Source organism: Diadema antillarum, unplaced genomic scaffold (assembly GCF_040938485.1).
Source record: "Diadema antillarum isolate AM-2024a unplaced genomic scaffold, OU_Dant_1.0 scf00000050, whole genome shotgun sequence".
Taxonomy (NCBI): domain Eukaryota; kingdom Metazoa; phylum Echinodermata; class Echinoidea; order Diadematoida; family Diadematidae; genus Diadema; species Diadema antillarum.
The window spans coordinates 441,335-559,416 of record NW_027270939.1 but is presented as its reverse complement, the minus strand read 5'-3'; the positions used below and the strand labels follow the sequence as shown (position 1 = coordinate 559,416).

The 118,082-nt window shown below is 39.0% G+C and overlaps 6 protein-coding genes across 6 annotated transcripts; 5 read left to right on the top strand and 1 right to left on the bottom strand.

Moving 5' to 3' along the window:
* Positions 1–6,216: 6,216 nt before the first annotated feature.
* On the top strand, positions 6,217–35,311 carry LOC139715535 (alpha-1,6-mannosyl-glycoprotein 2-beta-N-acetylglucosaminyltransferase-like). The gene is made up of 8 exons (XM_071627101.1): positions 6,217–6,896; positions 8,283–8,380; positions 13,774–13,873; positions 20,096–20,226; positions 28,154–28,229; positions 30,882–30,971; positions 34,241–34,365; positions 35,191–35,311. The coding sequence occupies exons 1-8, from the start codon at positions 6,315–6,317 to the stop codon at positions 35,309–35,311; spliced, it is 1,323 nt and encodes a 440-aa protein (XP_071483202.1). The 5' UTR covers positions 6,217–6,314.
* Positions 35,312–53,812: 18,501 nt separating this feature from the next.
* On the bottom strand, positions 53,813–66,820 carry LOC139715546 (ubiquitin thioesterase zranb1-like). Its single transcript, XM_071627110.1, has 7 exons — positions 66,753–66,820; positions 59,036–60,178; positions 58,049–58,120; positions 57,225–57,423; positions 55,936–56,180; positions 55,020–55,249; positions 53,813–53,977 (listed from the first exon to the last, which is right to left on the bottom strand). Exons 2-7 carry the CDS (start codon positions 60,135–60,137, stop codon positions 53,813–53,815), a joined length of 2,013 nt encoding a protein of 670 aa, XP_071483211.1. The 5' UTR covers positions 60,138–60,178; positions 66,753–66,820.
* Positions 66,821–76,273: 9,453 nt separating this feature from the next.
* On the top strand, positions 76,274–76,984 carry LOC139715534 (uncharacterized). Its single transcript, XM_071627100.1, has one exon. It carries the CDS (start codon positions 76,274–76,276, stop codon positions 76,982–76,984), a length of 711 nt encoding a protein of 236 aa, XP_071483201.1.
* Positions 76,985–80,343: 3,359 nt separating this feature from the next.
* On the top strand, positions 80,344–88,535 carry LOC139715545 (glycosylphosphatidylinositol anchor attachment 1 protein-like). Its single transcript, XM_071627109.1, has 2 exons — positions 80,344–80,482; positions 85,290–88,535. Exon 2 carries the CDS (start codon positions 85,352–85,354, stop codon positions 87,323–87,325), a length of 1,974 nt encoding a protein of 657 aa, XP_071483210.1. The 5' UTR covers positions 80,344–80,482; positions 85,290–85,351; the 3' UTR covers positions 87,326–88,535.
* A 3,000-nt stretch (positions 88,536–91,535) lies between these two features.
* LOC139715532 (pseudouridylate synthase 1 homolog) lies at positions 91,536–106,815 on the top strand. Its single transcript, XM_071627099.1, has 11 exons — positions 91,536–91,685; positions 92,819–92,937; positions 93,679–93,908; positions 94,583–94,711; positions 95,284–95,362; positions 101,819–101,958; positions 102,478–102,593; positions 103,377–103,451; positions 105,026–105,096; positions 105,736–105,841; positions 106,420–106,815. The coding sequence occupies exons 1-11, from the start codon at positions 91,536–91,538 to the stop codon at positions 106,813–106,815; spliced, it is 1,611 nt and encodes a 536-aa protein (XP_071483200.1).
* LOC139715557 (uncharacterized) lies at positions 96,404–99,807 on the top strand. The gene is made up of 2 exons (XM_071627119.1): positions 96,404–97,342; positions 99,286–99,807. The coding sequence occupies exon 1, from the start codon at positions 96,423–96,425 to the stop codon at positions 97,320–97,322; it is 900 nt and encodes a 299-aa protein (XP_071483220.1). The 5' UTR covers positions 96,404–96,422; the 3' UTR covers positions 97,323–97,342; positions 99,286–99,807.
* Positions 106,816–118,082: the final 11,267 nt, after the last annotated feature.

The following is a 118,082-nucleotide window of genomic DNA, read 5'->3' as shown; positions in this document are numbered from 1 at the left end:
AGGGCAAAAAAAAAATCATATCATTAGATACAAGTCAGTTGAGCGAATTTGTCTAATCAGCCAAAAATCGACGGTATTTAAAATGGCTGCAGTTATAGTGTTTATACGATAACAAAATTCCACTAGTGATATTATGCTGCCGAATAAACATACAAAATGACTTTATGGCCACCAAGCATGGCTTGAAAGATGTACAGTTACTCCATTTCGAGTGGAGTAAATTGTGCATGTGGACTCAAGCTAGTACAGTGTCGAAATCATGGCCGGCGGAGCGTTTTCAAATGTGTGGGGGCCCACTTCCGGGTTTCAGGAGCTAACAAGCAAAAAAAAAAAAGGTCCTCAGTTCATCTCTCCTTCCATTTCCGTGTTTCTCCAGCTGACAAGTAAAAAAAAAAAAAAAAAAAAAAAGAAAGAAAAGAAAGAAAAAAAAAAGGTCTTCGGTGCAAAAACGTAACTTAATGCGCTCACACTTCAAAATCTCTATCTATTTCTATTTAGTGCCACTTACGTACTTCCGGGTTTAAAAAAAAGTGCGGGGGCCCAAAATGATGGCACCTTATGTATTCCTTCGTAATGTGCACAAATACCGAGCCCCCACGGCCCCCACGGCTCCGCCGGCCATAGAAATGTCTGGTATTTTTATGAATCTCATCTCGTATTTTTTTTTTTCAACTTCTGATAACGTCATTAGAATATAGATATCAATATGATTCCTAAAGCATTTTGCGTAATAGAAATGTTCGTGCATTACTATATACTGGATTGTTCTGTTATACTTTTGCCTTTTTTTTGTTCTCGTTAACTGCGTGCTACCTGTGATTTTGCCAACCACTCTCAGGCGAAATGGTGGTAATATGTGTGTGTGTGTGTGTGTGTGTGTGTGTGTGTGTGTGTGTGTGTGTGTGTGTGTGTGTGTGTGTGTGTGTGTGTGTGTGTGTGTGTGTGTGTGTGTGTGTGTGTGTGTGTTAAAGTTGAAATATCCATATTTCCATCATACCTATTCTCGAATCATCATTGTGTGTTTTTAAAAGCAAACCAGATAAATGCTGATTTTTAATAGGCCTACGCTTTTGTATTTGTAATTTGCTATCAATATCTGTACTGTGAAACATGATTATTGAAAAGAGAAAAAAAAAGTGTCTATTTAGGCCTATGCTAAAGACAAAATGTGCAAAGTTGTGGTGTCGCATCGTTATGCCTTAACGAGTTTATCACAATGAGACATATTTTCCTTTTTCTTTTTCTTTTGCAGGTCGCTGATGTTTTGGAAAAAAAAAAAAAACTCGAAAGGGATGAAATTCAATTGCTGTTTGATTAGGACATTTTTTCAAGTTATGGAACAGTGCCTATATACGCATCTCAAGCAGGCTGATAATGTAAGAATTTTGATAACGATTCCGCCTTTGCGCTGTTCCGTAAAAGTTTCGTCAGTTTTCATCTCTCTTTCTTTCCTGTTCCCTCCCTCTCTCTCTCTCTCTCTCTCTCATGCCTATTTTCCTTTATTCACGTATCTTCATTTCCCTTCTGTCAATGTGCATAGAGACATTAATAAATTGATTAATTTGTTAGTTTGTATGTTTGTGTGATATAAATGCCGTGTGATGGTGTATCATCACATAATAAAAGTGCCTCTCTGAACAGTCACTGTGTCGCTTCGTCAGGGAGTAATCCTGTGCATGCAATGGACACGAGATGGCAGCAGTGATGTTTGCTGAATCTGGTTCCAGGTTATTGGTTGGTAGGCGCAATCTCGTCGCGATATAACTTTGTGGTACAATGTACCACCAGTAGGCACCTAATCAGTAGCCTGAAAGGGGTTAAAGGGATCGTACAGTTTTGATTGAAACCTAATTTCAGGTTTCTAACATTTTTTTTTTTGTGTGTGTGAGATAATGAGAAACCTCTTATGAAATATGAAAGAGCATGTAATTCTATGAACAATTCAACGTTTATTTGATGAAAATTGGTTTTGAAATGGCAAAGATATAAAAAAAAGAGTGATTCTAATAAATGTGGGACCCACACTTTCTTACGATCGCTTTGTTTTACTTTGTTTTTGGATGTTTCAGTCATTCCAAACCCGATTTTCATCAAATAAACTTTGAATTCCTCTTAAAATGGTATGCTCTGTACTATATCATAAGTGTTTTCTTGGTATCTCGCAAAAAGTGAAAAGCTCAATTCTCATCTCCACCAATATTGTACCATCACTTTAACCTCATTGAATATGAGAGCACTGTGCACTTAGTGTTGCAGAGCCACAAGACATTCTGACTGGCGCTTGTGTAGTCTATTTTTGTTTTATCCATTCAATCTTAATTTCATATTTCAACAAAATAAAAAAAAAACAAAATCACTGTTCAATATTTTAATCCATCATACATTTGTAAACTGACAGTGATGATAATTGATGACTTTCATGAAATACAAGTCAACTATATATAACGTTGCAAATCTATCATATTTGTGAAAATGGAGGGATCGCTGAAAGAGCAGTTCAATGCTGTGAATCCTTACCTGGAGCAAACATGTGGAAGAAACTATAATGAAGACATATAGGCCTAGGTTGTGGAAAGTATAATGCGATAGGTAAATTTTAACCAGGGCCAAGACTTAAATGGTTTCAGCACGTCTTTAGGAATTTCATTTCTTGTTACCTTCCTAAGTTTAGGCCTGCTTACACCTCTCATGCTGCTTTCCAGCATAGTAGGGCTTATAACATGCTTTGGACACGATACGTTTTCAACTAAGCAGTTAGTGGGCCTGCCAGGTAGATGTGAGATCGGATGACTATTTGCTGCTTTTCATGTACCACTGTATACGTATAATTCAGATGATCGTATATGACAGGGGCGGCGCAGCCGTGGGGGCCACACTTTTTTTGCACCATGCAAAGGAATACATAAGGTGTCATCACTTTGGGCCCCCACACCTTTTTCAACCCGGAAGTACGGAAGAGGCACTACAATGGGAGGGGAGAGAATGAGCTGAGGACCTTTTTTTTTTTTTTTTTTTTTTTGCTTGTCAGCTGAAGAAACCCGGAAGTGGACGGGACGGGTAGAGATGAGCTGAGGACCTGTTTTTTTTTTGTTTTTGTTTTTGTTTTTGTTTTTGTTTTTGTTTTTTGCTTGTCAGCTGAAGAAACCCGAAAGTGGACGGGGACGGGGAGAGATGAGCTGAGGACCTTTTTTTTTTTTTTTTTTTTTTTTGCTTGTTAGCTCATGAAACCCGGAAGTGGGCCCCCACACTTTTGAAAACAGTGCGCCGGCCCTGTATGAGTGTATATAAAACCTGAAATGCAGATCATATCGAGGGTCCAGCCGTGAGACAATGAAATTAATTAATTGGAGATTAGTATTAGGCCTACCGCACTTTTCATCTTTAATCTGTATATTTTGATTGAACAAACATTAATGGATGAATTAATGTATAGAATAGGCCTATGCACTGACATGATAGATATGGTAGGCCTACTTTACACACACACACACACACACACACACACACACATATGTACATATATATATATATATATATATATATATATATATACATATATACAGTTAACAACAAAATTATTCATACCCCTGGGAAAATTTCAGTTTTGAGCAGATTGCTTACAAGTAAAGGATGGAGTGATGGTGATTGAGTGTTGTATCTCAACATTTCTATTGTTATGCAAATGAGGTGAAACTAGAATTAATGTCAATTATAGAGGACAAATAAGAATAAAAAGTCAACACCCAATCACCATCACTCCATCCTTCACTTGTACAAGAAATCTGCTCAAAACTATATGTCTCAGGGGTATGAATAATTTTGTTGTTAACTGTATATCACATTACACATACCGGTTAAAGGGATCGTACCAAGTTTTGGTTGAAACCTAATTTCAGGTTTCTAACATATTTTGGTTAGATAATGAGAAACCTCATATGAAATATGAAAGAGCATGTAATTCTATGAAGAATTCAACGTTTATTTGATGAAAATTGGTTTTGAAATGGCTGAAAAAAGAGCGATTCTAATAAAGTGTGGGACCCACACTTTATTACGATCGCTTTGTTTTACTTTGTTTTTGGATGTTTCAGTCATTCCAAACCCGATTTTCATCGAATGAACTATGAATTCCTCTTAAAATGGTATGTTCTGTACTATTTCATAAGTGTTTTCTTGGTATCTCGCAAAAGTTGAAAGACCAATTCTCATCTCCACCAATAGGACCTACTGTTCCATCCCTTTAACGTTTGTGTCTCATGCTCGAAACTCAATTATAAAGAAAGGAAGAGTCCGGCGAGACCTATGAACTTTTATTCAAAAATAGAGAAAAATGCTTTTGTTTGGTTATTTTTTGTTATTTGTTTTCGTTTTTGTTTTGTTTTGCTTGTTTGTTGTCATTTTGAGAGCGACTGTCACCTGGATAGACCATATACCTGGTTTTATTGCACGTCTGTATTTTACCCTGTTTATTATGCTCAGATGAGTTTCTCTTTCGCTGGGTGAAGTGACTGGATCAAAACAGAACATTGGGCCCTGCCCACTGGAAACAAAAATGGCTGCGGGAAGAACGAATTACCGAAGCCAGGATCATCTCATCAAATTGTGACGTGTCTGTTCGCTTTATTATGAAGCAAAGAGATACGCCGGTTCACTCACAAGAAGATTGCCAGTTCAGCTAAACCTGCACCGGCTTTACTATTACAAGCCTGTATTCATTTCTGTCACCGGCGGCGGCACTAGCATTTGGCTTCCTTCCACGTACCATGTACCAACGATACTCGGACTCTCCCCCCAGCTTCGATATCCGCGATCCGTGTGTGACAGGTACACAATTTTGTACGCAGGATCTTTCATACTACAGTAGTACAGTAGAGCAGTGAAGAGCTGTGCAGTTCTGTTGTCACGGTAAACTGCTCTGTTCTTGCGTCTGAGGCAGCTAAACGCCCATTTTCATCTACACCACAGCTATGGATTACCAACTTTAACCTTTGTGAGTCCTTCTTTATATTCTTAATGCTGCATTGCATGCTCGTGTAACTACCAATACCGATCGTTGAGACGGTAGAGGTGAGCGTTCGAGTGTGTAGTCCCATCTATTGATATCTCTGTGCGTGAGTCAAAACGTTGTACATAGCTTCGAAGACAGTGAGAGCACTTTTGAAGAGTTAAGACTTTGTTTTCCTGCTGTTTCACTGAGTTATATGAATTACTCATGATGACGCCCAGTAAGTCAAAGACTTGTAGAGGGCCATTCAAAGGTTACAATCCTGAGCGATCAGCGATGAGTCCAATTAACGTAGTATCAACTACCAAGGGGCAAGGAGTTCAGTGTGACTGATGTACAATGTAGATTCTACTTTTAGATTCTAGCTACCCTACGCCCCTACGGCTACGGGGCGGGGTGGTCAATTTATGCATTCTGGAGGATCTTGCGCTGCTTGTAGGACTACTACGTTGTAGTTAAGTTGTAGAGTGGACCCAAGCTCTGCAGCGTGCTATGCTACATGTACATGTATTCCCTTAAAATTGCTGTATAATTTGTCGCCAGGATCAGGAGGAACTATACACTGTACCAGACTAGAGCCTAGGTAGAGGATATGATCTAGAAAATAGAAGAATCTTTTATTCTTTTATAGTTGTTTGATTACATACTGTGCAATTGTGTGTCCTTCCTTCAGCCCAAAAGAAACATTTGATTCGTGTCGCGCATGTCGTGTTCGAGGCACTGGAGGTGCGGTTACTACTATAGTGTCCCTATGTTTTTATAGTACCGGTATTAATTTAAACATCAACATACATACATGTGCATGTAGGCCTATGTTATAGAATTTTCTGCACGAGTGGACCTCAGAGACGTTTTTAGACCTTGCATTACTACACGTTGTATGTCACCTAGCGAGCTAGCTGTAGCTGTGGCCTAGAAGAGTCTATAGCCATGTTGCATGGTGGTAATTGGCTTGGCAACTCATACAAACTATTTAACATAGATTGCCTAAAAAGTACCAACACTTAATTCAATACTGATATCAATGTACACATATGACATGTGTAGTGTAAGCTTTATATTCAGCGTGATCTTGCCCATTGCTTCTCTGCAAACAAGTTTAACATTGTACATGATTTTATTCTGATTAAGTGTGATTTACATTTCCGTTTCACTTGATTTCTGATTCCTTTCACAGGCTCCATCACAAGTTGTGTGTGTGGTTTTTTTTATCAAGTTGGAACAGCTTTTTCATGACCACCATTGAAATGAAGCTGCAGTGATAGTTGGCTTGTTATTTCATAGTGCTTGCACTCCAAAATACCACACAATGAGACCAAGGAGAACTATAAAGACTTTGTGTGTGTCTGTAGGCTTTGTGATACTACTATGGATGGTGCTACCTGCTCTAAAATGGGAAACTGATGATTCTATTGAGGCAAACATACTTAAAGTGGCAAAGAGACCATTAGCTGATGTTAAGTCAAACATTGTGAATGGCCAACCAGAGAAGGACAAATCTGTGGTTGGCCATGAAAAGCTCATCCATCAGCAGAAACGGCAAGTGGCCGACAGCCCAGAGATGGCCATAGAGGAGGCTGGCCCTCCGGATGTCATTGTAACGAGAAAGCCCAACATCAGTCTGGGCCTGTCGGCGCAGAGCGAACGCATCAAGGAGGCCATGCTGACCATCAACCACGAGCAGAAGATTTGGAACAAGGAGCGCTACCCCGTGAGACCTGAAGACAGCATCGTGATAGTGGTCATGGTGCATGACCGGCTGGAGTATCTGGAATACCTCATTGAGTCGCTGAGGAAGGCTGATGGTATCAGTAGTGCACTTCTCATCTTCAGCCATGACTACTACTCAGAGGACATCAATAGGGTTGTGAGACGGGTCGATTTCTGCCAGGTATTACGGCTAGTACAGTGCATTCCCGTTATAACGAAATGCTCGGGACCGGCAGTTTTCTTTTGTTATAACAAAATCTCGTTATAACCAAACAAATACAATATATAATAAAAACAAGGAAACCACGCAAATATCATATTCTGTTTGTTGAATACTCATCTTACACTGTGCAGATATGTGAAACGGAATGGTACACTGTACCTTTTAAATTTCGTTTGGATATTACATTAAAGAGAGCATAAAATTGACGGAAACTGTGCGTGACACACGGAGCGAACACACCGTGATGTAAAGCGTCCGCCCATGCTTGTTCCGCTACGAATTTTCGAAAGCGATCCGCATTTCGTTATAACGGAGCACATTTCTTTTGATTTTCTTTGTCCATGGGGCTCGGAAAAGACTTCGTTGTAACAAAAATTTCGCTATAACCGTGTTCGTTATAAGCCAATTTTGTACCATAGACATTAATGGCGATAATTTTGGGACCAGAAGCTTTACTTCGTTATAATAAAATTTCGTTATAAACGTGTTCGTTGTAACGTGAGATGTTAGATATCTAACATTCCCATAAAATCTAGCATGAGTTTGATTGCATTTTTATCTGATGTCATAAGATTAGGAGATATAAGGTATAGTCACTATGTCACAGTAGAATTTCCTTTTATCTAGGGTTTGATTATAAAGTGAGCCCTTTCCTTTTTCTTGTTTTTTATTTTGTTCGTAAATTCAAATTGCTCCAAGTGGTCTATACAGTGTATTTATCATTGAAGTCATTTAGTATTTAGCATCGAAATTGAAAGAATCAAAGAGTGTTGTCTGCTACAAGTGCCATGTTCCATTGAGAGCTACTAAGAGCCATCCTGAATGTACAATCTAGTATCCTGTCAGGCAGACAACTGGAATATGGATGGCTGAAATAACTCCTTCTCTCTCTCTCTGCTTTTGGCAGAGAGAGATCTAATCTTCAATAATATTTAATTATTTATATTCAATAATGTTTACAGACCACTTTTTCTCAATTTGATGTAATTACCAGGTAATAATTTAATAAGTGAGCTGAAACTTTTTTTTCTCTTTCTCTCTCAGTGCAATACCCATATATGTCATTTGAGGTGTAAACTTGAAGAGAGAGAAAGACATTGAAAAGAGAGTGAGCTAGACAGACAGACAGACAGACAGACAGACAGACAGACCAGGATGTTGAGGGATTACCTTAATACCCATATTTGTTGGCCATAGCAGCAAGAAAACAGAGAAATTAACAGGGCATGAAACAGGCCACTACTTTGTTTGTTTGTTTGGGTTTTTTTTGTTACCAGTTTTGAATAGGTAATGTTTAAAATTTCTGCTAAATATTTTTGTCTTGCTTTTTTTTTCTAACCACAGATGATGCAAATATTCTACCCCTACTCATTGCAAGTGTATCAGAACGAGTTTCCTGGAATGGACCCAAAAGATTGCCCAAGGGACATCACAAGAGAAAAGTAAGAAGTGCAGGGTTGTTAGTCCTGAATTACGTACAAGGACACTTTTGCAGAAAATATTACAAATGGATGTAGTGGTGAGTCAAATACCATTCACTGATCGTACAGACATAATCATGTGATAATAGAATTAGAATCATTTGCTATGTTCTGCAACGAGCATAATATTTCTCTGAACTTTCTGCTTTGTGGTATAAAACGAAAAGCCACTGAGGGAAGTAGCATTGACTGTGAGTATGAGGCACAAAGACGTAGTCTACATATATGTACAATGTATGCACGGCTGCATTGTAGGTACAATTGTAGTTAGCCAAATTTTGACTTCTTGGTAATGCTAAGGAAATGGGGACGACAAAACCGTACAGTTGAAGGAATATGAAACTCACAAGATAATTAAAAATCAACACACCTGATATTAACAGATTTTTGCTTGTGGATAAAATGCCTAATGTTGCTGCCCCGGGGTATGATTATGCTATTCTGGGGAATTTGTAAGTCTGTAAGTAACTTCCTCTGTGGATGTATAACACCACTAAAATAGCATTTCAAAGCCTTCACATGGATCAGTCTGTGTATTCCCTCCACTGCCAGTCATCATATTTATGATGTTGACTAGTTCAATGCTCAGCTTTTTACTTGAAGGAAACACAAGGGTCAAGGATTCTTTGAACATTTATTTTTCTAGTCAGAACAAGCAGTAAAATTTAAGTACACTATATAAAAACATGCATCTTTCACATCAATTTGTGTGTGTGTGTGTGTGTGTGTGTGTGTGGGTGTGTGTTTGTTCCTATGAAACAATCTATAGAAATATTATATTTGTTTTATATTTATATATGAATATAATATATTCTTTTACACATAAGCATGTACATTGTACTCATGGACAGCATTTGTTAGAGGGCTCATAATTATTAAGAACTTATTTGTAACTAAACTACGGTATGTGTTTCTCAATATGTTTCATGAGAATCAAATCTGAATACAAAGTTGAGCCGTGTTTTTCCCATACAATTTGTAATGTTGGGTCAATCATGGTCTAGATGCAATGTTCAAGTACATATTGTACACCGTACATATGTTTCACTTGTAACTGTGCATGCATTTGTAATATCATGAATGGCTTGATGCAAAAAGAATCTCCCAGTTCAGGAGTCTTCTTTGTGTATGAACTTACACCTTTATTTATAAAATGATAAATGAATACCCTCTTGCATGTAAGCATAGTAGTTGTTGTTGTGTATGAGACTGACAGCAGATGATGTTTGTGACATACATTTTAGTAGTCTTGTTTGCCATTTACAGTTTGCAGTCTGCATCATGACTTGCTTCTATGTAAACACTACACATGTACGGCTGTACAGTAGGTAACCCTATTACCTTGAAAAAATGTGTTTCATATATAAATTACATACACAAATGAGTTCTCTGTTGAGTCAGTAAGTATGGCTTTTGCTGTCCAGCATAAAACCCCTCATATATCTTACATAGGTTGAATTTCCAACAAGCCTAAAAATGTGGGTTGTTGGCATTTTCTTGAAAATCAACCCTGAGTCTGTCTAGATTTGAAGTTTGGAAGAATCAAACTACTGTAGTCTAAACTATTGGTTCAGCGTTTGTGGACCCAGGTATGTAGTTTGGTTTTTCTGTCTCACCATACAAAATGTACGTTCTCTTCATTTGACTCATGACGTGCATGAAAGACTCTAGAGTGCATGAAAAACCTATAGAAAGCATAAAAATTGTCAGCAGTATTAATGCTCTTCCATAATTGTGTAATAGACTGTTATTGAGTGCACTAACCTTCAGGCTAATCTGATAATCCCTTCATAATGGAGGTTGCCATCTACACCGTAGTTTCACATCCCCTTTTTTTACCCATAAAATGATGCAAAATAATGGATGAATCTGCATGCATGTACAGTGTACTTCCTCAAATGTAATTATAAAGATACACCTGTAGCCTCAAAACCCCTTTTCTGAAGTTTCATTCAGACAGGTTGGATTTTTCATCATTTATTCAAGTGATTTTGGGACATCCTATTTTGATGAGTACATGTACAGATGCCCATGTGTATGATTTTAAAAAGTCTGAAAATTAGCTTTTTCAGAATTTAACCTTTTAACAACAAAACTTTTTATATGTTTCGTGATGCAAGGTTACACATTGTAAAGTCACATGTACTGATTCATCAAAGTCTGAATTGTACACAAATACACACATGTGCAGTATACAGTACAGTCAAACCTGCTGTGATAGCAACCATATATCTTTATCCCAACAAAGAAATTGTGATGAAATGGGTTATATTACATACAGTGTAACTTTTCAAGCACAACCAGCGAGATTGTATACTGGATGATCGGAAAGGATGCACCACAGCCACCCAGTGGGGGATAGCTTTTTAACCACAATTGACAATGACATTCTGATGTGGATGTGTACGATGTATGTAGTACATGTATACATGTATGTTGACATACATGTACTGTAATTACAATGTACATATAGAGCAATGAAGTTATGTGTCACAGTGATAAGCTACCATGTCACATCTGTCTGAAACAGCAAACTACCACTAAAACCCACATTTTGTGCTTACAGTTTGCAGGTTTAACTGTATTTCAGTACTTGTGACACTTTTATAATCAAATATGAAAAACTTACAAAATGTACACAGGACACCATCTTGTCGTGCCAAGAATGAGAGAGAGTGAGATCCCAGGTATAAACAGTACGACGTCGTATTAATGTAAAACCTCATGCAACTTGCCTGTCAGCCAAATGGACACTTGTGTATACATGTATTATTTGGTGAGAGATCAATGCTTTTCATGACTCCTGATGAGCTTTATAACCAACTGCATTTATGGTGTCGAGAGGGCTTAAATACATTTGTAGCATTACCCAAACCAAGCTGAGGGCATGGCATGAAACAGGAACCAAACACTCAGATGATCATTCAAGATTACTGTTTGGTGTAAAACTTGAGTTTACAATGCTTATTAAAAAGCAAGCATTGGAGAATAGTTTGTATTACACATTGTATATAGCTTTTACGTGTATTATGCAACTTTTCTGTTGCTACATGTTGTCACGAGTAGGTGATGCTCAGGAACAATATTCTGGTACTGTACAAAGTGTAGCTGGCATAGTGTTGGGTTAAAGTAGAACATGCATTGTTTCTATTCCCAGGGTAATCAGTCTCACGTACTATGCATGTATGCATGCGAGTGCGTGCATGTGTGTGTATGTATGTCTACATCATAGGCGTTTGCTTCACTGTGCCATATATACAGTTTGTAAATAGAGATGTGTTGGTTATTTTCTTGGCAGGAAACCAGACAAATTGGCTATAATTGCAGTAGTTGAGATGACTAAACCAATTAGGAGCCAACTTGCTATTAATGAGTCAACTTGTCAAGTTGAATACACTGTACACAGTCAAGCAATGCACAGAGTAGAAATGGGCTCCAGGTGTACCGTACAGTATATTGACTGAAAATTCAAATTGGATCTGTAGTGTGGGTCCAGATTACATATTACACTGCACACTGGATGATATGTAGGACAATGCATCATTGAGTTCAAATTGGGAGTGGTGGTAAATTTACTAAAATTATAAATGGTGACTTGTCAAGTTTGTATAAGACCACCTTTGGTTTTGTTTGAATCAATCCCAGGATGTTCTCTATACATCAGCACACTGCAATGCTTGGAAATGATTCTTTAAAGCTTTATTTAGTAATCTGGACAAAGCAATTCATCATAATTATCAGCCCAAGCATTCCAGGGTTTCTTTCAGTGTAATGAAATCACTGAAAGAGACACGGTTTTTGCATTTAGTGGGAAATATGTGGGCTGACATAATAAACAACCTTTAAAAAATAAAGAAAAAAGATGTAGATCCCCTTAGCTATTCTCCTTTATGCTGTCTTTCAGTTTTATTTCACATCTGGGTTTTATATTAAGACTGATTGAATGTATTAAAGAGTTGACGATATACACACAATATATGGTATACATTGTATGTTTCAGTATTAGCACGATGTACAGTAGATTGTGTCTGTTATTATTGTACAACCACGTGTAATCATTATAACAAACCATATTTACACAATGAGCTTACACTGTACAGTCATTTTACATATGACTGTAAGCTTCATAAGCTAACATACAGTGTAAGTTTGATGTACAATGTACATTGTAATTTCTCAAGATCCGGTTACCGTCAAAACAAAGTGATTTTAATTGCCACGTGGCTTTTATCTACAAAAATAGGTAACCTGTTCACATAAATTTTCCTACAATTGTAAGGTCTGTCATACTACAGTGTAGATAGATATATTCCATGTTTGCTCACACCTGTATTCTCACGCTTTGTACACACGTTTGTGATATTCAGTCAGTTACACCTGACTGCATGAGACCTCAGTTGTACGCAAACTTTGTGTTTGTTCTGCATTGCATGGGCAAATTTCTGTAACATTGCAGTGATCAATCTTGCCGTTAAAAAAGAATCTATGCAATTTCTTATACATGTACCATGACACACAGATAGAATATGAAGTGGGGTGTTTTAGAAATGAATAGGAGAATGAATGTTGAATTTGTGATACTTTTACTCACTTATTAGTGTTTGTTTTACCCTTGTGAGTTGAATGCACATTTTAATGTCATTAAGCAAGTCATTATTAAACAAATGTATTTTTTTTTTCTCTTGCAGTTAATACAATGTATGTTGGTGATGATTTAGACAGATTTTAATGAATGTTCTCCAATATCATGATTATGATCACATTATTTTTCAATAAAAGCAACACTTTAATACACTGCTTGTAATGTTCCAAAAAAAGTTAAAAAGAACAAATTGTGACAAATTACAAACATTAAGCATGTGAGTGCATTATTGATAACCATTAAAAATGTGTTCCTTAAATTGGTAATGTCTTAGAATGGATCTGTAAATGACCAGTATATCAAATCTTGTACTCTCCAGCAAGGCAGATGTGATTTAGCATTTTCTTCATGGCATAGTTTCTGACTGATTTCTATGATAGCAGATGTTCAAAATATGAAAATCTCACTTTCATTCTGGTATTCTTTGTGTATGTTTGCATCAAGTTCATGTAAAGTTGTATATATACAGTATTCACTATTATTTTTGCATGTGAATTACAGTGATTTTCTGGCAGTAAGAATTTACTGTAAAACATCATGAACAAATGTCCTTTACTTGCTAATAGCTCTAGAATGGTTTGTGGTAATACATTTTACATTACATCGGTCAAAAAAAGGAAGAGAATGTTCATTTCAAGTACAATTTGTATTGTGGACAATTCTTGAATATAACTTTGGTTGTGTTGTTGTTGTTGTTCTATTTTTTTTTTAGAGCAAGACAAACAAGATGTAATAACTGGGAACATCCGGACAGCTATGGTCACTACAGGGAGGTCCGCTACGTGATGACCAAGCACCACTGGTTCTGGAAGGTCAGTTTTTTTCTCCAGCCTATTATTTATTACCCCCATAATATGCACATTCTCAACAGTTTACATGTTTTCTTTTTGTCTGTCCAGAATGCTTCAAGGTACAAATGTACTTTATACAGCTTGTATAAAACAACAACAACAAAACCACAACAACAAAAAAACAAAAAAAAAACAAAATGAAACAAAACAAAAAAGATCCCAGAGTTCTCGTTGTCTTTTTTACAAAATCAAAGTAAGGGTGAAGATACCTGTCTTGTGAGCATATAAAATATCTGAAGACACCATGTGCCTTGGTACATGATAACTGTGTAATGGATTTTTTTTTTTCATTTTTAGTTATTGGAATATTAAATGGAAATGTTCTAGTTTACAAGTATTACTGAAATCTTTGTACAAGTATTTAAATTACAAACAGTGTAGGGGGATCTACTTTTGTCTTGTCCTCTTTTACTTGAATTTTGATAGCATCTGAAAATGAAAATGCCATTCCAAAGCCCAACAGATTTAATTAGTGACCCAAACATACAAGTGCTTTTACCATGCGTCGGAGAAAGCTAAAGTAAGAGTGAAAGTCAATACAAAGATCTCCCGGTAATGGGATCACTTAAAAACAAAAGATTCCAACCTTAAAGGGACTGTACAGTACTGGTTTAGGTGGGGATTCATGTTTTGAACATTCCTAAGTGAGATATTGAAAAGCCTCATGAAATATGAAAGAGCATGTAATTTTAAGAAGGATTCAACGTTTATATGATGAAAATTGGTTTTCAAATGGCTGAGATATCCAAAAAAGTGCTAATAAAAGGCGACATGCCACAACTTTATTAGGATTTCTTTGTTTCACTTTGTTTTTGGATATCTTAGCCATTTCAAAACCGATTTTCATCGAATAAACTTTTGATACCCCTTAGAACCGCATGCTCTTTGACATCTCATAGATTGGTTTCTGAATATCTCGCAAAACGTTAAAAGCTAAATCCTCACCTAGACCAGAACTGTACACACCCTTTAAACTGTGGCACTGCAATGTCTGCATGTGTCCATCAAAGTATCATGTGAAGAAAGTCAATACCCCATGTACAATGGTTTCGGTTCATCAGATCTCAGCTTGTCTCTATGCTAGAATGGAGTTCACTAAACTTGACTTGAGTGGTCCTCACATAGATCGCTCAAAGACAACACTCATGGGCTGCATCGCTTGTGAATAGGAAGACATGGTCTTAGTCACATGACCTTCTCATTTCCGTGAGTGCTGACAGGCTTCAAGAGTCTTGTTTAGCCCTATTGTCTCATACATCTGCTTGTAGGCCTTTTCACACTCGACTGCAACGTACGTGTATATAACATTGCTACCTTTTGATCAGTTCAGCAATAGTGTCCATTGTGTACATGTAGATTTCACACTAGATATGAATTTGACATGAAATTATGGGTTATAAAGGCAAGACATGAATAACATTTATGCAGAGTACCACTTTGTATAATGTGCATGTGCAGTACTACCAGGGAGATCACCTCCCTGGTACTATTGTACAAAGCTCTGAGCAGAATTTTTAATGTAGACTGGTTCAGGTTCAGAAAGACTTACTGTAAAACGAGAAATGTTCGCGTGCATTTTAATTTCGCGAATTTCGCGAGCGCCAAGATTCACGAAATTAAAATGCACGCGAAATGTCTTATCTACGCTCTATGCATTGAACGCAAGAGGCAATTCGCGAAAATTTCTTGCCACGAAAAAGGCCGTTGGCTCCAATTCGCGAAAATTTCATGCCGCGAATATATCATGTTTTACAGTAACACATTAGCCTACAGTTGTAACTACATGTACGGTACTGTATAAGCTGTTATTTTCGCGAGGGTTTAATTTTCGCGAATTTCGCGAATCACAGTTAGATCGCAAATTTAACAACACGCGAAAGTGTCTCCATGCACTGTGTTAATAGAGCATTAACGTAAGCGTCGGCGTCGATTCGCAAAAACAACATGGCGCGAAAATGTCTATGACCTCGTTATTCGCGAAAATATCTGTACGCGAAAATAATAGCGTATACAGTATATGTAATAGGAAATGGTAGTAAACATACATGTAGTAATCCTTTGTTAGAAAGCCATTCAAATAAATACAATGCATGTGCACTTACAGGAGAACATTGTTGTAATGAGCTACATTGGACCGTTGAAATTTCCTCATTATATTGTGCATCTTGTCATATCAGCAATAAAGGCATACTACATATGTAGATTCTTCAAAGAATGAGACTTACAAAATTATTTCGTTACATCAGGTACAGGTGTTAGCCTTGTATACACTGTACACTGTATATCTGAACTCATCATTAATATGTCCCACTATCCTGGGAGTTCTCTGCATGGCATATGATACCTTACCATGACCACCATTTTGATATACTGTTGACTTTGCACATTGGTAATTTACCAGAAATACTACCACAGGCACACACACACACACACATGCACGTGTACACGTATTTGGTACATTTTGTGCTTCTTTACTGTATCCCATTGTGTGTTAGGATGTGATGGTTTTACCGCCTGCTGCTCGCTACATGTATGTCGATAATGCCGTGTGTTTGATTATAATGTTTGGAATAGATTTAAGTGCTAAACATACCCACGTACTTTATTCGTGAAGGATTTTTTTTTTTCATTATTCAATGGAATTGTGTGCAGAGGAGAAAGGTGTATTGATACAGCCATTAGACCCAGCCACATGGAAATGCAATATTGTGCATACATGTAATAATATCACACTCTTTGTGTGTGTAGTGGTAATATCGCAAAGGTATCGAATTTAACTGCCTTCTCGAGATAAAGAGGTTTAGTTTGTATGAGTATGCATCTCTACACCCGGCAGCATCCATTACTGTTTTTAAATCAACATGTTTGTTTTTTTTAGCAAACATGAGTACCAGTAGAAAATGCAAGAATATGTGTTTACAACAGCTACATGAAAGATACCATGCATTGATCATGGTCATTTTGCCATGATTTGTCAATATCATTGTCTTTATCTTCAAATTCACCTTTATCTCAGAAAAGTATGCATTTCACTTCTTGCTGCCTTCCAAGCTATCACAAGCTTTGTAAACATAATTTCTTTGCCTGTCATGAACCAGATGCATGTGTGTCTTTGATGCTTTTACAGATCAATCTGTATCATTGTTTGCTCATATGCACAGTTTCTACACATCGTTATTGTTTTGGAAGGTTATGCATGTCCCTGCCATACTGCCTGGGTGTGCAGGCGTCGGCTTACATAAAACGCATGAAAGGGGAAACAATTCAAGTGTGTTTCTCTCATCAGAAAGGGATGAACAGGATATGGAAGGCACAGCAGCTACAGAAAAAGTTCACAGTCAAGTTCTTCTCTGCCACAGAAACCAGTGTCAATGCAATTGTCACTGTCACCACTATGGAAACACAGACTGTACAATGTGCCATCTGTGTTGACGTCTTCAAGACGTTTAAGAAATCTTTAACTGAATCAAGAACAAGGTCCCCTTAAATCAGATATTGATGGCTCTTCGACTGAATTGACCTCGGTCCGCTGCTTCTCTTTGAACATTCAGAAACCACAATCAGCACAGGGCTGCTATCTAATAGAATTCCCCATCGGCGAATATGTTTTTACTTTTTTTTTTTTTTTCTTTGACTGGCTAATGCTATAATGCACAAGCTCTTAACCTGTTAAGGACGGTTTGATTTTGCTACAACACGCATTTCCCATAGACACCTGCCCGAGTATACTCGGGACTCGTCCTCAACGGGTTAAAATAGAAATTTGATTGAATTCTAGGAAAAATACATGACCAGGCCCAATGTAATTTTCAGTCTGACCATATACATGGTATGGTCCTGTCAATTTCACATAGATGGAAAGCCTGAATATATCATTTCCTGTGTGATTGCATCAATTTCAGGTACGTGTTGTAGCCATAGAAAGCCATTGTCTTTTCAGAATGAGTGGTAGTCATGGCAACATTCGTAAATTTAGAATCCAAGACTCGTGACTGTTTCCAATGCAGTAATAATGACTCTGTCTGCAGCTAAAATTGACTCTCGCGCTCAAAATACATTATGTGCAAACTGGAATGCAAGTTTACAACTGCTTTGCAAGTACAGTGTAATCGTGGACCAATTTGGATCAAACACAATTCAACATGTAGCCTAATTTTTCCCTGTTGAGACATTACTTACAACAACAACAAAAAATACTTAACAATGTGGATTCAGTTCATTGCCACTGCACAGCCAACTGCAACATACATTGTACAGGGTGTACAATATACAATCAGTCTGTGACCTAGTTTGTAAAGTATGTCTTGGCACAAAGATAAAATGTAGATCCTTTATACTGGGAACAGCAATTTTTACTCCCTAAAGGGCATTATGATGGCACAGTTCATAGAATCCGAGAATTAAATGTTGTCAATCATAGAAAGCATTTAACCCTTTCAGCACTGATTTCCAAGGTGCCAAGCGTTAACGCATGATTGTTGAGACTCTACACATTAGGTTTGATGGGGTTAATGTGCCAGCCCACTTGTGAAAGTAGTTTTCCACCTGCTTTTTCTACCAGTACAGTGTTGAAAGGGGGGGGGGGGGGGGGAGGGGTGGCAAAAAGGCATCACAATTCCCTCCGGAGCTCTTTGGACTATGTTCTTCCAGGAAGGTTTTGCTCCATTAGGTAATGATGTCGTGATGATCCTCAAGGTCTAGTGTAGGGTATTTGCTAGGAATTTACTGGTCGTACATGTATGTTTGTGTGTTTTGTATCATATGTGCTGTATATTTTGTGAGACTGATGTCTTTCAGTGTAATATGCTGATGCAAAAAGCTGTCCGACAGTTGGTAAGGCAGCAACTGCACAAATATGGGGAGTTTTAGGCCTATATACCTGAGCTTGTATCATAAGGCATCGCTTTTTATTAGTCAGATTTTCCTTTTTGTATGTCTTCATGCTACAAATTATGGAATATGGTGTAAGTTGCTCTAGATCAGTTTACTGACATATGATATTCAGATTTCATGCACACCTGTGATACCAGGGTTGATTATGACCACAACAACAAGCTTGCTAAGTCTGTCCTACATGGCAACTACCAGTAGCTTCAAACAGGATGGCAAGTACTCAAGTGTCTTCAGTTAAAACAAGGACATGTGATACAATAAATTGTAATTTCTTCCTGAAAGAAAAAGAAATGTCCATGGTTGTATTTCAAGCAGAAACTGTGATATGTGCCAGATGATTTTTTTTTTAATCATTGTCTTTGTATAATTTGCTGATCATAATGTCCTGCAAAAATGCTGTGCTTGACAATAAAATTGCAGCCATGGAACTTTTTAGTATATTATTTGCCCATAAGCCTACATGTATCAGTAGTACATTCCTTATTTTCTGGTGTATAACTTCCATGTTAACAGTTGCCCCACCCCATGTACTGCTGGTTAGGATATATATCAATACTGTAAAGCATTCATTATTTTGTTTAGTGCAATATTTTGCAAATTAGGATATCACAGGTGGTTGAAATTGGGGGCAAGAACCACTGAAGTAATGAAATACATGTACATTGTACATAGTAAATATCCCTTTTCACTTCAGTAAATACTGCAATTTAGGGATTTCCCTCCATGGATATGATACATATTCCACAACTAATAACTTGTCATGAGTGGCAGTGTTTCATGGTAGGGGTGGCAATTTTCAGTCCACTTGTAAAGTTTGCACAAATAAAAAGCCACAAAATGATTTGCGTACACACACACACATAGCATGCACGCACTGAAGATGTTGCCAGTCCACGATACACAAGTGACAGTCCCTTTGTGTTGCCAGTGGAGGGGCTGGATTGGGCATTTTCGCCTGGGAAGACATGATGATAAGAAAGTGTACTACTCATCCATGCTAGCACATGGAGACATCCCCACATTAGGAAGTGCTACATATGTATACAATTGTACAAGGTTCTATGGCAGTTACCCCAGCTAGACAATTACCCCAGATGCTTCCCCTAACCCTAACCCTAATCCTAATCCAAATCCTAAACCCTATCCCAAACCCTTACCCTTAAACCCTATAATAGATCTTTACTCTAACCTTATCACTTGCCTAGATGCAAGATTAAAATGGTCATATCAATGATGAATTTAATTATTATTTCAGCAGAACAAAAAAAAAAACTTTGTGTTTTTTCACAGCTGCAACATATCTTTTCTGGTCTGGAGGCCACAAGGAATCATGAAGGCCTGGTAGTCTTCATGGAAGAGGACCACTACGTAGCACCTGACTTCTACCCCATGCTCCAGAAGATGTACACCCTCAAGAAAGAGTGAGTTGATATCAACCATTACCAATCTTATTACCTCCGCTAAGGAAGGAGGTTAAAGGGACTGTACAATACTGGTTGAGGTGAGGATTCAGCTTGTAACGTTTTGTGAGATTTAGAAACCACTCTATGAAATGTTAAAGAGCATACAATTCTAAGGGGAATCAAAAGTTTATTTGATGAAAATTGGCTTTGAAATGACTGAGATATTTAAAACAAGGAAAAAACAGAGATCCTAGTCGTGGCCTGTCAATTTTATTAGGATCGCTCTTTTTGATATCTCAGCCATTTCAAGGCCAATTTTCATCAAATAAATGATGAATCCTTTATGCTCTTTCATATTTCATAAGAGTTTTCTCATTATCTCACCAAAAAATGCTATAAACCCGAATCCTCGCTTCAACCAGTGCTATCAGTTCCTTGAAGTGATCATCGGCATTGGCTTGTCTGTTTGCAAAATAACTCCAAAAAGTTGTTAACGGGGTTGAATGAAACTTACAGGAAAAGTTGGTAATGACACAAGGAACGAATGATTAAATGTTGGTAGTGCTCTGGGAATTTTTGTGGATTTTTGAAGGATTTCTGATTTTTTGGCATATAATGTCAATGAACTTGGGAGTTCAACCTGCACACACTGGAGGTTTACATACGAGCGCTAATGTGCGTGCTCTGCTACTTGGGCAAGGCGCCACACAGTTGGAAACTGATGATGTAAACAAAAGGCTTCTTCATGGCTGCTTTTACAGGAAGCAAAGAATGCTTGTAAACAAGCAACCATGGGGCCAATGGTGTTTGATCCCCTTTGAAAGATGAGACAATGAGGGTCACAACCCAGCTTCTTTGAAGAGAGCCAAGAGTTTTCATGTGTCACTCAGTACATCTTTTCTTTCCCACTAATCAGTGTTCAGTAGTCACAAACTACCCAGGTCATCAATGTTGTCCTAAATACCTTGGCAACGTTTCAAACACTGTCACATGACTGATTGAAACAACATTACATTGCCACTGATACGTGTAATTTGCATGAATGAAATGTGCCCTAGTACAGTGTAGCAATCGTGATTACTAACTAGTCTTCATATTTCCATACACCCTTCAACATTTTCCTGTCTGAAACAACATGTCCTCTTTTCTAGGAAAAAAAAAACAAAAGGCAGAAGACAGCCTTGTTTCGAGGTCTATGTAAAAAGAAAAGTGTGAGAGATTAATGAAAGTACATGCTTTTGAAAAGTTTGCCTTCCCATTTTTCTGTGCATTGAGCTCTATGATTTGCAGAGTATGAAAACAGCTTGGATCAGGAAAGAAAACAAACAAATACATTTTAGGAAGAGAGAGAGAGAGAGACTGATTGAGAAGGAGAGAGAGAGAAAGGGAGAGAGAGGGAGAGAGAGATGGACTGACAGAAACAGGAAATGAAGACAAACAGGGTGCTGTTTGTTGATGTAGACATTGTCGAAACTGTCATTTGCTTTGTTGTCTTGCCGTTTTGTGTTTATGTAGTATATTTTCTCGAAAAATACCCCCCTAAAAAACAATAAAAAACAAAAACAATACATTTAAAACAAATAACAAACAAATAAACACAAAACTTGGATTGTTGTACATGGTTAAAACATTGGTTATCAATTACAGTAATGCATTAAAAGACCTTGAACACCTCTGTCTGGAGATACAATGTACCTCCTTGATGATCGAGGCCCTTGCACACCACCACACACTATAGTCAAGTTGTATGCTCACTGAATTAGGCAGATCGAGTGGAAAGCCATTTTTATCTCGGTCAAGAGGAGATGAGGGATCGACCAGCGATTCGATTCCATGAGTCGCTGAAGTCATGGAGTGGATATGACCTTGAACAAAACTTTTGACCCCCCCCCCCCCCCCCCCCCCCCTTCACAATGTCAGGGCACCTTCCCAGTTTGGTTTGGTAGTATCAAGGGGGGAAGGGCAGTGTGATCTGATCAATGCAAATTGCTGAATTCAATAGCAATACATTTAAACCTAAACATGCTTCGCTGAGGTGTATGCTGGCTTTGATAGGCCTGATAAATGACATGTCAACCTACCAGGTACAATGTATGTGGTTGAACTTTATAAAAGGGTGATCCTCATATGCATATGCTAACATTTTGTGGCGTCTCTTGCAAAATATACACTGTACACTGTAACCTCTGGATGGCTTCCAATGACTACTGTGGAAGTAAATATTTGACAAACCAATAAATACACATTGATAGCAGTAGTGAGAGCAGTTAAATGCCCTCATCTGTGCATGTAGCCTGCATAGTACAGGAATGTGATTATGTGCTGTGAAACTCAATGAAATAGAGAAAGAGGAACTTTCTTATTTAACTTTACAATGTACGTACAAATTGTATACATACACACGTGTATACAGGTGTATTTTTCGTTTTGTTGCATTTTACAATGACATTTGAGGTACACAATGTGCATGCATGTCGATCATTTTGCAGTGTGTGTGAGTACTTTGAACAAGTTACAAAATCTGCGCCACATTTGTGATTTCACAATTGTTATTACTTTCAGCCAGACTCTACGCCTCTGATGATGCAATCGTGCCCTGAATGTGCCTGATATTGTGAGAACTAGAGGCACTGCTGACAGCTGCTGTTGAGATTGCACACTGTTTGGACAATGCATGATTGTTAAAATCATGTCATTGTAGAAGAGGGAGATACTCACATAATCTGCATCTGATGTCAAACTTTTTATATTGTTTCATTTCTAGGTGGCACTGCACAAATATCGACTACCGTATAGGAACAAAAGTTCAAGGTGTAGAATCATCTGAGATAATTCTTAAAAACCTAGAGTGTAACCTAGATATTTTAAAAGGCCCTTGTGCTGTTTTAGTGGTGCCGCCAGTTGTTGGTGAAGAGCTGGAGAGCGGAAGCTGAGTGTGTTGAATAGCTTGAAGCCCTTTTGACACCCGCAATGTGATTATCATTCTTGACCAAGAGAAATCCTAAACCCCTTGCAACACTGACTACTAAATAATTGTCCCCGCCGAACGAGTTCGAGCAGGGGACTATGAAACGGGCTCCGTACGTGTGTGTGTCCGTGTGTCCGTCCGTCCGTCCGTGTGTGCGTCCGTGTGTACGTCCGTGTGTGATCAAAATCTTCAATTTGCTACTTCTCTGTCATTTATGAGCCAATTTTGATTCTGTTTGCTTTATATGATAGCACTACATGGGAGCTTTGAAACTTCTACACAGAATTTCAGTCGTGACCTTTGACCTTGACCTTTGACCTATATTGTACATTTTGCTACAAAATGCTACTCCTTCGCCATTTCTAACCCGATTTCGATTCCGTTTGCTTTATGTGATGGCACTAGGTGAGGGCTTCAAAACTTGTACACAGAATTTTGACCTTTGACTTCTTTGACCTTTGACCTTGATTTTTGACCTGTATTGTACATTTTGCTACAAAATGCTACTCCTTTGCCATTTCTAACCCGATTTCGATTCCGTTTGCTTTATGTGATGGCACTAGGTGAGGGCTTCAAAACTTCTACACAGAATTTTGACCTTTGACTTCTTTGACCTTTGACCTTGATTTTTTGACCTATATTGTACATTTTGCTACAAAGTGCTACTCCTTCGCCATTTCTAACCCGATTTCGATTCCGTTTGCTTTATGTGATGGCACTAGGTGAGGGCTTCAACACTTCTACACAGAATTTTGACCTTTGGCTTCTTTGACCTTTGACCTTGATTTTTTGACCTGTATTGTACATTTTGCTACAAAATGCTACTCCTTCGCCATTTCTAACCCGATTTCGATTCCGTTTGCTTTATGTGATGGCACTAGGTGAGGGCTTCAAAACTTCTACACAGAATTTTGACCTTTGACTTCTTTGACCTTTGACCTTGATTTTTTACCTATATTGTACATTGGCTACAAAATGCTACTACTTCGCCATTTCTAACCGGATTTCGATTCCGTTTGCTTTATGTGATGGCACTAGGTGAGGGCTTCAAAACTTCTACACAGAATGTTGACCTTTGACTTCTTTGACCTTTGACCTTGATCTTTTGACCTATATAGTACACTTTGATACTAAATGCTACTTCCGGCGGGGACATATTTTACGCACCGCGTAATTTCTACTTTTCCTTGTTCAGTCATTGAATGATTCCATACTTCAAATAGTCACATCGACCAAGGAAAACGCTCAATTTGCTCATTGGCCGTTAGTGCATGAGCCTCTTTGGATTTGCTCCTGCTGATCATTTGAGAGTTTTGCTACCAAATGCTGGCAGCAAAATTTGGTTATTCAAAGGTGTATTTAAAAGTCAAGAAATTTGATGAGCAGATCTCCGAAGGTCCTTTTCCTGATGGCTTTGAACTAGTCTTGAGTAACAACCCTCTGCTTGCTACTCTTTCAATGGCTACGGCAGGAGAGTACGGTATGTGGCAAAGCCTATTAAAGTACACTTGTACATGACCCAGGGTCAAGCTAGGGGTCAAGGTGTGCCTGTATGTTAGTTTATGTCACTCGTCATCTCAACTTTCTTGTGTATTTTATATCAATCGGTATCAATCATTTCACATTTGTATTACTAATACCAGGGATGTATTGGGAAGAATAAAGTACTTCATCCTAAAGGCAAAAGCGTGAACTTAGACTCAGATCATACCATTCCAGGCTCTTTTGTGTGGCAATTAAATCTCCCATATATATAATGTAGGCCCTATGTACACCTTGTATTTTGAGGCCCATACATTGTAGTTCCCGTCCATTCTAAATGGCATCCCTTTAATTACGATACTCCCTGTACTTTCCCTTCTGTGCAAATTTGTCCTTTGAACTTACAATATGTACCTAATCTCATTTCTGCAGTTGAACAGTTAGTGACCCCCACTTGCAGATCCTATCTGCAATTATGCTTCGTTAATCTTGATAACACATGTGGGGTTGGCCAGTTCATCATCCCATATGGAATCATAATCCAGCCCATTGCCCTCCAGCTTCCTGTGATGATGGTAACTTGTCACAAAGTACTGTCTTTGATGGGATTTAACATGCCTTGTCATGATGTCATCTTGGTATTTCACACTTTGGGCAACTATAAATACCTGACTCACTTTGCTGGAAAAGTTATAGCAAGTAGCCTTTTTTCAGGCAAGAATTCAATTTTTGCTGGAGAAGACTGACTATCAGGAATAAAAAATCAACAGGAGAGAGAGAGAGTGAGAGAGATAGAGGAGAGAGAGAGAGAGAGAGAGAGAGAGAGAAGAGCTTTTGAAAGAATAGTAGCAGAAGAAAGGCATGAGAAGTAATTTATTTGCCAAACTTGTCATGTCATTCTTCAGAAAGATATTCAAAATTTGATGTTAAATTGTATTTCCTTATTGATATCAAAATCTGTTGTGCAGGTGCTTCCAATTGATGTAAAAACATTTTCATACAGTGTCACTGTGTGTATATTTGATGTGTATATTTAATTTCTTTTTTAAAGATTTCCTACTACTTTCTGTTAAAATATTGTATTTTGACTGCAGCTATAAAACAATAATGCAAAAAAACGGCAAAGCCCGGCATTGAACAAAGTCATTCATTTAGAGTCTTCAAAATCTGCTGTAGTCAAAGGTTTTCCATATCTTTTTGTTTGATCAAATATGTGTAGAACCAAGAAAAATGTGTTTAACCTTTACTCTTCAGCTACATGTACAACAATTGTACACTGTAATATGTATGCATATTCCTGATACATTGTACAATGAGGTGTTTTCATGGGGGGGGGGGGGAGTATTGATCACAAATATCAACTTCAAAGTGAATTGAATTGAAATATGAAAGAGGATGAGGATAAGTTTTTGCTTCCTCTGATGATGGGATTTCCTGTTTGACAGTTTCCTGCTCTAAAGAATGAAACTGGTATCTTTCCCTGATTGGCTGAAACATTCAGATTTTTGTCCTTGAACAGTGACACGCATTTTTAGCCATGAACTTTTCACATCAAGTTCAGCTTGAAATGATGGTATCATCGGGTGCCATGCTGCAGTGTGCTCTCCAGCACTGAGATTTGGCAGTTTTGCTCATCAAAAATTAATTTCTGGTTTTGCCATTTTGGATTCCATCACATTGGTTTTCCCCTTCCCTCTCGCAAATACTGTATTTAAGCAAGAAGTTTTTGCAAGTTGGTGCTAACAGCCATTTTCGAGGCTTAAAATGTTTTGCGAATTGACACTGGCATTCAATGCATAAAATGAAGACAAGAACTTTAGTGTGCATTTTAATTTCACAAATTTTGGCTCTCAAAAAATTTGTGAAATTAAAATGCCCACAAAAAATTTCTGGTTTTACAGTACTGAAATCACAGGTTAATATTTACATTCTCTATATTGCCTATGTTGTGTCAAGAACGAATATTCACTGCTAAACAGATTTGCATATATGTATGTGTACGTTTGCTGGGCAGGACTAGTGCAACACCTCGACTCTGGGAGTGTTTACCTTGTGTGAGATTACTTTGGACCTTTCAAAATTTGATACCAGTACATAGCCCAGATATCAGTTTGTTCACTGTAGCGAAAATTGTGTTCACTACATTTTGTATGTGCATCAGAATGTTTACACCTGAACATATTTATTCAGTGTAATGGTACAAACCATTGCAGTATTTATTACTACCAGTGATTACATTGTTCTGCAAAGTTTACCTGTGGTGTTCTGTGTATTGTTATTCACAGTATTTGATAATTAACTAAGTGTGTACACCTGAGTATTAAATGTCTGAAGAGTATCAGCCACTGCGCAAACTTAATTTCTTGCATACAAATGATTCTGCGATGCAGAACTTGTGGACAGTCTCACTCCTCTTTAATAAAGCATTTCATACCGAATTCTGAAATGCTCATAGACTTAATGCGCAGGCCACCAGATACCCATACAGAACAGGTTAAAATCTACAGTCTATGGAAATGATGAAGTCATCACATTGAGGAAGAATTTCTGCTTTCTCTTAAAAAGGAAATAGTTTTGCTTGTACCTAACTTAGTACTGGTTATTTTTAAGGCATCTTATCTATTTTGGCACATTGCAGTTACAGCTAGGATTATTCTGTGCCACTATTAGATTTGTGTCCAATGCTGGTGATTTTGAAATTGTTAAGTCCTCTGATGTTCAGTTGCCATTCTTTGATGACCAGAATAGCAATGATGCAAAAGTTTATATGTCTTTCATATTTGACTTTACACATAAGTGTTTGCTTCCTTTGTATGTTATAAATTCTCATAGGTTTTGATTGAAAGACAAGTAGCATGTTATTTTCCTTCCCTTTTCTATCAAAGGTTCAATGGCATTTGCAATTTTATTAAACAAAAATCGAATCACATTCTGTTTGTTGAAAACTGAGTAATGACCAATAAGTCATACCTTTATATTCAAAATGGTTTTAACCATTGGAGGTAATGTCATAATACTGTTCACAACCCAATCTGGTCGTGAAGCTATAGAACCTAGCCCAAGTGCACAGGTGTTAATGAATACAGCATGAACTCTTATTGTAGTGCTCCTTACAGCTTAAAAATTCTCATGATAATATTACCATAATGGCAGTTGGGCTGAGGAAAAAAGAGAAACTTTTTAAGAATCTGAGCACCAATTACATCTTTATAGTCCTTACTGGATGTAGAACAGGCTTGAGAGATTAACACACTCAAAATTTGTAACCGGTTAGTATCATAAGGTAGTATCACCACGAGCACAGTGCTACTGTACAATATGTATCAGTAGTCCACAGATTAAGTTTGCTCTCTTCAGGCACAGAAGCAAACATGACCCATGGCATATATATCAGAGCAAATTTAGAGAGCTACATTTACCTATGTCAAAGTATTTCTGAGGGACAAAAATTATGTCTTATACCCCCCTATTTTTTTTCTTCTTCTTCTTCTTCAGAAAATGCCCGGAATGCGACATCCTCACCCTGGGAAATTATGACAAGACATTTGTATACAGAGATCGAATCGACAAGGTAAGTCTATCAGTTTTACCATCTTATGCATGCATTAAGTCAAGAAGTCACAAGTTTCACACAACATACCAGTACAGTATGTATTACCGGATGTTTTTATCAGTTCTTCTGGTTTGTGAATAATCCAAAAATTAGAATCTATTGCTTCAAGTGTTCTAAATATCCTGTAGATTTTATGAAGCAATATTCATTCATAGAAGATGTCTCCCTATGACAAACATACAGTGAGCTCTATGTGTGATTCCAAGTTATCAGTATAAAGGAAAGTGCTTTTTATCAATACTTATCTGTTATTTTTTCCCCCTCTGACTTAAGGAGAGACTTCTGAGTGGGTGTTGTACTGATGAAGAGTCATTCATTATATTACACTTCCTGTAGATTACATCAAATTTTTTGGCTTTGTTGGTTGAGGAGCAATAGGATATTTTTTTTTTCCAACACCTTCTGCAATACTGTATAACGTGTTATGATACCATCAGGTGTGAGTTTCTTCAATTTGTTTCCTCCTACAAATTAGAGTTGTTAAGATCGCAATTGCTGATCTGAAAAAGTATTGCTCCTTTTCCAAAGAAAATTTTGCGATATCCACCTTGGATGTGATAATTATTCATTGCAATTGTGTTTATGGAAGGCAATATTTTTTGCAAGTTATTTATTTCTGAAAATGTTGGTTGACTTAAGAAATTCCTGGAAATAAAAACTTTGCAAAATATGCTGCCTAAACAGTATTATGCAGATAGTAGCCAAAGTGTTGAAGATTACCGTTAGCACGATAAATCTGACTGGTCTGACATGGGAAATGATGTATAGGAAGCATTAAAAAAAAGCAGTAACAGGGACAGAGGGTGTGTTGGTTTCCTTCCTATTGTAATCAGTGGTTTAGGGGTTTTTACTCATTCAAGAGACAAAAGTAGTGTTTAATTCTGTTGGCCTAAAATTATTGAAGTTTAGTCAATAAGGGATTCCATGATATTGAATGGTAGATAAAACCATTGATGATGATAATAACTGTGATGAAAATTAATGATGATACAACTACCAGTCTACTTCAGATAACTAGTTAAAGGATAATAATGATGATAATGATGCCAATAATGCAACAATTTCAATAATAATGATAATCCTACTCCTCCACGCCGTAGTCTTCAACATCATCATCATCATAATCATAATACATGTACTGTAGTAATAATTACAGTTTGTAATGATAATTTTCATCCAGTTTACAAGCTCATCAGAATTATATGCATAATCAGTAAACAGACACTCGACAGCCTCCATCAAAATGTCAGCTGTTTTGCCAGAGCTATGTATTACATTAAAGGCTTCATGCAGTTGATGTTTTCATTGATTCCAGGCAAACAAATTGATTTTTCACTTTCATATTCCCACATTATTTGAAGTTGAAAGAAACATACCCTCATGCTTCAAGAGTGAGGAGATAGAAATCAATATAAGCCCTGCCTCAGCATCTGTTTCCGTTTACAGGCTCTTGAGTTTTCCTCTGACACTATACAGTGTACATAAGATAGAACTTCAGTCTTGATGGTGGGCGGTGGTGTGGATTACTTACAAAACAAGTCACAGCTTTCATGTTTGTTCAGCAGCTTCAATCTCCTGTTTATGCTTTTTTTTTCTTTTAAATTCTGTGTGTAAGTGTATATCTGAGCCTTTTCTTTTGTATGCATTGACTGTTAGAGCTGAGTAGGTCTTGCGCAATGCATATCATGGAGATTTCAGAGTTTTATATGGAATGGTTTAAATTGTTCACCAAAATGTATTTTTTCTTGTGTAAATATGGATTGACGGGTATTTTGCTCTGCTCTTCCCCCGTGCTAATAACAGCGTATAGGGTACATGTAAGTCACGAAATATGTGCACATACACTCTCTCTCACTCGTGAACAGTTAATCATAGATGTGCATTGTAAGAATTGGTATGGTGCATTACTATAAAAGTAGATATTTTCGTGCGACTAATTTTTCGCGCTCGGCCGGGTAAGAAGAGTTTCACCTTTTTTTAATTCCACATAAGACATCAACTACTGGAACATAAGGCAGGCAAAAATATTCGCATGCTTTTACTTTCGCGCTAGTTTCTGGTTGCGCGAAATGCGCGAAAATGCCAACACCACGAAAATTTCCTCTTATACAGTATATTGTGAATCAGCTCTTCAGGGGAGCATACAAATTCATATAATTCTTGCAGAGTCACTGTCAAGGAAAGTGCCCTTCATCTTTAGCACAAAAAAAAAAAAAAATCAATTTCAGAGAAACATTGGAAAATGAAAGCTGGAGGTTGTGTTCCAGGAATATCTACTCCCCTCATTGTTTTTGTGCAATTTTGCAGTAATGTATTAATTAATTTTCTCACTAACCACTTTTTGTTCTGCATTTGTTTAACATGATACAGTGTATGTTGATGATTTTTTTTTTTTCAATGCTACTGAAACCCATGTTTGTTTGGGTTTGTTTTTAAGAATTTGTTTGCTGGTATTTTGGTTTGGGGCTTTTATTTTATTTTTGTTTTGTTTTGGGGAGTGAGTGTTTTGCCAGGAATAGAGCTTTGACTTTGGTAAGGTTAAAAATAATGAGCATGCATGCTTTTCGGCCACCTGTTTCACAGTGTTTTCTCCTCTTGGTGTCTATTAAGGTTGATATATTGACCTGGCAGTCATCAAAACACAACATGGGCATGTCTCTGGACAGGAGAACGTGGGAGAAGCTACAGCCCTGTGTACAGGTGAGACATTGGAGGTGTGGTGTGTGTGTGTGTGTGTGTGTGTGTGTGTGTGTGTGTGCATGCATGAAATATTGCCCTATGGGGCAATATCAGTAAATGTTGTCCTAATTATGGTGATGTGAAGGACCAATTTGCAAGATACATATGTACATGCCACACTTTTTTTTTAACAGGATCTCCAATTTGAGATCCCCCCCCTTGCTCGAGTTTGAAGAAAAAAACTGGATATTTTAAGGATCTCCTCAGAAAAAAAAAAGAGGAACAAAACAAAGCAACACCTGCCATATCAAAGTTATTTTTTTAACTAATGTGGTATTGCAGTTGAAATTTTGCAACTGTACATTATTATCTGTGACAAAGTGGTAGTTACTCACAAAGAACCAATCCAGCTCATTTTGTATGATTGTTGTTATGTGTAGCCTGAACAGTTTGAAGTTTTAGGCAGAGGAGCCAACTGTATGAGCCCCTGGCTGGGTATGTGATATCTTGCTTCCGTAATGAGTCAGAATCTAATATGTACATGTATAGACTTCTATAATAATCAGCAGCGTTTGAAAATATTATAAACCTGTGATGATTCAAAGTCTTAGACAAGATATGTACAATGGTGCCGTGAACCTGAAATTATTGTAATGTGCCTAGCACATTCACGCCATCAAGGAAATCCGTAATAAAATGTAGATAATGAGTACTGCTAGAAGCCTACTTGTAATCTTGTATACAGCCTCTTGGGTAAACTGCTGCAGTAGCAATAGTGAATCAGGGTTTCAGACAGAGATGTGCTAGTAACCTGGAATGTGCCCACAAAATTTTCAGACATTGCCAAGGAACTACAGCTGTAATCCTCCAACATAAGGACAGATGCCACAGTTGTTAACTCCACCAAAAGACTATACAGACCAGGGGGCTGTTTCATAGAGCTGTTCTGAAAGTTAGGAACAACTTAAGAACGACTGGTGATCAGTTCTTGTGCTGAATTATTGAAATTCTGATAAGTATAGCACATCAGAACTGATCACCAGTCGTTCTTAAGTCGTTCGTAACTTTAAGAACAGCTTTATGAAACAACCTCCTGGACTCAAGGGGGCAACATATATGATAGAGTCAGTCACACGTAAAGTGCAATTCATTCTGCCAAGATTTCTATGCATGGACAATTACTGTGTGTTAGAGCTAGAACATAGCATGTGAAAGGTTGATTATACCTCAGGTGCCAAGCATGCTATTCATTTAGCCCATCTGAGTTCCCTTGATTCTATAATGAGTAAGAGTCTTTTAGATAAATAGCATCTTGTTGATGCGAACATTATCGCCATAGGAAAGATTGTGCCTGGTGCAGTAGAAATGTTTCATAGCATTTCCAGAGAGAAAGATCCTTTAATTTTACGTCAAGTGTCACCTGGTAAACCGTGATAACCCTATCTGGGTCTGCATGAGTAGGAGTCTCTGAAAAATATGTCCCCATGAAAAGGATGAGGGCAATGAAACAAGGTCTTTGCAATAGATGAAGCAAAAGGGTGTTCAACTGCTTACATACAAGTCATGAGACATTAATGCTTTTCTGCTTTTCACTTGACAGAAACAACTTTCATTGTTTCGTGCACTTCTAATTACGGTAGTGTAGATTCTGTAGGAAAAAAAAAAAGTGAGATTATTGTTGACTGGGATATTTAATCATGATTCGCTATACTGTGGTGAGATTTAGTTCTTGATTGAATAATTTTACAAGTTCTTTGTCTAGAACAATCCTACATTTATAAGTTTGTAAGTGGTTTTCTTCTTTTAAATTCACAAAGAGTCTTGCATACAAATGAGGCATACATTTCTCACACAATAGTTGCCTCCTGACAGCATCTACTGAAAAGAACAATACGAACAAGAAAATGTAGAATTTACTTAGGGGAGTTTCGAGCCAATAGCACTGATGCCATGGCTCTATACATAGCTGCACAGAGAGGGAAGTATACATGTGCTGCGGCTGAATCATCAATTAGGAATAATTGCTTCCCAGGGTATCGCCTTACCTCCTCAATAGACTCTCATGTGATGCTGAGTGTGAGATTTGTCGCGTTTTGGATCTGCCGCAGAGTGTAATACTGCCAAGTGTAACATTTCTCTCCAGTAGTTCTGTGGACTCTTCTCGCAGCTGCTGTCTATATCATACACACACACCCACACATAATTTTTGTTTCCAGAAGGATGGTCTAAGGTTTTCATGATTTAGATATCTCTTTGCTATTCATTTAAGAACAATACTGTTGGCCACAAAATCAGTCACAACAAGCTTATTAAAGAAAATTTCAAATACTTGAGTGTGATTTTTGATAAACAAAGACTGAATTTAAATAACTATGTTGATATGTGTTTGGTATATGTAAACCTGTATGTAATATCTATATTTGATATGTTTTGGCCATGAGATTCATCATTTGAGGGCCAGGGAAGAAGGATTTAATGTAAAGTTTTTTTTGTACCATAATAAGCTTTGTTATTGCTGCAAGCTGCAAATGGGATTGTGTATGTGTATTTGTGTATGTTTGTTTGTTTGTTTGTTGGTGTGTGTGTTTCTCCATACAGAGAGAGAAAAAAAAAATAAAAAGAAGATACAGAAACAAACCTAGTTCCTGCAAAATGTAGGGAAACGAAATGATTTGTTTTTCTTTTAATAATGAAGTGGCTTCTTCCCAACTCTTGCCCTTTGACTCTTAAACGGGGCATGTAAATGCTCAATATTCTATTCGTGATAAAGAAAAGGGAAATTGAAATGAAAAAAGAAAGTACCAAGCGGAACTTGACAGGAAGTAGATTTAGAGAATGATTGTAGAAGCCAAATTCTTATCATGCCTAGATTACATTAAAATGCCAATTGTACTTGTATGATGCGTGATACAGTTCCTCAGTGATGTAAGCAGGAAAATAATAATATCTGTGTCTGTCATTGAAGATTCTCTGTCCTTTCTTGTGTTCTGTTTAGACACCCAGTCAGTAAACTCTTTTCTTTTTCCTGGTCTGTATGAATTTAGTGTCAGATGCCATATCCACAAGTTCACATTTTTAATGTGCTTTTAGAAAAGGAATCTAGGTAGACCAGTAAACTCTTTTCTTTTATGTCCTGGTCTGTATAAAGTTAGTGTCAGAGGCCATATCCACATGTTCACATTTTGAACGTGCTTGTAGGAAAGGAATCTAGAACTTGTACTTCAGTAAAGCTGTAGGTAATGATACTAGGTGTCACATAACTTTGCTTTCTTCCTATTTGTGATTGACAGGTGTTCTGTACATATGACGACTACAACTGGGACTGGACCATGAACTACGTCAGCCACAAGTGCCTGAAATCACCGATGAAAGTCATGGTCTTCAAGTCACCACGCATCTTCCACATTGGAGAGTGGTAAGTTGTGACCCATACAACAGACGAGCCTGGAATGAAAACAAGATAGCTGCCACCATGTCAGAAAGACCATGAGAATTCAAATGCATATGTCTGTTTATGAAAATCAAACAATCATTCCAGCACATTGTATGAGATAGATTTGTATGTCTTCAATCTCCAACATACAACACACTTTCAGATGTGGCTTGTGTCAGCTGTAAGACCTGTTCAACTCCATTTTAAGTGGCAGTACTTGAGGCTATGAGTGAACCTAAAAACCTACATGCCCTGCTGTCTCATGCCAGACATGCCTTCATTGTTATCAGATGACGGAACAGGAACAGCAGTTGCCATGTGTCAGTCTGTGGAAGCATGAAAAAACCCTGTCCACCTCATTAATACCAACACCAACCTAGTTGTACACAAAGTCAATGGCATAAATGAGTCATCGTCCCAAGAGGCTTAGATACATGTCTGTCTTTTTTTGTTTTCTTCTTCTTCTTCTTCTTTTTGGTGGTGATGGTGCTGTTTTATGGTAATATGGTGCAGTTGGAAAGTTTTAGGAATCCAGCCCACGTCTGGTAGCTCTGATAGGACTGCTCAGAATTTTTTTTCATTTTTTTTTTCAGGTAGTTAACAACATCAACATATCGACTAGTTCCATTGAATCTTTCCCCAATATAAGATGTGCTGTGAAATGCAGCATTGTCAATTTGAGGATGACAAAATGATAATTTCTGCAGCAAAATTTCCCCGATGATTTGATTGGTTTTACTAATCAGAGCAATCATTCATCCCTGAGAGATTTCTCACTCCTTGTTCACCGTTCTCTTTCCTTTCCAGTGGTATCCATCACAAGGGCAAGTGCAGCGCGGACGATCTCATCCAGCGTATCAATCGAGCCATTGCTGCGGACAGTTTCATTTTAAAGTTTTCTCTTTCTTTCTTTTGTACTCTGAAGTAATGAAGTGTTTACATTTATATATTAAAGTTGAACTGACAAAGATGCTGTAATGGCAAATAGGCTTTTTATTCATCTATGTACACTTGTCGAATCTGCTGTCGGTCTGTGCATTTTATATATTCGCTTCAGTTGACCCGTTGAAGACTAGTCGAGAGTATACTTCAGCAGATGTCTATAAGAAGTGCTTGTTTCAGGGAAATCTGTTCACCCTCAACGGGGTAACCTGCTTTTTAACATGATACATCTGGTTCCTGTGAGCCTGCTTGATCCTGATCCTGATTTCTGTTTTACATCTGCTGCCGGTGTCTCAGGTTCTGGAGTATGTTCAGGTGACCAATGTATTAAATCAAGTTGAAGTAGATATTTTGTATCAGAGTGGTGCTCTTTCTGTCTCTCCCTATCTAATGTCCGTAAATCTATCTATTATATCTATCAATCTACTTTTTCATCAGACTATCTATCTATATTTCTATCTACCTGTCCAGCTATCTATCTATCTGTCTATCTATCTATCTATCTATCTATCTATCTATCTATCTATCTATCTGTCTGTCTATCTATCTATCTATCTATCTATCTATCTGTCTATCTATCTATCTATCTATCTATCTATCTGTGTATCTATCTACCGGTATGTCTTTTCATCTTCATCTATATCAGCAATGATATTTGGAAAAATTTGGGAGATTTAAGGTAGGATTCTTTTGATAGATTTGCTCCCACATAAGCTGTTTTATATATTATTACTATCATATCTGAAATTACTCTATCTTGTATTTATAATACCATATCATATTCTCAAGGTCTGTCCGCTCAACATTTGCACATGTAATTTCAAGTATAAATCCTTTGCAGTCAATATTTCATCAGCCTAGACCAAGAGCAAGCCACTTTCGTGTAGGCGCATAACATACAGTTGAGTGTCAGGGTCACATGTACTGGTATAATGTATGCCACATGGCTGTGAGTATGCATGCACTTGCAATTGTCGCAGTATCCAAAGGCATGTTGCACTTGGCTGGCGTCATTGAGCAGAAATCATCCCATGGCTATATCCCTTTGTCTGTCACAGCGATACATGTAGGTGAAATATGGGAGGAAGTATCTTATCGAACAAAGCCGATGGTATCAAAGAAAAGAGTAAAAACAAAAACAAAACTGGCTTGAGAGGATAAAGCACATGGGGACTATCCCAACCCACCCCCCCCCCCTTATGATCCTTTTAGGGATTGTTAAAATGGAAGAGTAAGCTCAGAGCGGGTGCCAATGTGCTGCCATAGGGAACTGATGCAGCACAGTATGTACAGTGGCAACTCGATATAAAGAGATCTGATAGAACAGAATACCTGATATAACAAACTAATTTCGCCTGTCTCAATAAATGTATTTCCTTTGTATTGTATTGTTTAATGACTACTGATATAACAAAATATCTGATATAAAGAACAAATTGTCTTGGTCCCAAGGATCTCATTATATATACTGAGTTTCCACTGTATTAGGTCATGTGTCATGTGATGGTCATGTGATTGCTAAATAGTCATGTGATGTGTTTAATGTGTAAGTTTGCTTCTCTCTCTCTCTCTCTCTCTCTCTCTCTCTCTCTCTCTCTGGTGATGAACCGCAATACGTAATATGTATCGCTTCCATCTTTTAAAGTCACTTATTGGCTGAAGAGTGGACAGAGGTGGGAATTTGAATGCCTGCCTCTTTGACCGTCAGAATTATAAATGACAAATTGCTTTTGTGGTCAGTATTATCAGTGTATCTTCTTTTTTTTTAATCATTTTCTACCTTGAGCATTTTTGTGACAAATATTAGCAGGTTGATAATGATCGTGTAGAGTTTTTATAGCTAATGTGTATGACTTTGTCAGAGTTTGAAACACTGCCTTGAGAGCTCAACTTGGAAGACCAGGGCCCCATTTCATTAAAAAAAAATGTTAGCAACTCTTGCTGGAATGGCAGCTTCCCATAGCAACAGCCAATCAGGAAGCTGGATTCTTGTCATTACCATGGCAATTGCTCTTCCAGCAAGAGTTGCTATTATATCAGCTCTTTATGAATTGGGGCCCTGGTGTAAACAAAGCTCACTGAATGCTGTCCCCCTCTTTGCTTCTTCATCAGTGATACCTTTGTGAAGCATGAAATTGGTCAAAATGTAATTTTTAAAATGACAACACTGAGAGCCTGTATAACATGAAGAGTGGCAATTGAAGGGATGGTATAGTATTGGTTGAAGTGAGGATTCAGCCTTTAACTTTTTGCAAGATACTTAGAAACCACTTCATGAAATGTTTAAGAGCTTGCAATTCTAAGAATTCAAAGTTCTTTTGATGGAAATCGGTTATGAAATGGCTGAAATATCCAAGAACTAAGGAAAACAAAGCGATCCTAATAAAAGATGGGTCTCACCTTTTATTAGGATTGCTCTGTTTGGGATATCTCAGCCATTTCAAAAACAATTTTCATCAAATAAACTTTAAATTTCTCTTTAGAATTAAATGCTCTTTCATATTTTATAAGAGGTTTCTCATTATCTCAAAAAATCATCATAAAAAAACGTTGGATACTTGTAGCCCCATCTCAACCGAAACTGTACCATGCCTTTAATTTGCAGCCTGTTCCATGTGCGCCATGCCATTGATGTCCAGCTCACATTCATCTGCAGCCCTTTGCAATTTCAGGCCCTGCTGCAACATCTGCTTTCACTTTACATTGCCTTCAGGTACAAAATTATTGTATCTGATGGCACACATGATTGACTTTATGGGACTGCAATCTAAAGTTGCGTTTATCTAATTTGAGAGAGAGGAATCACCTTTCAAAATGTGTTTCGAATGGCATTTATGAACATGGTTTTGAAATGCAATACCCAGTTGCCATGCTGATCTAAACATCAATGGCGACTCGAGTGTTGTCACTGCGAAGCACTGATCTCTCTAATATAGGGTGGTTTTTTTTTTTTGTGACCAACAGCTTGTACAGTATACTGGAAGTTGACCTTGGCAGCTCGGAGAAATGCATTTCAAAACGGCATTTTGTGTATCTATTCACAGAAAGGGAATTGTGGTCTGTCAGAGTGTTGACTATACCTTGATTCTATGGCTACATGCAACTTTTAGAGACCCCACTACAAATATTTATGGGGCTGATGTCGTGGGAAAAAAAAAACCCCAAAACCCTGATATTGTCTGAGCTTGGTAAACAAATATTGCATTGATTGTGATGAATATCTTGAATATATCTTGTAATGTGGTCTACATGTGCAATGCAAAGTGCTGTGATTCAGAGCATACCGTGTGTAAGAGAGATTTTATAGATTCTTTTTATTCCCACTAAACACTTGTGTATTATTGAAGCAATTCAATTGTGATTTGAAGGTATGAGCATGGATGGACTTTTTGCAATTTGTGGAAAGAGCAATAGAGATTTGATTCAGAGAACACATGTTGTGAAGAAAGCACTATGTGACATTGGCTGGAGACAGGGGTTGACAGATCATTTGCCCACCTGAGTTTGGTATTAGCAAAGTTTAACTCTGTGAGAGATTTTTCAATACGTTTATTTCATGGTAAGCTTGTGAGTAATAAGACTTCATATCAAATTCGTACAACCAGCAGCATTTTCCTCACGGTGCAAGCACCTGTACGGTCTTTGCAGCGTTGTGCTTGTGCCAATGGATAAATGAACTCCTGTGTTTGGTCACCTGTGGTTGTTTTTGGTGAATATTTTTTCTTTATGACGACAAGGAAGAAAATTATAACCAAGTGGCTCTTGATCCATGCGTGATCTGATTTTCTCATGCCATTACATGCACCTCACATGACTTACCCCATGGCCATAGAAACCAAGGGGTGTGTGCACTCTAGATTGTAGCGTGGTCAATATGTAGATCATTGCCTTCATTGAAATTCTTTGCTTTATTTTCTGTAAAAGTGTATGGTTTCATGTTTGTCATATTTCGTTCTTTGATGTTTGTATTTGTTTTGTGCGCAATTGTATGCTTCCCTTTTGATAGTTTCCAAGATTTGTATTGTTGTTATCCATATGTTACATGTGTTGGTGATTCCATAAGTGCATCATGTTTTTGCTCGTCACATTATGTGTGTCCATCCTGTATACGCCATATATTTTGCGGGGTTTTCATTTTCGCGAATTTTGCGAGTCTTGCGCTCTTCGCAAATTCAACAACACAGGAAAATATTAACTCTGATCACGACGTGGATACAACACGCACGCATACATTTCTTCATTCATTACCGTACTCCATGATCATGAATTTATCCACTCACAAAATTGTTGGAAAGTCCAGATTCGCACACACAAAAAATAGACATTCTAAATATATGGCGTATACAGTAGTTCCCACCATCTTATTTCCTCCTCCTTTTTCTCTTCCTCGTCCTCCTCATAACAGCGATTCAGAAATACAAGGATACATGTAGTCGTGTTGATAACCAGGCCTTGTTGTATAAAAGTCAAGACCAAACATAAGTCAGAAAATCAAACATAAATCTCTAAATACTTAATTCTGATTGGCTGATAATGGACTTACGTTTGATTTTATGACTTATGTTTGATCACATTTTTTTATGCAACATTGCCTTGCAAGGTATTAGTTAGGAAATAAAAAAAAAAAGAAGCATCTAAAAAATTGGATTCTTGGGGTCTTAGTTTTCCTTTTAATTGTTTAAAAGTTAGGGGAGAAAATGAGAAATAGATATGACAGACTTCAACTTGGCAATATGTATTTCATACTGCAGGAAAATTAAACAAAGAATTCAGTCAACTATTATAGTCACTGGATATTACAGGAATGTACATAGCATATGCAGTAATATAATATGTGTACAGAAGAGATCGTACAGATGAGGCTGTGCACTGTACCTATACTAATCACTTTACTAATATGTTTCCTTCTGAAAAGCATCGATTGGATTGCTGTTAACATTGTATTATAGTAATAATACGACATCAGTCAGTACTCGGCGCTTTGCTGTATACATACCTAAAATTTCGATACTCAGGAGCAGGTCATAAGATTCAGATAAAGGGAAAATATATATATAATTATATTCATACTTGTCATGGTGAAAGTTCACATATCATTACAGAGAATAGACACCTAGATCATCACTGGCTTTACTGTGTCTTTTTTCTTTTCTTTTTTTTTTCATTGCTGTTTTATCTTTTTAATATTAAAGGCAATACAAATTCAAAAGGTGACTTTTAGGGGAAAACACAAGCAGACCAAAAGTCTTATCAAATATCTGGTGAAAAAATGCAATCCACAAGCAATTAATAATTTCACTCAAAACAAAAGTGATTTTTTTTTTAGCACTTCACCCTCAAACTCCTAGAAACCTTCATCACAACCAAATCCTCATGCATGTCTGTGAGCTCAAAAGTATGTGTAAGTGTTGTATTTCGCTTTGATTTTTGCAACAGTGATGCACAAAAATTAGATTAAAAGAGTGATTGTTTTATTTGGTTTTAATGCAGATTTGAGCATCTTATCTTGGGAAAGAAAAGGATGAAAGTGAACTCACTAAAAGAAAGTGACATATTCTGTGAAGGGACAGAAAACAGTTCACATTTTTGCTAAGCATTTTCACACATGCAGAAAGGGAGATGGGAGTTGTTGTCAGTGGACTTCATTTTTTTAAAAGTGTATCTATTTATTTTGTTTTTGTGTGTATGAGAAAGAAAGTAAACTATCCCAACACCAACTCCAAGAGACTGTGATGCCCATCAGAAAAGGGCCTTGAATGCATAAACCATAACAATCTGTTAAGATGGAGAAGTGTGCATACACGTAGCTTGTGGTAAATTTGCCACAGATTGCTTGCTTGATTTTATGTCAAACAGAGCCCGTCTGATAGATAAGGCCCAAAGAGACCTACAAATTACAAGTAACTAAAATATCGATTGAACATGTCCGAGCAGTGAATTTTTTTTTTAATGAAAAGAATTACGTAAAGGATTTGTTATTACTTTGAATATGGTATAAAAGTTTGCGATGTAAATGAACTTACAGCGTTGTTATTTAACGTGGTGATTCCTTGAAACAGTTGTATTTCTTCGGTTTGGTGCTGAATCTTATTATTGTACGTATTTCAAACTTATTTTTCATTTAAGAAATTTTGATTGTTCATATATAATTGTTTCAGGAACAGAATTTTTAAAAGCCTCTGAAGCTCTAAATTTACTGTATACCTGATTCTTGAATTAGCTATATATTTCAAAGATTACAGTTTGAAATTCATTATCTGGATTGGAAATTTTGATTAAATTTTGTGCATGTTAAATGAATATATTGACCACGTCCATATAACCTCTTTCCAGTATGAGTTATGTGGTGAAATTCAGCATTGTCAATTGGACAAGATGATTATTTCTGCAGCAAAATTCCCCAAAAAACTTTTAAAGAGTGTTTTTATTCTTGAGATTTGCCCGTTATGGAATTTGTACATTCCAAAAAGAGCAGCATTTACTTTCTGTGTGTGAATCAGAAAAAAGTTAGTAATGGAGTGGACTAATGTGGGTTCGGTCAGAAAACTTCTTATCAGGTAGAATAGCAATTTGTATTATTCGTTTTGTCATTTTATCAGCTGGAAAACACAAAGGTTAGTATCAATGGTATTCCAGTACATGTTGGTTGTTTGACATAATGCCTTTTAACTGTAAATAAAATGACAAGAGGTAACTGTTATTCTGTCTACGGATGTTTCTTTTCTTAAAGGGGAAATCCAGTCCAAATATAAGTTAGTCTGATAAGAACAGTAAAATATAACGAGTTCAATGGTAACATTTTGATTTAAATCGGGTGAAAAATAAGGAAGTTACTGCATTTGCTAATTTTTCATGAAACAGTTCTTGAACGGTCAATATGAATATGCAAATGGCAAAGGGAGCATGTCACACCCTCACAACTTGCCATATAGTTTGTACATGAAATTTTGAAATTGCCAGTTTTTCGTTCAAACACAGTTATGCCCAGGCTTAAATCCTTATATATCTATTAACTGATCACTATTCTGAAGTTATTCAACCATGAATAACATCGTTTCAAACCTCAATTACAGAAACATTGAATTTTCGTCATTTTTTGTCCACGATCAATGGAAAATATTTTGAGGTTATGACATGGTTGGCTCACTCATTTGCACATTCATATCCACTGTGCGAGAACTATTTTGCAGAAATTAGCAAAACTTCAAAATGTCAGAACTTCCTTATTTTTCATCCGATTTCAGTCAAATTTTTACCATTGAACTTGTAAGATTTTACTCTTTTTTTTATCAGACTAACTTGTTTTTGGAATGAATTTCCCCTTTAAAGTGCAGGGCCCTGTTTTAAGAAGAGCTAAAATTGATTATAAAGTTGATTTCAACTGTAAGTCTATGGCAACCTGTGTGATAAGAAAATTTAAAATCGATTTTATCTTTTGATAAAACGGGGCCCATATGTTTGATAGGTGTATTTGTTTTCCTTCTCATCTTGATATATATGAATGCATTACATTTGTATAGTTTGTACATAAATATATTGATATAGGTACATGCCGTCAATCCCTCGTTTGAGGCGAGACCCCACTTCCACGAAGCTGATGGGGTGCTATACCTCGCTAAAGATTTTTCGTTTGGGAGTTGGGAGTCGAAGTATTTGTCCATTGCAAATTAACTTTCTGCTCAGGCGTGACAAACCTGGAGGCCAAGCCAGGGTTTAATGACTCCAGCAGCTAAGGTATTACGTAAGAGCATGATAAGGATATCTGCCTGTGGCAGACCATTCAAAGTGAACTCAATTTTCTCTATCCTTTCTAAAGTTTTCAATTTTACATTCTATTGAGAAATTCTATGGTCATCCATTTTACATTTCGAACGAAAAAAATTGACCCATAAATAACGAAAATACAGGAATAAGAAAAAGAGCATTGTAGAAGTTTGTCGACACACACACACACCATGGAGCTACATAGCCCATGCCAAAACCAAAACAATCTCCTCCTCGCGGGTGCCCCCCGCCCAAGCCCCCCCCCCCCCCCCCCCCCCCCCCCCCCGGCGCTGTGGCGATGACTGATGCTTAGATTAGGCCAGGGTCAAGAAACAGGTGTTTTATATCTTTGGTTTTTAAATCATTGATTGCCAAGATATACACTGGCATTATTTATGGGGGTGTAGCCTCTTCAAACAAGAGATTTGCGTCATGGATAAATAGATATTAGATAAATAGATAAAAGAGATGGATATATATATATACACACACAGAGCTCAACACTACCTTACCTATTTTCATACTACTCAACCAGCACGTGACCATAGCCAATACATAGTCATATATACTTACATAATTCCATACTACCGGAGAGACTGTAAAGTCACTATTAGAATTTCCTAACTCCCAACTGAAAAGCAACAGGCTTGCTATGTTAATTGAAAGAAGATTTTGAACAGTAATGCCACTGATAAAAAGACCACACAGAAAAACAAACTTTTTTTTTCTCAAAATTTATTGTGCACTGCTCTGAAACTCTACATACAGGTGTATATCACACATCATAAAAGGTACCATACCTCTGGCTCCATAGAAATCTAAAGTAGTCAAAACATAGGGCTACATATCTTTCTCTTTTTCTTGTCTTTTTCCCCCTTTAAGTCAATTCAGTAAATTGGTTATAATTCATGCCGTATATACACAATATCATAGTGTCACCGACCTATGCTGTCCCCATTTCAGTCCGAATTGCATAACTGGGTGAGTGACGGCAATATAGCTTTACCATCCTCATGGTTTGATAGGGAAATTTTGCCAACTGAAGAGCAAATTTAAATCACTATGAAGTGTCAGGAGTTTTTAGAGGAGGGTGCATGCAGGCACACGAGTTGCACTCAATCATAGTGGAACTAAAAAGACATTGTATGCTAATCAATACAAATATAAATATGTGAACTTTCCAATCAATTATGAAGGTAGTTTATAAAGACAATAATAAAAAAAAACTAACAAGCTCATACAAATACAAGACATATCAAATGTGAAAATTCTTTGAGTAAGCACTGCGTAATAACTGACCCAAACCAACACCACTACTCGCCAAGCAACAAGGCCTGAAAAAAAAGGAAAAGGAAAAATTGTCCTTCTCACTATGAACTTGCTTGATACATAAGGCTACCGAGTTGTTTCAGTTAGTCGCACAAGTACCAAATTGGCAACCTTTGTCTGTCATACTTCTGAATGGTACAAATTATGTCTACTTCATTGCAGAAAAGGGAACTTCATTATAAAGAGGACTAAAAAAAATTGACAATAACCCTGTTATATCAGGGTTTTCACTATATCTTTACAGAAACAAAAACATAAAGAGTTGGAAATTTCAAAATACAAGTGTACCTTGTTATCGCAATGTTTTAGTATATTTGACCTCTATGTATAAAGAAGGTTCCACTGTGCTCTTTAATTACATTCATACAGCACAAAAATAGGGGAGCTAGGTAATTGCATAGGCTAATAGAATATGGCTTTTTTGAGGCTTTTCTTCCCTGTTCTTTTCTCTTCTGCTATAGAAGTTTAACTGGTCCATGCTACTGGAGCAAGACTACAGCACTGCAAACATCCAAAAGGCTGCTGATTAAAAGAAGAAAACCATGACATGCATCTCCGAGCCCTCAAGGCTGACAGCGTAATAGTGCAATGCAATCAACTACCAGTATGTCTTGTCTGGTGGTAGTTGAACCAATACCACTACAAAATACCAACTACGTTGGTAAAAACTTGACATGGCCTGGCACAAGGAAACTTCTAAAGTCTGTTCTGTGCTAATCAAGAAAAAATCTGAAGGAAACATTGCACTGCAAGTCACATGTACCGATGGCACTGTTACAGAACCGAGAACGAGCCTGAAATTGCATCAAGAAAAAACAAACATAGAAGTAGGAAAATTATGCCGTTTACTGTGACATAACAGGGTATACTTTGAAATTTTGTGATTTTAAATGGGAAAATGGCTTTAATGTGTAAGACAAGACAGTGCGAAATTATAAGAAATTTCTCCCAATAGGTTGAATTAATGCAAATAAAGGACTAGTATTTCTTGCAAGCAGTCAATGATGGTTTAACACAAGATATCATGGCCTATTCATTGGTGCAGCTAAATTAATTTCAGGGACTCTACAGAGTCATGTTACATGGCTTTATGTATTCAAACTGTTATATAAGTTGTGTACCTTCTGTTTACTTTTACCCATTTTTTTTTAAATCCTGTGCAAATTCTATAATGCATCCAATACTACCTCAATATTGGCAAGATGATACAGAATTAGTCCCAAAGCCATCCTATGAGACGTACATCTATCCCTCTACAGGGAGTCAAATTTGACTCTTATTTTAACAATACTGAATAGGCCTTATGGAAGAGCATAAAAATCATAGTATATTCCACACAACCCTCTGAATGCGGTCTGTACATAGCATTACTACTGAATATTACAACCAATACAGTTAACATAATCCAGTGCCTCAAACACACACACACACACAAAAGAAAAGAAAGTATAGGTATTCATGCTCCCAATTAAGTATGTTTTTCAGTGTTTCTATTTTTTTTTATCACATATGATTATACATAGACAAATACATTACTAGACAGAAAAGGAGCATAGCTGTTACCCTTTCTACCAAAATCACCTATTTCAAGTCATTTTATTAGGGACATCTGATACAAATCGAACACTATGTAAATTGTAATAAGATGTATTTGCATCAGTGGTGGTCTTGTTTTTTCAGAGAAGACCATAGACAATAAACTAGTAGGTATTTGCACCATATGCACACAAAACAGCTTTATATGCAGTGTATGTGCCTCGTATGACAGAGCATAAAATGAAATAACAAGTATGTATAAAACAAAATACATCAAAGAAGTGAAGAAAGAGGATGTACAATTTGTCCACCACACTATAAACATTTCATTAACATCAGACCTGCACTTTGCTCAATTACCGAAGCCGAATATTGTCCTAATGTTCGATCACTTCCACCATATTAATGTTATTCTGTAATACACTCCTCTCATTTTTGCTGTGATACAAAGAAAAAAATTGTGAATACTTCGTGAAAAGCCTATTAATTTTCAGTACTTATCTGACATATTGTCACAATAGAGTAAAGATCCTTATGCTGTATTCCACAATCATCAGAGTCAAAGAATATTACTTTGTTTTTGACCGTTTTTCGTAAAGGCATACCTGCTTACATCATCAAAAGACACTTCATAATCATTGTAAAACCAGTGTTGCCTCCATTCTAAGAGAACTTGTGAAAACTGAAGCCGAACTCCTGTTAGACACCTTATGACTCTTCCCCTAGAGGTAAAAAATTGAAATAAATTGAACATAGCTTGCATCAAGCAATAAGAATTGTGAATGGCTATCATCTCTAGTCTACCAATTCCTGCTGAGCTGACCCACTCAATAATCTCCACGAGCTAGTCTTCACCTGACAAACACTCAAGAGCCGGCAATGCATTTATGGTATGGCAGCAAAGTAATTGACCTACCATCTGGAACGACAGTAAAAACTTGTATAACTGGACAATTGCAAACATGAAGCATCACAGACGTGCAAATCGACTGTTTGATGAGCAAACATGTCAGAGCACTCGCCAATCTCTCTCCGTCCAACTGCAATAATAAATCAAATGTAAGACTGATGACTTCTTGCTCGTCTACAGTTGACAAGTTCATGCTTGTGCGTGAAAAAACAACAACCACACACACACACACACACACACACACACACACACACACACACAACACATTTGACCAGCTCGCAGGTAGCAGTGGTTCAAATGACCCTAGATTTAAAACCATCAAATCAAAACAGTTGATGGCTAAATATCACCCACTTACATAATCCAACTCAACTTTTGTTTTAAAAGGCTCCCTCGAATGTTTAGAAATGCCCTTTCACTGCAATATTAATAAAATGTTCAGACACTGTCCATGCTCACTACAACTCTGTGTCTCATTATGTACTTTTTCTCAAATGACCTTTATTTGCTCATGCACAGAATGTAAATCCAAACTGGTTTAAATAGGCATTCTGTGTTCTACATGCAATATACTTCCTTTCAGCCATTATTTGTTTTATGAAAATGAGATGCACATGTGGACGCATAGGCCCGAATTCACGAAGGTGGTACAAATAAAACCATGGTTTAAACCATGGACAAAAACCATGGAGCGCTAAGTGTCGCATGAAATGTTTCGCTACAAAATCAGTCATTTCGTCGATGAAATTATTATTTTGTAACGAATGACAACATTTTGTAAAGAAATGATAATTTCGTTAACGAAACGGTCATTTAGTCGACGAAATGACCAATTTCGTAGCGAAATATTCCGTGCGACACTTGGCGCTCCATGGTTTTTGTCCATGGTTTAAACCATGGTTTTTGTCCATGGTTTAAACCATGGTTTCATTTGTACCACCTTCGTGAATTCGGGCCAATATGTTTTGAAGCAATGGTGTTGAACTTCAATGCATCAGACCTGGCCAACAATCTATTTTTTTCACCCTGTTCTTCAGTCTCCATTTCTACTTTGATCATCATTTCTGTTATGTGTTCATCACATTTTCTATGTATGTATTGTCTATTGTCTGTTTGATCATTGAGCAAATGGATAATCATTATAATTGGAACAAAACATAACAGTCACAGACAATCAACTGAAGTAGAGCAAGTAATTGTTAATGAAAATTAGATTCAGGAGATGAAGAGCTGACAACAGGAATACATCATGTATCTTTCCATAAGCCTCTAATCCTGAGCTGAGAAAATGTAAAGAAACAAATTGAGTGCACACCAAGAAAGCCGATGAGAATGCAAAGTAACGGATTTTAGTCCACTCGGTCCTATATTCTCTGATAATGAGATAAACAAGTAACATACATTTTCAATGCAACAAAAACATTCAACAAGCAGTTACGAAAACAACTGATCTCTTACAAGGCAATGCGATGAAATTAAACCCTCATGCACCAATATTATTTCACATCACTTGCATTGGCACTATGAATGGCCCAAAATGTTACCAGGTGAATAGATAAGAGTGTCATGCCAAATGCAAACCATCACATTTCGATTTCTGTTTGCATCTAGTGTTGTAACCATGGAACACAGCTTCACAATCTTCTGCTTCCTTTATACATGAATGCCAAAATTTTGTCTTTCACAGCTTTTTTCTGCTACAAAAAAGAAAGCAAAACCGAATAACAAGGCCAACATAACATCTCACTCAAATGCTACAATGATAAATTTGCCATTCAGGAGGTGAAGTTTAAATAGTGGAGACAATGGCTTCAAAACTGTCCAATAGACAAATATTAGTGTTTCAAATATTATTAATGCTTTGCTGTTCGTTATTTTATGACCCTTCCCCCCCCCCCCCCAACACACACACACAAATAATAACTGTATGATTTCATTCCGACAGATTACTGTTATAGCATCCCTCACTTGCATTCCATAATTTTGAATGTACTTCCTACGGGACACAGGCAGCTTTGGTGATTGCATGGTATTCTATGAGATGGAGCAGACAGACAGACAGACAGACAGACAGGTAGACAAACAAACAGACAGACACAGATAGAGTGATTATGAGAGAGATAGAGAGTACGAAAGAAGCAATGTAAAATGTGACTGTGACATGCCTGCTCGACAAAGTGGCAGTTCATTTTCAATACCCTCCTGTTCTTTATGCACTCTGAAATCTACCATGTAACTGAAAGAAATCAGTCTTTGACAACCTGCATGTTGAAACAAACCAAAATATGCATATTATACAGCGCAAAACAATATTCTTTGACACGAGGTCTGCGAAATGCCCGAACACCAAATTGTACAGGATAAATAAGAAATGTTAACCTACTCCTACATAGAGGTAAAGCACTGCACACTTGAACATTACGGAAGTTAGCCTCACAGAATGCTCATTAAGAGACATAAATAAGATGTCATGCCATACCGTCCAATTTTCATGAACACACAAATCAACTCCTGCAAACAGTCACATCACTGTTGCAATCATCTTTTTTTTCGATGAATAGACACAAAAATACAGTTTAAACTACACTGTAAGTCATATAACATATAAATGCATTGCACAAATAAGGTGAAAACAAACTACAAAATACACCATAGCTTAGATTCAAGTCACCCATTATGAAAAAAAAAGTAAGAAAATTTTTGTCTAATGTAAACAGACCTACCACCTAACTTGTTAGATCTGCAAAATTTACATATATATAATTTGTGTTACAAAAACTGTCATAATATGCTTACATGTATAATCACTCATGCATGCAAAAAGGAAAAATCTCCTAGATGACCCTGTCGTAATAGGCATAGTGAAAATATTGTTTATCACTGCCAGTAGAGGCTCACATGAATAAATAAATTCTGATATCAGACATTTCAAATGGTGTTGATCATACTTCGAAAATTTCATGGTTTTTAAATCAACCTACACTCCATGGACATTCATTGAATATATCTGGTGTATAGGGCACTACATGATGGTAACAGAGCTGCCAATATTGAAATGCAACAGCCAAAGAAATTGAGGGACTTCTCACTGGCTATCACGGAGATGCCTATCTCTAGAATCACAGGGATTGTTAAATGTATATTTTTGGTTGAGATAGGGGATTCAGATTTTAACTTCCAAACTTTCCAACTTATTTGTGAGATGATTAGAAGCCCTATTTAAATATTAAAGAGCATACAATTCCAGAGGTATTCAAAGTTTATTTTATGAAAATTGATTTTGAAAAAGCCGAGATATCCAAAAAACAAAACAAAACAAAACAAAACAAAACAAAAACCAAAGTGGCCCCAATTAAAGGTGTGTTCCACCTTTCGATAGAATCTCTTTGTTTTGTAATATCTCGGTCATTTTAAACAGCAATTTTCATCAAATCAACTTTGAATTCCTCTTAGAATTGTGTGCGCTTTCACATTTCATGAGCGGTTTCTCATTATCTCACAAATAAGTTGGCAACTTGAAGCCAAGTCTCAACCACAACTATACCATCCCTTTAAAACTGGCTCATGATAGTACATTTCCTGCAAGTCTCCTGCTTAATCGGGTAGACTGGCATCCCTGTTGTTCATGTCCAGGATTTCAATATACCTTGAAGGTTGTCCAACAAATCCTTTAGTGCCAAACATAATCCTAAGACCAACTTTTCTGATGAAGAAAAAAATAAATAAATGCACTTTGCATCCACCTCAAGTATTCCAGAAGTACATGTACATATTTGAGGTGACATGGTTTTTGTTTGTAAACCAAGCCCAAGAGAAGGTAAAAATGCCAAAGCCAATCCACTTCTATGCTGAAAGGCCTCTATAGAGCAATGTTGGCATGGGTTATGCTCAGAATGTTACACACAGCAGACTGTATAATCCCATGCAGTTCAGTCAGAAGGTACAGTAGGAGCCATTGCACTCCTATCCTCTTGTAATTACATTCAGTTTTATACAGCCTTCACAAGCATATATATCCACAGATTATACATGTGCCATTCTATTTTCCTAGAAACACATCAGATAAAAGGTGAATATTTTGACTGAGAATTCTTCACAGACTTACTGAATATATGTTTCGCACTTCATTCCCTTCTATTTAAATCCTACAAATATAAAACCATGGCATAGATTAATAATTTTCGATACCAATGAAAACCTACATCATGGTGAAATGCTACAACTTATGGTTATGAGTTGCTAACTTAAAATGCACACAATAATTCATGAGCACATGTTACACAAAGTCTCTTAACGAAAAAAGGTGACTATCAAAACTAGATAGAGCAATAAGATCAGATAAACTGGAATTAACATAGGAAGGTCCACTTTGATGACATTAAAGGAGAACTTTCTGTAGAAGGATTTTGAATGACATTGGTGGAATCGCGCAACAAATTAACAATGGTTTGATATATATCAATATATCAATTTGCTACCTCCCAATATACATTCAAGCAATATGAATCTTTTTCCATCAGGTTCACTTCCCGTTCATTGTGACAGTTCAAACACAAGTAGTGACAGTTGAAACTTGCTACAAAGATTAAACATACCATTGCACTAAAGTCATAATTTTTGCCCATTTCCAGGGAACATTCACTCACCGAAGAAATCACAGCAAGCATCGTACAAAAATCATTTGCATGCAAATATTCAAAACTGGGATAAATAACAAAATCCAATGTCCACACAAGATTAAGACATGAGGCTCTTCTCACCTTCATAAAAAGCTTATGTCTACATTCACAGATGAAATATTATGATTACATTTTCTTTTTTTTTTCTGTTGTTTGTTTGCTTTTAGTATCAAATCTCTGTATCTACTGTTACAAAACTAGCTCTTGCATCATGATATAAATAAATCAGAGGCAAAATACTTCATTTTCTTGAGGTTCTGTGTCGCGCTAAATCTTTTTTCGCACAGCTGCATGCATGTAATCTTGGCGGTGCTAGAGATAAAGAGAATGAAACATCACCCTGCCACAAGATACTCCCTTCCTTTGCAGCTTCCCATCTAAAGTCTGTTCTCTCCAACTTCTAGCAGGCTTAATTTCCCTTCCAACCAAAGAGAAGGAAAGGAAAGAACAACTAAAAAGGAAGAAATGGATGAGAGGAAGGAAGAAGAGTGTTGTTTGTTTGTATTTTTCCCCTATCAAGTTACCATTTTACCAATCACGTCTTATCATTGCATGATGTTTGACAAGCAAGTGACTGCAAGTACACAAAAGAAAAATCAACCTAAAAAACAGACAATGGAAGCAGCAGCTGTTGCTAAGATACTGATCTTTTCCCCACATGTTGTTTGTTTGGTTTTTGTCGAGGAAGGCGCACATCAAACTTCCACTTTGCTCTGTGCATCCTGCCACCAGGAAACAAGCACCAAATTGATAAGATCTTTCATCATATAAAGAACAATTTTGGGAAGTGACAGTGTTAACACCTGCATCTTTGAGAATGAAAATGGCAACACAAACTAAACATAACAAATAGCAAAATATTCAATCTATTCTGCATAAACCATACAAAAAAAAAAAACCACACCAACATCTAGAGATGTGAGTTGTCATGCAACAGCACCTGTGTATCCCCCAGTTTGTTGCAAAATCCTCTGCCATACAGTATAGCATGATTTCACTATGATAAACATCTGGACAACATAATGAACAAAATCCTTCGAGAAATGTGGCTTGTAGAGTGCACACAAGCAGACTCCCAAAAATCAACATTTTTTTTTTTGTGTGTATAAAGATGGAACAAGTAAAAGCGATATCACCTAAACTTATGATACACCTCCATACCAAATTTGAAGAAAATCCTCTGGGAAATGTGGCTAGTATCAAGCACACAAGGTCTTATCAACCTAGAGGTGCTATCTGCCAAATTTGGTGAAAATACATCATGGGGTTTTCAAGAAGAAGCTGATTATGTAAAAAATTTTATCCATGACAGATGGTGCACGACACATATTGGACGATGAATGATTGCAATAGCTCAGGTGAGCTATAAACAACCCAACACTGATAACTGAACTAAAAACATTTAAAAAAAAACCCATCCTCATAAGAGACACATTCCAACTGAACCTTGAGAATATAAATTATACTGCTACTTGTGAATAGTTATTAAAGAACTTTTAACAAAGTTTGACATGGATATATTTTGCACCATAGCAGTTTGATTCAAAGAAACAAAACCACATAAAACTGATTGAACACATGCAAAAACACCAAACATAAAGAAAAAAACACAACTAATATCTATACAGGATCAATCCGTTGCTGACTCAATATGGGTCCCGAATAATGATTCAGCCACGACTGTTTGCACGGCAGTACAGGGTTCCGCAGTCTCACTTGTGGGGTTTGAAGGTTACAGTAAAACTAACTGATAGCACTCTCCCCAAATGATGGCATGGCAGAGAAGCAGGATGCTTTGCTTGAGTGGAGTAAATGCCTTCTACGAGCCATTTGGGGGACACGCTGAAAGCTTTCACACAGGGAGAGCAAAGTTAGATCCAACCATTTTAAACTTCATACAAAACTGAGGAAGAGAGGATAACTCAAAAATCTGAAAACCAAAAAGTGTCTTTTGAGATGAGTGGAGAGACGCTTTCAAACACATTTTGTCTAGAACCACTATCTAGGCTTCAGACATTCTGAAGAGTCGATCCGCAGGCTGCGTGTTTATGCTTCCTTTAACAATGCTCACATAAAACAACAACAAAAAGAAAACCTTGTGGCATAAAAAAAAATTTCACTCTCTCTCTCAACCGTTGTGAGTCAATGGCAGGGCAGGGCAGAGCTGAGCAGCATCACCAAAAAAAGTACACACTCACTGAATAAGTGACAGCGAGGCCGTTGCACCGCGGAGGTTGAAACGGAGCTTGCTCCCGGTCTGCCGCCGTCATCATAACTCCTGGGCGAGGCGGCGATAGCGCTGCAGCCACTCCTCCACCATCTGACCGATGAGGACCGGCCGCTGCCGCTGGTGAACCTGCTGGGCCACAAAGGTGCCTCCTGCCGTGTAGCAACAGTCTAGCCACTCGTTCAGCAGCCGCTCCTCGGTACCAACCTGATGATTGATAGCCGGGGATGGGACATGAGGAGGGACGGATACCAAAGGGGAAGAGGAGAAAACAGACATAATTGTATTGAATGTGTGGCAAAGGCAACATTTTGAGACTGAGAACATGTGCAAGGGAACACAAAATGGAAAGTATGTGAATGGAAACATGTGAGTGTTGAAAGAGAAATAAAGAGTTGGAGAGTGTATAAAGACAAAGGGAAAATGAGAGACAGAGAGAAAGAGATATTATAAGGACAGTGACAACGGCTACCATTCATTGTAGTCATGTAAATATAAGATAAGAAGAAGTACATGCTGCCTTCCCTCCTGGAACCAACAGAGTGTAAATACAGCTTGACTTTTATAGTGGTCCTTCATAGCACTCTCTGGAACATCCAACAGAGTAATCTCTAGATTGAAAGCAAAGTGAAAACTATCCGATTAAATCTGAGACACAACCATTACAGTTAACGTTTAAAGAGAAATGAGAGGTGAATGTAAAATGGAAGAAACATGGACCAGGCATGGGAAAATTTACAGCATACCAACATCTCAACTCTGGCAAATGATGTATACTTTCTTTAAAAAAAAGGAGAAAAAATATGTCTGTTACTATGAGATCTAAATTGTCACTATATGACTTCAATTTGACTAGGGTTTCCACTTTAACAAGATCAGCTTCAATGGTAACTTGTGGCATGACATTATTGCACAAGCAAGTGTCACTTAGCTATCAGAAACATCTCCCTTGTCAGAAGTCAATGCCCAATATAAACTCAAATTGATATTAGCAAGACTTCCATGTCCAAAGGGCCCTGTAGGGTGTGGCAGGCATCTATTCACACAATACAACACAGTTGACAACTTTGCAAACATCACTGCAGTATTCGGAGGGCTGAAAAGGTGTATTTTTTGTGGAAAAACAGTATTTCCCATGAAACTTGCAAGATTTCTGGCAAAAAAAAAGAAAAGAAAAAAGAAAAGAACAGTTAGCATCTCTGACACAGTCATGTCAGAAATGTCACACAACATACAGCCACTTCCTCACCTCCAGTGGAGTGATAAAGTGGACAGGCAGCAGTTTGCCCTCGCTGTCTGTGAGGGGCAAGTAGACCGTCTGTGTGTTGTCCCCGCCATCCAGGTTGGCACCTGCACCACGGTTGTCCTCCGTCTCTGACTCCTGGGCCACGAGGGCAGAGAAGTGACCGCGGGTGTAGGCCAGGGCGATGGGGGACTTGCAGCAGAATGTCACCTCCCAGAGCAGTGGGAGATACACACCTGGGGGAGGGGTGAAGCAGTAAGTGGGGATAAAGGTAGACATCACTTGAGGATATTATATATCTACATCATTTGTTGCAAATCACAACATTACAACAGGACAGGAAGATGTTCCCTTTTCATTCAAAACACAAGATTCTTTGAGAAGTCATAATATCAGTTTTATCATTGTTTTACCTTGTTTGTCCTAACAAGTGGGTGCTCTTTTTCTTTTTTTTCCCCTTTGGTTGGAACTGATCGAAGTGAAAGCATTATAAGTGAAATGAATGAATTGGGGAATGTGGTTACTTTGTGCTGTTATAACTTTACTCCAAATTTTTACTCCTTCTCTATGATCATCTTACTATAGTTTAAGGGTCAATAGGTCCTTTCAACTTTATTGAAGAGAGGAAGGAATAAGTATTAAATATGCACGGATGTATCAGCAGAACTAACATACATGTAAATGTAAAGTTATATCAAGAAATCCCATACCACCCTATATCTGTACAGGATATGCCATGAAAACAGCGATATAATGTGGAAGCATCATAAAGTTACCTTTCACATTAGGCCCAAAATTTCAACTGCAGACACAGTATGTACAAATGCAAAATAAAAAGAAACAAAAAGGTAGAGCCATATGTGACAGGGTGAATGGCATGGAAAACAAAACAAAACCAAAAATGGTGGACACATAAGTGTACCTTGAAAGCGTGCATAGCCCAGGTTCTCGCCACGGAAGCTCTTGATGAACTTGACGCCGTAGACAATGATGGGCCGGCGCAGAATGTGGGCCAGGGCAAAGATGTGGGTCTGCTCCAGGGCCGCCCCGGGCTGGCCGGCCAGGCTCAGCATGAGTGACCAGTCGTTCAGCCACTGGTCATCGTCCAGGCTGAAGTGCATGCTCTCCATGTGCATGGACTCGTAGGCCTTCCACCGACTGTAGAACCTGCTTGCAGGCAAAGGGAGAGAACACATATATGGGGGCGGGGAGGAGGAGGAGAGGGAGAATGCTCAGTGAAGTTTATTGTTGGAGACCAACACAAAAAGGCTAAGTATGCATCATACAGGCAAAGTAACAGTCTTGCAGATTAAAAGACATAATTCAATGTTGTCATGGCTCAATTTATGACTTGCTAAACTTCGTTGACTGGGCTGCAAAATTGTGTTCACTCTGATGAAGAAACACTCAAACATACAAAAGTTGTGAAAATTGCACAAACAAGATATCAATGATAAAAATCACAGTGTTAGTGATCTGTTTGAAATATGGCTTGAACATAGTATTCCAATGCTACTGTGTGTGCCAAAAAATCAAGTATAGTTTTGAAATCAAGCAATTTGCAACTGTACATAAATAAAATATGTAATAAAACTATGGAAATAAGTGGTGGAAGTTTCAAATGTTAATGGATACAGTTGCAGCAGTCACAACCGGGTTTGAAAATTAGATGAAGCAAACAACATAACCCCTTTATAACTTTCCCATTGGTTCATTAAAAAAAATGAATAAAGATATAATCGATAAACACGTAAATCATATTTGAGGTTCATTAATGTAGCAACTACAATGCTATGCCCCTCAAAAGTTGTCGTTCTGAAAGTAAAGCAAGTACCGAAGTACATCACACAGCCACCCACTCCAGCTGCCTGTTGGCAAGACTTTGAATTGACATGCACCACAGAAGCCCTGTTTCTAAAATGACTATCACAAATAATACTTCAAGATTTAAACCTCATGTGAACCAAGGAGAAATCAAATAAGACTTTATTGCATTCAGTTAGAATTTATTCAAAACCACTTTTAAATCAATGTGAGGTTTTGATAATGACAGCGGGAAAGAATATAAAGTGAAGTGCTATCCATATACTTGGCTCAAATCAATGCTTGTCTCCCTCCCACCCCCCCCCCCCACATCTCCTTCCACACATCCCTTATTCTCCACCCCCAAGCCCTTCCCAGAATCTGTTTATAAATTCTAACTCATCTCACCTGTGAGCCCCTTCATTGAGACTATCGCCCAGTGCCCTCCGGAGCACCGCGTCGGTGTCAAACACACCCCAGGTGGCTTGAAGCACCGAGTCAAGCAGGCAGTCGCCGGCCGTACGGTTCCAGAGGGCGTAGAGGCGGCTCCCCATGGAATCCGTCACTTCCAGGCTCCAGTTAATGATGGGCGACTCCTGCTCCAGCTCTGAGAACAGAGATGCAGTGGGCGATGAAGGAACATGTGACTTCAAACCACAGAAAGTAGCTCTCATTTGTTAGCACATGACGAACAGAACTTTGCTCTTCCTCACTTCAAATGACTGTAATATCTTCTGTTGCAGAAGAGAGACATGTAGTTCCCATCACCATTTCAATAAAACATAGGTCTGTTAGAAAGTGATAGTAAGCAAATCTAGCTTAGCTTACGCTTGCCAAAACTCCAGAAGTTTTTTGTAGGGGTCAAATTACTCTTCTACTATCCATAACATTTTGGTCAATGGTGATATTGTTGGAGCGATGGCATTTCTTTAACTGAAACACACCATACATTGTACCAACTTCAATACAAGAACAGAAGAGCAAGAAAAAAGACTATTTATCTATCAACATGATGAATAGTCTCTGTCATAAAACCACATCAGTTTGACTTTGCAACAGGTACTGCACAGAGTTTTGTAAAGTAAGAGACATTGTCACTATGTGGTGGATTTGAATGGTTTCCCTATGGCATCTTGTAGAGTTTGACAGTGCACAAAACGGTCAACATGGGTGAATCCCCCAACCTCTTCCCCAACACTACAATGTCGGTTACATTACCGTCTCATCCATACCTTTTTGAGCATCTTGATCGAGAAGCTCATCCAAGAGTTGATTACGCACCGAATGAGGGAGGTAGTTAATTTCTAAACAGAGAGAAACAATAATAATAGTAATTCCATTAAGCAAAACACACATACATACGTGTATGTACCATTTTCTCATAAGCTACATAATATTGTAATTCCTTCATCAACATTTGAATTACCAGTTAAGACTGAAATCATGACACAAGAATTTTTCAATAATAACTTGTGAAGAAACAAAAAAATTATGTCTCATTCAGGTAATTTTCATATTAGTTAGTTTTTCAAGACTGCACAGTCTTCAAAACCAATGTTTCCAACTTTATTTTTCCTTTTCTTGACCACCAGAATATCATATTGTGAAAAATAATGACTGAAAAGAACAAACAAACCTTAAGTCTATTAAACAGCCTAACATAAGCAAGGGTCTTCACGGCACAAGCACCGTTTTGGGGGAAACAATAAAATGTTCAATGTTTAATATTTCACATGAAATTAAACACTTGCAAGGTGCATGTTCTCACGTACGAGACAGGGCAAATGACTAGACTGCCCTTCATCTCATATCATGCCCTAAACAACAAAATTAAAATGTTCATAATTTCAGTGGAACAAGACATACAAAAAGTCGTATACATGTCCCACCCCCCAAAAAAATTTACTATGGGAGCAGGAAACATTTGAAAGGTATGTATTATAAATACCACTGCATGGTAAAGAGATGTAGCTTATGTGACAAATTTGCAGAAAATAGGTTACACCACTTTGTTCTTAAATTTCCTTACTGCAGCTGATAAAAAAGTATAATCACAAAAACTGACATTTCACTTACGTCTGTCATGGATTTGAACTTGTAAGGGACATATTTGCATAATTTAGTTATGATACCAAGAAGATATCACTGTGTTTACAAATGAGTTGAAGATTTTATAAAATATTTTCATCACATTTTCTACAGATATGCTGAGTTCTTACCTCCTGGTAGTATAAATGTTATAATATCTGTAACAAAATAGCATGGGAAATCCCCCTTCCTCTGCCGTATTGACTTTGCAACATCTTTTCGAATGTCTGAGGCAAGTTCTGGGCACACATTAGACGGCGGCCGTTTGACAGTGTGAGTGGCAATGTCTCTTGACAGCAGCACGGCTAGAAGGTCTTCCCTTCTGAAGCGAACAGCCAGGTGGACAAGGGTCAGTCCAACATCAAAGACACCAGAACGATTGAGGAGGAGCACCTCATCAGCTGTAAGCTGGCGCGTTGGGTTCCCGCCCGACGCCAGGTACGTCTCGACAGCCTGGTGGTCGTCGTCCACCACGCCATTGCAGGCATTGAGGAAGAACCAGTCAGACTTGCGGAGCCGGCGTCGGATCAGCTTTATGCGCTTCTCCTGATCGACGTTGATGGTACCATGGCCAAGAGTAGAGGTGGCTCCGATGGCAGGCACTTTGACTGACGAGAGCGTTGGGCCTGGGCTGCGTGGGGGAGAGCTGGTGGGTGAGGTACGGCTTGAGGCGCCAGAGTTCCGAAGGTTCTCCTCAATCAGAGTGCTGCCTGCTCCGATGCTCGTGTCTGGGCTTGGCTTCTGCCGTCCACACCCACAGAGAATGCAGTGTTTGGCCTTGGGCCAATTCTCGTAGGTGCACGAGGCACAAGTCCACTTTTTGGTACTGTTGCATATACTGCGATTGCGGTCATTGTTGACAGTCTGTTGGCCCACTGTGGGGCGGACTAGTTTGGAGCGTGGCTGGCTTCGCCCTTTGCTGTTATCTCCAGCGGGTGGACCGGTCCCCTTTGGGGTGTGGCACAGTGCACATTTGGCAGCTTGGGGCCAGTTTAGGTAGGTGCATGCTTTACAAGGCCACTTGGGGGCGCTGCTCTCCACTTCTGGCAGGATGAGGCGTTGGGGGCTGTGAGTCCTGTCCTCTTCCACAAGAGATGTGGAGGAGCTATCTTGGGTTGGCGAAGTTATCAGCTGCACTGGCTTCGGAGCGTGGCAGAGGGTGCATTTGATGGCGTTGGACCAGTTGTGGTAGGTGCAGTACTCACAAGCCCATTTCGAAGAGCTCTCCGTCATTATGCACCCGTTGTCAACTGTCTCCAAAAGTCAGGAATTTCCTGCAATTCGTGGAGAAACAACATCAAACAAGAAGTAGGGTTTAGCCCTTTTTTTTTTCAAAACCACCATTAAATGCAATGGAATAAAAACGTGCACAGTTAACCGAGTTATGTCAGTGAGAAATGGGGAATTCCCTGGCTACCATCCTGTGACTTAAATGTCATTTACTATATATAGCATGCATATTGCTCAATACCCTTTGGGTGTATTTCCTTTTGAGACAAAGCTCAGTACAAAGGTACACACAAACACACAAAAACACAACAAGGCAATGTACCTAGATCTCCATGAAGCAAAAAACGAAAATGATGAAAACCCTTATTTGTTATACAGTTTAGGCATAGGAAAGCAGTGTGCTTTTTCTACATTTGTACACACACATACAAAAAAAAAAAGGATTTCACAAACAAAACTAAAAAGCAATATTCCATGTAGCATTGTTCGGAGACTTCAGAATTGTTAAATAAAACACAGTGATTTTCATCTGCTTCCAGCACTTTGGATTTGGAGTATTTTACCTTGTTGGGTTACAGAGAAATCATATCTTGGCATACAGCACATCCCTGCAGTATCAAACACTGTTGGCCAGTAAAATTTATCCCATCTCTGTCACAGTCTACATTTTTTTTCAAGTGATAAAAGCAGACAATACCAAATTAACTGCAATTTCTGTAATAACATAGAATAAAAATGAAGTTTATTATGGCTATTATTACAAGTATATTCACATCAATTCCCTCCTCTATCCGTGCCACAAATTTATCCTGCGGAATGCACAATATTATTGATACTCTTTTGTAAGTGCTATTGATGGCTACATGAGTTGCAGGGAATGCATTTTTTGATCATTGCCTTCCCACTTTAAAGCTATAATTATCAACTTCAAGTAAATTGTCTCCCTTCATAAAAAAAAAAGAAAATTGTCGCTGGGTTGACAAGACCTTTTCTGAAATTTTGGTGATTTTTTTTTTTTTTTTTTTTTTTTTTTTTGGGGGGGGGGGGGGGGGATTAATGGCAACGTAATCAGTTAAGTGATGTCCTGTCCAAATCCTAGCAGTCTTATCCCCAAAATGAAGCCACCGTGGCATGTCAAAGGAGAGGTTATCCCATTGGATATACGAGTAGTGCTTTGGCTGCCATGTTTTTTTTTGCTCTCCTGGACATTTGACATTTTGTAGATACGAGGTCTTGTCGCCCCAGCGACGAATAATGAATAACCGGCCACAGAGTACCTCAGTTACAACATGCTTCACAAAAACAGAAAAACTTTGAATAATTTCAAAACATTCATAGCCTTCTAAAACCTAGACAAGATGATTATGAAACTCTGGGGCATTTGTAGTGGTTTCTTTATCTGTTTGGTTGTTGTTGTTCTTTTGGGGTTTTGCAAAAGGAATATTTTGCAGTTTTCTGAGCTTTAGTGTTTGTGACATTATGATATCTGTGACATGATATTATGGTGATGGGGCACATATTTCATGTCTATTTCTACACAATTATTGACAAGCAACTGTCAAATAAACACTTCCAAACCACTTTCTGTTGTGAAAGAAAATAAAAGAAAGAATCTGTTGGGAGTCTGTTTAGACTGTAATCAGCACAAAAAAAAAAAAAAAAAAGTTTGTTGGGTAAACACCAAATTTTGTTGCAGTTAAGCCTCGTTCCCACTAAAGGGGCAGCCTATAATCAGGTGAGCACTGTACCTCAATATGCATCCAGTCTAACGTGTGGTTGAAAGTTGTGTGTTTTACGTCATTGTTACTATGCCTACAGTAGAATGTGCATATGTACATGTACATCATAGGACACCAGGCCAGTAATACAAATGTACACCATGTACATATTATAGATCATGGTTTATTGTATTAGGTTTATTTCTTTATCACTATCATCAGAGGTAATATGTACCATTACCATTACTCATTATCTTCATTGTTATCATACCATCTCATCATTTTTTCTTAAAAGTCATGAAACCATAATGGGGCCATATAAATCATTGATACTATGCTAGTAATACCAAATGAACACAAACTTTCAACATCAAACCACTCCAAGGAAAAGGGGCATTATGGTGACCAGTCCAGTCCATAGCCATGCCATTGCATTATTCGGTTTAATGGTCATGGAACAATGCAACATGATACCCTATTTTAATACAATTTGAAACACCCTCAAACTGTTTCGAAAATCCTATCAAAATTTGATCTCTTCTCTGTTTACACCACTCAGGCCACCTGCCAAGGCAGGCCCTGACTAGTTCTGTTTTCACAATAACTGACCTCCCCTCCGATAAATGGTGCACATTTTACAATACCTCCAAGACTGCTAAAACAGTTTAACCCCAAATGTGATTGAACACGAAAATGTGCAAGTTGTGCAGCGTTTATGTGCACTGTTTGGAGGTTTGCATGGTGAAGTACACGAAAATGTGCAAGTTGTGCAGCGTTTATGTGCACTGTTTGGAGGTTTGCATGGTGAAGTAAATGAGGAAGAGAGGTTTACGGTAACACCATGTGTATATAGTCCTTGCAGGGACTGTTGCTTAGCAGAAGAAGAGCCTAGACAGGGGAAAGTTGGGGAGGGAAGCGACATACATGTAGGGAGAGTGTAAGGAAGGCAAACAATGACAACGTGCGACCCAAAATATCAAATCAGAGTCATTTTAAGGTCAAAACTGTGTGTGGCCCCTGAACCCCTGGATTGTCCACACCACACTATAATAATACATTACAGTCTAGTTAGGCAATCATGCACTTTCGGGCTATATATTATCGGTTCCTCTATCCCCGTATGCATGGTTTTATGCCAAGGTGATATCCCATGAACCATCACGCACTGAACAGCTGGTGAGCTTCTCTTGCTGTATGGAATGCCACTTGAAAGGGTCGCTAAAGCCCACCTTACACTGCGATTTTATAGTGATAGCTTGCGATCATGCATCATTCTAACAAAACGTTGAGCACGGAGTGATATCCTGTGCAGGTAAACCGGGCCATTGCTCTCTATTGCAGGGTTATCTAGCTTTACATGCCATAGTATTTGTATGATTTTAAGCTCGCCTAACACTGCAATGTCTTGCAAAACAATATTGCACCGCAAAAGATTACCAGATGGCGGAAAGTGTTGGGAAGTCTGCAATACAAAAGCCTGTGAATTTTGAACATCCTTGCTAGCCACAACAATCACACTAATATGTTTATGCCTCCTTCATTCATCTGCCGCTGCTACAATTCATGGACATCACCTGCGCAGGTCAGGCAGGCATGCATGTACAACTGTGCATACATGTGGTGGCTGCCTGTAAATTGGTAACTGTGTAGCTGGTATTAACAGACAGATAGGGATAAGATTTTTAAGGATTTTTTTTCTTTCATGTTTTCACAGAATTATCTCCCTAGGGACAGTTTTGGACATGTAAGCCCTCTGTAATAGCTCAGTTAGTGATCCACGGCTCCTTGAGATATATCCATTCATTTAAAATCATACGAAGGCCAAGGGTTTACCAGTTAATAGTAATAGAGTTTCTAGCACTCTTGAGTTGTACTGAGTGCCATACACAGCACCCTGTCGCTGCTCATGCGGCACATGAAAGGGCATTTAGAGCAAACGCCACAGCGCACCATAAGTGCTTTTATTAAGCACACGCATTGACATACACACACATGACACTGTACAGTTACTGTACATGTATATCCCAACACGAAATCCCACACACATGCACACAGTACCAGAACACATGCTATCGAACCCAGGGCATGGTGCCTGATTATGCCAATTGGGCAATAGATGATGTCGCCATGGCGACTGGTATGCCCCCAATGACAGGCTTGTCACAAATGTGTTGAATGTTCACTTTCTTTGAACTACATGTAGGTATAACTGGATGAATGGCTATATTGTTTAAGAGTGCAAGTATTTGGGGATTTGAGGATTTTTACTTGACTTTTGACCCTTTGATAAGTTTATGCATTAAGTAATTTTCAAAGTATGGAGAAGAACTGTAATTTCAGTATTAAATAGTAAAATTTTAGCATTTTAACCAGGCCTTTGTCCCTTGACCTTTGACCCTAAAATTCCCAAGAATCACTGTCAGGTAGAACAAGCATAGATAATTACTAAGTTTCATGATGATACTTTGAGTCACTTTTGAGATATGGTGGAAGAAGTGAAATTTAGCACTTTCACTTGATCTTTGACCTTTTAATCTTTGACCTTTTGGCAAGAAACTTCCAAGAGAATCTCTATTGGGTAAGACATACAATGTATATATTCTGTTTCAAGAAAAATCCTGTAGGCATTGCATAAATAAGAGGGAAAATAGCGAAATTTTAAGGTGTTGACCTTGACTTTTACCATCTAGATCCGTACTAGGGTGTCTGAGTAAAACCACCAATTTTTGGACACTTAAGTTTTTCTGCAATATTTGCTCCACTCAAATAATACATACAAGATTACACGTATAACAATTAATGTATGTTAAAGGCGCATAGTCCCGCCGGTAGTGTAGAGGGCGCTGTTGATGATACTGCCGATCACCGTTAGCATTGATAGGTGTAAGATTGCCAAAGTTGAGCTGTCATCAAGAGTAAAGCGCGTAGGTGTTGCTAAGTTACGTTGCCTTCGTTGTCTTCTCTGCGCATCACGCAGTCTGTAGTAATGCCAGGGTGCGTGCATATGTGCTTCTTATTATGACATCACAAAAGAAGTTGGCTAAATCTGTCATCCCCCTCAGCCGAATCATGAGCCGAACTGTGATCGGACCACTGACTACAGTGGATCGGACTTCTTCGGACTCGGGGAAATGGGTCACAGCGTAAGCGCTAAAGAGGAGTCAATAGCGTAGGTCTCTATAGGAAACTTGCGCCGTGCGCCCGCGTACGCATTTGACTAAACCACCGGGACCAGCATGCAGGGTGGTCCACGAGGGGTTTTAGCATGTCGCTGCAACATGCTAAAATTCTTGTGCAACATCCCAAAACGCCAGCAACATGCTATGCAACATCCTTAAGAATTTGCAACAAGCTCAAAGTAAAAGTATTAAAAAATGTGCAAAACATGTGCATAACATAAGAAACATCAAACTACCAGGTACTTTAGATATTAGTGTAAAACATGAGAGAGAACATTGAATGTAAGCAGCACAAAGAGAGTTTTGTAAGCAGCAAAATATTGCGTACTACATGTATGTACTCATCGTGTGCGCTCCGCGCATATTCAATTTCTGCAATTTATTCTCAGATTCTGAATTGCAACATGCTAAAATTTCAAGTTGTGGACCACCCTGAGCATGTGCCTTTAAATATACCAAACTACTTTTTCCCAATATTGATTTTGTTAAATACATCATAAAATGTCACAAAATCCCCAATATTATCATATCTTGATAATTCCCCAGAATTCGGACAGCCTCTCCAAAATTTGGATACGCGCTGTACACATTCAATGTTAATACACATACGAGGCCGCTGAAAAATGAGCGCGCGCCATACATGTACCTTGTTGGTGCAAGGTTGCATTGCGGACGTTGCCGTGCCCGTTCGTGTCCGAATTCTGGTGACTCGGCATTTGCATTCAGCCCCTGTACATTTACTCGCTGATTCAGCACATATGGAGATTTTATTTTTCTTTTGTGTTTTTGAGGATACCATCACACTCTGAGCTTGCAATAAGCGAAAAATCTAGTAACAGAACGGCATTGTTTTTCAATTTTTAGTGCTTTTTTGGCAACCCTGATTCTTACAATGGGACCCACAAAAGTTGCGCCGATTCTGCGTTTTTGACGACGAAATGTGGGATTTTAGATGGGTTTTTCGATGTGACTTACATTCAGGTCAGGCACTTTCCTGTGGTGAACGAGTGTGCCAGTATGTGAAACAATGGCGGACAGTGATATGCGTGCGATGTGACAGTTGTTAGAATTTGCTGGCTTGTGGTAAGTGTCCAGATTCTGGAGGCCGGCCGAAAACTGGGGGTCCCCTTTACTATGTACCATAGTCATAGACTCATACATAGTTATGGGCAAACTCGGCCCCCAGCGCGCACAAGAGTAGCACCGAGTTTACCCGCTACCGCTAGGCCGAGTTTACCCATAACTACGGTAAATTTACTTTATGCTACAATTTCTTACCAGGTAAGGTACATTGTAAAGTTTACAGCTTACAGTGGTGGTCTAGATCTATACAGTAATCAGTATTCAGGCACTAGATTTTAGACTCTACACTTCAGCGGTTCAGTGACGACAGACGAGAGACTTCAGTGGTCTATAATAGTAATACGTAGGCCTACTTGGCTACTACAGTCTACCACTCTCTGTCCAGAGACCACAGCGTTGAAGACGGTGCATATATCCTGCAGACAGTAAACCTTACCCGTTACAACACAACACACGATTACAATTGAGATTCCACTCCAGGCAGCAGTAACAATAATGAACATACTCGCTCTCGTTCATTTGACGGAGTTGCAGCCTTCACAGACAAAAACACCAGACAAAGAGCTCCTATTTAAAGGTATGTCTCACGATTGCAATTGCCTTATAACAAACTTAATAATATCACATAGTATACCGACCTGGATATGTGCTTAAATCGCAGAATTTCACCACAAACACTGGCAATCATTCTTCTTCTCTGTGTTATTCGTCGACGTTGCTGATAAAGATGAGAGTTACATCATGTAGAGAAGGGCACAGAAAAAAAAAATATTCATAAAAATTCAAAAGATAATATGATTTATAATTATTTTAATACCTTGAAATAGTTATTTTCTATCAATTTTTTACTTTAAAAGTATTTATTTTTATTTCATTCTTTCACCTAAAATCAAACACCATGGTCATAATAATATCAACTATGCTTTATGTCTGTGTTTTTTCGACTGTGACCTTCGAGGAAGACGAGTTTACGAATACCACCTATAAACGGAGAGACGTGAAAGCGAATGTCGTTTTCTGGGGGGTGTTTCATGAAACTTTTTGTCGGTGATTTACACCGACAACTGTTAAAAGCTACTGAAATCCTTGCGTCTGATTGGCTGATAGCAAATTTGTCGGTGAAAACCTCCGATGAACTCGTTGATGAAACGCCCCCCAGTTCTTTCAGGTAGGTCCCGTCTTGTTTTGTTCGTCATCACGCTCACAGTATTGCGATTACGGGAGGAATCGTGGGTTTTCCAAAGATTGCCAAATATATTTATTTTTTCAGTGATAGGATTCAAAACAACATTAAATCTGCTGTGATAAAATATATTTGTAAGCACAGGTCAATTTCTGTCCTTTTAGGGCCGAAATATCTTTTTTGCGGATCGCGAAAACCAATACTTAAAATCTCTTCCGCCTGTCTTACAATATTTTACCTGATTTTTTATGCCTCCGCCACGAAGTGGTGCCGGAGGCATTATGTTTTCGGGTTGTCCGTCCGTCCGTCCGTCCGTCCGTCCGTCCTTCCGTCCGTCCGTAATGAATTTTGTGGACAGGGTAACTACCAAAACCTTTTGAGGTATCCTAATGAAACTTGGCATGTATGTGTATTAGGGGGTGAAGTTGTCATGCCTATCAACTTTTGGGTGCACATGCTCAAGGTCAAAGGTCAAAAGGTCAAGGTCAAATGCTGAAAATTTTACTATTTCCTCCATATCTATGCAATGCTAGAAGATATTTTCTTGAAACTTAGTGTATACATGTACTACCCAATTAAGATTCTCTGGTGAAAGTTTAGGGTCATGAGGTCAAAAGGTCAAGTAAAATGTTAAAATTTCACTTTTTTCTCTGTATCTTGGAAATTGTTCAAGGTATCTTCATGGAACATAGTGTATATGCATCTACTGACTGGCAGTGGTTATCTAGGGAATTTAGGGTTCATGGGGTCAAAGGTCATGCAGGGGTCAAAGGTCAAGGGCAATACTTCAAAATCTTACTATTTTCCTTATATTTATGCAATGCCAGCAGGATATTTATTTTTTTTTTAAACTTGATGTATGCATGTCTAACCCAATAGAGATTCTCTGGGATTTTTTTTTTTGCCAAGAAGGTCAAAGGTCAAAGATCAAATGAAAGTGCTGAACTTACTTTTTTCTCCATATCTCGGAAGTGGCTCAAGTTATCTTGAAACTTAGTACATGCTGAATTTATGTATGTTCTGCCTGACAGTGCTTCTCTTATAAATCAAAGGCCAGATGAAAATGATAACAATTTACTGTTCAATACAGAAATTATGCTTTTTCTCCATACCCTGAAAATTACTCAATGCATAAACTTATGAAATGGTCAAAGTCAAGTTAAAGTTCTTAAATCCCCAAATACATGCTCTCCTATTCATCCAATTAAACATAGGTCAAGGAAGGTAAACATTCAATACATTTGTGACAAACATGTCATTTTAATATTTTGCCAATTTTGTGAAAATGTAATCACACATTGTCCACATGTACTATAGACCTATTAGGAGAATCATGCATTATGGCGGAGGCATACCAGTCGCCATAGCGACATTTCTAGTTCTATACGAAATCAGAATAAAGAGAGCATGGCAACCAATTCAATTCTAAGCAAATACATACGACAAAAATTGGGGTTTTGCTGACATTAAATATTTTCAAGAAAAATCACTTTCCGAACAGATGAGCAGAATGTGTATATGGTTTCGAGGTTGTTAAAATTCTTATTGCTTCTGAAGATTAAAGACTTCAATTCAAATTGCATAATGTACTGTTCCCCCAAATGATATTGCAGTCGGCGCCTATAGGTATAAGGTGTGGCAAGATCAAGGTTTGACCAAATCTATCGCGAATATTGAAAGGTAAAATATGCTTAAGCCTGGAATTCATAACACCAATATTGTCTTCCTGAGTCACACACATCATATCAAATACTAATAAAACTTCACTGGTTTCATTACTTAGGCCTTACAAAAGGAATCTTACAACTTTTTGATACAACTTCATTTACAATATATTCATTTCTAGGCTTAAAGGCATTATTTACCATTTGCAGATGAAACAAAAACCCAGCATTAGTTCTTTAAAATAGTTCTAAAGTGTGAGTTTGGGATAGAAACAACCACTGTAAAAAATTGAATCCGTATAATCGATGTTAAGTGTTGTTAAATACACAAAATATGAACAATAGTTATAATAAAAAATTTTCCAGACTAAACCGTCTACAGTTACGGTTTATCGAGAAAAACACTGATATCTCCTTATATTTTAGGCTTTACTGCGAAAATCCTATATGGTAGGATGTTTTGTGATATAACAGACCTACACATATGCATCAAATGTGATATCTTGAACATTTTTGAAATCACTGCTCCCAAAGGTAAACCGCACCTTTACAATGCATACAGCATGTTTTATCCACATTTTAATTTACACCTATTTGCTTGAAACAAAACATTAACAAAACAAAGTTCATTATTAAAAGTTGAACAAAGAACATTTCCGTCGCTACCAGACAAAAAAGAAAAATAAGCCAATGTCATCTGCAAAAGCAATCGTATAAAGTAACTCACTTGAAAATGTAAATCATTCACATAATAATAAAGAACAATAAAGGCCCTAAAACAGATCCCGGAGGAACAACAATATTTACGTATTGATAATCAGGACGATATGCCATTACCTGGACACATTATATATGCACTCTGTTATGTAAATAACTCGAACTTCCCGTGCCTCTATAATTACCATATACAGTTTTCATCTTTTTGATAAGAATACATGATCCATACAGCCAGAGGCTTTATAGACCAGTCTGAATGACCAATCAAAACCTTTTTTTTTTTTTTCAAAGCATATTACCGATAGTCCCATCACAGCCATGTAGGAAGAATACCCTTTTCAAAAACCAAATTGCTTCGAATATAAAATATCTCTTTCAAGTAAAAATTCATCGATATATATCAATCTTTATAAACAAAACCAATAAAAGAGAAATAGGTGTTAAAAGATCCTTATCTCCTCTTTTGTATGTGAATAAGTCAAACTATTTTGAACACTGTGCTATGGAAATACGCCATCTTTTAGTGATGGATTAAACATATTGCACAAAGGATTTAAAACTAAATTATACTCCTTTTTATAACATGTTTATCAACATCATCATGACAACAACACTTTTGCCTGTTTTCAAATTTTGTACAATTTGAAAAATATTATATTCTTGAACAGGCCTAAAAAACATTGGGGTTATCATTTGGGGTATAAGAAAGGTAAAATGTGAAGAAGTGTAAAGACGGAACAGTATTTACAATTTCCGAACATGCATTCCGCCTAAAAACAATACATGGCATATTCAGATGTTGGTCATACAAATATTGCCCATTTGGTTGCAAAATGCGATATGCACTTTCTCCCTATAGCTAACCATATAAGAAAGCCTGTTTATAATTTTCCACGTAAATAACTATAATGACCATTCTTACTAATTGATAACAATAATGATTTCGCCTCTTTTGACGTAACTCATCACCATGAGCTTTGTTTCCATATGCGTTATAAATAGTCTTTCGATACTCTGTTGGATTAGGGTACTTATACAATACATTTTTCTTATTGTACATTCTCCTGAGAGTATTATCAAAGCATTTTTATATCGATATATATATCAACGCCTTCGTTATTTTCAACATATGGAAAACGTTGATTATACAATTGGGTTACCACTTTCATAAGTTGGTCAAATTGATCATCAACATTGCCATACATTACATCATTATTCCAAAAAATCTCACTTAACTTTTCACAAAATTGTATTATGTTATCATGAAAATTGCGCTTATAAAAATCTTTTCAGAATTTTCACTAATGCCAAGATCATAATAGCAAAATACAACAAGATGATTGCTAACAGCTCCTATAGTATGTAAGCCCTGCCTTTTGAACCATTTCAGTTCTAAATACTATTCAAAAACATTGTCAATCAGTGATCGTGAATGTTCAGTTACTGTGGTAGAAGTTTTAGTATATCATCACAGGGGCGGATCCAGGAATTCCGTAAAGAGGGGCGCCTTTACAAAATTAAGGGGGCTGCGCGCCATCCCCCACATTTTTTCTTTTTATTTATTTTGTTTTAACAAAAAATAAAGGGGGCGCGCCCAGTGCGCTCCCCCCTGGATCCGCCAATGTATCATCAATGGATTGAATAAGTACGTATTCAGAAAATCAATATATTTATCAACCAGCGCATCTGGGCATAAAGTGACATTCAGTAAATCAACATTAAAGGGAGAGTAAACCCCAAGAACAATGTGGATTGAGTGAAAGCAGCAACATTAGTAGAACACATCAGTGAAAGTTTGAAGAAAATCGGACAATCGATGCAAATGTTATGAATTTTTAAAGTTTTGGTGTTGGAACCGCTGGATGAGGAGACTACTAGAGGATATGACGTATAAGTGGACAACAATACAAAGAAAATATAAAGGAAATTCAACAAAAATTCACTTTTCTAGAATTATGAAAGAGCAGTTGACCAACCGCTTTCAGAAAGCAGGGGGAATAATTGCTACCCTTAACATATGTCAATATCAAATTGATGGAATTTGTACTTTTCATGAAAAATGGATTTTTGTAGTATTTTCTTTATATTTTCTTGGTATTGTTGTCCACTCATACGTCATAACCTCTAGTAGTCTCCTCATCCAGCGGTTCCAACACCAAAACTTTAAAAATTCATAACATTTGCATCGATTGTCCGATTTTCTTCAAACTTTCACTGATGTGTTCTACTAATGTTGCTGCTTTCACTCAATCCACATTGTTCTTGGGGTTTATCTTCCCTTTAAGATGACCGAAAAAAAATATATCTGTGCTGTTCGCGCTGAATTGTTTTTGCAATTTCGGCTTCCCATACGTAGGCTAGTGTTAGCGCATCAAATGTAGCAGTGATTGTGTGTGAAATGTATGCGCGCACGCAATATATAGTAGTGTGATTTTGGGCCTTCCATAATGGGCTAGAAAGATGGCGCACGAACCGACGGTTTGCTGGTTCGTGAGTCTAGCAAAAATGCAGAAAATGTGTAAGATTATCACACGATAATCACAGAATCCCGGATGGAAGTTTGGCATCTGATGGTTCTGCCTTGGGACAGGATCGCAATCAGAATGCATCCAGAAGGGCTAAGCTTCTAGGCTTGGAAGATCACAAGTCTTTTTACTGTTCGTTCGTTCATCACATACATGCGCATACGCATTTGGGCTTGCGCATGCACAGCAAGAAGGAGAATGCAATAAAGACAAGAGTGCAACGTTCGACTCGACTGTCTGCAATTTTATTCTTGTTGTACATTGTGTGTACGGCGGTTAGCTGACTGGATAGGATCTAGTGCTACCGGTACCTAGAAATCTGAGGCCAGCATAGTAAAAAGACTTATTCTTCGGGCCGAGTAAAACGACTTCATCGTCAGGCAGAGTGAAGAGATTTCACATCGCTTACCGTACGCAAGGTTTCATCATGTCGACGAAAACAGAACCTCGACAACAAGGAGCGGAGTCACCGCAAATGCCGTCGCTGTCCACGCAGGGTGACAGACGTGAGACGGGGAGCGTGTCTTCGAGACCGTCTAATGCAAGTAGACATTCGTCAGTGGCCTCTGAGGCTATATTAGCTCGTGCAAAGGCAGAGGCAAGTAGAGTAAGATTAGAATTTGCTCGAAAGGAAGCAAATCTTGCAAAGCAAAGGGCTGCTCAGGAAGCAGAACGTGTAGTGTTAGAGGCAGAAAGAGATGCTGCTGTAGCAGCAGCGCAAGTTTCTGTACTCGAAGCAGGCTTAAATGAAAGCGAAGAGTCTGTAAAAGGTGTTGAATTGAATCTTATGCAAAAAGATGTCAATGAACATGTGGAGGATTATTTGTCCTCACTTGATGTAGATGGTAAGATTCCAGTTGATGGAAATCACATCAACCAGGGGAGTGCAATTCCCTCCCCTAAGTTTGTAAAAGAAAATCAGGGGAGTCAAGTACAAACAAAACTTGGTGTACCTCCTGAAGACGGTGTGTCTTCATCCCAGTATGTTGGGATGTCAAAGTGTGACAATGAGACAAAGAGTGTTAATCGTAGGGAAGGCGCTGCTATCCCACCTAACTTAGACACTGTAAACGTAGTTTCTGACATAAGTAATGTATTGCTTAAGAAGGAATTGGTGTCAAGTGGCTTGGTTAAATTCAATGACCGTGCATTTAGTTACAGATCCTGGAAAGCTACGCTCAGACGCGTTATCACAGAGCTCCAGCTGACACAATCCCAAGAGATGGGTTTGATCATGAAGTGGTTGGGTAAGGAATCTTCCCAACTGGTCTCTGCCATTCATGACATTCATGTTGACCGACCGAATGTTGGTGTGAGTAGAATGTGGGAGCTCCTTGACAGGAAGTATGGCTCCCCAGAGGCTGTAGAACACGATCTTCAACAGAGGATTGAAGATTTCCCTAGACTTACACATAGGGAGAACAAAAAATTAGAGCAGTTTGGTCATTTGCTCCTGGAGATCGAGTATGCTAAAGAGAATGGGGATTTCCCAGGATTGCTGCATCTGGATTCTGCTAGAGGGTTGCAGGCCTTAGTGCAGAAGTTGCCCTACAATCTCCAGGAGAAGTGGGTAATGGAGGGATTCCGGTACAAGGAAAGGTACCGGGTGACTTTCCCTCCTTTCAAGGTGTTCAGCGAGTTTGTTCGCTATCACGCGAAGATTCGCAATGATCCCAGCTTCATGTTGCCTCGTGACATGAAGCATCAGGAGGTTGCGAAGAAAACGGTAAGTGTCAGGGCTACTGACGTGAAGGAGGTTTGTCCTTCGGCTTCAAAGGAGTTTTGTCCTATCCACAAGAAGCCACATTCGATCGTTGAGTGCAAAGTATTCCTTGCAAAAACGGTACCTGAGAAGAAGAATCTTCTCAAGCAGTACCAGCTGTGTTTCAGGTGCTGCCTCCCGGGACATGCAGCCCGGGAGTGCAAGGCAAGGGTGAAATGCAAATCATGTGGTAGTCAACGCCACTTAACGATTCTTCACTGGGAGAATAGTAACAAACCTGCGAAGAGTACGCAGAAACCTGAAGACCCTCCCAGAGACAATCCTCGAACCAACATCACAAGTGCATGCTCCAAGATGAAGGGTTCTAAATGCATAGGAGGAAAATCCTGTGCAAAGATTGTACCAGTACTTGTGAGGTCAAAGAGGGATAAGAGTATTGTGGTCAAGACATATGCAGTCATAGATGACCAAAGCAATAAGACCATAGCCACATCTAAACTCCTAGATAAGTTTGATGTTGCCTATGATGAGATTAGCTACACTCTACGCACATGCAGTGGAGAAGTGTCTGCTCACGGTAGATGTGCTGATGATTTTGTGGTGGAGGATATCCACGGCACTGTCTGTTTGGAGTTGCCAACAGTCACAGAGTGTTCATACATTCCGGATTTCAAGGATGAGATTCCTACTCCGGAGATAGTCCAGGCATATGATCATTTGAGGAGCGTTGAGATCCCACCAATTGATCACAATTGCACAGCAACTCTGTTGATAGGCAGGGATGTAGTTGAAGCGCACCATGTGCTAGACCAAAAGATTGGGCCACCTGACTCACCATTTGCACAGAAGTTATGCCTTGGCTGGGTTATCATTGGTGATGTGTGCCTTCGAGGGGTCCACCGGAGTGCTGGACAGACAGTGAGGATTTCTCCCTTGCGCACTCAGATTCTTTCTACGGGCCGGCCCACATGTCTTGAACCCTGTCCGAACGAGTTCAGGTTGAAACACCTCTTTGACAATGGAGATGACAGTATCAGTCTGTCAATCGAGGAACAACAGTTTGTCCGTTTGATGGTAGAGAAGGGAGGCCTGAAAAATGGCAAGTGGACAGCTCCACTACCCTTCAAAGAGCGAAGGGATCGCCTTCCAAACAATCGTTCACAAGCCTTGAAAAGAGCTCAAATCCTCCAGACAAATATGCAGAGGGATCCAACCAAGAGAGAACATATGTCGACATTCATGGAAGGGATGATTTCCCAGGGTCATGCAGAGGTGGCACCACCTCTTAATACACATGCAGAGTGCTGTTACGTACCACTAGTTGGGGTTTATCATCCCAAAAAGAAAGGCAAAATCAGAGGAGTCCTCGATTCCTCAACGGAGTTCATGGGATACTCCTTGAATAAGGTTCATCATGAGATGAAAGGCTCATCGTGGCTTACCGGTCCTCAGAAGATAGCTACACGGGAAGTAGTGAATCCAGTGTCAGAATTTCCACTTGTAGATCCTGACCTAGATGAGATAAAGGGAGAAGTGAACATCCAGGTCACCAAAACCAGTGTGGAACTGCAAGGACTTGTTCCAAGGTTTGAAAAGTTCTCAACTTGGAAAAGCCTAGTCAGAGCGTTCCGTCTCCTCATACACATTGCTCACTCATTTAGCTCCAGGAGTGGCAATGGTTGCCATGGCTGGCACACATGTAGCAACACAGATGTTGAATCTGTACGTCATGCAGAGATGATGATCTTGAAGGAAGTACAGAAGCAGATCTCATGAGGAATATGAATGTCTCAGAGAGGGAGTACCTCTACCTTCTAACTCCTCAATACGGGACTTAGCACCCATTCTGAACCAAGATGGTTTGATTTGCGTTGGTGGGAGGTTGAGGAAGTCCTCACTTCCTGTGGTAGTGAAGCACCCGGTATTAATCCCCGGCAAGAGTCACATTGCCAAGCTCCTTGTGATGCACTATCACAATAACGGGCATCCTGGCAGACAGTTGACAGAAGGTTCTCTGCGTGATGCTGGGTTTTGGATTATCGGGGGCAAGAGAGTCATATCTGCCGTTATCCACCGTTGTGTGATCTGCCGCAAACTCAGAGGGAAGACTGTGCTCCAACGCATGGCTGACCTCCCTCAAGAGCGTCTGAAGATCGGACCTCCTTTTTCCCAGGTTGGCGTAGATTGCTTCGGACCATGGGAAGTGGTCACCAGGAAGACCAGAGGAGGTGCTGCCAAAAGCAAGAGGTGGGGTATGATATTCTCCTGCTTGACCTCCAGAGCTCTTCATATCGAAGTTCTTGAGGAACTGAGCACTTCGTCATGTATCAATGCACTGCGGCGATTCATGGCTGTGCGAGGCAAAGTGGAAACCTTTTGTTCCGATAGAGGATCAAATTTTGTGGGAGTCTTGAACGACAAGGTGTTTCGCACCTTTCTTGAGAGGAACAACACAGAGTGGAAGCTAAATCCACCCCATGCCCCACACATGGGAGGAGCCTGGGAAAGAATGGTAGGACTATTCAAGAGAATTCTCAATGGCATTCTGCTCGAGACTAGAGAGAAAAGTTTCACCCATGAGACTTTGGTCACATTCATGATGGAAGCTATGGCCATCGTGAATGCTAGACCTCTTGTTCCACTGAGTTCTGATCCAGAGGACACATCTTTCCTCTCACCTTCGGTGCTCTTGACTCAGAAACATGGGAGCATAGAAGAGGTGCTTGTCGAGGATTGCAAGCGTAACATGTACACTGCTCAGTGGAAACGTGTCCAAATCCTAGCCGACAGGTTTTGGAAACAGTGGAGACTCCGCTACTTGCAAAGCCTCCAGCAGAGGCGCAAATGGATAAGTACGGAGAGGAATGTCATGAAGGGTGACATAGTCCTGTTGAGAGACAGGGAGGTCAAACGAAACCAGTGGCCTCTTGGGATCATTGAGAGTGTTGGTTCTGGAGATGATGGTTTAGTCCGTCAAGTTGAGGTCCGTCTGCCTGCAACTGGAAAAACCTATTGTAGGCCAATCCAGGAGTTAATTTTGTTGGTTGAGGCGGAGTAAACGCCTGTTCATGGTCAGTTTGAAGGCCACTTGTTGATAATTGTTCAGTTTTAGAGTTTACATTTCGCATGTAATGTGTACCATAAGTTATGTGCATTTGTATTCAATCACTAGGGGATGTGTGGTGGACATCCTAGGTAACATTTTAAGTTGTGGAATTTTAACGTCCATCGGACGTTGGGGGGGGGGAGTGTGCTGTTCGCGCTGAATTGTTTTTGCAATTTCGGCTTCCCATACGTAGGCTAGTGTTAGCGCATCAAATGTAGCAGTGATTGTGTGTGAAATGTATGCGCGCACGCAATATATAGTAGTGTGATTTTGGGCCTTCCATAATGGGCTAGAAAGATGGCGCACGAACCGACGGTTTGCTGGTTCGTGAGTCTAGCAAAAATGCAGAAAATGTGTAAGATTATCACACGATAATCACAGAATCCCGGATGGAAGTTTGGCATCTGATGGTTCTGCCTTGGGACAGGATCGCAATCAGAATGCATCCAGAAGGGCTAAGCTTCTAGGCTTGGAAGATCACAAGTCTTTTTACTGTTCGTTCGTTCATCACATACATGCGCATACGCATTTGGGCTTGCGCATGCACAGCAAGAAGGAGAATGCAATAAAGACAAGAGTGCAACGTTCGACTCGACTGTCTGCAATTTTATTCTTGTTGTACATTGTGTGTACGGCGGTTAGCTGACTGGATAGGATCTAGTGCTACCGGTACCTAGAAATCTGAGGCCAGCATAGTAAAAAGACTTATTCTTCGGGCATAATATCTGCTCATCAGACACTTTACTCAATGAATTTTCCAGATTCTGTAAAAATTCAGCAATAGGATTGAGAATGTGGTGTATAAATGGAGGCAAATAAAACATTTTATATTTTATATGAATTTCTTTAAAACTTGATTCAATTTTGACACTAATTTATACGTCTTACAAAATTTAATTAACAACGTAAAAGCCAGCACCACCACCTCGTTTCCCCCTTCTCTCACTACCCACCATAATCCATGGATAGGGATATCCATCTACTGATCACTTCATCATTAGCCACCTTTCGGAAAGAGCAATGACAGAGAATTTATTTCTCGCATGCATGCAGATAAAATCATCGTTTCAAAATTATGAGAACTCTTTTTGAGGCTTCTGCAATCATAATGAACCATGTTGTTATATTCATTTGGCGAAAGATATAATATGCAAGCTTCACTGGCAAATTCATCCTGAAGATTTCTCACATTATCGATATTATCATATTCTGCAATTATCGCGCTCAGAAACATCGATATTCATTGTAAAACTATTGTACCTTCCACATAGAAAGCATCTCTCGATTAATGACATAAATCGATACTATACAAAGATAATAAATAAACACAAAATGGGTTGACACGAATAAAGGAAGAGATACGAGGAAAAAAATGAGCCTGAGAAAAGCATTCATAGTCTTACACCCAGGGAATGCTTTGTCGATAAGCCGCGTTCAAAAGGGAATTGAGTTGAGTAGGGTAAGTATTAAAACAAAGCAAAAAACTCAATTGTCTCTATATTTCAATAAAAAGAATAGAGTAAATTGGGGTGCTGTTCGTTATTTCGAAGGTTCGCTATTCCGAAGGTTCGTTATTCCGAAGGGTCGTTAATCCGAAACACACAAATTCCCTATACCTAGAGGTTCGTTAATCCGAAAGTGAAAAAGGATTCGTTAATCCGAACATTTGTGGCGTCATTCCGGAGGTTCGTTTCATTCATTCAATAGAACATTTATTTCCAGATCAATTCGTGTAACAGCAGTAACAATTCAGTAATGACAAACTGGAGGTGACAACTCAGTAAGCACAGCTTGAAGTGAGTGCACCTTTAACATTTAAAAATGTAGCTGAATCTGATTGAAACATAGCTAAAAAGACATTTTAAAAAAAATATATATATATTTACAAGACGAAGTACAGATACACAAGAGACTAAAGCTAGGGATGCAGGAGGGAAAACAGATAGGAAGAAGGAAAAAGAGAAAGAAAAGAAAAGAGAAGAAAGAAAAAAATACATTAAGGAGAGGTAAAGAGAACCTAAAACACACACTTGTAATACTAAAACAAACAAGGCAACATTGTACATACATGTACATGTATTTCATTTTAGTACAATCAAGAGAAATTTAGCAGCCCTCACTATAAACTACCTTATATGGATGAATACAACTTTTTCTTGAGTCTTATCTTAAAACAATTTTGAGATGGTGCATTTCTTATGTCTTTAGATAAATTGTTCCATTTCTTGGGGCCCATTTAAACGAATATTATGTTGGTAAGACATGGTTCTGGGTCTGGGCAAATGCATTAATGACGAGGAGCGTGTATTATAATTATGCACATTCTGATTGATATCAAACAATTGAACAAAATGGTCAGGCATAAGTTTGTTAACACACTGATATACAAAAATACATTGCTGATAGGTGGTGATATTTTTCAAAGTAAGCAATTTTAGTTTTGAGTATAACGGGCCTGCTTTAGATTTCGGGTTCGCTCCATGTATAACTCTTACTATTTTATTTTGCTTTGAAGTCAATTTCTTTAGACTGGACTGAAAAGTACTTCCCCACACCATGTTGCAATAAGACAAAATAGGGCAAAACAAGAATGGAATACAACATCCGTAATACATCAGTAGGTAACATGTAGCTTAGTCTGGATATAATACCAATGCTCTTTGATATTTTTTTCTCTGTTTCTTGTATATGAGGCTTCCATGTTAATTTGGAATCTAAAATAACACCAAGAAATTTAGTTTTCTCTACCCTGGGAATTTGAACATCATTCAATTCCACTTTAACAAAATCAGTGTCGTATGATTTGTTATGATTACTAAAAACAATAAAGTTACATTTGCGAGGGTTAACAGATAATCGATTTGCCTGAAACCATGTACACAATTTTAAATTTTTTCGTTAATTTTTCGTGAATTTTTTTCGTTATTCCGAAGATTCCTTAATCCGAAAATAAAATTCGGAAAAATGAACCTTCGGAATAACGAATCTTCGGATTAAAAAGCCTTCGGAATAACGAACCTTCGGAATAACGAGCTCAGGAAAACACTCTCTCAGTCGAGTAGTATGATTTACCAGTCTTTTACATCGCTACCGAGCAATGCCGAACAAGATCTGGTCCAAAGCGAATTTATGCTTCTAATGACCCTCATGACTATCATCCGCCGTCCCCCCCCCCCCCCCTACACATACACACACTGAACCAACACTGAACACACATACACACACAGACGCACACAAACTCACAACCAAAACTGGCCATGCGGTGCATGCAGCGCGGTACATGGTTTGATGTACAGGATGTAGCTAGCATACTACCCGCTACGTACATGTACCCCCCTGCATACAACAACGCCTAGTTATAGATGACTTATTTCTACAGTAGTTTCATTCTTCATGAGTTGAATTACTACACTGGGAGCTGTACTGGCTGTGAAGATTAATTTTCAACAGGTGAGCAAATGTTTGACACAAATTTCTAAACGCCGCAGTTAATCGTAAGTGTTCAGGATGGGCGATGGGATACTGCCTTACTTACTGGCGCTTAGTTATTTGCAGCAAGGCTGAGCTGTGTCAGTCAGAGAGAGTCCTGGGAGAGCGAGAGCCAGAGTAGCGGCGCGGCCACACCGGGTAATTTTGCCAGTATACAATGTACAAATAATGAATGTTTATGAGTGCAATGGACAGAATATTTCATGAGATGGAAGATGCAATGCCAATGGTCCATTCAAAGAGGCGCAGCTGAGTTGAGCGTGTTGAATGGATCAGTAATTTCATCTTTCACCGAATGAAATATTCTGTCCATGCCATTGGTTGCACGAATGAGAAACATTTGTTATTTGTTAAATTGGCCCCAAGTTAGATCCTGGCTTGTCATTTGATGTTTTATTAATTTAGATTAAAGAAACAAGAGAGAATCTGACTAGGGCTAGACCTACTTTACTGAGATTGCGAGAGTGCTCACTGAGCGCTTTACGTTAGCACGCTGTCGCATACACACACTGCAAATGCAAGCGTTTTAATGACACGCGTAGTGTGCAGCAAGCGTGCAGGTCTCTGAGTCTCAGCGAGCGTGCAATGGAGCAATTCGTATGGATCCAAAATTGCACGGTAAATGGAGCCACAGTTGCATGGATTATGATGTCATAGTGAAATGGGCCGAATGATCAAGGGCAAACAACCAATCAAATGAAAGTCTTCATCAGGCTTCAGGTGTTATGTAAGCCTTTTTTTATATTGAACTACTGACAGCTAGCTAACTGTGTGTTACAGTCTAGATAATCTTACTATTAAACAGTAGTAACACAGGTTAGAAGTCGGGGTGCTAATGACTTGATATAAACTTTTTAAATTTTTTGTGTAACATTTTGTGAGTGATGTATTATACATGTAATCAGTAATTAGCTGTAAGCATCACAAAGTGTAACGGTTTAACGCTTATTTTTTTCTAACGTTACTTATTCAATGCTAGATATCCTAAATCCCACTGAACCAAATTGCACCAAAATCACAAGATGCATAAATTTTGGTAAACCCTTTAGTGTTTGCAGCAGGGTGATGTGCCTACTTGAGTTGTATGGTAAGGGTACCACGTATCGGCAGGGCCCTGCGTATCATGATTGTTAACCCGTTCCTTACGGGAACCTGGTTTACCAGGTTCCCGTGGGAGCAACTGATATACGGGAACCTGGTTTACCAGGTTCCCAAAATGAAGACAAAGATGCCTGCTTCAGTGGCCTAAATTCATGTTTCTTTGTGTTAGAATGCTCAGAAAAGTGAGTTTGATAAAAAGATCAGAGTTTATTCTATCAGGATTTGTTCTCCTGCTGTTTCAAAAAAGGGGGGTTTACAGTATTATATACCTTTTCCCGATTTAGTTTTTTGCTTGTTCTGCTGTAAACTCGTACGAACATGTACGTAATGATCGAGGCTGAGATCAGTTAGAAATGCGGGTTCGCTGACCCCAGTCACCTCATTCAGGTACCTGGTTTTGTGTAGAACAAAAGATTCTGAGAGCTCATCAGCGCACGCTCTATTCATACCTCGCACCCGATCGATATTTCCATTGTTTACAGGCACATGTAGTTTACCGTAGAAAGGGGGACACAATGAACCGCTTGACTGACTTCACACAGCTGGATTACCAACCTGTGTGCCTCTTTGTCGACGGGCGAAAAGAATCCCGTTTGGGGGCATTAAAGGCACTCAGAGAATTGCGGAAGGAACGGGTTAACGCATAGAGTAAAAGCCCCAATTTTCGGACACTTAAGCTTTTTTGCAATATTTATTCAACTCAAATAATTTTCCACAAAATGAAATCTATAATAATGTTTGTTACATATATCAAACTAATTTTTCTTAATATTGATTTTCTCAAACCGATCATAAAATTTCACAAAATCCCCAAATATTATCACCTTGTCAATTCCCCAAAATTCGGACAGCGTCTCCAAAATCCGGACACGCGTGCAATGTCAGTACGCATACAAGGCCGCTGAAAAATCCGCTCGCGCCATACCTTCTTGACGCAAGGTTGCATTGGGGATGTTGTGGCGCCCGTTCGTGTCCGAATTTTGGGGACTCTGCACTTGCATTCAGCCCCTGTACATTTATTCACTGCATCGGCACGTACGGAGACTTTGTTTTTCTTTTGTGTTTTTGAGGATACCATCACACTCTGAGCTTGCGATAAGCGAAAAATCTCGCAACAGAACGGCGTAATTTTTCAATTTTTAGCGCTTTTTCGGCGACCCCGATTCTTTACACAGGCCCTAATTTGCGCGCGCTTTGGAAAAGTCGCGGCGATTCCGCGATTTTGACGGCAAAATTTGGGATTTTAGATGGATTTTTGGAGGTGACTCGGGCATTTTCGCGTGGTGTGAACGAGTGTGCTAGTGTGTGAAACGATGTGATATGCTTGTGCTGTGACAGTCGACTTTGCTGCCTTGTGATAAGTGGTAAGTGTCCGGATATTGGAGGCCGGCCGAAAATTGGGGTTCTTACTCTAGAGTAAAATCCCCAATTTTCGGCCGGCCTCCTGAATCCGGACACTGACGTATCACTTACGGTATTACAAGCCAGCAAATTCTACTGTCACATTACATGCATATCACATCGTTTCACATAGCTACTGGCACACTCATTCATCACAGGAAAGTGCCCGAGTCACCTCCTAAAACCCATCTAAAATCCCAAATTTCGCCGTCAAAAACGCAGAATCGGCGCAACTTATCCAAAGCGCACGCGAATTGTAGGTTTTCTAGGTCCCGGGGTTGCCGAAAAAAAATGCTAAAAATTGAAAAATTACGCTGTTCAGTTGCGAGATTTTTCGCTTATCACAAGCTCAGAGTGTGATGGTATCCTCAAAAACACAAAAGAAAAACAAGATTTCTGTACATGCCGATGCAGGTAATAAATGTTGTAGGGGCCGAATGCAAGTGCCAAGTCACCAAAATTTGAACACGAATGGGCACTGCAACGTCCCCGATGCAAGCTTCCACCAACAAGGTAAGGCGCGCGCTCATTTTTCAGCGACCTTGTATGCGTATTGACATTGAGCGCACATATCGCGTGTCCGAATTGGAGAGGCTGTCCAAAAATTGGGGAATTGACAAGGTGATAATATTTGGGGATTTTGTGAAATTTTATGAATGATGTATGTAACAAAATCAATATTGGGAAAATGTAGTTTGATATATTTAACATAGATTGTTATAGATGTAATTTTGTAGAGTATTTTTTGAGTTTAACAAATATTGCAGAAAAGGTTATGTGTCTGAAAATTAGGGGGTTTACTCTAGAAATCTAATGGTTAGAACGAAAGGGTACGCGTGTATGTGCCATGTGTAGACGTAAGCTATGAAAATAATGAAAATGAAGAGACGAAAACAAACTCTTAAACAATCTAACAATGTTCATTAAACTAAACGTGGTTCAGTTACACATCCGCTTAGTAAATTACGAACATGATGCATGTATTGAGGGAGGGGGTGCTGAACTTGAGGTACCCTTTAAGTCGCGCAAAGAAAATGCATCGCACACACTAGTAAAATGGTGTTATTTCACTACGGAGATTCAGAATCAACAGGACGGTCACGAGATTTGAAACTGCAGTATTTACGGCATATCTGAGGCAAATAGGCAAATTTGTTTTATACTTTTGGAATAAACAAACTGTAGATCTGGTTAGGGTGGCGATAGGCGGTATACCCTCAATCATACCTAACGTTAGAGCTCAACTGTTTGTGCAGCAGGCAAAGGCCATTTCATTCATTGATGAAAAGGCCATCAAAGGGGTATATTAAAAATACTCTGCCTGATAAGCTTATTTCCAGTGATCTAGTGCCTACATCAAGTTGAATCGAATGGGTTGTCGCCATCAACTTTCAAGTCTTAACTTGAAACAAAACAAACTCACTCTCCGCGAGAGATCGCAGCATACACTACCTGCACATTGACGTTAGCCATTGTATTGTGCGAACAGGGATGATGGACTCAACGTGGGAGCAGTATGATAGAAATGAATTTTCAGTGATTTTGCTCGAATGGCAAGTTGACATTTTAGTTGATTATTGAAAAAGACATGGACACAAAAGTACATTGGCGCTGAAGTTTTTTTTTCATTTTCCTGTCGAAATCATTTGAAGTGGTTGCATATTATTCTTCAGCAATGTCATGTCTGTTTAACAAAGATAGGAGAATTTAAGGGTTTTTTTTTTTCATTTTTGGTTTAGTTTCTTATGATCACATTAAAAATAGTGTGTGACAGCTATGAGAATGGAATTCACGCATACATGCCAGTTTCCTCAACAAGCGGTTCACGTCAAGGAAGGCTCTGATATGGTTGCAAGAAAGGAGACTTGTTATGAATGAGAATGATAAACTTTGAAGTTTATTGCAAATTTGTTGTTAGAATCATTACATAATCAATTTCAAGGGGTAAAGTTACAAAAACACAAATGAGACAGAGACAATCAGAGTAAATGGTGTGAATGCATTTACTAGTAGTTTGTTTATTTGTTTGTTTTATTGAGTTTATTGCCAGAAACAAGATCAACCCTACATATGCAAGCTTGGAATGGTTATCAACCATTTAATGTTTGTGCAGTTAACGTTAGCATATTGACATAAGAAAATGACTTTTTTGGAGGACAAGAAGTGGAATAAAACTTCACTATGTTAAACACTCCTGTGTCCCAACTGACTGCAAAACACCAGTTTGTCACTGATTGTCTCTGTCTTGTTTGGTTTGTCCTGGCAGGTCTTTGGCACAGGGCCCAAGACTGTTTCATAGTTGCAAGAAGTCTTTAAGCCTGCACCACCATGGGTCTCCTAACAGACACGCGCACCCAGGCCTTTATGTCTCGTGTCATCCTGGCCGTCCACAAACCTCTAGAGGTGGTATTGTACATCGCTGGGGTCTTGGCACTACTGGCTCTGGCTTTCACCCCACTGAATGAGAAAACATACTTCTCAGAAAACGCCCTGTTGCCTGGTCTGGTGGATAGGAAGTACCAGAGTGAGCAGGATGTCCAGAATTACGCCAAGGAGTTGACGAGACTGGCGGCGGTAGATGGTGGACGTGCTAAGATGCCAGTGGAGTGGCTGAGGGAGCAGTTCACAGAGTTGGGGTTGGACGTCTTTGAGCAGAATTTTACAGTCAATCACCCCTTCATGGAGAAGGGTGACAGGAATGCACTGGTGGACTCCAACTCGGGAACAAATGTGTATGCCATCCTTCGCGCGCCGAGAATAGCCAGCACGGAAGCCATGGTCATCACAGTGCCATTTCGGAACAAGGAAAGCAGCAAAACTTTGGACCGTAACAATTTTGGTATAGGGCTCGTGCTTTCTGTGGCCAAGTTCTTCAGTAGACAGATGTATTGGTCTAAGGACATCATCTTCGTAATTGTTGACAAGGAGGAGGTTGGGATGCAGGCGTGGTTGGATGGTTACCATGACAGACACTCAGAATACATCCAGTCTAGTCTGATGCTTGGTCGCAGTGGTGGCATCATAGCTGCCATAAATCTGGAGCTGGGCTCAGAGCTCACAGACCACATTGATGTCAAGATTGAAGGCATCAACGGGCAGCTGCCCAACTTGGATCTCTTTAACCTCGCTGTCAGGCTCTGCAGAGTCGAAAGGGTGCCCGTCACCTTCCAGAACAGGTATAATGTGCCGGATCGCGTGGTTGTGAAACTGGAAGGGCTGCAGCATGCTGCTACAACAATGTTGTTGAACATGGCTAAGCAAGCAAGTGGCAACCCGAGTGGAATACACGGCCTCTTCATGCGGTACCACATCGAGGCCCTGACTCTGCAAGCCCATCCATCAACGCGACAGGGGTCCAGTGACACGGTAGCCGTTGGCCGTGTTATGGAAGGCATTGTCCGCAGCGTGAACAACCTACTGGAGAGGTTCCACCAGTCATTCTTTTTCTACATTCTCCCTGGTTGTGAGCGGTACATCTCCATCGGTATGTACATGATCCCCTTTGGCCTCCTGCTTGTGGTGCCCACACTTCATGCCATGGCATTGTGGCTACTAGCTCTGTCTTTTCCTACCACAAGTGATGACACTGGTGACCAGGACAAGGACAAAGATACCAAGAGCACATCAGGGGATATATCAGCCAAGCGTGCATGCCGTCCATTCGGCCAGGTGATGCCCCTCCTCATAGGAGCTCATGTCGTAGGAGCAGTTCTTTTTGTTAGCCCAGAGTACTTCCTTGGGGACCACATCAAAACATTTGGCCTCACCCCAAAGGATGCCATTACAGTTGGCTTTCTGGCCTTCTTCTTTGGAATCACCACCCTCCCCATCTTGGGCAGGAGGAACAACTTCCGCGGCAATGATGATGCCCCATCAGATTGGCAGCTGCTCAAATCCCTCACTCTCATCTGGTACACCATCGCCCTCTTAGGTGTATCCATGTTCAACTTCTCTCTGGCTTTCTTCATCGCCGTGCCAACCATTCCTGTTGCAGTTCTGGTGCGGCCTTCCAGCCGCAGAATCCTGACGGTATTTCAGGGGATCCTCCTCCTCATTATCTCCCCACCAGCCCTGCTATTTACTTTCCTCTGTCTGCATCATAGATTCCTGAACCCCAGGACTGCTCCTTTTGACATTCTTGCGTATGGCTGGCAAAAGACTGTGGACTCTTTCTTCGATGGAGTCGTCAATGCTTATTTGTTTGGTAACAAAATGTTTGCCTTAGTAGCACTTATTTGGATTCCTGTTTGGTTTCTTTTGTGGTTAGTGATTTTTAGAAAGCCCAATGCGAACCATTCATGATAACAGTGTACCTGAACTAAAAATGTGCTTGTAACATATTACAGTTTACAAAAGAATATGTCCCAAGCAAAAGTTGGTGTCCATACACAGCAGTGGAAGCAAACACTTAATCATGCTTTATGAATTATCCCACTGGTAGACAAAACAGCATCTACAGTCTTGCACTGTTTTTTTATCACATCTACAGTGTAGGTGAAATGAAGTGATACAAATAATTCATGATACCTGTATGTCAAACAGAAAAACAGTGTTTCAGTAATGTACAAATTAAAAACAAACAAACAGACATTTTATTGGTACATACTGGCTTTGAAGCAAAGAATATGATAAAAAAAATATGATTTAAATAAATGCATTCAGAATACATCATGTTTTGCAATACATGTATTGGTAGGCAAGTTGTATTGTCTTGCCGCATACATTGTAGAAGGGTGATGTTACTGTTTGTCCCATCTTCCCTGCTACTTACATGCCTGCTCATTGAAGCCTTACAATTTCTTGCCAGATGGCATGGAATTTTGTTAGTTTGTGTGTTTGTTTGTATGTTTGTTTTTAGGGGTTAGAGAATGCCACAGAAGGACACTGCAATGGGGGATGTGTTCATTGTAAATGACTAAAAATGTTTCTGCTGTCTGGAGTATGGGACTGAAGAGTTGCAAATACCACTCAGTGTTTGATTAGAACAAAATACTGCTGGATAATTATGAGGTGAGTGTCTTGCAAGTGGATAGGCATGAATATTCTGGCAAAGGCTTGACAATAAGAGTCAGTTTTGACATTTGAACGCAAAGCAAATTTCAAGAAAAGGTGAAACCATTGCTGTAAATGTCTGATTGCATTAGCCTTTTCAGAGCAATTCTTAAACTTGGCTACTTTTCTGTCACAACTTAATACTGAGGACAATCTAATCTGTGGTATGAGTTGGCCTGTCAAATCACGAAAATGTCTAACACGTCATCCGAGTCAATTTCATTTAGTTGAACATTGTGTTGCATGTTACTGTGTATCTTGCAAAGAACACTGTAATTGGACTGGCTTTTTAAAATGGACTCATGGTCAGAAGGATCATTCAGTATTTTTCAATAGCGTTGTGTGTTTAAGCCTACACGTATCATTCACATTTTCGTTATGGCCTGTCGTAATGATGAAATCGATCAGAACCTTAGTATGTAAAAACTTCATGAAGGAATCATTTGGACAAAACTTTGTATTTGAGGCATTGATTGTATTACACATATTTGACAGTTGTCCCCTTCTCCTAAGGTTTTCTCTAAATTTTCTCTTACTTTACTTGTAATTAGTAACAATTAATTGAGTGGAGTTATGTTGGGGTTTTATTATTATCATTTCTTACTAATGAAATTTTGTGATGAAGGCAAGTTTCTATCTACTGATACTTTGCTACAAGTGCAGTGTACATAGTATACAAAATTCGAACACTCGCACAACGACATGTGATACATGTAGCTATGCATCATACTCTCCCCCGCCACAACCACCACGACCACTATCACACACACACACACACACACACACACACACACACACACACACACACACACACACACACACACACAAGTACATTATTGTTGAGAATATTGAGCAAATATTTGATCAATAAAAGAATAAATCTGTGTTAATCATACAAGCATTTCCTTTTTAAAACTTTAAGGAGCAGTTTTGGTTGTACAAGTTATATTCAGTTTATGGTACTTTGATGTAAATTTGCAATACAACTTGTACCAGTTTGCATCTTTCTTGCAGTCTTGCAAAAGAGTCTAGTTTAGAACACAATATTGGCACAGTATTTGCGATAAATCAATAACTTTGAAACATACAGGTATACGTAGTCAGTGTCTTTTAATTACCATGTTGAAAATTAGTTTCATTGATAGCATATAATGTTAAAGGGCCCCAAAATGTGCAAATGTTACAGTGAGTGCATACCAGTATTCCATATTTAGTATCAGCATTGTGCGTACACGTGTACGTATGTTCACACAGGTTGTATGCCAAACTTCTTTTTGCTAATGTTCATGCGTAGGATAATGTGTGAAAATGTTTTGGTTTTAGCATTCCTAGGTTTTGTTGATCAAGAAAGTTTTTGTATAAAACATTGAATACACTGTAAATCTTTGTTGAATCATTGTTAGAAGGATTTCATAATTTGGTATGTACATTTATGATTTCTAAGGTATTAAAAGCTGCAGAGAAAATGAGAGCAAAATGTTTCCTTGATTTGTCTTTTATGGTTTGATAATTTTTTTTGCGAGATGTTATTTCTTTTTGCAGTGCTGCAATTCTTCTGTTGATATCCTTATGAATATCTACACTGCCATGATTACAGCGAATGACTGACATGTTTTGCTCCACAAGGAAGATCTCCATTAGGAAGAAGGGGAAAAAAAGAAATGATTTTTTATGTGTATTGCAAGAACAATTCTTTCCCATTTTAGGTACAGTGCACTCCAGTTATAGCAAACACGGTTATAACAAAATTCCGGTTACAACAAAATAAAAATTCATGCCACAACATTACCAGTTCTTTGCTTTTTATTGTTTATTTGTTCATTTATAACAAAATTTCAATATAGTGAAAGAAAACTGCCGGTCCCGAGGACTTTGTTATTATAACGGGAGTCCGCTGTACTTGTACAGGTACACAGCTTCCCCTCATGCTCACATTGATAGATCTGTTTCAAATGATTTTGTAAAAATGCTGTACAAATGCCATCTTTGTAGTCTTTTCACACTGCTTATTTCTTAGACCACAATGAATACTGAGCCAACCATGTACAGTTGTATTGAATATATTTATTGCTGATAGGAGAATTGACTAGAATAGAAGTAAGTTTAAAGGGATGCATCACTCCGTGTTCAAGTTGGTGTGATTAGGAGAATATTGTCAGACAAACCAAAACAGAGCTCCAGTGAAATCAAATGATGTACAAGGGAACCTCATTCTTATGACCTTAAAACCATGACAACAACCTTGTTATACATATCAGGTTTCTCACTGTATGGGGGGGGGGGGGGGGGGAGGGGGGTACAAAAACATAGAAATGTACAGAATTGGGACCTACAAAATCGCTTTGTTATTTTATAGGGTTTTATTTTATCCGACCTCTTTATAACAAGGTTTCAATGTCAATTTAAGGTTATGGAATGGTGTGCAACTTGGAGTACATGTACAATGTTTTTTGCTAAAATGTCACCTCAGTCACAGTCGCATATAAATTGTACAAGGTGATGATGTCACTTAAAGGGATCGTACAGTTTTGGTTGAGACCTAATTTCAGGTTTCTAACAGTTTTTGGTGAGATAATGAGAAACCTCTTAGAAAATATGAAAGAGCATGTAATTCTATAAGGAATTCAACGTTTATTTGATGAAAATTGGTTTTGAAATGGCTGAGATATCAAAAAAAGAGCGATTCTAATAAAGTGTGGGACTCTTTATTACGATTGCTTTGTTTTACTTTGTTTTTGGATGTTTCAGTCATTCCAAACCCGATTTTCATCAAATAAACTTTGAATTCCTCTTAAAATGGTATGCTCCGTACTATATCATAAGTGTTTTCTTGGTATTTCGCAAAAAGTTAAAAGCCCAATTATCATCTCCACCAATACTGTACCATCCCGTTAACACACATTGGTTCCTGTAAATATATGACATCATTCTTTTAGATGATAAAATTGTATGATTTATATCTCTCCTTATAAAGTCATCATTTGCTGAACTGTAATATCAGAGTGGTTGATAAAAAGAATTTCTGCTCCATGATATCATATGAAAAAGAGTAAATGTCATGAATATTGTGTGAGAGCAAAAGTTTTATCAGGGTACCTGTGTGACTTTGCCCAATCATGCACACTGACTTCAGTTATATATGAAGATACAGTACTTACTATCAGTTAATGGATGTGACAAATATTTACATGTGCATCATAATATTTTATGTTCAATAGGAAATTATCATTTCCCTGCAATGTTCCAGCTCAAATATAAGTCAGCAATGACTTCACATTGTTCTGTGTGCACACTTGATGATTTGAATAGGATGAATTCTGAATTTTGTGCTAATTTCATCGCCCCTCCTTTTCTATCAGGTGTGGCGCATGAAAGAGTGCAGAAGCGAGAGTAGAATCTCACATTGATGATTCGCCAAACACTGAGGGGACTGATCAAGTCTGCCGTGTCGTCTTTCAAAATGGCGGATGTCGTCCCTTCTGCGTCGGCAGCTGCGGCTGTCCCACAGCAGGGCTCAAGCGGGGAGTCAGCTGGGAAAGCAGAGGGGGGAGAAAACAAGAGACCAGCCAGTGGGACAGAGCAGGGGGACTCCAAGAAACTCAGAACGGAGGTGAAGTGATTATTGGTTATTTTTTTTTAAAAATGAAAAAAAAAAATCATTTAATATCTCTCTTTTTTTCTACAATCAAGCATCGTGGGCATGTGTAGATTCTGTTCATTTCTGTGGTGTGTATGAAGGCGGTAAATGTACATGTATGTGAGATATTTCGTTGTCATTTGTATAGAATGTCTTTGTTGGTATCAAATGAATCATTTAAAGGGTGTGTACAGTTCTGGTTGAGATGAGGATTTAGTCTTTAACGTTTTGCAAGATATTCAGAAACCACTCTATGAGATGTCAAAGAGCATGCAATTCTAAGGGGTATCAAAAGTATATTTGATGAAAATCGGTTTTGAAATGGCTGAGATATCCAAAAACAAGGTGAAACAAAGAGATCCTAATAAAAGGCGTGGCCTGTCGCCTTTTATTATTATCACTTTTTTGGATATCTCGGCCATTTGAAAACCAATTTTCATCAAATATACGTTGAATCCTTCTTAAAATTACATGCTCTTTCATATTTCATAAGAGGTTTCTCATTATCTCACTTAGGAATGTTCAAAACATGAATCCCCACCTCAACCAGTACTGTACAGTCCCTTTAATTCATTAAATGAGAATGTATGTCAAATTATGCTTTACAGTACTATACCCACCATTTGTGCCAAGGTACCTGTTGAAAGACATTTGTAAGATTTTGTGTTACTGGTACTGGAATTGTAGCATACTTATAAGTATATGCATTGGCTATCTGTGTACAAAACATGATGAAGGTTCTAATATCAATGATCACTTTGACAGAACACAAATAATAGCCCTATTAAAAATACTTTTAATAACGATTGCAAAATGTCATTAGTCATTCATGATATTGTGACGGTACAGAAACAGAAAGCTGGTATAAGGAACCTGTGGAATGAAGTTTTTGACGAAGAAAAAGTGGAATGCCCTTGAAGGAAGAGCATATTCTGAATTTGGTGTTCATTCAATAATGTCTACCATAAGCCCTAAATCTTACAGTACATTGTGTGATGAAATATTCATGTTAGCCTTACATCCTTGTACCTGAAAACTTTTGAAGAGCTTTGAGTTAACAACTCATACCACTCTTTATGTTTCTGCCCCTTTCTCTCTCTCTTCAGAGTGATGTAGGGAGTACAACAACCAATGGAAGTAGGGATGAGAGACCAGCTAAGGTTATGAAGAGGAAGGTTGCTATGTTACTGTCTTATGCCGGTGCCAACTATGTCGGCATGCAGAAGTAAGTACAGGTAGTATGCTTGCCAGGATGACATGAAATATGCCAAGATGGATTGATTCAGATTGAAAAAAATTGAACGATTGATGAATTCCTTCATTGTGTTTGCTTAATCATATTTTCATTTATCTATTCACTTTATCTTATTCATTTGTATACAGTCAACCTTGCTTAAGTCGACCTTACATAAGTCAAATAATTGCCTAAGTCGAAGGTCTTTTCATATTCTCTTCTCTTCACTGTACTGATTTTAATCCCTCATATTGAAGTCAAATTTTCCTCTAAGTCAAAGCTATTTCTTCAGTCCTAATAGATTCCACTTAGGCAAGGTTGACTGTATTCAATTTTCTCAGAATTTTGTACACAGTCAAACCTGCCTGCGCAGCCACCTGTCTGTAGTGGCCACCTGCCCTATGGGGCCACTGAAAAATCCTCCGAGAGAAAAGCCCAGTTAGTTACTCTGTGTATAGTAGCCACCTGTCTAATTCGGACAGCGGCCACCAGTTTTGTTTCCTGCTGTAGATTTTAACCTGTGTATAGTGGCCACAGACCCATAGGCCTACAGAGCCACAGGAGACCCGATAATTCAGCACATTTTTCTGAATTGCAGCCTTGTCAGTGATTCGTGGCGAACATTAAAATGAAAAATCCCAATGTGGCTAATTTAGTCTGCATTTGTAAACGACTCTCAGCAAATAGCACCTCTCTCTTTTATACAACCATTGTTTTCTCTTCTTGTCCTAGAAATCCTGGAGTGTCCACCATCGAGGAAGACCTGGTCAAGGCATTGGTCAAGTCCGGTGCCATTCCTCCAGATCACGGTCAAAACATGGGCAAGATGAACTTCCAGCGGTGTGCCCGAACGGACAAGGGCGTGTCGGCAGCCGGTCAGGTCGTCTCCCTCAAGCTCCTCCTGCTAGACAATCTTGTGGAGAAAATCAACAAACACTTACCAGAAGCTATTAAAGTCATGGGTAGGGATGATCATTCATGTTTTTTTCTGTCTTGCCTTTCCTTGTCTTGTCATGTCTTATTTTATTACATTTTTTCCCCTTTTTTTTTCTTGCTCTCCCACTGGGATATTTCTCATTCTGTATCAGATGTAAAATATTTATCCAAACAAATAGGCATCTTAACATATGTATTAACCAATAAGGTGCTTTGGACACAAACAATAAGCTGTCATGTCTCAGAATGTCATAACACTACATTACAATAAAACAAGTGTCTCTTTATATCAAACACCTTTTCCCCCATTTACTGTATACGCCAAATATTTTGTGAGGTTTTTATTTTCGCGAATTTCGCGAGTCGGGTGCTATTCGTGAAATTAAAGACACGCCAAAATAATGACTCTGATCCCGATATGAATGTGACCCACACGTATACATTTCTCCGTTCAGTACAGCACTCCACGATCGCGAATTTAACCACTCGCGAAATCGTCGGTAAGTCCCAATTCGCGAAAATTTAGACTCGCTAAATATATGGCGTATACAGTACTAGATCCTAAGTACATTTCTCTACGGTATGTGAGATCATCTTGATAAGTCAAGCTCAAAACTTACATGAGCAATAGTTTCTCATCTTTGATCTAGAATGAATGTGAAGAAATGAATTTGTCCTCTTTTGTGTTCCCCCCTGATAGGAGTGAAGCGGACGACGGGGGGATTCAACAGCAAAAATAACTGCGAGTACAGAACCTACATGTACTTACTGCCCACATTTGCCTTCACACCCCTGGAGGACATCTCTATGGAGAAATACCGAGTCACAGGTGAATTCCCTCTTCACAAAGTATTTTGACGGCTCTGTCATTCAATAAATATTCTTGACCAAATATCAAGTGATAATACAACGCTGCTCACTGGCACAGGTCCGATGGTCCGGGACCAGTAAAAATCACTGTCGGACCAGTAGACGTTTTCAGGAATGGACCAGTAAAACATGGAAAAACTGGGCACCTACTGGTCTGTCAGACAGGTTGTACAGTAGAAAAAAAGATTGGTTAGTGTGGAGCCCTGGATAATAACAATACTTTTCAAAGCACTTTAACCCAGTGTCAATTTTATCTTAACCTGTTGAGGACGGACTAATTTAGCTATAACACGCATTTCCCATAGACACCTGCCCGAGTATTCTCAGGACTCGTCTTCAACGTGTTCATTGTCTTATTTGTTGATTGTTTTTAGAAATAATCTGTGTTTTGATAGGTGAAATCGTGGGCCTTCAGCAGCTCACGTTTAGTGAAAGTTAATTATTAAGAATCTGAATCTCAGTTCCATGCAGTGACGAAGATGTAACTTGTTACTGGTATAAATACAGTGTTACTGTTTTTTCCCCTTCCAGATGAGAAGATGACAGAAGTGAATACACAATTACAGAAGTACATTGGCACCCACAACTTTCACAACTTCACCTCTGGAAAGTGAGTGGATATTGATTCTCTCTCTATCTCTTGCATTCAAACTTTGGCATGGGTCAGCCGCCATAAAGTGCACAGTACATTTCAGTGTTGACACACCCTTTAATCAGCTTTTCACAGGATCTGTAAAGGAGATTAGAACGTGATGCATTGCCCAAGCTTTTCAGACCCAATTAACATCCTGTAATTTGAAAGAGGGTATTGTTAAGTGAATTCAGAGTTGATACTGTCCAAAAGCAGGTATCAAGTGTGTAGACTAGCAATAAAATTTGCATTGAAGTTCAAAATGCAATCCTTTTGCTTTCAGTGTACACATGATATAAAACTGGGCTTGCTCAGCATCAGCAAACAAGGCAGTTTTTGTGACAGATTATAGAATTATACTTCGTAATTCCGTCAGGGATTACGTTGACAAGAGAGACCCGCTGACGCATGCGCAGATTCCCCAATTCGTTGACGGCGCATTTGCACTGAAGCACGGCTTCGGATGCCCGTTTTTTCCCCTGAAAATATCGGCGCGATCCTCAAGAATAGGTTAGCGCTTTAGTGGAATATTGAAACTTAAAGTCTCTTAGTCGAAGTGTAAGTCACTTTCGAGACTATATTTCACGTTTCCGTTATCAAAAAATTAACGATCGGTATGGAGGCGAGCACGGCTGCCTCTCCCAATACCCCAGCGGCGCCCGCTAAAGCTGGCCCGCTGGTTCCGGGCACCGGCAAGGTCGGTATCCCGGTAGAAAAACACGCAAGCGGTAAGGCCGCAGTAGCTATCAGTAACACCGCGAAGAAGACGATCGCTTCGTCGGTCAGTAATACGAAGGTGAAGAAAGGTACTGCCAAAACCGTAGCGGGATCTTCACAGCAAAAAACTTCTGCTCATATGACTGAATTCGCCGAAAGGCTTGACAAAATGGAAAGTTTGCTTTCAAAAGTTATCGAAGCTCTACCACAAGCGACCGCAAATTCATCGCGTTCGCCGGCCAACATGGCGACCGCCACGGGCAGTGGCGAGCAAGATATGAGTATGCGGGGTGCATACTATCCAACCGCGCCACACGCGGACATGAACTTGCCGGATAACTCGCCCACTGGGCAACTGGATATGTACATGATAGATCATGACGACGATACTGCGTCTGGATTCGACCACGCAGAGCAGATCCCGCAGTCCCAAGTGGAACAGTTTGAGATCCCCACCATAGCAGCTAAATTCGCGATGCCCACTGACATTGGGGATCCAATAGACGATGAAGTGGCAAAGTCGACTACCTATCTCATGACTCACCAACTCGAACTGAAAGTTCTGGAGGATGTGGTTGGAAAGTATCCCTCTCCAAACAATTGTCAACTCATCGATGTGCCCAAAGTGAATCCGCCTATCTGGGATTTTCTGCCACCAGCGACCAAGAGTCGGGATTTAAAGCTACAACGGGTGCAAAAATCGCTTACAAAGGGATTAAATGCGTTCACAAGATCGCTCTCAGCAGGTCGCATGTCTGATACGCAGCAAGATGCCCTCGCTCTGATTTGCAACGCGAATTTCGAGCTCAACTGTCTCCGTAAGGAGCTGATCAAACCAGACATAAACTCTAGATTTGCACATTTGTGTAAGCCATCACTCCCTGCTACCCGTCTACTGTTTGGAGACGATCTAGGAAAACAAGTCAAGGACTTGAAAGATCAACAGCTAGCAGCAGCTGGAGTCATGAAATCGCAAGGGAGGGCGAGACCAATCGCGGCGTATCAGCGCTCGCTCAGTAGGCCGTATCCACAGAGAGGACGCGGTTTTCAGCATGCTGCATATAACAGACCGATAGCTGGATCTACTGCTGGACCTTTTTTAGGCCAGAATTACAACAGGAGGGGCAGGCAGCCACCACCTCACACACAAACGCTGAGCTCGTCGAGCCAGGCAACTCAACAGACAGCCCAGCGAGGGGGGCACTCCCATCGGAGGAAGTAGGAGCTGATACCGCCGAAACGGTGAGTAATCTCTGCTTACCTAATCACACTAGACTTGGCACTAGATCTAGTACATTGAAACACGATAGGCCTATTGGAGGTCGACTGAGGCTATTTAGAAATAATTGGAGGACAGTGACACATGATCAATTCATTCTGAACTCAATTTCTGGCATGAAATTGGAATTTAAGGAGGGAAAATTCCCCCCTACAAGCACAAGAAATCCTCACTCCTTTCGGAGAAATTCAATTGACAATGCTCGTGTGCATGAAGAAATCAGAAATCTGCAGACAAAAAATGTTATTGAGCAATGCAGTCATGTGGAAGGAGAGTTCATCTCCAATGTATTCCCACGCCCCAAAAAGAATGGGGGCATACGGTTAATTCTGGACTTGTCAGAGTTAAACAAGTATCTTGTGTATCGTCATTTCAAGATGGACAATATTCACAAAGTACTGGAATTGATATCTCCAAACAATTTCTTAGCCTCAGTCGACCTTCGAGATGCCTACTATTCAGTCCCAGTACATGATGGAGACAGAAAATTCCTACATTTCACTTTCAGTGACCAGTGTTGGCAATTCAAAGCAATGCCAAATGGGCTTAGCTCAGCCCCCCGTTTGTTCACTAAAATACTGAAACCAGTGTTTGCAACACTGAGAAGATTGGGCCACATCGTTATTGGATATCTTGATGATACCATACTGATCAGTGAAAGTGAAGCGAAACTGAAGGAATCCATAGCTACAACAGTAAGCCTTCTCACACATCTTGGGTTTGTGGTGCACCCAGAAAAATCAGTGCTCTATCCGACCAGGAAAATAAAATTCCTTGGTTTTATGCTTGACACTGTAGAAATGTCTATCAGTCTGCCAGAAGAAAAAATGACAGAAATCAGAGATCTGTGCGCTAACTTGCTACATATGAATAGACCTTCAATTAGGCAAGTAGCACGAGTGATCGGAAAGATTGTAGCAAGCTTTCCGGCAGTACAGTATGGTCCATTGTTCTATCGTGAACTGGAAAAAGACAAAATTCAAGCTCTGAAGGCAAACAAAGGTCACTTTGATAGAAAAATGGAACTATCCACCGAAGCAAAACAGGAGCTTCAGTGGTGGGTAGAGAACATTCACACTGCCTTCGCACCAATCCAAAGAAAGAAAGCAGATCTAGAATTGCGCTCAGATGCCAGTGGGGCAGGATGGGGCGCCACAAACCTCCACAGTAGTACTGGGGGAAGATGGAGTGAGAAGGAACTACATAACGCAAAGCATAGTGGCATCAATTATCTTGAATTAGTTGCGGCTGGGCATGGTCTCAAGTCGTACTGCAAAGAACTAAGAGATGTGCATGTTTTGCTGCGTGTAGACAACACTACAGCTGTAGCATATCTAAACAACATGGGAGGCGTTAAGTCCCCTAACTGTAATGATGCCGCAAAAGAAATTTGGAAATGGTGCATACATAAGCACATTTGGATCACTGCGTCCCACATTCCTGGAAAATTAAATGTAGAAGCGGACCACAGGTCAAGACAGTTTAACGATGGGTCTGAATGGATGCTAAATCCAGCAAAATTCCAGGAAATTGCCAGTCACTATGGTACCCCAGAAATCGACTTGTTTGCATCAAGGCTAAATAAACAAGTAGAAAGATATGTAGCATGGCAGCCAGACCCAGAGGCAGAAAATGTAGATGCCTTCACACTCGATTGGGGTCCATTGGATTTCTATGCCTTTCCTCCCTTCTGTCTTATCTCAAGATGCCTACAAAAAATTAGGCAGGACAAAGCAAAAGGCATCGTAGTTGTACCAAACTGGCCCACCCAACCATGGTTCCCTGTATTAATGTCCCTGACCACTGAAAGACCAATGTTATTAAGACATAGTGCAGAGTTGCTTACGCTCCCTGGAACGGGAGAACCTCACCCCCTGCATGACAGACTTGATCTGCTCTGTTTCAGGTGCTGCGAAAACCCCTAAGCAGAGATGGACTGAATTCAAGAACAGTTGACATCATCGCAGCATCGTGGCGAAAATCTACAAAAAAGCAGTATGGGGTTTACATCAGGAAATGGAAGTCCTTTTGTACAAAGCGTAGTTTGAACTATCTAACAGCACAAGCAAATGACGTGCTGGAATTTTTAAGTGTTCTTTTTTATGATGAAAGTTGTAGTTACAGTGTTATCAACAGTGCACGTAGTGCACTTTCTTCGTTTTTGATATTGGAGGATAATTGTCCAGTTGGAAAACATCCACTCATTTCGCGTTTCGTTAAAGGTGTTTTTCATCTTCGCCCACCGTTACCCAGATATCGTGAGATTTGGGATGTGAACATAGTGTTTAATAAACTTCGTAGGTGGGCACCTGCAAAGACACTTTCTTTGAAAGTGTTGACCTGGAAACTGTGCACATTAATGGCCTTAGTTTCTGCGCAGAGAGTACAGTCGCTGCACAATCTTCACCTCGACCACATGCAGCTAAAAACCAGCTTTGCGCAATTTGTTTTCAAGGACCTCTTAAAGCACAGCAGGCCAGGAAACGCTAACCTCAATTTGTCGATGAGGGCCTTCCCACCAGACAGACGACTGTGTGTGGTGAACTATCTGCAGCACTACATCAAGCGAACAAGCACATTACGAGGCAAGGAGCGCTACCTGTTCATTAGCTTCAAGAAGCCTCATCATCGCGTGACATCACAAACCATAGCCAGGTGGATCAAGAGCACGCTTTCAGCTGCAGGGATAAATACTCAGGTTTACGCAGCCCACTCTACCCGAGCAGCTACGACATCAGCCGCAAGGTGTGCGGATTTGCCCATCAGTCAAATTCTGGCACAAGCAGGCTGGGCTGGAGAAAGGACATTTAGAAATTTCTACAACAAACCACTGGAAACGAGGAGAAGTTATGCTGCAGCTGTGATCCTGAGCAAAAGCAATCCACAGCTGTACCACCAGAATTAATGGCAGCCAGCCCCACATTGACTACAGGGCCATTTAATGCAGGTAAATACCTACTGCATAGATAAGCCATTAATTTACATAGGCCGTTCATGGCTAACGGCTTTAAAATCTCTTGTCAACGTAATCCCTGACGGAATTACGAAGTATAATTGATAGATTAAACGAGAACTTACCTGTTTGTAGTTTGATCTCAATTATATGAGTAATATTACGGAAGGGATTACGTCCCTCCCTTCCCTCCCTGTGTATTCAAACTACAGTGGAAAGTTCTCGTTGATCTATGTTTTCGTTAGCCATGACCGGTTTTCTACGAATATTGGGGAATCTGCGCATGCGTCAGCGGGTCTCTCTTGTCAACGTAATCCCTTCCGTAATATTACTCATATAATTGAGATCAAACTACAAACAGGTAAGTTCTCGTTTAATCTATCAATTAAATGTAGCAACAAAAAAAAGCTGCTGAAAACTGCTTATCCAATAGTGGCGAGCTAATGGAGTAAAATGGAGTCAAAAGGGGCCTGAGCTTTTGATCCTAGCAGAATCTTTGTCAGAGGCAAAATGACAAACAGGCAGGGAAAGCAATCACATATAAGGACTACACACAACAAGAACAGTCAGGGAAGGGCTAGGGACACAGGACAAAGAAAACAAAAGGGAAAGGTTGGAAGTCAAGGGCAAAGAGCCCAACAGGTTAAGTATTCATCCTTATCCTTCACAGGTTGCCCCCTTGATCCTCGGGATCATCACTGACCCTCCTCTACCTCTTGTCTGTCCACCCTCCTGCTTTAATCCCCCTTTCTTTTTTACTTGTTGGGCTCTTTGCCCATGATTTCCAACCCTTCACTTTTGTTTCCTTTGTTCTGTGTCCCTAGCCCTCTCCTGACTGTTCTTGTTGTGTGTAGTCCTTATATGTGATTGCTTTCCCTGCCTGTTTGTCATTTTGCCACTGACGAAGATTCTGCTAGGATCGAAAACTTGGCCCCTTTTGACTCCAGATTATAGAATTATCAAGAGTTTGACTGACCCATAGCCAGACCCTTGTATGTTTCTGCTGTTAAAGAGGATGGAGTAAAACAGAAGTTAATTAAATCTTCAACTCTCAACTAGCTTACAAACTGTGCTGAACCCCATCTTTTTCTTTTATTATTGTTATGGAATACTGTAACTTGTCTTGCAAATGGGACTGAAATGCAAAACCAAAACAATTCAGTTGTCATGTCCACAAATTATTGACTTTTTTTACTGGGGACATTCATGTGGAAAGTGTTTCTCCTTGTATGAGCAAGCATTTGACTGAACAGGAATAATTAATCATATTACATTTATTGGGTAGATTTCAGTCCAGGCCATCATACCACATCGCCCTTTAACACTTCTTTTCTGTTGATACTTTATACACATATTTGTGATTCTAACACTGAATTCAATACAGGTATTAGAGTTCATTCATGTTTTAGCACAGAGAATCTGTGATATTTATTTTCCTTCTGGGGAAAGATTATTATAATGCCCGTATTCTCCCCCACATCTCCAGGCTGTTTAACGATCCCAGTGCCAATAGGTACATGAAAGAGTTCTACTGCGAGAAAGGCTTTGTCGATGACGGAATCGAGTTCGCCATCATCAAGGTCAAGGGTCAAAGCTTCATGCTCCATCAGATCCGCAAAATGATTGGTGAGTCTCGGGATGCAAAGGCACTGCTTTCAAACAAGATAACTTTCCATCTGAGATGCATCCTCCTGTAATCAAGTTATTGAAACCAATTGCATAAAGATCATGTTTGGAAAGTGTATGTTGCTGTAATTGCATGGCATACAAGCCCATCATTCTTATCATGAAGATATTATACATATATATGTTTGTTTGTTTTTTCTAGCAAAGAGACTTTGTGAAATTTATTTTCAGAGAAAGATTATCATAATGCTGTTTCCCCCCCCCCCCCACATCTCCAGTGAAGACCATTATTACTAATTGCTCATACACAAGATTATACAGACAGACAAATAGTTTGATAAATAGATAGATCATAGATAGATTGACAGATAGACAGACAGATGGATAGACATGCAGACTGACAGATACATTGTAGATAATAGATTGATAGCGAGACAGACAGACAGATGGATAGATATATCTAAATTGATACAGATGTGTACCTAAACACACATTGTTGTTTCATTCTTGTGGTCTCAGGTCTTGTGGTAGCTGTAGTAAGGGGCCTGGCTCCCCCCTCCATCATTGAGAGGGCATTTGGTGAGGAGAAACTGGACATTCCTCGTGCACCTGGTTTAGGACTGGTCCTTGAGTCGGTAAGTAATGTTCCCTCAGGGCCAGCTGTCCATAATGAAGAAGTTTTTTGAATTCACGGTGCCCTCGTATAGTCTGGCCATAAATGCCAAAAACCAATAGCAATTGTTCATCATAAAAGAAAAACCAAGGTGAATGACAGCTTTTAAAATTATTGTTTCTGTTCTGTTACTACATGCATCCACCTGTCTCTCTCATTATCTCACTTTGTACTTTTGGTTGTGCATGTACGCAAGTAAAAAAAGAGTATTGTGCATTTTTCTCAGATATAACTGCACAAAACGTGTACAATGAAATGAACCCTTCTTTGTGTGGAAACTTTGAGTTTGTTTTTGTCTATCTGTGTGGGTATACTTTAAAGTAGACTGTAATTTTATGGTTTCATTTCTTCTTCCCAGTACTCAATCTCTCAATCTCTGCAGAGAGAAGCAAAGTATTTCAAATTCTTTCAGTACATGAACAAGTTTACACCCACACCTCACAACTGCCCTGTAACAAGGTGCATGATATTATAGTCATGAATCATATTTGCCTGTTATAGGCAATGCACAGTGTGTTTCTGAGTATTTGTGTTTGAGGAATTTCAAATCATCAGAAATCAAGAAAGAAATCTTGATTTCCCTTTCTGCATCACTTTTCAGATATATTGATGAATCTTTTCAGAACATGGAATTATAATTATCATGTTATAAATGCTACTTTTTAGGTAGAGAAAGAGAGAGAGAGAAGTTACTAAGACCTGTGTCACTAACATTTTTCTCTGACATCTTAACTGTCTTCCAAAGGTCCACTATGACTGCTACAACAAACGCTGGGGCAATGACGGTCTCCATGAACCTTTGACCTTTGATGAATGCAGAGTAAGTCCCAAAATGTTGAGACAAATATGTCAAATGTAAGCATGTATCCAATATAACACACACACACAAATACTATTACATAATATTTATTATGTACTTGTGTGTCTTCTGTTGCAATTTACTATATTGCGTTGAATACTGCTATTTTGTTGATGTCTGCTTTAGGCTGCGTTCACATAGAAGTATACGGTATACGCTATTCGCTATTCGCTATGCGCCGTCAAGTCGACCCAGTACACCATCACCCGCACCATCAACTCCCTACCTCTTCCTCCTACACAATCATCCCAGCAATAACAATTTCTAAACTGCACCAGAATGTCAGTCTACATGCCTATTTTTGCTAAAGGGCAAATCCAGACCAAAATTTTCATCATTTCATAAACGAAAGATGGTATACGCTGCTCGAAAATCGAACAAGCGTGATTCCCACTATGCTATACTATTCGCAGCTATTTGGTATTTTCGAATAGTGCCCTCTTATGTGAACCGGTGTTAGGAAATCCTATCGTTTGATTCAAGCTATTCGGGAGCCCTCGAAAACGAGCCCCGAGTACCCGAATAGTATACTTCTATGTGAACGCAGCCTTATGCAACAAGAATAGGTGCTTAGATGTAATGCCTTTATGATGTATGGGATCCAAAGGGAGAGTAATGTTAGTTTTGGAGTGAATTCCTAACAAAATTTATGTTTGTCATGTCACATTCATGAAATGTTTACAAATTTTGTATCCTTTTTACGCGCTCAAAGCAGAGTGATATGCAACCGATCTGGCATCTTTTTAAGATAGAGGTCCTGCCTTTCAAGGCCATACAGCTAAGTGGCTTCTACATATAACATGACTCCTTAAGAGTCCTAATGAGCAAGAATTGAAAGTATTTGTAGCAGACTGGCATTATAAAGAATTATCCGTTGTCATGCAGCCCAGATGTGATGATATCTAGTACATAAAGAGTGGGACGAGTCTGCTGAATGCCACAAACTGCCAAAACATATTCATTTAACTCTGACTCCATATATAGAGACAACTGATGTTAAAGGGGCATTCCAGATGATTTTCATAATTTCACATCATGTAGTACATATATCAACAGCTCCATGTATAGATTTGTGGAATTTATTGTAGTGGTTCTTGAGCAGAGAAACTATATTTTGAAAAACCTTAAATTACACTGAACAAGGATGAGGACATAGTAGGCTCACAAATTTTAGAAATGTAGCAGTTTAATTCCATTACAATACCACTTGCTTGCAAGTTCACCTGTGTATAATCTGTGCATGCCTTCTTCTTTTGTGCTGCTTCCATGAGCCCCAACTCATGCATTTTATGGTGACCCTGCCATGTCATCATCCTCGTTCATTGCAATTTCTTATAAATTTCAAAAGTATTCTTATTCTTCATCCCAATTATCATAAATTCTGAAACTCTGTCCTCAGTATAACTAATTCATACTTGTTCAAATGTAAAAATCTGAAAATAATCTGGAGGTCTTTGTTCAACTGTATGTGTCATTTCTTTTTAGCTGACCAAAATTACGTGGATATTCTTTTCTTTTCTTTTTTTTCACTGCAGAATGCCATTGAAGAATTCAAGCACAAGCATATATATCCCAACATCATTGTGAGGGAGAAGTACAACAAATCGTATCCTTTGATATGCTGTGTATTTTGTGGTATTTTGTTCTGACAAATTTTGCGAGCTTGCCAACATTCATGAAATAAAGACTTAAAAAAAAAAAAAATATTGCCTGTGGTATGAGAATTGCTATGTATGTTATCTCCAAGGTGGTAAAGTACATAGATTTTCTTTTCAAAGGGATAATACTTAATCCTCATTCTGTCCCTGTGGTGCCCGATCTCAAATCCAACCACTCACAAAATTGTCTTATAAGTTCAATTTGCAAAATACTGTGCTCATGAAATATAAGGTGATCGCGGTACTCCTAAACAGTAATGTTATTATACACATTCCAACAGTGGGTAGCTTTTCTGTTTTCCAAAGACAATTTTTGGCTGTTCCGATGTTTAGTTTGCCTACAGTTTAGTAGAAGTTATGGGTACAAGTAGTTTGGAACTGTGGCCAACATGGGGCTCTCATTTTACCATCTTGTTTGCTTACATCCTCCATAATGATACATTCCTGGAATACCTTCACTCAAAAAAATAACAACAACAACAACAACAACAACAACAACAACAACAACAACAACAACAACAACAACAACAAAAGCCATGACAAAGGAAAAAAAGAGAAAACTTCCTTTACTGTGTGAAATCTCTCAGTATGTTCCAGTGGCTAAGCACCCTTCCTCTCCACAGCTATGATGTAGTCGGCACACACAGTGCTCTCCGCCAGGCCCACATGGAGATGAAGAAAGCAAGAGAAGCAGTGAGTAGCTTGACATAATCTCAAACTATCAAATAGTAGAACCTCATTGAAAAGAGGCTTGATATAACAAAATTATTTCATAGCGATGTGATTTTGCAGATCCCAGCTCTTTTTATTTCTTTGTTTTTCGTACCACGGTACCCTGATATATTGAGAAACCTTATATAACAGGATAATTGTAATGGTATTAAGGTTCTTGTAATAACAATGTTCCCCTGCATGTATACTGTTCTGTCTTATATACATTGTGCAATTCATGTACATCAAAATCTTTTTTTCTCTTAAGGACCATCAATTTCTGCGGGTATTTCATTTTTATTTTGAATCCCACTGAATATTATTAGTTAATTGATCAGGTAACCACAGCGCCAAGACATCCATTGTGTTTGTCTTCATAGCTAGGGGTACTTAAAGCTTTGAATAATTTGTAAACCAGCATTATGATGTTGTTATATCAGCCAGAACAAAGTGGTGTGATTTTATATACTGCAGTTGCCGGAATTTTAAAAATAGCTTAGCGTATTGTTTTTTAAAAGTGACAGTTGTAATGGGTTTGAACTTATCATAATTTGTGATAGGCGGAATCGGCAGTGTCCTCATCGAGTGGTGAAACTCCGCAAACCAACCCCAGCACAGACAACAAGCAGGCTCTCCTGACTAGTCGGACAGTTGCAGGTCTAGAATTGCCCACCGTCACCCCACAAACAGCAGATGGTGGCAGCACCAGTGACACTGGAACGTGCCAAAATGTGGAAAAGACTCCTGTAAGCACGATTAATTCCTCCTCAAGCACCACTGTTCTGTCACCCAGTGTGCCCGCTGAGGCAGGGGCAGTTGAACAGGAAGTTCAAAGCAGTGATACCGCAGCAGATTCCTCTAGTGAGAGGAGGGGGAGTCAGTCACTGGAAGGAGATGGTACGGACGGGGATAAAGAGAGTTCGACAGCCAGTAACAGTCAAGCTACACCCAGCTGAAGATGAGACATGATGCCCCCATCTCCTTTTCTCATCCTGAATGTCTCATTAATGATCGTCATTGGACTCTAATGTTTGTCTATATTTTCAAATGATGACGTCATCTTATTGTTTTCATTTACAGACAAACATATCTTTTTAGTGACCATCTTTCTACAGCAGTTGCCTGCTCCGTGCAGCCGCATCAAACTCTTCACGGTGAAAAATGATTTTGTGGTAGACCATCGCTCCTTTGTGTTTAAGGTTTTTCACTCACCAAGCCAAATGGCTCCAATCTTCACATCTTGTGGCTGGTTTTGACCAACCTTGGCAATCATCTCAGGGGAAGGGAAATCATCATATGTACAAATGTGGTGCCCCGAGGAGGGTGGGGGTCGGGGGTCCTGGGGTCCCATGATTTCAAGATTTTTGAAGTACAAATAGCTTGCCTCAGATGGGGCTCTTGTTTGACTAGCAGCGATCTAATTTGTATCCTGTGTGCAATGTTTCTGTGTATCACAGCCACAGTCTGCAGGATGCGGTCCATCAGTCAGTATACTGACCAGGTTACCGTTCTTTCTACCAGAGTTGCCACATCTTGCATTCTGCCCTCGCTCAAGACAAACCAAAATTGTTAACAGACAATAAGTTCTTGTATAATCTTGTAAGTGATGCAGTCTGCAGTTAAAGGACAAGTTCACCTTCATATACATGTGGATTGAGTGCATGCAGCAATATTAGTAGAACACATCAGTGAGAGTTTGAGGAAAATTGGACAACCCGTTCAAAAGTTATGAATTTTTAAAGTTTCTGCTCAGTCATTGCTGGATGAGAAGACTACTACGGCTTGTGATGTCACATGTGTTCAACCATACAAAGAAAACATTAAAAAATTCAACATATTTTCACTTTTCTCGCATAATAAAAGAACGCTTGACTTGGCTCTTTCAGAAGGCAGGGGGAATAATATTACCCTTAAAGGTAGGGAATCCCATTTGCATGCCTTAAATGAAGAGTTGTATAAATACAGTGGTATGTTGAAGAGAGTATCATTTTAGAAACTCCCTTAAAGTATTGAAAGTGGAAGGTAACATTTAGTACATTTTTTTGACCGTTAGATTTTGAATTGAATTTTTTTCGTGGCTCACCGTAAATTCCAGTACATTACTAGGCTACCTTTGCAGACCCATGCACCGCATGTGTGTCCATCATGTATATTTTGTGGAGAAAGTTCATCAACACTTACAAACAGTTCTATATACATTCTTGCCACACACTCTATATGTTATTACATCAGCTCTTGTACTTTTAGATTTGTGTTTATAGATAACAAATACAGAAGACTGTAACAAAAAGGCTTAAGTGTGGCTGACACACAGAACTACTGAGTAGTTGAGTTTTGTGCATCATTCAAATTTTAGATAACTGTTGACTTCCAAATTTCTAAGCAGTGGCCTAAGCAAGTCCCCTGAGGTTCATATTTAATGTTTTGCTGCATTTTGGGAGGTCTGTAAAAGGTATCCCCTACCTTTAACATACTTCAGTGACAAGTCGAGGAAATGTGCTCTTTTTTCGAAAAATAAAAATACAGTAAACCTCGGATAAGTCGACGTCGAGTGAGTCGAAAATCACTTAACTCGAAGCAAAATGAAAAGTCCTGATTTTTCCCTATGTATTTTCTCTAAGAAATATTTGGATAAGCCGAAGTACGAGAGTCGAATTTCGGCTGTGTCGAAGTAAAACATTCAGTCCCTTTTGTACAAAATACACGTAGTTTACATCACTTGAGCCGAAGAAGATTTGACTGGCATTCTCATTTTAAGAGGAGAACAAAAAAAAATCGGCATGTCGCAAACTCCGTCCCTGACCTGCTGCAGGTAAGCATGCACACTCACCGTACCGCTCCGCACGCATGTCGAATACATACACATGTATACATGTATCAAAGAGATAATCTCTTTGACATGTATACACACAGCACATCGATCCATACTTTATCCATACACACAGCACATCCATACTTTATCCATGTCAAGCCAGAACTCCTTGGTCAACCAATCGCTGCTTTAATATTCTAGTGACAGGCCAAGTGGGCGGAGCTAGTTTGTGCGTGCCCCGGCTGTTCAATGGAGGTGGGATGGGCCTGGGAGAGTGTTTGTCTCAGGGTAGATTGACAGAGACGGCTACCTATGTTGCACCATTGCATAGACATAGCACATGCACATTACCACATTAGCGCAGACATTCTCAGAACTACGTTTAACTACTAGTATTGATACAAATTCCATGTTCAATTTAGAACAAAATAAGAACATTATCTTCAAGAACAGACAAATTTGAATGCAAACACACACCCGCACGCACACACACACACACACACACACACGCATGCATGCAAATGTACTATAATACATGTACTAAACTGTGAGTCGAAAAAAAATCGACTCTCGCGAGAGTCGAAGTTCACTTAAGTCGACGCATTTTTCTCAGTCCCGAGAGCTTCGACTCATGCGAGGTTTACTGTATGTGAAATTCTCTTTATATTTTCCTTATATTGTTGTACGCATGTGACATCATACATTGTAGTAGTCTTCTCATCCAGCAGTGACTGTGCAGACACTTCCTGGTCATCAGACAGCTGTTGCCATGGTAACATTATTTTCAAGTGGCATTTGTCATGCACTCTTTGTGAACAAAGGCTGTAGAGTATGATTCAATTGAGATACAGGCAAATGCAAGTATTTTATGTACAATATTAGATGCTCATTTATATTTTTCATGAATTGAAGCGTCCAAAGAATCAAGCAAGATATGATTTTTTTGTTTGTTTTTGTAATGCTATCAGTCGTTCTTGATTGGTAGGTTGTTGATACACTGACATTCTCACTGATGATGTACTGCATACTCCACCGTATATTTAGTGAGTCTGCTTTTTTGCGAATCGGGACTTCCCAACAATTTCACAAGTGGTTAAATTCACGATCATGGAGTACGGCAATGAACAGAGAAATGTATGTGTGCATGTTGCATATGTCCGAATCAGAGTTGATATTTTTGCAAAATTCTCAAAAATAAAAACCTCACAAAATATATAGGTGTACAGTACATCTTGCAGGTGGCCATACTCTTATTGCTAATACATGTATGTCCCAAAGCTCATACAGTATCTTTTTACTTCTTTTTGTGTGTGTGCATATGCTCACAGGATATATCTCCTAAAGCGTAGAAGATATTTTTTCTAATGGCTTTTTGGTCTTGTCAGCTCGTACCATGTAAATTGTAATTTGCTGTAATATGCACTGTGGAAACCAAAATGTGGAATAAAGAAATCAATGCAATTGCATTTGTGTCATAAAATAGTGGAGACAGTAGGCAGATTTAGGCAAATACACAGATATTTTGAGGATGATTCTACAATTGAAGGGTTTGTTTGCAAAAACCGATAAGTCCATTTTTGAAGATTTTGAAGTACGATCTTTGTCATAAAGTACAAAATAATACCTTTTAAATGATATATTGATCACTTCATATAAAGGTATATTTTTAAAGTTATGGTCAAAAGAAGCAAAAAATTTCTTATTATTCTCTTTATTTTTCTTGACCTTTAATCGCAAATATCTCCATTTGGCAAATATGGACTTATCGGTTTTTGCAAACAAACTCTTCAATTGCAACTACTCGTCAAAAGTATACACATACAATAAACTAGTGCTGCGATGTTGTTCACATGTATGGAAGTTTTTTCAAAAGGACCTTGGAGATACCCATTCAATTACATGTACATGTTCCTATAGAATACAATTCAATACATACTCAAAATCTGGTTGGAAGTCATTACATGTTGCTGTATCAGGAGCTTCAGATAAGCTTCTTTATATCAGCAATAGCCTTTGCTGTAAAGTTATGCATGATGTACAACTGTTACACTGGTCTATCGTTCCCACAAAGAAGTGCTGCAGTGAACCCATTGAAGACTAGCCCTAGTATAATCAGGCAGGTATCTATTGGAAATGCGTGTAGAGCAAAATCAGTTCATCCTCAACCAACAAATGGAACTGAGATACGACATGAGGTAATTTGTGCAGTCATCAACCATTTTGGACATCCTACCAGCACCTTATACCTAAATACTTGCATGTCCTATACTCCCTGGGTTTATTTGTCAGTTAAAATTTGTTAGTTATTCCTTCCTGCATGAGTAATGATTTGAAACCAGCAGTAGAGATTCATTTAACAGATTGTAATGTCTGTAGATTGATTTGGACCAATCATTTTGTGTGCATCATCAAACTTCAAATGAAATTCGAGTGTCGAAGGTGGGATCAACCAAAGGATTGTCATCAGCGTTAGATCACCCCAACCAATTTATTTTATCTGTGAGCCACGAAGCATGGACACAAAAAACAAAGGTCTTGCCAATTATAGGTTCACATGTCATTGAAGTATACATCCAGGACATTCAAAACAAAGACATACGCACACACATGTATCCATGTAAACACACAATCAGAGACAGATACAAACATAGGTGAGCAGTCAGACAGAGAAAATAAAGCACATTGGAGCTCCATATGTGGCTGGACAACAAAACATATTTATTTATGGAGTGTTAGCCACGTCAGTAGGATTTCACATTGATTTACACTGAACAAAATATCATGTGCATTCATAAAATATCTTGAGATTGACTACAAAACATATCTGAAGGAAATGATAATGGCCATGCTTACCATTAATAATGATGATGATAAATGAATATGCAATCTGCCAGTAAAATAGGACTGCTCTCAGATACTTGTGTGCACGAGTACAGTGCTTGTAGAAATATTTGTTCAGTATGCTGTCCACTAGTTCCTGCAATGAAGTTTTGAGGGACTTCAGAATTGTGCAGTTTTTGACAAGTATTCATGAGCAAGGTATGCAACTTTTAAGACGAGTCCACGGTTTGTGGTCACTCTCGTTTCTTACGAGCCCTGTGGTTGTTCTATAACGGCATAAGCAATACGGCTAAATAAATAATCTACTAATAAACTACATACACTGTACATTCTTGGTACTTGCCAAGGGAATATAATCTACCGAGGATAAAGCTAACGTATCTTTGCATGCAAATTATACTCCACTTCCCTGATTATGTGTTGGCAAAACAGGAGCACCCCGATTGACTGAAGCTTGCGACCTTCAGTATCAAATGTACTGGCAGCTACTACGCCGATAAACATTGGCTGGTCCCTTGATGACCCTGAACATTTTCCACTTTCACAGCTTTGTTCTTCCACAGAAAGAGGGAACAACTTTTGTGCGGTTGGTATAAGTCCATGGTTACACGCATGGGGTTAATGCCTTCTTCAAAATATTCTAAAAAACTGGGTTGGAAAAAACAACAACAAGCACAATATAACTCTAAGTACAAGTAGTTTTCACCATCAGTGGTTTTACAAACCAGTACAGTTACATGCCGCAGGCACATAGGATGGCACTGATCACTTTTTATGTGCTAATATTGTCACCCAAGTTCTTCCTTTCTTTCTTTCTTCTATTCATTTTTTTTTTTTTTGGGGGGGGGGGAGGAGAGGATTGACTATTGAATTACTCTGCTTCAACTAAATTCTGGAGAGAGGAAGGCTGGTTATAATCAAAGGTGCTGTCAAACTTTACATGACCCATCAAGGATCGACCAAATTTCAGTTAATATGATGCAATACCTTCAGTTGCCCAGGGGTACCCCCTTATAATAGTGTCAACTCTCTTCTTCCAGAGGGCCCTGCCATGATTATTATTGTTCTTACAATTTACCTCTGCAATGCCAAGTACACATTTATTTATACACCTGGGTGAAGAGGGACATTCTAGGCAAAAATCCTGTCCCATGGATGCAGATGCACCAGACAGGATTTGCACCCTTGATAACGTGTTGTTTGCCTGGTCCACTTCAACACAAAGCTCCCACCGATACCCTTTCTATAAACTCATCCTCCAATATCAGCCTAAGAATTATGAGGACATTTCTATAAAAAATGCGTTTACAAACTCTGAAAATTATCCGCACTTAGCACAAGGCGGATAATCGTCATGGTGACGCGTGCGGGAAAGACAGGTGACCTTTTGACCGCACCCCGGCAATTATCCGCATAATTTTGGATTTGCGTTCACAAACTCCAAATCTGGTCCCGATGCTGCTATTATGCGGATAATAGAAGCGTTTAAAAAAAGTGGATAATTCTTGCCCCGCTCCGATTTTACGACCAAATTATGCGCATATTATCCGCATAATTGAGTTTATGAAAGGGGTATAAATCACCCACAATATCATCACCTCTACAACAAGAATGGTTTCTTCATCTTCATCACATTGGTCTCTACATCTATTCGCTTCTGCTCTGATTCTCTGTTCCCCCGAAACATTCAGATTCCAATTCTATTTTCTTCCCCAAACAGACTGATCAAAAATTTTCTGTTTTCTCCTTCAACCAAGTCATTCTCCTCATACCATACTACAACGTATTAATACTTTAACATTTGATGAGTGGCACGCCAAACAAAGGTTGTGAATCACACAAACATAACACAAGAAGGATTACATGGTCTAGTCGAATTATTAGTCACCATGGAAGAACACTCAATAATATCCAAATTTAAACAGGGGTATATCTACAGTACATGTCTATGTTATGTAATCTTCCCACAAGATACCTGAACTCGAGTGACTTTCTCCTAATAGCACATTAAAAATACAATGTTGCCAGAATGGGGCATAGTGGGCAACTCTGCAATAGATGATTTAAATTTTCAAGTACTTCAAAAGATTGTCATACACTGTATTTAACTCAAGCAGCACCATAGAAAGGTGACATTGTAGATCGGTGAGCATTATTTAGCATCCACTTTCAAAAATGGAGCTGTGAGTATTCTCTTGCTATTCACATACACATGCATTTCAATATTTCAATACTGTTGTTGAATATTTTGGTGATCTCATTACAGAGCCCATAATCCAAAGAGGTTACTGATAAATTTGCTAGTTCGAAACGATCGTTGAATCAATCTTGCGTCATTAATGCACTGTCTAAACTCTTTGGCCCAAAATCACAAAGGTGGTTTATACTTCGAGCATGGTACAAGTTTTAGACAATAGTCTACAGTAAGTGTGAAATAGGCGTATCTTTGACATTCGCATATCAATTGTGTGTTTCTTTCTAGGCGTCTGTTGGGTGTACACAATCTGTCAATGGTATTTACGCAGAAGAAATTTGCATTATCAATGGTTTAAATGTAAACCACCTTAGTGAATTCAGGCCTTTGTTTTTGCTGGGAGGTGGGCAGGGGGATAACAAAGCATGTCCACACAAAAAGAGTGCATTCCATGCCATGTACATTTAAAAATTGGGTACGATGTCAACCTCAGTCATAACAATTCTTTTCTGGAAGTCTACACACATCATCTGACTATGCATAATCATGACGTGCCATCATTTCATGAGACAAAGTCCCACCTTGAACCAACAATGCCACAGTACCATTCAGAGAAGTTACTTTTTTTGGTCACACAGGGCATGATACATTATTCAACTGATGATCAATAACTAAATAATTCAGCAGGAGTTACACAGCTACTCTACAGTCTTAAAATTATACAAGACACTTGGAATACAAACAAAAAATTATATTGATTTCATTAAGATATAACAGCAAAAAGCAGTTCCAGTCATTAAACATTACAGTAAACTTGCTGCCAAAAGTCAAATCATTTTTAATACTGTATCAAAACTTTGTTTACCAGGATTTGAAAAACAACCATAAAGAAACATAGGGAACCAAAAAAGTACTTTGTTATTATAAGACATTTGTTGTATTATTGTTCTTTTTGACTAGTCTTTACTAATCCACCGTGACACTTCAAAATCGTCTGAATGGAAAACAAATATTCACAGCTTGATGGTCATTACACAAAGTTCACACTTACAGTCTGCCACTGAAAAACCAAAACCAAAAACGAAGAGAAAACAAAAATGAAAGTGGGTAAAAAAATCTGTTAGTTGGAACCACGCGCCTGTTCCCACTCAAGACTATCTTTCAATGATGCAACAATGCTATGTATTCTGACATGAGAGCAACTCTATTTCAGTGTGGTTTATGACAAGGCGAACAAGGCACAAAGACGCACAATTACGCAGTCTGCCTGCCATACACTCACACATACGCTTTGGTTGTATGACGAGAGACACCTGTAGCCATCTAGGCACATGGCATGTACATGCAGCCATTCATTGAACATCATACACGGCACAGAGACACACACACACACACAAACAAAAAAATGCTTTATTCAGCCATTGTCCTTTAAGTCTGCATTTCCAGTTGATTGCGTTATCTATCAAAAATATGAAGACAATAGACACATCTGATGTTATGAAGAAAACTAATACCTTAAGTTTTATTTTCTTGTTTAACATTTATATGCCTGAAAAAAAAAATGCACACAATAAAATTATCTGGCATACTTCAGGGCCGGCGCAGCCATGGGGGCCGTGGGGGCTCAGGCCCCCACACATTTTGTGCACCATACAAAGGAATACATAAGGTGTCATCACTTTGGGCCCCCACACTTTTTTCAACCCGGAAGTACAGAAGTGGCATTATAATAGAAATAGAGATCTTGAAGTATGGCGGCGGTAAGGTTATGTGTTTTCTCTGAAGACCTTTTTTTTTTTATAACACCCGGAAATGGGGGGGAGAGAATGAGCTGAGGACCTTTTATTTTATTTTTTTTTGCTTGTTAGCTCATGAAACCCGGAAGTGGGCCCCCACACTTTTGAAAACACTGCGCCGGCCCTGTACTTGACCTATATTGGTTGTGATGTGTGACTGGTATAACAGATTTGATGTACATTCTACATGTATCATCACCCATCAAGTCCACCAGGATGGAAACAACAAACAAGCGGGGTTCCCACTCGCAAAACATCTCACTTCATAGGACAGTCGACTACTACTGTATTTCAATAATGTGTGCTAATACGGCATTTCAGAAAGCACCGACATACATTGTAGCAGAGAAGGTTTATAATAAGATCAACTTACACCAGATTTGCTGATTGGATTTGATATCGGAAAAGTGCAGGTAAATGTGAAGACAAATACGAAACACATGCAAGACTTCACACTTCATAAACACGTGGCAAGTTTAACAGGAAGCATTACGACATCAATCAAGAGAGATTTCAGCATCAACTGACCCTCGGAGGGCCACATTACAAATCCACTGCTCACGTATGGGGAAAGTCTTGCCTCTGAGATCAATAAGACTTACCGTTGAGGTTGTTCCTTGCTGTAATATCATTGTACCAATATCAACAATTCCCCATTGTTGCTCACTGTAATGTTCAGATCAGTCGCAGGGTACCAGTCCCATCCCTAAATACCGTAGTCAAACCTGCCTTGGCGGCCACCTGTCTATAGCGGCCACTGAAAAATCCCCCCCCCCCCCCCCCCGAGAAAAGCCCTGTTAAAGACCCTGTGTATAGCGGCCACCTGTCTAACGCGGCCAGCGGCCACAAATTTTGTTTCCCGCGGTAGATTTTAACCTGTCTATAGCGGCCACAGAGCCGGTAATTCAGCATGTTTTTCTGATTTGTGGCCTTGCCAGATATTCATGGGCAACGTTCAGTGATGGCCACTGCTGCATTCATCACTTATTCAGTCATAATAATGCACTAGTGTTAAGTTTTGTTCACTACTGTACACATGCTACTGTGCAACAATTTCATAAACACCGGCATTGTTCAATGCATGAAACACACGTGTGTATACTTACGCATGTACATGTACATTAAATACTTATCGATGTAGCCAACGATGATATAATGTACATGTATAGGCAATGCACATAAAGTTGGATTACCTGTCTATAGCGACCAGCTGTCTATAACGGCCACTTTTTTCGTTTCCCTTGGGTGGCCGCTATAGGCAGGTTTAACTGTAGCTGCAATATCCTGTATCTTGACTTATTCCCCTTGACAATACACCCTCACCCTCCCCCCCCCCCCAAAAAAAAAACAAACAAACAAACAACAACAACAAACAAACAAACAACTCAAACATACTTGGAGAGTGATTGAGTGCAACTGTCAAAAGTGTAATCACTAACAAATAACTGGTTTCCAGTCATTAATATGAATCCTGAAGAGTTAAAACTATATACAACTGTGTATAAACAATAACAATGAACCACTTGTCAAAGGCCAGCCCTAAAGATGAGAAAGTGCTTAACTTGGGACACAGCTTTCTACTCAATCGGGAGTCAAACGATGCAAGCATCTTTGGCCGAGGATTGTTTCAAAGAGCTCAACATCGGCCATCCCTGTGGAAGTTTGAGATCTCACCAGATGATATTGCTATTAACTGATTGGCAATGTCAACGACAACAACACAATACTGTCATTCATCTGCTCGTCACATTCAAAAGACAAGTGAAAAACACAAATGTAAATGTAATCATTATATCCCAACAGAAATTGCAAAGTGATAGGATTCTGTGCGATGAGGGCATTGCAGCACACCTTTCATGGACTTTAAACTACCGATAAACATTCAAGTCAAACATTTCTCAGGAATGATCAGTGCGACAGTGTTGTATTCATTACTAAATCAAAAAGACAGATCAATGACTCACACATACATTGTACAGTTTGACAATGTGTGGATTTCTCATGCCTCTTCCCTAAATGTCAAAAAAACAAACAAGAAATGTCAACATCTTCAACTGGGACTAGAACTCTGGGATCCAGTAACGGGACACAACATTTACACCGCAAAGTTTTGTGGAATTATGTTTTCCCATTCCTTTCTTGTCGCCATTATGTATCACTACAAAATAAAGATACATTCTTCCCATAGACAGGCGGACCAGATCAACAAATGCAGGACAGTCAATGCTGCTGCTTAACTAGAATCCACTTGGACTAGAGAATTACCCTTACAGATGAGGCAATACTCGACTCGCATGGCGCCATGAACACACACCTTTCATGTTTTGGTCCGAGAATATACCTTGACTTGGGCAGATATTTGATTGGTGTGACTCCGCCCTGTGCAGAGTTGACGGCATGTTTTCACATTTGTCCCGATTCAGACAACAAACATGTTTGATCAAACATGTACCTGCATATAATACCACAAAGTAATACTGTTTTATAATGCAGGGCTCAACACTAACGGTGGCCCGGTGGCCCAGGGCCACCAAAAATGAAAGTCGGGCCACCAAATTTCAAAAAACGGCAAATTTGGTG

Excerpts from the sequence above, each read along its gene's own strand:
- LOC139715535 (XM_071627101.1), top strand. The coding sequence starts at position 6,315 with ATGAGACCAAGGAGAACTATAAAGACTTTGTGTGTGTCTGTAGGCTTT. Across the intron at positions 8,381-13,773 it reads AGGGACATCACAAGAGAAAA|AGCAAGACAAACAAGATGTA; the intron begins GTAAGAAGTGCA and ends TTTTTTTTTTAG. Across the intron at positions 20,227-28,153 it reads ATGTACACCCTCAAGAAAGA|AAAATGCCCGGAATGCGACA; the intron begins GTGAGTTGATAT and ends CTTCTTCTTCAG.
- LOC139715546 (XM_071627110.1), bottom strand. The coding sequence starts at position 60,137 with ATGACGGAGAGCTCTTCGAAATGGGCTTGTGAGTACTGCACCTACCAC. Across the intron at positions 58,121-59,035 it reads AACATTTATACTACCAGGAG|AAATTAACTACCTCCCTCAT; the intron begins GTAAGAACTCAG and ends CTCTCTGTTTAG. Across the intron at positions 57,424-58,048 it reads CGATCAAGATGCTCAAAAAG|AGCTGGAGCAGGAGTCGCCC; the intron begins GTATGGATGAGA and ends CTCTGTTCTCAG.
- LOC139715534 (XM_071627100.1), top strand. The coding sequence starts at position 76,274 with ATGGCTGTGCGAGGCAAAGTGGAAACCTTTTGTTCCGATAGAGGATCA.
- LOC139715545 (XM_071627109.1), top strand. The coding sequence starts at position 85,352 with ATGGGTCTCCTAACAGACACGCGCACCCAGGCCTTTATGTCTCGTGTC.
- LOC139715532 (XM_071627099.1), top strand. The coding sequence starts at position 91,536 with ATGGCGGATGTCGTCCCTTCTGCGTCGGCAGCTGCGGCTGTCCCACAG. Across the intron at positions 91,686-92,818 it reads CCAAGAAACTCAGAACGGAG|AGTGATGTAGGGAGTACAAC; the intron begins GTGAAGTGATTA and ends CTCTCTCTTCAG. Across the intron at positions 93,909-94,582 it reads AGAAGCTATTAAAGTCATGG|GAGTGAAGCGGACGACGGGG; the intron begins GTAGGGATGATC and ends CCCCCCTGATAG.
- LOC139715557 (XM_071627119.1), top strand. The coding sequence starts at position 96,423 with ATGAACTTGCCGGATAACTCGCCCACTGGGCAACTGGATATGTACATG.